Below are 144,179 nucleotides of genomic sequence, written 5' to 3'. Positions count from 1 at the left end.
TTTTTCTATTTCTCAACACCCCCCCTCAAATGAGGAGTCCCTACACTTGCTAGCTTTTGCCCCCCCTACATGGTGACATGGCCTAGCAGACTAGGTCATAGGTAGCCTAGTCAAGTTAAAGCTTGAAATTTTACATATTTGGCAAGGATTTTTACAAAGCAAATCCACCAATGGAAATATAGATTTACTATGGGAAAACCATATGAAAGATACCATTAAAATTCTTTGGAACAATTTGTCAAAGTTGTTGATGGTAGCCAAAGCATCATCATCTTCTTCTTCTTCTTCTTCTTCTTCTTCTTTCATGAATTGGTTTTGGTGGTGATAATTCTACATCTATTGTGCTCTTTTCTTGTGGAAACATTCACGGGCTATATGGCTAGTCTTGCCATAGTAATGACATATAATCCGATTCTTATTGTTGTTGGTGGTGTGTTCCTTTGCATCCTTGCTTTAGATTTGCTTTATCCATCAAGTAGTGAGTGCTCAATATTTTTTAATGAGAGACTTGAAACATACTCAGGGTGGACACAAGATTCTCATATGGATCCTTATTTACACTTGTAAGCAATATGTCTATTTCTTCATTTTCATCAATATTCTTCTTAAGATTTGCAAGCTAGGTTTTTAGTCACTTGAACTTGTTAATTTGTATGGTCATGGAAGCACTATCTTTTATATCTAGTTTATAAAACTACATGAGTAATTTTACTTTTGAATTATTTTCTTGGGTATCAAAGATCCTGTCAAGTTTATGCCAACCAGTTCTAGTGTCTCTAATGCCAGAGATATGACGTAGCACATCATCACTTAGTCTTGAGGCAATGATGCCTAGTGCCTTGTTATTCATCTTCTTCCATTCTTTGGTTTTTGGTGGAGCTACTGCAAGGATCCCACTTTTTGAATCTTGTTTTTTTCCATCTACATCACCTTCATCATCTTCAAAGAGATCCCAGAGGTCTTTTCTCATGAGGTAGTACATGATCTTTTCCTTCAAGGCATGGAATGTAAAAATTACATGGTGCGGCGAAAAAAATCTAAGAAAAAGATAGAGATAGAGAGTACACAATAGATAAGAGGAGAATTAGAAAATTTCTTTAGCTCCAAACAACTGATACAGAGATGGCTCTGTCCACTCATGCACTTCCACAGTGAAGCTTAGATGGCGATCTAGACAGAAGATAGGTGAAGAGCTTAAGGCTAGCTAGAACAACTCTGACTGGGTGAAAGATAGACGATGAATGGTTGTGAAGGGTCTTAGCTTTTATAGCCATGAAGGCAATTAGGTCAGCATGACCGACCTACCATATGAGCCTCCACTAGTAAACTAAGGAATATTCCCTTTACCCTCGGGCTGGGGCCGTTGCCCCTAGGCCCCTTTTAACTCCCTTACCCCGCAACTCGATGCAATGTGCCTCAGGTTGCTACCAACTTAACTACTCAGTCCCAACCCAAAGATTAGACCCACAATAGTCACATTTTTTCCATCCGGTCACATAGACCTCATCTGATATACAAGTTAGGACTCAACCAATGTTTGGGCTCACATTTGGCTTCTCCTCATAATGGGGGCCTTACAACTTTGAGCACCATGGATCATTGGTGGCACCTCATGAGGGTGGGGCATTGAGCATATCTAACATGGAAGCCTTCTCCATTGAACTTTTCTATTTGCTCGAAATTTGGCATTTTTTATTAGAAAAAAATCAACCAGAAAAAGAGTTGTACTTCAATGTGTCAAGAGACACAAGGTGATTAGTGTTTAACAACACTGCATGAGTATTAAAAGGATACTATTGCGGAGCTCAATGTTGGATGTTGATGCTTGATCTTCTTCTTGCTTGCTGATTTAGTGTGATGCTTTGCTGGAAATTACAAATCTTAGTGGTAGGAACTTGGTTCAAGTGGCAAGAGAGAAAATGTAGGAAAGATGAGCTTGAAGCTTGAGTGGCTATGGAGTTCACAGTTCTATTCCTAATTGGTTTTTCTCAAATTTCAGCTCATATAGAAGATCATTTAGGGAACCCTATGAGTTGTAGAAATCTTAGAGGTGGAGCTTCAACTGCCCTATGATGATGGCAAGTAATGCACTGCATGTAGGAGATTTAGGCCGTACGAATGTCATTAGGCACAGTTTCAGCAGCGAGCTCAAATTTTGTCAACATTGAGCTATAGCCAATGAAATTTTAGTATTTGAAGTGATAGAAAGTTACCCATGGAGTGAAGGGAGAGATATCTAGAAGAGATCTTGAAGAGATATACTTTAGTTTGAGAGATCCAGAAGCTCAAAGTCAGGTAGGTGCTATTTTGGCGATGGCTGCCACAAGGTTAAGTGGAGATGGAAGTGAGAAATGGAACCATGAATTGGATTTGAGCTGACCTAAGGTTAAGAGGTACTGAGAGAGTAGAGAAGAGAGTTATGTCATGCTTAGCTAAGATCTGATACTATATGAAAATGTTGGATCTAGAGCATGGCAAGAGCTATGGAGATTGGAAGGTGAAGAATGAATTCATGTTGACATGGACAATGAGTAGACAATTTCTACACAAGTGATTTCATAAAGACAATCTTGTGTATTAGACTGTCAATGAAAATGACACTAGTTGAAAGAGGAAAGCATCATGATATTGTATTCATCATTGTGAAAGTGATAGTCAAGTACAATGCTTTATAGAAGTTGGGTTGTTCCACTCTCCTCATTGTGCATATGGGATTCAGGACATCTCTTCTCGGAGCAAACATCATTTGTCTATTTCTCAATAGTATCATCTTCTCCTTGATACCAACTGAGGGAAACTCTTCCTAAGATAAGAATAGTTTTGATCATGCCATGTCAGCCGATTCACCCTCATGTCTTTATTGCATCTGGTTTTTCACTCTTGTGTCCACGATACACTACGAATGGGTCCTTCGTGAGATCACATTTTCATCAAGCCTCCCACTGAATTTGTAGCTCCACAATAGTGTGCAAATAGGTAATTTATGAGATCACAATTTCCTTCTCTCGCGTCATATCTGTAGCTCCACAATATGGCGCAAATAGGTCCTTTGTGAAATCATGATTCCCTCCCCTCATGCCATATCTACAACTCCATGATATTTCATGAATAAGTCCTTCACAAGATCATGCTTCCCTTCTCTCACACCATTCTACAGCTCTATGATACGCCATGAATGGGTTCTTCATGAGATCATGATTTCCTCCTCTCATGCCATATCTACAGCTTGATGATATGGCATGAATGGGTCCTTCACGAGATCACACTTCCCTCCTCTCGCATTGTATCTTACCCTATGTGGTTCGTATTTTTTCATTGGTCTTCCTATCATTTTCTAGTAGGTGATGGTAAGGACAAAGAAAATAACAAGGAAGGTCTATGTAGAGAGCAAGGATAGTGAGAAAGAGGCTATGTGTTCTCCTCCTACTTATGGCAATCTCCATATGATTAATGACCAACAACCCTATGATTTTACAAGTTTTTAGATCTAATTCAAACATAGTAATATTATTCAAAATGTTTGATTCCATCACAAACTACCATATTTTTTCCCTTACATTGAAAAGGTATGCAAATTTCCAAAAGGGTTAATGTATACTTCTTTGTTGTGTTTATTACTTACTAACATTTCACTTTGTAGAGGCATTGCAATCTCATATATATTGACATTGTCACCAGAGAAATTATCCTCATGAACTCTCTTACTAGTATCCATGGCCAAGAAAAAATGTGCATTGAATAGAATACTACTTGTTATTTTATTAAGAGTTTATTTTATTTGATTGTCTATTTTAGTTACATGTTTCCATTTGCAATGCTGGTAGGCTCATGACTACCTTCTTGGACACCACATATAAGGACATTAGTGATCCTCAAAAACCATATAACTTTCTCCAACAAGAAGTACCCTTGCAAAGTGATACAAATACTTGTGTATGGAGAGTGATTTCAAATGTCTTCAGGACAATAGATTCAAAGATACTTAAGACAAATGGGGTGAATGTAAGTATTTTTCATATTATTTGTTTTTTGAGGAGCCATTTTTTTAGTCTTCCAACTTGCTAAATTTTTTCTTAGTGCCAAGATTACCTTTATTCATGTATGTGGTGGATAAGAAAGTGATGTATTGAGTTGATTTTGGATAGGGTAATCACACTAGTCAATCCTGACTCCCTTGCATAAAAATCTTCAACTAAGAGTAAGGGAAAGGACAAGTCATCTAGAAAGACTAATAAGGTGAACTCCAAAAAGGAAAGAATGCCAATACTTTCCCCTATGGAGTCTCATCCATCTTCTCTTCAATCTAAAGACAAGAGGGCCCATTTCAAAGTCAAATTCTTCTAGCAACCAAAGAAAAAATCCACTGTAAGGAGATTAGACATCTTTGTAGAAAGCGACAAAGAAGTTATAATGCAAAAAGAAGATAAATAGGTGCAAACATAAAGTTGGAGGAATCTCCATTGTTATTTTGCATCCTTATATATATTTCACTTCAATTTTGTAACTCTTGATTCAATGGAAAGATTTTTATTCTATATAAATGTAATAAATTTTTTCATATTTAAGGGTCAAAACTTACAATTCTAGGAGCCAAACAGCTCATACAAGAGAAGTAACTCCAAGGTATCCATTATATCTTAAGACTCCAATTGGAAGTGACATTTATCTCATTTTCTTCTTTATGTGCTATAACTAGCACCTTAAGTTTGAAATGTATACAATCTATATCAGAATCCAAGGGAATCCAAATGCCTAGTTAATGTTTATATCTCCTATAATCAAAGCCTAAAGTAAGATTTTGTCATGCGATGTTTTAACACAAAGACAAGAATTCGGGCCATACAATACACCTCGTGGTATCGCCCTTATGGTCATACTCTCTAGATTTCCAAAGCCTTTCCATAATGTTGTCCAATTCCTCTTCTGCAAAATTTCTACTTAGCTAAGATACCTTTGTCATTTGTAAGTTTGGTATTTTAAAGCACACCACAAATATATGCAAGGGTATAAACCATGAGAAGTATATTCTTCTTGAGATCCTTCTAGTCGTCATGGGCTTTTGAATATATTGACATATTTTGAATTTAAACTATGCATTGTCACCTTACGACAAATCTCCTAGTTTAGAGAAGAAAGACTTGATAATGGAAAATCCTTGATCATATGTCTATATATACTTTCTCTAAAGGGAACCACATACTGTGTATAATATATAAAAACCCTTCTCTCACTAAAAGAACCCACGGTCTCATTAGCATAGACAATGTTTGCAAATACCTTATGAATCGCATTGAAGGTTCCACTTAGGCTCTCCACAGGTTGTAATTCAATACTTGTTGAAAAAAAGCTCTTGATTTTCAAAAAATCATTATTAACCTCACAACCTCTTTATCATATCCTTTGTCAAATTTTGTAAGTAAATATGGACTTTGAGACTACCAAAACATATCAAAATTTAGAGATTTTGGCTAAAAAAGAAGAGAGAATCACAAAGTGGACTCTACCATATCCAAAAATGAGAAGACAAGAATACAATATTCTTGCACACATGGCAAACTATCTTTGGCTCTTTTCTTAATCCCATAATTAAAAAATTATATTTTTTGAAGTGTTTTGACACTAATGCTAGTATATGCATAATCACAATATGGAAGATATATTCCATATGCTCATTAAGAAAAATTCAGAAGGAAGGTGATGAAGTAAAACTTATGGATGCCGTGCTGAAAGCTAACATAGAGTTGATAGTTTCTACCACCATATGGAGTCAATGATCAAGCTTCCATCCTCTAAAATCCATTCTATCTCTGCCTTAAATAATACACTACCAACATGATCACATAGTTCTTATAAAGTCTATTGAATCCCTAGGATTGAGAAGAGAACACACTTACCAAGTGAACATAGGGAGTATTTCTTCAAGCTTTGGCTAATGAATTCCTCACCATCCCTCATCACTACAGATAGTGCAGCTCATACAATTTTGTGGTCTTATAGTTCCCAATTGAGGATCATGACCTTTTCTACACCTTCTTTTCCACCTACAAGAAGAGGGAAAAAATCGGGGTGGTTTATGAGAATCCTTTTCAACAAGTTTCCCTTACCAATATCAATTATGACTTTTCCTTGGCTACTTTGCTCATCATCGAATGCTCAAATTTTTTCATCTTACATCCCACTGAGCATATGTTGGCTACATTGTAGAAGAAAACTTTACATCCATTGACATCTAATCATGTCGTTAGTAGTTCAAGGGTATTTGTCTTGTAGTTATCTCTAGTCATCTCTACTAGAAGTAGGTCTATTAGTTTTTGGATGATGACTTTATGCTTATTCGCACTCCCCTTAAGTGTTTATCCAATGAGGTATTTACTAACTCTCTTCATATCTTCGATTCCACCATGAGGAACTAGGATTTATTCCTCTTCACCATGATAGATGAACATTTTTACAAGGTCTAAAAGGGAAAGTTAGTAATGTTTCTATGGGTGTTTGTGAAATGAGTCACTACCTTTTTGCTCTCATTCACAAGTTCCTTCCCTTCCTACTCCCCATTCCTTCTCTTGGTGGACAAGTCCATCATATGTCTACGAGCTCTCTTCCCTCATTCCTCTTTTTTGTAGTAATCTTTTTTCTCCACATAGAGGGAAGTGTAGTCGGATCATTAAATACCTTCATTCTTACAAACTTTGGTAGCTAGATGCATGCTCTCACAAACAAGCTATGCTCAATATAGTAGTACTTTCTATCTCTAGCCATTATACATAGGGGTTTATGCTTCCTTATGAGACAAGGTGGACTTCTTGACCCATCAATTGAGTAAATCCTTGTAGGATTTGGATTCTAAAAAGGATACTTTAAGTGATATCCATAAATAGGTAATTGCATGTATCATTGTCGTGAATTATTAGGAAAGGCACCATTCAATTTCTTGAAGCTGACTACTTTTAAGGTGGATACTGTCACCTTTACTTAGGAGCATGATCATGTTTTGTTAGAGCTTGTTGGGCTACCCACCAAGCTTAGTGATTGTGAGTCACAAAAGATGGAAATTTAGGATTGAAAGAGTCATATTATTGTATTGCTTATTTCTTACTTATTCTTCCACTTACTCCTATGGTTTTAGTTGAGTTTCCCTCTTTAACTAATCTTGTTACTCTTCAAAAACATCCAACCTCTATAGTGATTTTTTGATAAGGTGAAGCATCTCTAGAAGCGTATGGATTTTTCATATGATGAATCTTTGAGCTATTTTTGGTGTCTTATCCTCTATCCTTTTAGGTGAATACCAGTAGCAACACTACAACTATTACATGTGATTGAGTACTATCAATATAGATCCTCCAAAGGATGGATGGGGTAGTCTATGGTCTTTTGATTTATTGAGATCTATTTTCAATTAAGTAGTCCACTTTTGATTAGTTTGAAATATCATTTTTTCTCTTTTATGTGCATTCATAGTGATTTGGATGTTTGCAATGAGAAAAATATGAAAGTGCTTATTAGGATGTGACTTATAATATGATGTGACTTGTATATTGATTCTTTGTATTTGACTATTTCATAGGCTCAATGTACTTCTTGGAGTGGGGAATTTGGTGGTATCATCTTTTGGATGATTCTCTTATGGTCTACCACCATCAACGTGCAACATTTGGCTGTTTTGATATCGAGTCTTTATGCCCATACTTGTTTCAATGATGAATTGTACCCTCTTGAAACCCATGTTACTATCTATCGATAGATGGTCCATTCTCTTTCTCATTATGTTTCCCTTCTTACCTCCCATCCTGATATCATTCTTGTCTTATCATTTACCCCTTTTTTGTTTTGTAGATTCCAAATTTTACAACCTATCCATGTATTGCTAATATAACATTTCCCTACTCCTACATGTCCACCTCAACCAAAACCTTCTCTTCCATCTACTTTTTCTATACATTCCATTCATCTATTTTTATCTTCTTTTCCTTCTTTTCTATCATCCCTTTTTCTCAATTTGTCTAGCTTTTATGATTCATCTTTCTCGCCTCTCCGCTATTCTTTTCTTATTCCGCTCCCACAACCAAATGCATATATGAGCCATGAAACTTCCTTCATACTAGAGACATCTAGCTTCGATGGTGATATTCTCTATCAATGGCTCTAGACTTTTTAGAACTCATCAATAGGACCAATTTTCAATTGGCATCTTATTCTAGGGTCCTAGGATAACCTTGCAACTTGCTCAAATTTTATTTGTAGTTTTTTGGATCACAATCATAGGCAATAGATGTTTCAATGCAATTAGAAACTCTGTTCCATTGGTACCTTACTTTCATACACCAAAAATCACACAAAAATAATCAAAAGCTCATTCCTTTTCTCACTATTGATTCTAATGCAGATCTATTGAAAAAGCACATCGATATATTGTATTATTTTTCCCAAACATTTCCCACCAAGTTTGTGGTTCTCTTGGAGAGACTCTATTATAGTGTCCTTCCTCTTATTTTACTGATAATAATCAAGCTATGAAGAGAATAAAGCTGAGTATGAAAATTCAAAAGAAAGTACTTGCATTCTAGTAGTCTAATGTTTTTATATTGATCTCTCAATGGAATATGATTCAAATTCCCTTTCTTGACTCTTAGCATTCATATTGTAATATTCTTATGCATATGTGTGTTTATATTATGTGTTGGTGTGATGTTGTGAATGCATTGTTTGGGTGACTTTAACCTTGTCAAACTATGGCTATTATGGAGGATCATTAGTTGAAGCTAGTTTAGTTGAAAATTTTACTATTTTGGTAATGCTTAAATTCGAAGACCTTTTTGTAGTTTTTAAGCTAGAAAAGATGGAAATAGCTCTCATATCCTTTTTTCCAATGTTTTAATCATTTGGATTTATGGTTAAAGGCTCATCCTTATTTTCCTTCCATTGATGTGTTAGACCCAAGTTTTTCTAAAATGATCAAATTTTGGTCATATATTGGATGGTTTTTCTAGTTTGTGTTGATCAAGATCAATAGATGCCTAGTTAATAGGATGATTTTTTTATTCTATCTTTTTCCAAGGTTGTGAGGACATTCCCAAGCTAAGTATGGGATATGTTGCATGCTTGAGATGATTGATTTTTAAGGTTTTTAAAAAAGCTAAATTGTCCTTTTTAGCTATGATTTATGAGGTATTGGACTCTTGATCATTTTCTAGAGTTTTCTATGAGTGTAGATGTATTGAATATATTTTTATAAATCATTGTGGTTTTTGTTTGGTTCTAATGTGTTCTATTGACAATTTTTTGGTCTTGCTTGCTTTGTTTGCCTTTAGAGAGCACAGCTTCCCTTCTATTTGAGTTTTTGTGGCTATGGATGAATGCAATTGGACATTATTTGAGATTCTTTTGATGTTTTTTATGTTCACTATGTGATTTTATTACCTTCTATTTAGGTTTTGTGAACTTCTATATGCCAAAATTTAGCCTAATGTATGCTTCTGTTGGATGGGTTTAGTAGCTTGGAAATACTTAACTTCCTTGGAAAGAGGAGAATAGAAACTCTTCTTAGCTAGTTTGAGCAAAGATAGTCGTAGTTGCTAGCGACTTAAGTTGAATATTGGAAGTGACCATGATAGTAGTATAATATAGACATTATAGTGGTTTTGGTGACTTCATATTGGACGCACTCTTCGGAGGGTGGCTCTTTGACCAAGAGATGATTTTTTATCATTATTATATTGTTTCAAGTGGGAGAGCATTTGAGATAGAGATTGTGAGAGAGAAACATACATTTTCTATTAATACATTGTATATATCTCATGGGGTATTAGTCATAAATATGTAAACGCATCACATGGGTTCAAAAGAAGGGTTTTCTAAATACCATTTTTACACATTTTTTACTTACAAAATGGTGCAATGTAAAAGGTAATTTACATATTGAATGGAAAAGGGGTGGCTTTTATTTTAAAAAAAATCACAAATAAAGTTATTTTTAAATAGGCCTCAAAAGCATGTGATATAGAGGGTTTAGATATATTGAACCCCACAAGGCATAGATGTGGGAGATTGTGAGAGAGAAGTGTCAAGATTGTGGGAGAGAAGGAAGGAGTCTCGCTTGAAGCTTTCTTGCTTGCACAATGGGGGAAGACACACAAGGGTGGAGGCTGAAAACAATTTTCCTCTTCTTAGTTGTGTAAGCCAAAAGAACTCTAGTACAAAGAAATAGAAGAACCCTATGTATGGGTCTCAAACCAAACTCAACTAACTAAGGTGGCATACTAACTGAGCCACGAACTAGAGTAGATAAGGATAGCTATCATGTAGCTATTATTCATGGGCGGTGTACCAACCGCGTCTGCAACTGACAAGTCGGTGACATAAATATACAACGGTCACCCTGGCGTATCACGAGTGGAGCTCGATATCTCAACACTCCCCCTCGAGCTCAATCCCAATTCCTGCACACCAAGCAGGTCTCTGAACTTGCGCAGCTTCTCTGCACCCAATGCCTTCGTGAATATGTCAGCTACCTGATCCTCTGTGCTGACATAAACTAGATCAATAAGACCTAGTAAAACCCTCTCTCGCACATAGTGATAATGCACCTCAATGTGCTTTGTTCTAGCATGATAGACTGGGTTATTTGCCAAGTGTATACTACTCATGTTGTCACAATAAATGACAATTGGTCCATCTGTAGACTGATGCATATCATAAAGTAGCTTATGCAACCAAGCTACTTCACATGCAGCCATTGCTACACCCCTGTACTCAGCCTCTGTGCTCGACAAGGCAACTGTAGGCTGTTTCTTACTGCTCCAAGTGACTGCAGCACTCCCAAAAGAGAACACATATCCACTGGTAGATTATCTATCAGAAATACTACCAGCCCAATCAGCATCAGTGTATCCATGCAACTGTATCTGAACCCCAGTCTCATAAAACAGTCCATACTGCAATGTGGACTTCACATACATGAGTATGCGTCTAGCCGCATCCAAATGTGGTTTCCTTGGAGCCTGCATAAACTGACTTACCAATCCAACAGCATAGCTCAAATCTGGCCTGGTAATAGTCATATAAATCAAACTTCCTACTATGCGTCTGTACATAGTAGGGTCTTCTAGAAGCTCACCTGCATCTGTGCTCAGCTTCACATTCTGCTCCAAAGAAACTGAAATAGGCTTACAGCCTGTCATCCCATATTTGGACAGCATGTCCAATCCATACTGCCTCTGCAAGAGCTGTATCCCACTTGGTGATCTAATCACCTCAATGCCCAAGAAATAACGCGGCTTTCCCAAATCCTTCATCTCAAACTTCTGCTTCAATAGCATTTTCACATGAAGGATATCTTCATCACTGTCACCTGTCATAATCAAATCATCAACATAAATGACAAGTAGCATAATACCTTTCTCTGTTTTTCTCACATAAAGTGAGAAATTTGCCTTGGAAATCTGAAAGCCAATAGTGACAAGATACTGTCCTATCTTGTCAGACCATGCTCTAGGTGCTTGCTTCAAGCCATACAAGGCTTTCTTCAACCTGCAAACAAACTCAGGATGAACAGCATACACATAACCTGGTGGCTACTCCATATAGACCTCTTCTTGCAAATCACCATGCAAGAAGGCATTCTTTACATCCATCTGATGTAAAGGCCATCCTTTTGATGCAGCCATAGCAATGACTGCTCTTACGGTTGCCATCCTTGCAACCGGACTGAATGTTTCTTCATAGTCAATGCCATATGTTTGTGCATACCCCTTGACTACTAATCTTGCCTTGTATCTATTCACAGAACCATCTTCATTGTGCTTCACCTTATAAACCCACTTACAGCCAATTGCATTTTTACCTTTAGGCAAAGGTACCAATTCCCATGTAGCATTTGCTTCCAAGGCATCCATTTCTTCATCCATGGATTTCTCCCATTTTTCTTTTCCCATGGCTTCCTCAAAAGAAGTGGGTTCTCGTTCCTGTATCACTTTAACCATATATGCATAGTGAATGGCTATAAATCCATCATATTTCGGCCTATCCACAGGATACCTAGCTCTCGTAGACCTGCGCATAGTAGGTTCACTCCCAGGTGCTCTCAAAACATCCCTGGTCTTCCTTACTCCAGGTGTAACAATAGAAGGAATACCCAACTCATCATCAATGCTCTGTTCTGAGCCACTGGATTCACCATCCACATAAGAGTGACCTGCATTCACATCAAACATGGGCTGATCAACCTTCTCTTTTCCTTTTCGTGATACATGCATACCACTATCTGCATTGCTTTGAGAAGATTCTCCTGATCTCAATCTGCCTGTCCATGGCGAAGAATGTGAACCACTGCTAGAGGACGCTCCAGGTCCACTAATATTTTGTGACTGCTGCTGTGAATTCTGTGCAGCATTACCACTTTGTGCATCTACATCATCAATCACATTTACTGGTTTATACCAGCTACTCATCTCATAAAAACAACATCTCTGCTCACTGTAAACTTACGAGTAGAAGGGTTATAGCATCTATACCCTTTTTGCTGCAGAGAGTAACCAATAAAGATGGACTTCTCAGCTTTTGGATCCAACTTGGATCTCAACTCATCTGGCACATGTACATAGGCAATGCAACCAAAAAGTTTCAAATGAGAAATATCTGGTTTCCTACCAGTATACCTCTCCTCTGGAGTCATTCCATGTATTGCTGCAGTGGGAGTCCTGTTCATTATGTAGACTGCTGTAGCAACTGCTTCAGCCCAATAAAAATCTGGCAAGTCTTTTTCATTGAGCATGGCACGAGATACCTCTCCAATATGCCTGTTTCTCCTTTCTACAATTCCATTTTGTTGTGGGGTATGACTGCATGAATATTGCTACTTTATGCCATGCTCCTGCAAGAACCTTGCAAACTAATTTGAGAGGTACTCTCCCCCTCCATTTGACCTTAGGCATTTTATCTGCAGGCCTGTTTCTTTTTCAACCATAGCTTTAAGAGTTTTGAAATGCCCAAAAACTTCACTTTTCTTTTTCATAAAATACACCCAAACTTTTCTGCTATAATCATCAATAAAAGTGACAAAATAATGACAACCTCCAAGAGATGTAGCTTTAGTAGTCGACACATCAGAGTGGATTAATTCCAATGGCTTCTCACTCTCTTGAACATGTCTAGGAAATGGTTTCCTTGCCCGTTTTCCAAACTGACAGGCTTCACATACCTTATGAATTTCTGCAACCTTGAATTTGGGCAATCCTGCAACAATATTTTGGGCCTGCATTGATTTAAGTCGCTGTACATTAACATGACCAATGTGTTTATGCCAGATATCAATATCTGCAACTACACCGGTCCCATGTGCAAACATTGCTGCACTCAATTCAGACATGTCTGCATCCAATGTAAACATTCTGCCCTTCTTCTTTCCTTTTGCTATCAAGCGACCTTTATTTTTCATATCCTCAACAAAGCATCCATGAGGATTAAATCTGACCTGCAAGCCCTGTTCAACCATTTGACCAACTGAAACTAGATTCTTGGTGATATTCGGGACATGAAATACATTGGACAGGTATTTCTTTTTCCCATCCTGCATAGACAAGGGAATTTTTCCAATCTGCACAATAGGATGTGCAGTATCATCACCAGTCTCCACAAATCCTAGTTTTTCCATTTTCCCTGCATCCTCCATCCATTCTGCATGACCTGTCATGTGGTTTGATGCACCTGAGTCAACATACCATACATCGTTGCTTTCTTCTGCACTTGTCACAGAATTGTTCATGTGCTGCACCATAAACAGATGCTCATTTCTGTCATCACCTTGTCTACTAGAAGATGCATAATTCCCTTGTTGCAGTTTTCCATTCATGATGTCATTCTGCTTTTTATAGCAGTCTTTAGCCATATGACCCATTTTACCACAATAGTAGCATTCAACATTACTGTTTGCATTTTGGCCTCTTTGCCATCCACCACGACCTCTTTGGCTCCCCCTGCCTCTAGAGTTAGCACGTCCTCCTCCATAGGACTGGTTTTCTTGAGTTTGCTGCATATTCTGATTTCTACCACAGCCTCCAAATCGGCCTCCTCTACCTCTGCCTCTACCTCTTCCAGCATTTGAGTAGAAGACAGCTTCTTTTGAAGTTCCTCCTGAAGAAGATGCACCACCATTTCTCTGCTCCTCAGAAATTAGAAGAGCAATCACCTCCTCAAAATCAAGAAATCTTTCACGGACAGAAATGGATATTTGACTGTGCATAATCCTTTCCTAGACCATTCAAGGTCACAGAAACTAAATCATCATCTTCCACTGGTGACCCAATGCAAGCAAGTGCATCTGCAATCTTCTTCACCTTCATGTGGTAGTCATTGATGCTCATACTTTCTCTTTGCACATTGTGCAACTCTTGCTTGAGCTGCATTTTCCTGGCTTGCATATTTGTGCTATACATTTTTGACAAAGTATCCCATGCCTCCTTTGGCGTACTTGCATCCTAAATATGCACAATCATAGAGTCTGAAATACTGATAGACAGCCAATACATAACTTTTCTGGCTCTCTCATGCCATCCTTTAAATGCCTGCATTTGCTGTTGATTGTGGGAACATCTGGAAGAACTGGTTCTTCTTCATTTCCTGCAACGAATTCCCAATATCCTTTTCCCATAAGGAAATTCGTCATTCTAAACTTCCATGCTTGGAAGTTGTTCTTGTCAAGCTTTTCAGTGACAATCTATGAAAGGGAATCACACGCCATTACAGAACACTGCAAAAAACTTCTGTCACTGCAAAAAACATAGCTTCAGCCTCACAAGGGCAAATCTGCAAAACTAACGAAAGTGGTATTTGACCACACAGTCACTTCCTAGTGATGATTTTCCATCAACAGGTAACAAGGATGATTCTGTAACTCCCAATGTCTCTATGCACAGGCATACGATGCAATTTCTACAGTAACTTTTCACCGACCTGTAGAACAGTGGTCCCACAGCAAAAAACAGGGTCTTTTCCTGAGTGCGTGCGGAAAACTTCCGCCTCCAAAACAGGCCCCAAAATGGCCTTGAATCAAAAAAACAGGGCAACCAAGGGCTAAAGCCCTTCCCCCGCAGCATATACTACCATCTTGCTACACCGCGAAGGGTCTCTCAATCTGAGACAATGCACTTTTGCACTTCCCGGTTGTGCTACCTGCAGAGACTTGCTCACAAAACAGAAAAATGAAAGCAACACTGGTCCTCTTACTAGAACACCGCGAACTTGGTTTGCTTTCTTGAGCTCCTTACCACGAACAAGGCTCTGATACCATGTCAAGATTGTGGGAGAGAAGGAAGGAGTCTCACTTGTAGCTTTCTTGCTTGCACAATGGGGGAATACACACACAGGTGGAGGCTGAAAACAGTTTTCCTCTTCTTAGTTGTGTAAGCCAAAAGAACTCTAGTACAAAGAAAAAGAAGAACCCTATATATGGGTCTCAAACCAAACTCAACTAACTAAGGTGGCATACTAACTGAGCCTCGAACTAGAGTAGATAAGGATAGCTTTCATCTAGCTATTATTCATGGGTGGTGTACCAACCGCATCTGCAGCTAACAAGTCGGTGACATAAATGCACAACGGTCACCCTGGCATATTACAAGTGGAGCTCGATATCTCAACAAGAAGAAGATTATGAGAACTCTACTGAAGATATGATTTGAAATCCTATGAGATGTATTGCATTCAAATTTTGTCTTATTTATGTTTTTCTTCTCTTTATTGTTCATGATAATGAATAATATCATGTATTTTGTTAAAGATAAATATGTGGGAGAACTATTCTATGATGTCATGAAAAGTTATTTTCTTTGGTTGTATTTTTATTGTGTGGTGAAATAAAGAGAACAATAAGATCTTTGTTGGTGTTACAATATAGATTTTATTCTTTGTTGGTGTTAGAAGATACATTTTATTGCTTTTTTTTTCCCATCTCCTTGGTGTTATCTTTAGAGCTCTAGTCATGACCACATGTCAAGTGGTAGGAGGAAGAGTAGGAGTAGGGTGGAGGATATAGGTTGCATGCAAAGAGCTACTAGAGTAGCTAATGGAGATAGAGGTAAGGTGGCTAGTTTGTGTGGATTGGTGGGTGACTAGTAGAAGAAGTGACAAGGGAGGGAAATAATTATGGGGGGTTTTGAAGGTGGGCAAGTGGAGTGAGGAAGAGGATGACGGGTGGGGGAGTTTGCTGCATATTTTGATTTCTGCCACAGCCTCCAAATCGGCCTCCTCTACCTCTGCCTCTACCTCTTCCAGCATTTGAGTAGAAGACAGCTTCTTTTGAAGTTCCTCCTGAAGACGATGCACCACCATTTCTCTGTTCCTCAGAAATTAGAAGAGCAATCAACTCCTCAAAATCAGAAAATCTTTCACGAACTGAAATGGATGTCCGAAACTGTGCATAATCCTTTCCTAGACCATTCAAGGTCACAGAAACGAAATCATCATCTTCCACTGGCGACCCAATGGAAGCAAGTGCATCTGCAATCTTCTTCACCTTCATGTGGTAGTCATTGATGCTCATATTTTCTCTTTGCACATTGTGCAACTCTTGCTTGAGCTGCATTTTCCTGGCTTGCGTATTTGTGCTATACATTTTTGACAAAGTATCCCATGCCTCCTTTGGCGTACTTGCATCCTGAATATGCACAATTATAGAGTCTGAAATACTGATAGACAGCCAATACATAACTTTCCTGGCTCTCTCATGCCATGTTTTGAATGCCTGCATTTGCTGTTGATTGGGAACATCAGGAAGAACTGGTTCTTCTTCATTTCCTGCAACAAATTCCCAATATCCTTTTCCCATAAGGAAATTCGTCATTCTAAACTTCCATGCCTGGAAGTTGTTCTTGTCAAGCTTTTCAGTTACAATCTGTGAAAGAGAATCAGACGCCATTACAGAACACTGCGAAAAATTCTGTCACTGCAAAAACTCAGCTTCACCCTCACAAGGGCAAATCTGCAAAACTGGCGAAAGTGGTATTTGACCACACAATCACTTCCTAGTGACGATTTTGCATAAACACAAACCAAGGATGATTCTGAAACTCCCAATGTCTCTGCGCACAAGCATACGATGCAATTTCTACAATAACTTTTCACCGACCTGTAGAACAGTGGTCGCACAGCATAAAACAGGGCCTTTTCCTGAGTGCGTGTAGAAAACTTCCGCCTCCAAAACAGGCCCCGAAATGGCCTCAAATAAAAAAAACAAGGTCGCCCTGGGCTAAAGCCCTCTCCCGCAGCATATACTGCCCTCTTGCTTCACCGCGAAGGGCGTCTCAACCTGAGACAATGCACTCCTGCAATTTCCGGCTGTGCTACCTGCAGAGATCTGCCCCCAAAACAGAAAATGAAAGCAACACTGCTCCTCTTACCAGAACACCGCAAGCTTGGCTTGCTTTCTTGAGCTCCTTACCACGAACAAGGCTCTGATACCAAGTCAAGATTGTGGGAGAGAAGGAAGGAGTCTCACTTGAAGCTTTCTTGCTTGCACAATGGGGGAAGACACACAAGGGTGGAGGCTGAAAATAGTTTTTCTCTTCTTAGTTGTGTAAGCCAAAAGAACTCTAGTACAAAGAAATAGAAGAACCCTATGTATGGGTCTCAAACCAAACTCAACTAACTAAGGTGGCATACTAACTGAGCCACGAACTAGAGTAGATAAGGATAGCTATCATGTAGCTATTATTCATGGGCGGTGTACCAACCGCGTCTGCAACTGACAAGTCGGTGACATAAATACACAACGGTCACCCTGGCGTATCACGAGTGGAGCTCGATATCTCAACAAGAAGAAGATTATGAAAACTCTACTGAAGATATGATTTGAAATCCTATGAGATGTATTGCCTTCAATATTGTCTTATTTATGTTTTTCTTCTCTTTATTGTTCATGATAATGAATAATATCATGTATTTTGTTAAAGATAAATATGTGGGAGAACTATTCTATGATGTCATGAAAAGTTATTTTCTTTGGTTGTATTTTTATTGTGTGGTGAAATAAAGAGAACAATAAGATCTTTGTTGGTGTTACAATATAGATTTTATTCTTTGTTGGTGTTAGAAGATACATTTTATTGCTTTTTTTTTCCCATCTCCTTGGTGTTATCTTTAGAGCTCTAGTCATGACCACATGTCAAGTGGTAGGAGGAAGAGTAGGAGTAGGGTGGAGGATATAGGTTGCATGCAAAGAGCTACTAGAGTAGCTAATGGAGATAGAGGTAAGGTGGCTAGTTTGTGTGGATTGGTGGGTGACTAGTAGAAGAAGTGACAAGGGAGGGAGATAATTATGGGGGGTTTTGAAGGTGGGCAAGTGGAGTGAGGAAGAGGATGACGGGTGGGGGAGGAAGGGTTCATTCGTTGGCAACCATTACTGGCCACCAAATCCTTATTATTAACTCCCCTTTGCCCACATTTTAATATTAATATTAACAAAATGTAAATGAACTTATATAATTAACTTGTTAGCTAATTCACAAGCTAATCTTACCACTAACTAGATAACTAACTGTAACCTTGTTAACAACACTAATTGAATTAATAATTTTTCTTCTCACATATAGTTTAGGCATTCCTTTGAAGTAATTTGAGGGTTTTACATGACCTAGATGGGTTCTACGATATAGAAATGCTTGTGTATGAAGTGAGTGTCTTAAGATAGATTCTCCTAATAAATAGATGTTAGTGCACTCATATATCACAAAAGTACTTGTAAAGAGGTTAGGTGCAATAAAAGGGATTTTTTCTTAGTACAAGAATCAATAGGTGTACAAAGCTGTAGAAAGGCTAGATTTTATTGATAAATAATTTGAAAAAGCTAGAGAATGTTGGTATCAAGTCCTATGGGTGGAATATCAAGTATGTGCAAGAATCAAGGTCATTGGCATTAAAAATTTGAGATCCTTAAGAATTTAAACCTCTTTTGTGCCTATTAGGAACAAATTAGGCTCCTTTCCACCTTGGGTAAGGGTATCATGTTAGATCAACTCTTTCTTTTGTAATTATCTTGGAAAAGCAAGCCATGCATCATTATTAGTATCCAATGTGCTACACCTCCATGCTAGTTGGAGTTCATAAGCTTCCTTTGGTCTTAAGTGAATATTTCTTGCTCCAAACTTTGTTATCCTTGCTTATCTTGACAAATGCCTCTTTTTGTATTTTGATTAAAGCATCTTGTAGGTGTGTGAAAATCCATTTATTGATGATATTGTTGGTGGATATGGGAATCAGTCTTCCAAGATTATGTGGAACCACAATGTCAAAGTAAATGGGAACATCAGTCTTGACTTGTGCAAAATTGGACTTCTCAGGAGAGGGGCACTTCAAATGGTTTCAGCTTATGTATCTCTAGTATATCCAATGGGTCTTCACATGTTTAGTGTCAAAAGACATTGGAATCATATATGTGATGATCTAGAGGGTTCCTTTTAGGTCCTTGTATGACTGTGTAAACATATTTGAATGTTCCCTTTAGAGATCTAATAGTTTCATTTTCTCTCCCTTGAGGAGGCCCTTGGAAATAAATATTGTTTATATTTTTCATGTTCCTATGCTAAATTCACCTCTTTCACATTGGTAGGGCCCTTGATTGTATTCCCTTTTTGTTTAGCTCTTGGCATCTTCACAATATCCTTTCTTAAACTTAGTGAAATGTTTATGGAGATCATGCAATTTCTTATATAGTTCCTTCTTGGAGTCTTTTTTATCCTTTGTCTATCTTTTATTTTGCATCCTTGAGTGATCTCTTTTGGTCCACTTAGCTTTGGTTGACTAAGGGATATTTGAATCTGTAATATATCAAATATTGAAAATTCATGGGAAATTTTTTAATTATTCTTCTTCCGACGGCGATGGTTCGTGCTGGAGGGGGGAGAGGGATTTAGAAAGGCCAGCAAGCTCCTCGCTGGAGCTTGCTTAGCCTCAATGGCCATGCCTCGTGACATGAAGGAGAGGGAGGATCCCCTCCCTCCCCTATTTAACAGGGGGGATGTTGCAGTGGGAAGGAGGAACAGAGGACGCCATCGTGTTGTTGAAGGAGGGACGAAGGACTGAAGATGAAGGGAGTGCTGTCCCTAAGCTGATGCAGTTGATGGGAGAGAAAGAAGACATGTGGGAGCACTCCGCCGCTGCCGCCTGACTCTGCCGTCCGCTACCTGTCCTCCCAGCACGCCACCTGCAGTCGCAGGCCCCGCCACCTATCCATCACGCCGCCAGTCGCCGTTAATCTTTCCCCCCCATGTGGGGAAGCTTTAGAAGCTTCCTGGGGGGGAAGCTTCCAAAGGGCTTAATAAGCCCCCCTTCACCCCCCTTCTTGTGCCTTCCTATACCTTATTATCCCCCTCCCGGTTTTAGTCCCCTTAAGCCCCTTCTTTTGGGCTTATTAACCCGCCGGTTTTAAACCTTTATAAGCCCCCTTTTTTCCTCTGGAAGAACTAAGGCCTCAAAGGTCTTATCACCCTCCGTGTTCTATAAACCCTTAGGCCCCCTTTTTGCATGGATATTGGAATCACCCCCTTTTTATCCCCCCCTCCCCCCCCCCGCCCCCCCCCCCCCCCCCCCCCCCGTGTTTAAACCTTCTCTAACCCTCCCCTTGTGGTGTATTGAAACCCCATTCCTCCAAGTTTGACCTAAGGGTCCTTCGACCTTACTTATAACCTTTACGGTTACTATATTCCCTTAGAGTTCTCTCCCGCACTTTGAGTCTTTTCCACACCTTTCTATTCCTCGTTTGAACAAGTCATTAAAAGGCCATCAAGCCTTCCCCATAGCGTCAATGGTTCTTAGTCGTAAAAGATTCTGAAACACCCTTTCGAATTCCCGACTTCAAGGAGGGAGCCTTCCAAAAACTACTTTCAATGGACGGTGCAAGGGAGCGACAGTGGAATTCCAAGGAGGAGTTGTAAAGCTGCTTCCATGTTCAAAAAACTACAATTGCGATGCCTCCTGAGAAAGTCCAAGGCACAACCACGGGAGGGTCATCTCCCGGTATCCATGTGGATATCTCACCCCAAACCCAAGTTTTCCTTCCTAAATTTTATTTGATATTGTTGTAATTCAATCATGTAAGGTTCATTGTTAGAAATAGAATATATTCTCATCCTAGTTGCTCATGACGAAGGAACTTAATCATCAATACGTTGAAATGAAACATGCGAATTAAGAAAAACATAAAGGCATTTCTAGCAAATAGCTTATGCATTGAAATGAATTATAAGATTAGATTATTATCCATTGAAATAATATACTTCAATTAAGCCTAGAATTATAAATTGCATCTCATACTATTAATCCATATCCTCTTTGCAATGAATCATCATGGAAAGTGCAAGCATAAAATGATTCTTATGATGCATAAACTCTAGGAAAATATCGTTTGTCAATAGCATAAATTATTAAGTAAAAGGTTGCTTGTTTAGCATGAATTTTGTTAGCAAAGTGTAGCAAGATTATTTGGAATTAACTTAACCTCAAATCGATAAAGTTTAGGATTGAAAAATCAATTTACGCATAGACAACGAATCATGTGGAAGTAATCTCGAAATTATCTTCTAGAGTTAATCAAATTGACGTAAACTTAAAAAACCTATGCCGTGAAATACTCGTTGGGAATGAGTTAAATTCCAAGAAACGCCTATACCTTAAATACTTGCCCACATTCCCTAAATGTAGGGACAGTGAATTGTAATCGTAAAAGGAACTAGGGTTTGTCCCTGAGAATCTTACAAAGATGAAGCTTGGAAACCCTAGGTCTAACGACGTCAGCTTAAAGAACCTGAAACAGATTGTTTCATGACTCCATAGTCTCATAGTTTGATGCAGCACTTGCACAACAAGTGCCAAGTCATATGATCTTATGATTGGATCACAAGGGGATGGCCAAGTTCTCACAATGAAGTTGGCATGTCCTTACGCAAGTTATCTTGCAAGAGGATGAATAATCATCCTAATTTAGTATCCTTTTTGAGTAAGGAAGATAGTTTGGAAACTAAAGACCAACCGATAAACTTAAGGTTTGACCAAGTTGGGTTAATAGGGTACGCCCTAACCCAGGATATAGGGGATTTTTGCCAAGTAGCAAGTCATCCCGAATCGAGTGCTGGACGCATTCGAAAGGAAGGATTCATTCCTTAGCAGTTTGCCAATAACAAAAACGATCAATGGAAATGTTTGTGCTTGCTATAGATTTTAGAGCACTGTTTGGCTTTGTTTGATCAATAAATTAAAAGATAAATGGATATCTATACTTCAGGTTGAAGTCCTAAAGGGAGAGGAAGCTTCAGTTACCCCGGACTGCCTGCTTGACCCTAACCAAGGGGGTTGTTGACCGCACTAGGAAAGTGGACTGAACCCGCCACGGGAGGTCTCTCCATTGAGCGCTACTTGTAGCAGGAGGATGCTTGGGTGCCAAGGGGGGCTCTGGCCATAAATCCCTCGCCTTCCAGGTCCTACCCAAGAGGCTAACATGACTCGGGATTGGATCTTGAGGCCCGCATACTAGTCTACGGGCAGAAACTTGGATTAGTGATCCCTGTGGATCGCTGGATAGCCTTCGGGCGGATTGTGGATAAGCCTACGGGATGGTCTCTTTGTATTTCGAAGATAAATATGATAACCTGTTAATAAGGAACTTGTTTGATATTATTCTTTTCTATGTCAAGTGAGAAAATTACGTGAAGGAACGAGTGCCTAATGGGTTAATTAAAGAAGCTGGTTGTTACATGTCCAACTAATGTGTTAGGTAATTAAACAACTAAAAAAATCCAAGGAAAGTGTGGAGAATGGGCCATAGGTCCATGCTACGGTTGGGTGGTCCCGGTTGGCTGGGAACTTTTCTCAAATCGCGATGGACAGCAGGAGGATTGTCAAAGAACACGAACAACAAAAGCGTTGACCTAGAATTATGATTAAACCTGATTTATGCTATTTTAGGGGAACGGAATGGGACTATGCCTTATGGTAGAGAGGTTGAGATTTGCCTCCCTCTCATTTCCCATTCTCCTTGAACCATGTGCAGCGTGAATCCGCTTTAGACCTGGAGTTTCTGCTTAAAGTAGTTCTCTTGGGTCCAACTCTAGCGGCTGTTAGAAAATGACCAATTAGGAAAACCCTAATTCAGGTCGATCCTAAGTGGGAACGACCGGAATACTTCCGCTACGTGGTAGACACGGAAAGCCCTAGATCGCAAACCCCGTAACATTCCATGGGAGTGCCAAGCGGAGCTTTCTAGACATCCTTTCCGATGGACTGCTAAGACATGTCTTGGATGACACTAGTGGACACGTTACAGTTGGCATCAGTGCCGACCATCAACGGAATTATTTTTATAAAATCTTAATAAGATGAGATGAAGCAAATGTTGCTGTCTAAACATTTCCTTACCTTCAATGCTGTCTTGCAAAATTACAAAGCGTGGAACAAGTTCTTAGTATTTCGAATCATGTTTATGACTGCAATGCATTCTTCGCATTATCAACAAAGGGTTGAGATGATGATCATCCTAGAGCAGATCTATAATCCATCACCCTTGTACATGGAACGAAGATGGACAGGTGCCTCATGAATCTACTATATAGCCGCCCACTGGTTTGCTTATCTACAAACCAACCTAAAGAGGATCAAGTGGTTGGAAGACTTGAAAGTCGTGAAGCTGTTCTTTTTTGTGGAAGCTCACGTAAACTCAACTCTACATATTCGAGATCGAAGGGTTGAGATGAACTCATATGTATATGAGGAAGTAACCGGTGTAATCCCCACCGACAGGATTAAAGTGTTGGGCCACCATATTACTATACAGTTCCTATAGATAAATGTAATACAACCTTGTTCTCCCCAAAGTAAATGTAATAGTTGGCTTATCATCGCAAGAAATGTTGTATTCCGAAAGGGCTATGCCCATATAAATACAAATAAGACTTCGTTTTATCAATGCCTGATTGTGCAAGTAGCTACATTGCTTACGTAATAGCAGAATTGAAGATGTAATATAAATCAATAACGATTATTGTATAATAACGTTAGAAACCTTTATTGAGGCACAACCCCGGGTACAAGTTCCTAATTCACCTCCTACATCAAGTACTACTGTAATCTAGGAGAAGAAGTTCCTTCTCAAGCAGATTAAGCCACCTGAGTTTGACGGGAGAGGCAGGTCCGTCCAAGCGAATGCTGAAATCTGGATTGAATCCATGGAGGATTACTTCAAAGAAGTCGGTACTGCACCCACCAATCAGGCTATGCTCGCCAAGCTAAAGCTCACCGGCGAAGCCAGACTTTGGTGGAAGCAATGGTGCAGGGATCAAGGGATCGCAGAGGGATCCGTTACCTGGGAGAAGCTGAAGAAAGCCGTGTAGGGAAGATACTTGCCACCTGCTTATCGCACGTAGAAAATGAATGAGTTCTACGAGCTAAAACACCTGGGGCTCACGCTTGATGCATACTATTCTAAATTTGTCTCACTTCTTAAGTATGAACCGCAGATGGACATGACACAGCAGGTGTCCAAATTTTGTGCACGTTTAAAACCACCAGTCAATACCCGTCTCGAATCTGTGCGCCCATCAGATCTTCAGGATGCACTCATTCGAGCGGCACCTATAATTTAGGAGGTGCAATCTAGACCAAGGGATAACAAATCTTGGTCTTATAATGACCCGAATAGAGGAGCATTCAGACCTCAGATAAAGAGAGTTCAACGTCATAATCAGGGACAAAGAAAGAAAGCAAGGATGAATAATGTCAACAACTTTGTTCCTACTCAAAGTAATGACCGAAACCTCCGTTGTTTCCACTGCAATGAACCCGGTCACTTCAAGCGGCAATGTCCCAAGCTCGGTGGAGGACATCGCCAAGCACCTTTCCAAGGAACACGCCATGGTCAAGAAGCCGCTACCCGAGGAAGAGGAAGAACCGCCTACATTTCCAATAGGCAAATGTAAGAAGAAGAAGAAGAGGAAGATCCGACCATGGAAGCAGAATTTGAAAGGGCGACAGTTCATGCCGCTCTATAAAAGAAAGGACCGAATCGCCAGTTCTCGGTGATTTAGATACCGTCGGACTATCAAGGTAAAAGTTTCAAAACCTTGATTGATTGTGGCAGTACACATTCCTTTATCTCACCAGCATGTGCAAAAGTATTAGGAGTAGCCACAGTAGAAGCACCTACCCTGCTTGTGGAATTGGCGAATGGTCATGAGGTTACTTGTACAAGGCAAACTGCTAAGGTGGAATTCTTTCTGAGAGGAAAAAATACTTCGGTTACATTCAGAGTCATGAATCTAGGTATCCATGAGTGTCTACTCGGAATGGATTGGCTTAATCCTAATGAAACCCACATTCATTGTGGAAAGGGTCAAGTTTCCTTTTGAAACTCTGAAAGGGAATTAGTCACAACTCAAGGTGAGGCCGGAGTGTCGAGAATCCAATTGGCCAAAGTATCTCGGATCATAAAAGGAGACAGAAAAGGATTACCTGTCTACTTGATCAAACTCAACAAGTTAGATCAGAAACAAGAGTCTAATGAAGGACCTTATTGGCTAAAGGAATATGCGGACGTATTCCTTGAAGAATTGACAGAGCTCCCGCCTCAAAGAGAAGTGGATCATGAAATTAGGTTAGTACTAGGAGCTGCGCCAATTGCAAAGAGACCTTATAGAATGTCCATACTAGAAGCAATTGAGCTGAAGGAATAACTCAAGAAACTACTAGATCAGGGCTACATCTGGCCTAGCAGTTCACCGTGGGGAGCTCCAGTACTATTCCAGAAAAAGAAAGATGGGACACTTCGACTATGTATTGATTATCGAGGATTGAATCAATCAACGGTCAAGAACAAGTACCCTATCCCAAGAATAGATGAGCTTCTTGATCGTCTTCAGGGAGCAAAGATCTTTTCCAAGATTGATCTCAGGTTAGGTTACTATCAGATAAGGATCAAGGAAGAAGATATTCCCAAGACGGCCTTCAATACAAGATATGGGCACTTTGAGTTCCTAGTTATGTCATTCGGGCTTACGAATGCACCTGCCACCTTCAACAGGTTAATGCAGGATATCTTTAGGCCATATCTTGATGATTTCGTACTTGTCTTCTTCGATGACACTTTAGTCTATTCTAAACATGAAGAAGATCATGAACCCCAACTTTGGATTGTCCTTGAGACAATGAGGTCGCATAAGTTGTATGCTATGATAAAGAAGTGTGCATTCTTCAAACGCCAGATTGAATATCTGGGATTCATAGTATCAACGGAAGGAATCTCAGTGGACCTAGCCAAGGTCAGAGATGTGCTTGAATGGCCAATACCAACATCTGTCAAAGAGATACGCAGCTTTCTTGGATTGACAGGATGGTATAGGGTCTTCATAAAAAACTATGCTTTGATTGCAGCACCTTTGACAAGACTTACTAAAAAAGCAAACAGCCATTATATGGTCAACTCCCGAACAAAATAGCTTTGACATATTGAAGCAAAGTTTGGTATCAGCACCTATTTTAAAACTTCCAGACCTCAATAAAGAGTTTGAGGTAGTAATTGATGCTAGCATACTTGCCTTGGGATGTGTGCTCATGTAGGAAGATCATCTAGTAGCATACTCTTCAAGGAAATTGAAGAGTCATGAAAAGAATTATGCTACGCATGATCCGGAATTGTTAGCTATCATCCATGCTCTAAAGCTTTGGAGACACTACCTGTTGGGTAACAAGTTTACTCTAGTAACTGACCATAAGAGTCTCAAATGAATCTTTACCCAGAAGGAGCTCAACATGAGGCAACGTTGGTGGATTGAAGTGTTAGAGGAATATGAATTTGAAATTAAGTACCAACCAGAAAAAGAGAATGTAGTTGCCGATGCACTCAATCGTCGCAAGACATTCCTTAATTCTCTAATCCTGCAAAATCCATCAACAGCTAGATCTCTAGCTATAAAAGTATCTATGCCAAACAATCCAATACTTGAGTTAGCTAGAGAGGATGCATGCCATGATCTGGCCTACCAAACAATGCTAAGGGAGATGTCTATCAAGGCTTAGAACCAAAAGTTATAGGCTAAGTATCATGAATTTTCTATCAATAATGGACTTGTCTACTACAGAACGAGGCTGTGTACCAGCAAGCCAGCCACTTTAACAGAAGATATTATGGGAAGCTCATGATTCCCCTTTTTCAAGACATCCTATCTATGCCAAAACTCTCAATACAGTTAGGAAGAGCTACGATTGGGAGAGGCTTAAAGGTGACGTTCTCAAATATGTCACCGAGTGTTTGTCTTGTCAACGTATCAAAGTCAAACATGTCAAGATGCCAGGGAAACTACAACCGCTTGACATCCCCCAAATGAAATGGGAATTCATCAGTATGGATTTTATTATAGGCCTACCCCAAGTTTAGGGAGGATACAACTCCATCATGGTTGTGGTTGACATGCTTACTAAGGTTGCACACCTTATTCCAGTAAAGACAAACTATAAGGCCTCAAACATTGCAATATTGTTTATCAAAGAGATATTCAAGCTACATGGGTTACCCAGAAGGATCATTAGTGATTGTGATTCTCTCTTCACATCACACTTCTGGAGAGCTATCCTTGAAGCTATTGGGACTCAACTCTGCTTTAGCACCACTTATCATTCCGAAATGGACGGCCAAACAGGGCGAGTAAATGAAGTCATGGAGGATATGCTAAGGGCATACTACTGTCATGAGCCGAAGAGGTGGATTCAATACTTACCTTTGGTTGAATTTGCATACAATGCTTCTTACTAGCAAAGCATTCAGTTGACCCCTTTCCAAGCATTGTATGGTCATGACTATCGAAGTCCCCTAAACTTTTCAGATCCAACCTTAAGGGTTGAAGCTTCAAGGCAGATATTGGAAGAGATGGATGACCAAATAAAGTCAATAAGACAGGACATCCAAGCGGCCAAGGATAGACACAAGGCCTACGTGGATTTGAAGCGTCAAGATAGAGTCTTCGAAGAAGGAGACATGTTCTTCCTTCGCATACGCCCTAAAAGGAGTTCCCTATCCTTAGGAGATTACAAGAAGCTAAGTCCAAGGTATTGCGGACCATACAAGATCCTCAAATGCCTAGGACCTAATGCTTACAGATTGCAACTCCCTGAGAACCTAAAGGTTTACAATGTATTCCATATCAGCCTATTGAAGAAATATGTACCTAATCCTAACCATGTACTTGACAATCAAAAAGTTCTAATGCCTAGTCAAGGAGTCCTTGAACTAAGGCCTGATAGGATCTTAGATGTTAGGGAGAGACAATTAAGATCCAGAACCTTGAGAGAATGCCTCGTCCAGTGAAAAGATTATCCCAAAGAGGATGCCACTTGGATAGATGAAAGCACACTCAACTATCAATATCCTCAGTTTATCTCGAGATGAGGACATCTCGATTCCTCTAAGGGGGAGAGAATGTAATATATCAAATATTGAAAATTCATCGATTTTTTTTTTAAATTCTTCTTCCGACGGCGATGGTTCATGCTGGAGGGGGGAGAGGAATTTAGAAAGGACAGCAAGCTCCTCGTTGGAGCTTGCTTAGCCTCAATGGCCATGCCTCATGACACGAAGGAGAGGGAGGATCCCCTCCCTCCCCTATTTAACAGGGGGTTGTTGCCATGGGAAGGAGGAACAGAGGACTCCGTCGTGTTGCTGAAGGGCGGACGAAGGACTGAAGATGAAGGGAGTGCTGCCCCTAAGTTGATGCACTCGACAGGAGAGAAAGAAGACGTGTGGGAGCACTACGCCACTGCAGCCTGATTCTATCGTCCGCTGCCTATTCTCCCAGCACACCACCTGCAGTCGCAAGCTCCGCCACATCTCCATCACGCCACTAATCATTGTTAAGCTTTCCCCCCCACGTGGGGAAGCTTTAGAAGCTTCCTGGGGGGGAAGCTTGCAAAGGGCTTCATAAGCTCTCCTTCTTGTGCCTTCCTATACCTTATTATCCACCTCCCGGTTTTAATCCCCTTAAGCCCCTTCTTTTGGGCTTATTAACTTGCCGATTTTTAACCTTTATAAGCCCCCTTTTTTCCTCTGGAAGAACTAAGGCCTCAAAGGTCTTATCACCCTCCATGTTCTATAAACCCTTAGGCCCCCTTTTTACGTGGATATTGGAATCACCCCTTCCCCCCCCCCCCCCCCTCGTGTTTAAACCTTCTCTAATCCTCCCCTTGTGGCGTATTGAAACCCATTTCCTCCAAGTTTGACGTAAGGGTCCTTTGACCTTACTTATAACCCTTATGGTTACTATATTCCCTTAGAGTTCTCTCCCGCACCTTGTGTCTTTTCCATACCTTTCTATTCCTCGTTTGAATGAGTCATTAAAAGGACATTAAGCCTTCCCCATGGCTTCAATGGGTCTTAGTCGTAAAAGATTCTGAAACACCCTTTCAAATTCCCAACTTCAAGGAGGGAGCCTTCCAAAAACTACTTTCGATGGACGGTGCAAGGGAGCGACATTGGAATTCCAAGGAGGAGTTGTAAAGCTGCTTCCATGTTTGAAAAACTACAATTGCGATGCCTCCTAAGAAAGTCCAAGGCGCAACCGCGGGAGGGTCATCTCCCGGTATCCATGTGGATATTTCACCCCAAACCCAGGTTTTCCTTCCTAAATTTTATTTGATATTGTTGTAATTCAATCATGCAAGGTTAATTGTTAGAAATAGAATATATTCTCATCCTAGTTTTTCACGACAAAGGAACTTAGTCATGAATATGTTTAAATGAAACATGCGAATTAAGAAAAGCATAAAAGCATTTCTAGCAAATAGCTTATGCATTGAAATGAATTATAAGATTAGATTATTATCCATTGAAATAATATACTTTGATTAAGCCTAGAATTATAAACTACATCTCGTACTATTAATCCATATCCTCTTTGCAATGAATCATCATGGAAAGTGCAAGCATAAAATGATTCTTACGATGCATAAACTCTAGGAAAATATCGTTTGTCAACAGCATAAATTATTAAGTAAAAGGTTGCTTGTTTAGCATGAATTTTGTTCGCAAAGTGTAGCAAGATTATTTGGAATTAACTTAACCTCAAATCGATAAAGTTTAGGATTGAAAAATCAATTTACACATAGACAACGAATCATGTGGAAGTAATCTCGAAATTATCTTCTAGATTTAATCAAATTGACATAAACTTGAAACACCTATGCCGTGAAATACTCGTTGGGAATGAGTTAAATTCCAAGAAACACCTATACCTTAAATACTTGCCCACATTCCCTGAATGTAGGGATAGTGAATTGTAATCGTAAAAGGAACTAGGGTTTGTCCCTGAGAATCTTACAAAGATGAAGCTTGGAAACCCTAGGTCTAACGACGTCAGCTTAAAGAACCTGAAACAAATTGTTTCGTGACTCCATAGTCTCATAGTTCGATGCAGCACTTGCGCAACAAGTGTGGAGTCATATGATCTTGTGATTGGATTACAAGGGGATGGCCAAGTTCTCACAATGAAGTTGGCATGTCCTTACGCAGGTTATCTTGCAAGAGGATGAATAATCATCCTAATTTAGTATCCTTCTTGAGTAAGGAAGATTGTTTGGAAACTAAAGACCAACTGATAAACTTAAGGTTTGACCAAGTTGGGTTAACAGGGTACGCCCTAACCCAGGATATAGGGGATTTTTGCCAAATACCAAGTCATCCTGGATCGAGTGTTGGACGCATTCGAAAGGAAGGATTCATTCCTTAGTAGTTTGCCAACAACAAAAACGATCAATGGAAATGTTTGTGCTTACTATAGATTTTAGAGCACTGTTTGGCTTTGTTTGATCAATAAATTAAAAGATAAATGGATATCTATACTTCAGGTTGAAGTCCTAAAGGGAGAGGCAGCTTCAGTTACCCCCGACTGCCTGCCTGACCCTAACCAAGGGGGTTGTTGACTGCGCCGGGAAAGTGGACCGAACCCACCATGAGAGGTCTCTCCATTGAGCGCTACTTGGAGCAGGAGGATGCTTGGGTCCAGGGGGGCTCTGGCCATAAATCCCTCACCTTCTAGGTCTTGCACAAGAGGCTAACGTGACTCGGGATTGGATCTCGAGGCCCGCATACTAGTCTACGGGCAGAAATTTGGATTAGTGATCCCTGTGGATCACTGGATAGCCTTTGGGCGGATTGTGGATAAGCCTACGGGCTGGTCTTTTTGTATTTCGAAGATAAATATGATAACCTGTTAATAAGGAACTTGTCTATTATTGTTTTTTTCTATGTCAAGTGAGAAAATTACATGAAGAAACGAGTGCCTAATGGGTTAATTAAAGAAGTTGGTTGTTACATGTCCAACTAATGTGTTAGGTAATTAAACAACTAAAACAACCCGAGGAAAGTGTGGAGGATGGCCATAGGTCCTACGGTTGGGTGGTCCCGGTTGGCTGGGAACTTTTCTCAAATCGCGATGGACAATAGGAGGATTGTCAAAGAACAGAACAACAAAAGTGTTGACCTAGAGTTATGATTAAACCCAATTTACGTTGTTTTAGGGGAACGGAATGGGACTATGCCTTATGGTAGAGAGGTTGAGCTTTGCCTCCCTCTCGTTTCCCATTCTCCTTGAACCAAGTGCAGCGTGAATTCACTTCAGACCTGGCGTTTCTGCGTAAAGTAGTTCGCTTGGGTCCGACGCTAGCGGCTGTTAGGAAATGACCAATCAGGAAAACCCTAATTCAGGTTGATCCTAAGTGGGAACGGCTAGAATACTTCCGCTACGTGGCAGACGTGGAAAGACCTAGATCGCAAACCCCGTAACATTCCATGGGAATGCCGGGCGGAGCTTTCTAGACATCCTTTTCGATGGACTGCTAAGACGTGTCCTGGATGACACGAGTGGACACGTTACAGAATCCTATTTTTGCTTATTCTTTACTTTACTTCTGAAGAGTCACTTACGGCATCATTTTGAATAAGAAGATCTTGTTCTCCTATTTGATACAAAGTGATCAATTTTAGGAGCTCTAGTCCCTCTTTTTCATAATTCGAGACCTCAAGAAATGCCATCTGCTATTATGTGTTCATTTCAATCAATACACATTGGACTAGTAATCTTGTTGCACTCGTTAGACTTGGATTTACTAATATGTACTCTATGATATATCTATTCATGTCACAATATGTTCTCTTTTATTATTTCTCCAAGGCTTCATCCTCTCTAGATAATTGGATGATGCTAGATTTCATGTTTCTTTTGGCAATTCTGCACAAAAAATCACTCATGGGAACCTTATTTTTTGTAGAGGTGTTAAAGTTGATAATCTTTATCATTTGCTTGTTTTTGGATCCACTAATCATGTATAGGCCATTACTAATCTCCCTCATGTATCTTTGTAGCATCACTACCTTAGCCACATGTCGCTCAAAGAAATGTTTTTGACTCAGTTGTAGTATCTCTTCCCCTAGACTATTTATGTTTTGATTCTTGTGATCATTGTTTACATGGTAGAGACGTAGGTATAACACTCATAAGAAAGTCTAGTTCTATATGCATAGGTGAGCCCTTGGACCTAGTTCACTCAGATATTTGTGGTCCCTAATTTTTCATCAAACTTCTATTCTTGTGATGTGTCTTTTGAGGATTTTTTGTCATCTACTAGTCCTTCTAGTTTCTCAAGGTCTTGGGTGGCTGACAGTGTGCAAGTATATATGATGTTCAAATCAAACACCTTAGTCCACCTCCAATATTGTGTTTTTGAGAGCTCTTTAATGGCATAAGATTTGCTAGGGTTTTGTGCTTAATCCTTCCCCATAGGCATTCTAGTGCTCTTATAAGCTATAACAAGTGGGATACACACTGACTAGGGTTTAGACACCCAGTCAAACTGACTGGGGTATATAAGTTGTAAGAGTCCCAGATTAGGGCAACCATTTATTATCAAGAGCATACTCTTCACCTTCATCTCCAGCTTCCATGGCTTCCTCCTTCCTTCTCTCCTCTTTTCTATCTTTCTCTCTCCTCTTTTAGTATTCTTTTCTCTTCTTGCTCTCTTTCTCTCTCTTTAGCTCTTCTCCTCTCCTCTCAGCTTCATTCATTACAAGTGGTATCAGAGCTTCAAGCTTTGGTCCTTTTCTTCTTTCCCCTTTCTTCCTTTTCAAATCCCAAAACCCTAGTTACTTAGCTTACAGGTACACGTATAGCAAGAAGGACTGCAGTTAACCTCAACTTTTTGGAGCAAGTAGGAGTGATGGCTAGAGACTCAGACATATTTGGAGGTAAAATGGTTAAAATAGCATGTCATCACTTCTTTTTATGCAAATTTTAAGGGTTTCAAGCCAAGTTTGGAGTCTTAAGGGTTAGAGAAGGACAAAAACTCAGCCCCTTTCTGTCTCCTCCTAGGCAAACTACAATAGCGACACAACAAAGAAGAACCCTTCCTTTTCTCCAGAGCATCAATGGAAGTGCCCTGCTCAAGCCCCAAGAGTCTTTCCCTCTTGCCCCTAACCAAGGGAAATACCCTTGTGAAGGGTCATAGCCCAAGAGAGAGCCCAGGGAACAGCCTTCAATTTGCGGCACATTTTGCACTGTTATTCCATGCTCTACCTACCCCCCTAATCTCCAACATTTACCCCCTACTATCCTCTGCCACTCCAAGCACTTTCTTAGCGTTCTTACCTCCTTCTTCTTGACACTCTTAGCTCCCTAGAATCAACCTCAAAGATGGACATCAGCTAGAAAGTTTGGGCAACCATGGATTCTTCAACTGAAGCTACCTCTAATCGTGAGAGCTCAACCCCCACAAGCCCTTCAACCTATAAATGACTTCTCTTACCTGGATTGAATACATGGAGCTCAACACACAGAGAGTTCTTGTGGACAGCCATGAAAGCTTCACTTGAAGCTTTCCTTCTTTGAAGCTCAAGCTAAAAAACAAGCAAGGGAGCCATCATCATCATTGGGAGCATTTGAATGCTGAAGTCTTCTTCCATGGGGATGCCCCAACCAACCAAGCTTAATTGATGGAGAAAACAGGCATCATGATGAGCTATGTTTCAGTGGTCTCCCCAAGCATTGAAGAGGTTTGTCAATCTGATCTTAATCTCTCAAATTTATCCACTTGCTGAGCTTAATCCCTTGTTGGAGAGATTAAAGATTTCATAGGCTTAGTAGCTCAATCCCCTTTCCATGCATGCATCATGTCTAGTCCTGAAATTCATTGTATTGCATGACATTAACCCCCATTTTTTCTTGTGACTTTAGATAAGCCTCAAAGTGAATAATAGCCATTGTAAATTGGGTAGGTAGCAGCCAACGAGTCACTGGACTACCAACGTAACCCCTACCCCAACCCTTGTTCATTCCTTGCATCTCATGAAAAGACCAAATGTCTCCTTTCCAATGTATCTCATAATTATTGCTTAATAAAAATCTATGCCATGTATACACCAGCTAAGGAAAAAGGCTGATGCCAGGTGAGGTGGTAAGACAAAAGAGAGGTGACCCTCCCTTATTACCACTTAAGACCCTGAAGGGGTGCACAATCCAGCCCCGAGGGGAACTTTGCCCACCTTTGGGTGATCCTGAGCCTAAAACTTGTATGCAAGTGTAGGGGAACTTTGCCCACCTCCTCAATGCTAATGGCACCCACATGTGATGCTTGATGTGCATGTAGTTAGAAGAGATGTATGGCAATGAATTCACTTATGCATTGATGGCATAGAAAATGGGTATGAAATGATTCTTGGGATAGTGATAACTATGCTCAAGATGCTATTCATGTTATTGACCAGGCCTCTCAAACTATGCTCCATCTGTATAAAGTTTTTGCAATAAGAGATATGTAGTGTTTTTTGTCACAGTCCTGCTAGATAGTTATGAAGATCCCATTAAAAAATTTCTATTTTGAATTTGGGAGTGAACCCTATAGCTCATCTTGAAGAGAACTTTGTCACCTCCGGTTTGAATAAAAAACTCCCCAATTGTAGCTACTGTTTGGAAGTTACACCCATTTTTGTGCACTAGGGTCATTGTGGACAAGGTGTAGACTGCTATAGGACAAGTGCAGAAATTCCATTGTAGAAAATTATGATCATTTTTTGTCACAAAGTTTAATAGCTCATCTCAAAGAGGACTTTTTCCCCTCCATCTTGAACCAAAAATCTCATCAATTAGATTTTCCTACAAAATGTTATGTCCCATTTACTGACAACAGGTCATGTGGATTGCATCCAAATGGCTGGCTAGAAAGGCAATAGCAAAGCCCATGAGGAGCTCCATAGGAAAGATTAGAGGCTCCCAGAACTCCATGAATGAGGAACAAAGCTTGGCACAAGATTACCATGGTGATGTACAAGAGGAAATTCCCAAAATGGACCCATACACCCTGCTCAATCACACCCCCTATGTCAGCATGAGCTTCGTCACATGAAACAACATAATGGCATAGTCACCAACCACCTCCAAATGATTTCCAAGTTTAATGAAGCCATCGAGCACATGTCCCTCTCAAACTGGAGGACTCAATAGACCTTGGAGCAGCTCACTAATCTTGTTGCTCAATTAGTTGCCGCTTCATCCCAAGAGAAGGTCAATGACTCTAGGTATGAATCTAGCATCCTCCACATCAGGAGCCATTGCATGGTCCAGAGGGTATACTTGGTGCTAAGGGGATCCCGCCTTCTACCTATGAGATTGGTGAACCCTCTCATGTGCAAGATGAGCCCCTATTAATTCCTCTGTCAACCATGTAGCCAACATTCCACTGAGGCCCTCTCCCACCCTTGGTCAAAATTCCCATGCTCTCCCTATAGGAGCCCCCATCCACCCTATATAAATTAGCCCCATCATGGAAAATATGGTACCAATGGCCAGCATGGCAATCATGGACAGCCTGGCTATAATGGACAGCATGGGATAAATGCACCACATTGGATGTATGAAAAGCAAGGTATGTATGGCCACCACGGGATGCCACCATGGGATGTATGGGCACATCAAGGGTTTCATGGAAAGCATGGCTCTAATGATCTACGTGACAATATCATCCTTACAAAGTACAATGGGCAATCCCCCTCACCATCTGACTTTACATACAAAAGTGATACAAAACAACCATTTACACCTATGCACGGCAGCTACCCTAAACGGTGAGGGGAGGATGAAGGTTGTGTGACGATCTAATTACTGAAACGATACGAATTCTGATTTCCCTCATTCTACATAGCATTTAGGGATCACTCCATAATTAAATATAGGCGACTAGTAGCACGGAAGTTCCGGTGCTAGTCCCTAAAGCAGGGCAGCACGTAATGCTTAATTAAAATTCATGAAAGGGTTGTTTTTCACACCTCACATGGATGGTCTTTTAATCATAAAATGGTTGTGTACAATCGTCATAGACCTTGCATCAAGCATGCCACATGGTATCTCCTGGAATGCATTGATGCATTGCAATTGATTGATAAACTTTGACCAAGGTTGAGAGGACATGAAACCTAAGCTGTAGGATTAGACGGGTGTTTCCGTTGGGAAAAGTTTTGTGAGGAAAATCAAAATATCATGGAACGCTGAATTATGAAAGAGGGGAGTTTGTGTGAATGTTATATGTGTTAGCGACGCATCTTGGGGCCAATCCCCAAGGTGTAGGAGAGTCGCAGTGGAGCTGCATAAATCAGTCGAGAGGTGCTTCCCTATGTGTGTATTACGAGGCATTATGCCTATATGTTATGGGATCTCCCTTTGAGGAGAAGGGAAGGTGAACGTTGGACTACATATTGGATACAAACGCAAAATTGTCATAAGCATTTAGTGCAAAGTGAGTTTTAGACGCTCCTAGTCCGCGAGGCTATGTGGTGGGGTTGTTTGTCGTATGCATGAGGTCGGCTAGTGCCATGGCTAGTGCCGGCCCATTTTAGGTCCCATCATATGGAACTATGGGACCACATGGGGGTCTAGATGTGTTAACAATAATCCCATTCTTGCCTAAGATGAGAGAAGAAATCCTCAGTTGACACTATGTATAGTCACCAAAGAGACCCCAACTTTAAAGGGGTCAAAATATCCAATGAGAAAATATTAGTCTCAAATTGAGCTGGCTAAATCTAATCTAATAAAATTTACTTATTTTTAAATAATTTCTTTTATAATTTTTGTGTTGTTCTTGAAGGACATTAAATAAATGTCATGTAATATGATTAATTTTTTATATGTCATCAGAGGATGGTAGGATCCTTTATTACAAAACTAAAATGTCAAGTGTGTCAAGTGAAAAGTAAATGGATAGCTATCATGATGTTGCTACCAATAGACAATGGACTTGATTACTTACACAATTTATAGGAATAGGGCCAAACACTGTGACTATCTAGGCATGTCATAGAACTTGGTTAGAATTGTTTTACAAGACTCAAGTGATATTATGTTGAGACAAAGGGTTTGATGCTCTGTTTCTCCTCGTCTCTCACTCTCTTTGAAATATCAAGCTCATTTTTTGAAGACTAAGATCAAAGAATATCAAAGAAAATTGAAAGTTGAAGTGTCATTTATTTAATGTTCGATTATTCTCTTTTGAAGCTTTATTATATTGGAAACTTATTTACTATTGGAAATTACCTACCCTTGACCCTAATTTGTGCTTATATAAGGATGGGAGGTCTCAATTATATTTACCCTTTGGTACATCCATGTTGTATAAGCTATATCAGTGCAACTATTGGAGCTTTCTATTCTCTTCTTCTATTCTGTTATCTTGCCTCTATTGTTGAGAGTGAATGAGAGAGTGTGAGTGAGGTGTGTTGAGCAAGGGACTAAGAGAAGGTGAAGCTCTATGTCATCCTCTTTCTTTTCTTCTTCTTGTCTACTAGCTTTTTGACATGTTGGTATGCTTAGTGGTAGATGTGAAGGAGCAACAACATTGGATTGTATTGTTTGGTTCATGGAACTATCTTCAAGCCTTCAAGCTTTACAACATGAGAACGTTAGATAGGTGATTTCAATACATCTTGAAGATGGTCTTGCATTTTTTATTTCTTGGGATAGAGAGGATAATGTAGGGTTAATTAGAGTGGAGTATTGAAAGACAAGGTGAGAGATTGTCACCAAAGGGAGTTGTAGCTTCTAAAACATTAGAAGTCTCTCCAATGTCATGATTTTTGTGTGTTTAGCCCAACATTTTGGTTCCATTGTTGGGACCAAGAATGGGGCAACCACTGAGGCTCTCACACTCCTACCATGTAGTAGAATAGAAGGCTTGTCTACTTAATGGATGGGATTGATGGAGTATCAATCATCCACACTTGTGACTTGCATACACTAAAACACATGTGGCTAGTTTAGGAAGGAAAAATCTAGAGGAATCTACTTGTTGAATTGAAATCGAAAAGGTTGGATTTTTTAGAATAGATGAAAATTTAAAACTTGAACTCAAAAACACAAAAAAAGTGAAGAAAACAATACAAAACCTCAAAAATGCAAAACACAAAACTTAAAACTCAAACTTTTCTTACTTAAACGAACCTTGTGACATTATTGTGAATTGAAGGTATATCATGATTGTCATGCTTGTTAGGTTATGTGTTCATTGAACCAAAAACAACACAAAAATGCATAACCTAGAAAACAAAACTCAAAACTCAAAACTCAACTCTTCTTACTCGAACAATCTATATATAAATATTATAGATATAACCTTGTTATTATGGAGGATTGATAGTATGAGCATTGAAAGAAGAAGAGTAAGTAAAACTCAAAACTCAAACTTGTCTTACTTGAACAATTTCTATGACACTATTGTGGATTGAAGATGCATCATGATTATCATGCTCATTTGGTTGTACATAGATTGAAGTGAAAACAATGCAAAAGTACAAAATACAAAACACTAAATGCGAAACTCAAAACTTCTTGCTTAAACAATTCATGTCTCAATATTGTAGATGTATCTTGCTTGTTATAGGTGATTTATTATGGATGCATTGAAGGAAGGAGGCTAAGAAAAACTCAAAAAATTACAAAACTTACAAGGAAATAATAAAATAAATGGCCATTATTTTCATTTTTTTGTTGGTTATTACTTGTTGTCATATGTGGAGTTGGTCGATTGATTTTGGCCATCGTAATTTGATTTGATTGTAATTGAGATCCCGTTTGTCACACACTATACCCTTACTTTCACCATGCAGTTCAATTTGGTCACTTCCATAAAAAAATTCACATCAACTCAATCTAATTCCATTACTAGATTCACTTCTACCATGATCACTTACACCAAGGAATTCACTTCCACTACTAGATTCACTTCCATCACAAGTTTACTTCCATCAAGAAATTCACTTCCACCACGTTTACTTCTATTGAGGAATTCACTTCCACCACCAGCTCTGTAATATCCCGAAGGCGTAGGATCGTGTGAACTGCCCAATAGAAGATAATGGAATTATCCTTTAGATAAAAGCAAATTTTTTTATTTTCCCTCTCCTCCAGCCGACTGTCGAGCTGGAGGAAGAGGGGATTGGTATGGTGGGCAAGCTCCTTGCTGGAGCTTGCCAAAGCTGGTGCGCATACCCGCTGACATGCAGGGGGGGGAGGATCCCCCTCCCCTCCCCTATTTAAACAATGGTGGTCGCCAGGGACTAGGAGGAGGCCGTCGTACTATAGAGTAAAGGAGAGGAGGCGCTGCCTTTTATGCCATAAGTGGTGGCCTTGGAGGAATCATGAGGGAGGGAGAAGCTAAGGAGGTCGCCGCCTGTGGCGCTTGAGAGAGGGGGGGACTGCCGTGGAGCTGCTCGAGAAAGAGACGCCGCCACTAACAGCTGCCGCTGCCACCTGAGCTTCGCCACTCTCAGTCATTGAAGGCCGCCGACTACGCCAGTCCTTCCGCCTCCTGGTCCGCCGTGATGCCACCTGGGAATTATTTCCCCTCCCCCCCCCCCTGCGCAGAAGCTCTAGAGAGCTTCTAGAAGCTTCTAAGGGGGCTTCATAAGGCCCCTTTCCCCCCCAAAAGAAGTTTGACCCTAAAGGTTCTATTCTCCCCCCCCCCCCCCCCCCCCCCCCCCGTGTTTTAAATCCCCCTTAGGCCCCCTTTCCCATAGCCTTTAAGGATACCCCTTTTCTCCCCTAGAATTTCCCCCCTAAGGGCACCCCCCTTAGCCCTTTTTCCTTCCCCTTCTCAAATTTCCCCTTGAAGCTCTATAAGCCCTTTTTCCACCAAAATATGTTACCTTAAAGTCTCTTACTTCCCGGATCTTAAATCCCTTTAAGGGCCCCCTTAGGCCATGCAAAAATAACCCATCTAGCTCTCCCATACCTTGTTTTTTTCCCCCACACGTAAAAGAAAAGAGAATGTTGAGGGTCTTTCGACACCTTCCTTTCCCACTCAAAAGCCCTTGTAAGGGATTCTACACCTTTTATTCCCCGTTCGTGCGAGTCTTTATAAGGCCATTAAGCCTTTCCCATGGCTTTAATGGGTCTTATTCGCGAAAGATTTTGAAACACCCCCTTTTGAAATCCCTAATTCAAGGAGGAAGCCTTCTAAAACTGCTTTCGACGGACGGTGCAAGTTATTGCAAAAGGGAGCTGCATCCACGACGGAAGGACTGCATTTACGATGCCTCCTAAGAAAGCCCAAGGCGCAGTCGTAGGATGGTCGTCTCCTAGCATCCACGTGAACATCTCACCCCAAGTCCAGGTTTTCCTTCATCATTTTTATTTGGTATCGTTATAACTCAATCGTGTAAATGATAATTGTTGGAAATAGGATGCATTTTTTTGTCTTAAATGCTTTAGAAAAATTAGCTCATGACGGAGAAATTTAGTCATTAATCTTTTCAATAGAATAAGCAAAATAAAGGGAGCATAAATGAATTTCTAGTAAATAGCTTTATGCAGTGCAATGAATTAAAATTAGATTAATGTCCATTGTTATAGAACGGAAATAAAATAGTATACCTCGTTTAAACATGGAAGTATAAACTGCATATTGCATTATTAACCCATATTCTCTTCGCAATGAATCATCATGGAAAGTGCTAGGAATCCTTAGGAAAGTGCAAGGCATGAAATGATTCTTACAATGCATAACTCTACGCAATTACTGTTTGTCAACCACATAAATTATCAAGTAAAACATTGCTTGTTTAGCATGAATTTTGTTCGCAAGTTATAGGACGATTAGTTGGAATTAACCTAACCTATGCCTAACCTTATCGGATAAGTTAGGGTTGAAAAATCAATTTACGCGTAGACAACAAGTCATGTGTTTATGAAATATTAACGTAACTATCTTCAAGAGTTAAACAAATTGGCACAAACCTAAGCACCTAAACCCCAGAGTACTCATTTAGAATGAGTTAAATTCCAAGAAATTCACTAAGAATTAATACGCGACCCAATCGTACGTATAGCTAAAAGTGAAACTCCTATACCCTAAATACTTGCCCACATTCACCAAATGTAGCAACAGTGAAACATAATTGGGAAGTGATCTATGGTTTGTCCCTAAGAATCTTACGAGATGGAACTTGGAACCCTAGGACTGACGACGTCAGCCCAATATAATTCGGAATAGATTGTTTCGTAACTCCACTCGATGAGTAGAATAATCTCATAGTTTGATGTGACACTTGCGCCACAAGTGTGGAGTCGTATGATCTTGTGATTGGATCACAAGGGAACCGCCAATTCTCGCAATGAGGTTGGCAGGTCCTTACGCAAGTTATCTTGTAAGAGGATGAATAATCATCCTAATATAGTATCTTTCTTGAGTAAAGATAATTTTTTGGAAGCAAAAAACTAGTCGATAAAGTGAAATAATCTAGGAACTTAAGGTTTGACCAAGTCAGGTTAGTAGGGTATAGCCTAACCCAGGATATAGGGATCTTGCCAAGTAGCAAGTCATCCCAGATCGGGTGCTGGATGCATTCGAAAGAAAGGATTCATTACTTAGCAGTTTGCCAACAAAAACGACCAATGGAAATGTTTGTGCTTGTTACAAATTTAAGAGCACTATTTGGCTTTGTTTGATCAATGAATTAAAAGATAAATGGATATCTAATACTTCAGGTTGAAGGCCTGAAAGGAGAGGCAGCTTCAATTACCCCTGATTTCCTGCCTGACCCTAATCAAGGAGGTTGTTAACCGCGCCGGGAAAGTGGACCGAACCCACCGCGAGAGGTCTCTTCGTTGAGCGCTACTTGGAGTAGGAGGACGCTTGGGTGCCGGGGGGGCTCTTATCGTAAATCCCTCGCCTTACGGGCCCTCACGAGAGGCTAACGTGACTCAGGATTGGATCTCGAGACCCGCATACTAGTCTACGAGCGGAAACTTGGATTAGTGATCCCTGTGGATTGCTGGATGGCCTTTGGGCGGATTGTGGATAGGCCTATAGGTTGGAATTTCTGTATTTCAAAGATAATTATGATAACCTTTTAATAAGGAACTTGTTTGACATTGTTTTTGTATGTCAAGTGATATGATTACGTGAAAGAACCAGTGCCTAATGGGCTAATTAAAGAAGCTGATTGTTACATGTCCAACTAAATGTGCTTGGTAATTAAATAACTAAAACAACCCGAGGAAAGTACGGAGGATGGGCTATAGGCCCGTCCTATAGATGGGTGGACCCGGTTGGCCGAGAACTTTTCTCAAATCACGATGGGCAACCAGAAGATCGTCAACGAACACAAACAACAAGAGCGTTGACCTAGAATTATGATCGATTGCAATTTATGCTATTTTAGGGGAACGGAATGGGACTATGCCTTATGGCAGAGAGGTTGAGCTTTGTATCCCTGTTATTTTCAATTCTCCTTGAACCAAGTGCATCGTGAATCCGTTTCAGACCTGGCGTTTCTGCGTAAAGTAGTTCGCTTGGATCCGACGCTAGTTGCCGTTACGAAATGACCAATAAGGAAAACCCTAATTCAGGTCGATCCTAAGTGGGAACGGCCGGAATACTTCCGCTACGTGGCAGATGCGGAAAGCCCTAGATCCTAAACCCCGTAACATTCCATGGGAGTGTCGGGAGGAGCTTTCTAGACATCCTTTCCGATGGACTGCTAAGATGTGTCCTGAAGACACAAGTGGACATGTTATAGTTGGTATCAGAGCGAACCCACAACGAAATTGTTTTTATGAAATCTTAATAAGATAAAGTAAAGCAAATGTTGATATCCAAACATTTCCTTACTTCGAATGCTGTCTTGTAGAATTACAAAGCGTGGAACAAGTTCTTAGTAATTCGAGTCATGTTTATGACCGCGATGCATTCCTCGCATTACCGACAAAGGGTTGAGATGATGAACATCCTAGAGCGAATCTACAATCCATCGCCTTTGTACATGGAATGAAGATGGACGAGTGCATCAGGAATCTACTATATAGCTACCCACCGGTTTTCTTACCTACAGACCAACCTAAAGAGGATCAAGTGGTTGGAAGACCTGAAAGTCGTGAAGCTATTCATTTTTGTGGAAGCTCACGTAAACTCAACTTTACATATTCAATGTCGAAAGGTTGAGATGAACTCATATGTGTATGAGGAAGTAACCCTTGTGATCCCCATCAATAGGATTAAAGTGTTGGGGTGCCATGAGAAGAATGGGTTCCAAAGGAAAGGATACCCTGAACTTCCAATGAGTTACCGATTCCTGAAGATCCATGACCAGAAACCATTCTATTATACAGTTCCTGTAGATAAATGTAATACAACGTTGTTCTCCCCAAACTAAATATAACAATTGGCTTATCATCGCAAGAAATGTTGTATTCCGAAAGGGCTATGCCCATATAAATACAAGTAAGACTTCTTTTTATCAATGTCTCATTGTGCATTAGAATTGATAAAAAGTTAAGTGGTTAGATTGCTTGGTTGATAGCAGAATTGGAGATGTAATATAAATCAATAACGATTATCGTGTAATAACGTCAAGAAACCTTTATCCAAGCACAACCCCAGGTACAGGTTCCTAGTTCGCCTCCTACATCAAGTACTGCTATAATCCAGGAGAAGAAGTTTCTTCTCAAGCAGATTAAGTCGCTCGAGTTTGATGAGAGAGGCAGGTCCGTCCAAGTAGATGCTGAAATTTGAATTGAATGCATGGAAGATTACTTCGAAGCAGCCGGTACTGCGTCTGCCAATCAGGCTATGCTCGGCAAGCTGAAACTCACCGGTGAAGAAGGCTTTGGTGGAAGCAATGGTGCAGGGATCAAGGGACCGCGGAAGGATTAGTTACCTAGGAGAAGTTGAAGAAAGCCATGCAGGGAAGATACTTACCACCTGCATATCGCACACAGAAAATGAATGAGTTCTGCGAGCTAAAACAATTGGGACTCACTCTTGATGGATACTATTTCAAATTTGTCTCACTTCTTAAGTATGTGCCACAGATGGACATGACACAGCAGGTGTCCAAATTTTGTGCTGATTTAAATACCCTAGTAAATACCCATCTCGAATCTATGCGTCCATCAGATCCTCAGGACACACTCATTCGAGCTACACCTATAATTCACTAGGTGCAAGCTAGACCAAAGGGTAACAAAACTTGGTCTTATAATGACCCAAACAGAGGAGCATTTAGACCTCAAATGAAGAGATTTCAAGGTCATAATCAGGGACAAAGAAAGAAAGCAAGGACTAATAATGTCAACAACTTTGTTCCTACTCAAAGCAATGGCCGAAACCTCTATTGTTTCCATTGCAACGAGCCCAGTCATTTCAAGAGGCAATGTCCCAAACTTGGAGAAAGACATTGCCAAGCACCTTTCTAAGGAACGACCCGTGGTCAAGGAGCCCCTACCCAAGACAAAGGAAGAACCACCTACGTTGCCAATAGGCAAATGTTCGAAGAAGAAGATCCGACGATGGAAGCATAATTTGAAAGGGCGACAGTCCATGCCACCCTACACAAGAAAGGCCCGAATCGCCAATTCTCAATGATTCAAACACCGTCAGACTATCAAGGTAAAAGCTTCAAGACCTTGATTGATTATGGCAGTACACATTTCTTTTGTCTCACCAGCATGTGTAAAAAGATTAGGAATAGCCATAGTAGAAGCACCTATCTTGCTTGTGGAATTGGCAAATGGTACCAGGCAAACTGCTAAGGTGGAATTCTTTCTGGGAGGAAAGATGACTTCGGTCAAATTCAGAGTCATGAATTTAGGTATCCATGAGTGTCTACTCGGAATGGATTGGCTTAAGCCTAATGACGCCCACATTCATTGTGGGAAGGGCCAAGTTTCCTTTCGAAACTCTGAAAGGGAATTAGTAACAACTCAAGGTGAGGCTGGAGTGCCGAAAATTCAATTGGCCAAAGCATCTCGGATCATAAAAGGAGTCAAAAAAGGATTACCTGTCTACTTGATTAAGCTAAACAAGTTAGATCAGAAGCAAGAGTCTAGTGAAGGACCTTCTTGGCTAAAGGAATACACGGATGTACTCCCTGAAGAGTTGACAGAACTCCCATCTCAAAGAGAAGTGGATCATGAGATTAAGCTAGTACTAGGAGCTGCGCCAATTGCAAAGAGACCTTATAGAATGTCCATACCAGAAGCAATTGAGCTAAAGGAACAACTCAAGCAACTGCTAGATCAGGGCCACATGCGGCTAGCAGTTCACCATGGGGAGCTCCAGTATTATTCCAGAAAAAGAAAGATGGAACACTTCGACTATGTATTCATTACCAAGGATTGAATCAATCAATGGTAAAGAACAAGTACCCTATTCCCAGAATAGATGAGCTTCTTGATCATCTTCAGGGTGCAAAGATCTTCTCCAAGATTGACCTCAGGTCAAGTTATTATCAAATAAGGATCAAGGAAGAAGATATCCCAAAGACAGCCTTCAACACAAGATATGGGCACTTTGAATTCCTAGTTATGTCATTTGGGCTTACGAATGCGCCTGCTACCTTCAAGAGGTTAATGCCGGATATCTTTAGGCCATATCTTGATGACTTTGTGCTCATCTTCTTCGATGACACTTTAGTCTATTCTAAACAGGAAGAAGATCATGAACCCCAACTTTGGATTGTCCTTGAGACAATGAGGTCACATAAGTTGTATGCTAAGATGAAGAAGTGTGCATTCTTCAAATGTCAGATTGAATATCTGGGATTCATAGTATCAGTAGAAGGAATCTCAGTGGACCCAGCAAAGGTCAGAGATGTGCTAGAATGGCCAAGGTCAGAGATGTGCTAGAATGGCCAATACCAACATCTCTCAAAGAAATACGCATCTTTCTTGGATTGACAGGATGGTATAGGGTATTCATAAAAAACTATGTTTTGATTGCAGCACCTCTGACGGACTTACTGAAGAAGCAATCTTCCATTGCATGGTTAACTCCCGAACAAAATAGCTTCGACAGATTGAAGCAAAGTTTGGTATCAAAACCTATTTTAAAACTTCTAGACCTCAATAAGGAGTTCGAAGTAGTAATTGATGCTAGCACAGTTGCCTTGGGATGTGTACTCATGCAGGAAGGTCATCCTGTAGCATACTCTTCAAGGAAATTGAAGAGTCATGAGAAGAATTATGCTACGCATGATCTAGAATTGCTAGCTGTCATCCATGCTCTAAAGCCTTGGAGACACTACCTATTGGGTAACAAGTTTACACTAGTAATTGACCATAAGAGTCTCAAGTGGATCTTTACCTAGAACGAGCTCAATATGAGGCAACGTCGGTGGATTGAAGTGCTCGAGGAATATGACTTTGAAATCAAGTACCGACTAGGAAAAGAAAATGTAGTTGCCGATGCACTTAGTCGCAAGGCATTTCTTAATTCCCTAATCTTGCAAAATCCATCAACAGCTAGATTCCTAGCTACAACAATATCTATGCCAAACAATTCAATACTTGAGTTAGCTAGAGAGGATGCATGGCATGATCAAGCCTATCAAATGATGCTAAGGGAAATTTCTTTCAAGGTCAGAACCAAAAACTACGTGCTAAGTATCATGAATTCTCTATCAATAGTGGACTTGTCTATTATAGAACGAGGCTGTGTATACCGGCAAGTCAGTCACTTAAGCAGAAGATATTGTGGGAAGCTCATGATTCCCCTTTCTCAGGACATCCTAGCTATGCCAAGACTCTCAATGCAGTTAGGAAGAGCTACCATTAGAAGAGGCTCAAAGGTGACGTTCTCAAGTATGTCACCAAGTGTTTATCTTGTCAGCGTATCAAAGCCGAACATGTCAAGATGCCAGGGAAGCTACAACCACTTGACATTCCCAAATGAAATGGGAATTCATCAATATGGATTTTGTTGTAGGCCTACCCCAAGTCCAGGGAGAATACAACTCCATCATGGTTGTGGTTGACATGCTTACTAAGGTTGCACACCTTATTCCAGTAAAGACAAACTATAAAGCCTTAGACATTGCAAGATTGTTTATGAAGGAGATATTCAAGCTACATGGGTTACCCGAAATCATTAGTGATCGTGATTCTCTCTTCACATCACACTTATGGAGAGCTATCTTTGAAGCCATTGGGACTCAACTCTACTTTAGCACCGCTTATCATCCCCAAACGGATGGCCAAACAGAGCGAGTAAATCAAGTCATCAAGGATATGCTTAGGGCATACTGCTGTTGTGAGCCGAAGAGGTGGATTCAATACTTGCCTTTGGTGGAATTTTCCTACAATGATTCTTACCAACAAAGCATTCAGATGACCCCTTTCCAAGCATTGTATGGTCATGACTGTCGAAGTCCCCTAAACTTCTTAGATCCAATTTTAAGGGTTGAAGCTTCAAGGCAGATGTTGGAAGAGACGGATGACCAAATAAAGTGAATAAGACAGGACATCCAAGCTGCCAAGGATAGAAAAAGGGCAACATGGATTTGAAGCATCAAGATAGAGACTTCGAAGAGGGAGACATGGTCTTCATTCCCGTACGCCCAAAGAAGAGTTCCCTACCCTTAGGAGATTGCAAGAAGCTAAGTCCAAGTTATTGTGGACCGTACAAGATCCTCAAGTGTCTAGGACCTAGTGCTTATAGATTGCAACTCCCTAAGAACCTAAAGGTTCATAATGTATTCCATATCAGCCTATTAAATAAGTATGTACCTAATCCTAACCATATACTTGATGACCAACAAGTTGTAATGCCTAGTCAAGGAGTCCTTGGAGTCTGGATAGGATCTTAGATGTTAGGGAGAGACAATTGAAATCCAAAACCTTGAGAGAATGCCTCGTCCAGTGGAAATATTATCCCAAAGAGGATGCCACTTGGATAGATGAAGGCACTCTCAACCATCAATATCCCTAGTGTATCTCGAGATGAGGACATCTCAATTCCTCCAAGGGGGAGAGAATGTAATATCCTGAAGGCGTAGGCTTGCATGAAGTACGCAATAGAAGATAATGGAATTATCCTTTAGATAAAAGATTTTTTTTTATTTTCCCTCTCCTCCAGTCAATTGTCAAGCTGGAGGAAGAGGGGATTAGTATGGTGGGCAAGCTTCTTGCTGGAGCTTGCCAAAGCTGGTGCGCATGCCCGCTGACACGCAGCGGGGGAGGATCCCCCTCCCCTATTTAAACCATGGTGGCCGCCAGGGATCAGGAGGAGGCCGTCATACTGCATAGTAAGATAGAGGAGGCACTGCCTTACTGCCATTAGAGGAGATGCTGCCTTTTATGCCATAAGTGGTGGCCCTGGAGGAATCGTGAGAGAGGGAGAAGCTAAGGAGATCGCTGCCTGTGCCACTTGAGAGAGGGGGGACTGTCGTGGAGCCGTTGGAGGAAGAGATGCCGCTACTAATAGCCACCACTGCTGCCTGAGCTTCGCCGCCCTCAGTCATTGGAGGCCGCTGACTGGGCCAGTCCTTCTGCCTCCTGGTCCGCCGTAATGCCACCTAGGAATTATTCCCCCCCACGTGCAGAAGCTCCAGAGAGCTTCTAGAAGCTTCTAAGGGGGCTTCATAAGCCCCCCTTTCCACCCAAAAGAAGCTTGACTCTAAAGGTCCTATTCTCCCCCTCCCCCCCTCCCCCCCCCCCCCCTCCCCCCCTATTTTAAATCCCCCTTAGGCCCCCTTTCCCATAGCCTTTAAGGCTACCCCTTTTCCCCCTTGGAAATTTCCCCCCAAAGCCCCCCCCCCCCCCCCCCCCCCCTAGCCCTTTTTCCTTTCCCCCCCCCCCCCAAATTTCCCCTTGAAGCTCTATAGGCCCTTTTTCCGCCAAAAGATATTACCTTAAAGTCTCTTACTTCCCAGATCTTAAATCCCTTTAAGAGCCCCCTTAGGCCATGCAAAAATAACCCATCTAGCTCTCCCATACCTTGTTTTTTTCCCCCACATGTAAAAGAAAAGAGAATGTTGAGGGTCTTTTGACACCTTCCTTTCCCACTCAAAAGCCCTCGTAAGGGATTCTACACCTTTTATTCCCCGTTCATGCGAGTCTTTATAAGGCCATTAAGCCTTTCCCATGGCTTTAATGGGTCTTATTCGTGAAAGATTTTGAAACACCCCCTTTCAAAATCCCACTTCAAGGAGGAAGCCTTCTAAAACTGCTTTTGACGGACAGTGCAAGTTATTACAAAAGGGAGCCATGGTGGAATTTCAAAAAGGAGTTGTAAAGCTGCATCCACAATGGAAGGACTGCATTCGCAATGCCTCCTAAGAAAGCCCAAGGCGCAGCCGCAGGAGGGTTGTCTCCTAGCATCCACGTGGACATCTCACCCCAAGTCCAGGTTTTCCTTCATCATTTTTATTTGGTATCGTTATAACTCAATCGTGCAAATGATAATTGTTGGAAATATGATGCATTTTTTTGTCTTAAATGCTTTAGAAAAATTAGCTCATGACATAGAAATTTAGTCATTAATCTTTTCAATAGAACAAGCAAAATAAAGTTTCTAGTAAATAGCTTTATGCAGTGCAATGAATTAAAATTATATTAAATATATCCATTGTTATAGAACGGAATTAAAATAGTATACCTTGTTTAAACATGGAAGTATAAACCGCATATTGCATTATTAACCCATATCCTCTTCGCAATGAATCATCATGGAAAGTTCTAGGAATCCTTAGGAAAGTGCAAGGCATGAAATGATTCTTACAATGCATAACTCTAGGCAATTACCGTTTGTCAACTACATAAATTATCAAGTAAAAGGTTGCTTGTTTAGCATGAATTTTGTTCGCAAGTTATAGGAAGATTAGTTGGAATTAACCTAACCTATGCCTAACCTTAACCGATAAGTTAGGGTGGAAAAATCAATTTATGCGTAGACAACGAGTCAGGTGTTTATGAAATATTAACGTAACTATCTTCAAGAGTTAAAAAACTTGGCACAAACCTAAGCACCTAAACCCCAGAGTACTCGTTTAGAATGAGTTAAATTCCAAGAAATTCACTAAGAATTAATACGCGGCCTAATCGTACGTATTGCTAAAACTGAAACTCCTATACCCACTAAATGTAGCAACAGTGAAACATAATTGGGAAGTGATCTATGGTTTGTCCCTAAGAATCTTACGAGATGGAACTTGGAACCCTAGGACTGACGACGTCAGCCCAATATAATTCGGAATAGATTGTTTCGTAACTCCACTCGATGAGTAGAATAATCTCATAGTTTGATGCGACACTTGCGCCACAAGTGCGGAGTCGTATGATATTGTGATTGGATCACAAGGGAACCGCCAATTCTCGCAATGAGGTTGGCAGGTCCTTACGCAAGTTATCTTGTAAGAGGATGAATAATCATCCTAATATAGTATCTTTCTTGAGTAAAGATAATTTTTTGGAAGCAAAAAACTAGTCGATAAAGTGAAATAATCTAGGAACTTAAGGTTTGACCAAGTCGGGTTAGTAGGGTACGCCCTAACCTAGGATATAGGGATCTTCCCAAGTCACAAGTCATCCCAGATCAAGTGCTGGACTCATTTCAAAGGAAGGATTCATTCCTTAGCAGTTTGCCAACAAAAACGACCAATGGAAATGTTTGTGCTTGTTACATATCTAAGTGCACTGTTTGGCTTTGTTTGATCAATGAATTAAAAGATAAATGGATATCTAATACTTCTGGTTAAAGGCCTGAAGGGAGAGGCAGCTACAATTACCTCGGACTTCTTGCCTGACCCTAACCAAGGGGGTTGTTAACCGCGCCGAGAAAGTGGACCAAACCTGCGCGAGAGGTCTCTTCGTTGAGCGCTACTTGGAGCAAGAGGACGCTTGGGTGCCAGGGGGCTCTGGCCGCAAATCCCTCGCCTTCCCGACCTTGAACGAGAGGCTAATGTGACTCGGATTGGATCTTGAGGCCCGCATACTAGTCTACCGACGGAAACTTAGATTAGTGATCCCTGTGGATTGCTGGATGGCCTTCCGGCGGATTGTGGATAGGCCTATCGGCTAGACTTTTTGTATTTCAAAGATAAATATGATAACCTCTTAATCAAGAACTTGTTTGACATTGTTTTTCTATGTCAAGTGATATGATTACGTGAAAGAACCAGTGCCTAACACGCTAATTAAAGAAGCTGATTGTTACATATCGAACTAAATGTGCCAGGTAATTAAATAACTAAAACAACCTGAGGAAAGTGCAGAGAATGGGTCATAGGTCTATCCTACGTATGGGTGGTCTCGGTTAGCTGGGAACTTTTCTCAAATCACGATGGGCAGCGAGAAGATCGTCAACGAACATAAACAACAAGAGCGTTGACCTAGAATTATGATTGATCCCGATTTACGCGGTTTTAGGGGAATGGAATGGGACTATGCCTTATGGCAGAGAGGTTGAGCTTTGCATCCCTCTCGTTTCCCATTCTCCTTGAACCAAGTGCAGCATGAATCCGCTTCAGACCTTGCATTTCTGCATAAAGTAGTTTGCTTGGGTCCGACGCTAGTTGCTGTTACGAAATGACCAATAAGGAAAACCCTAATTTAGGTCGATCCTAAGTGGGAACGGCTGGAGTACTTCCGCTACGTGGCAGACGCAGAAAGCCCTAGATCGCAAACCCCATAACATTCCATGGGAGTTCCGGGCGGAGCTTTCTAGACATCCTTTCCGATGGACTGCTAAGGCATGTCTTGAAGATACAAGTGGACATGTTACAAGATCCCTTTCACTCAAATCACTTCCACCACATAGTTTGCTTCCACCAAGAATTCCCATCTCAAGATTATTTACATTAAGATCACTTCTATACTACCACAAGTTCACTTCCATCAAGTTCACTTCCACCAAGGAATTCACTTTCACCACCAAACCACTTCCAGTAACTTCACTTCCACCACAAATTCACTTCTATTAAGTTAACTTCGACTAAGTAATTTACTTCCACTACAATCACTTCCACCACATGTTTACTTCCACCAAGGCACCCTTCCACACTTCCACCGCAAATTCAGTTCCATCAATTTCACTTTTGCCAAGGAATTCACTTCCATAAGGCACCTAAACATTCACTTCCACCCTAAATTTCACGTCTGCTAGGTCACTTTTGCCACACCTTGTTCACTACCACTCACATATTCACTTCTACGCACTCACTCACTTCTACCCATCCACTTCTACTCACCTACTACTCACGTATTTCTACATACTTCACTTCTATCACTTACTTCTAACCTCTTACTTCTACTCACTCACTTGTACCCACTTAGTTCTACACCCTATTCACTTCTACACTACCCTTAGATTTCTACCTTAGCCTAGCCCTTCTATGCTCACCTTGGACTTATACATTAGCATTGCACTTTTACCCAAATCCTTTGGACTCACTTTTACACTACACACACACACACACATTACCCCCACACACACCCAATTCCATCCATGCACTTGTCCATCCTGGCACAACATCAATCACATCTCATTGCATCTAGACATCTTGTCCTTGCATTGTATATGACTAGTCTTGACACATTGCTGTCTTGTTGACTATGATACATGTGGTATTTCTTGCACTAGTGCACCTTTCTTTTTTTTTTTTAAAGTCTAATTTTTCAAAACTCACTCTTGTGAATTTTGGAATCAAAGTGTTGCAAAGTGTATTCAGAACTTATATGTTTTGATCAACTAGTGTGTTTGCATATTATTATAAATATTAAGAAGGATGTTAAGCCAATTATTCAAAAGAGATATAGAATGAATCCTAATAATGCTAGGCAGGTCAAGGAAGAAATTGAAAAGTTGTTGAGGTTTTACTTTATCAAGCTTGTTAATGAAGTAACCTGGTTTATTGCCCATTGTAGTGATACCTAAGAAGAAAGGAAAGATTAGGCTGTGTGTGGATTACAGGAAATTGAATATAGCTACTATTATTGATCCTTTCCCAATACCTTTTACAAATTCCTTGTTTGATGATATAGTAGGGCATGAAATGTACTACTTTCTAGATTGTTTTTTAGGCTATAATTAGATTGGGATGCATCCACATGATATGGATAAAATTGCTTTCATTGCAAAGCAACGAGCCTATGTTAGTACGGTCATGAAATTTTTCTTGAAGAATGGGCCTCCTGAGTTTCAAGGAGTTTCCCACATTAATTTTGAGCCATATTTGACAACCTTTAGATGATTTTTGTGTTTTTGACAGCAATAGTAGGAGGGAGAACTTGAGGCACCTCATAGTATGTTTTGAAAGATGTAGGAGACCAGTCAATTCTATTTTTGCAAAAAAGCGGGGAGTACTTTTGGGCCATATTTTATCTAAAGAAGGAATGGGTATAGATCCATGAAAAATAGCAATGGTTCAGAAGGCTAAAGCTCATACTAATGTGTAGGAATTCATGAGATCTATGGGTCAAGTGAAATGACATAACACGAACTTAAGGTACTTGTCACATATTTGTTTTCCCTTTACCACTTTAACCAAGAAGTGCATGAAATGAATAGCTTTGAAATCAAAATCTTACAATAACAACATCCATCTGGCCAATCGACCCGTTAGCTGAGGCTTATTGATAAAAAACAAAAGATCTTGGTGGCACACATGAAAGATCACTTGGTTACCTAGCAAGTAATGTCCAAATTTCTATAGTGAGAAAACCATACCAAGTGCTTCTCTCTCTGTGACTAAATGATTATTTTCAATAGCACTTAATCTTCTACTTGTGTAATAAATTAGTCTAAAATTTTTAGGTACCTTATGGTGCATAAGATCTTCTCCCAACCACAACAAGATTAGAGGGATCCACAAATACATGGAGGCTCATTATCTTAGTATACTAGCAAATGATGATGTAGAAGTAGGAGTTCGTTATCAGCTTTCTGACACTAAACTCTTTAAAGTCTATGTGGTAGAACATGATTCATACTATGAAGAATCGTTACATTTCTTGTAAGAAGGGCTTATGTTGGTACACCTTACAACAAATCAAACAAGGAAGTTGGCATTGAAGAACATATCATTTTGATGAATATTTTATACAAGAGAGGAGTCAATAATGTCATGATAAGGTGTATTCTTGAATATGAATAGCTGGCAGTTCTTTATGAAGCTCATTTTGGAGTGTTAAGTGGTCACTTTTTTGGAGAAATTAAAGTCAATAAAATATTGTAGGAAGGATTGTTGTCGCCTACTATCTTGAGGGATGACCATCAATATGCCAAATAACGTCTGCAATGTTTGAAGAAGGGTTAGCCTCTTGATAGGGAGGGATAGGATGTAGGATCATCCTGTACTACCACTTGAGTCATATCCAAAATGGGGGATTGATTTTGTTAGACCTATTAAGCCACCTGCCAAAAGGAAAGGTAATTAGTATATCTTAGTTTGCATTGACTACTATACAAAGTGAGTGGAGGCTCATGCCTTGAAGGATAATGAGGCAACTAGTGTGGCCAAATTTTTATATTCTAACATCATGACCAATTTTGGATGCCCTATAGAGTTCTTTAGTGATAGGTGTAAACATTTTTTGAATCAAGTTTTCCAAGAATTGACAGTTAGGCACATGATATTGCATAAAACGTCTGATCCTTATCACCCACAGGCTAATGGGAAGGCAAAGAGCTCCAACAAGATTTTTCTCTATATTCTCAAGAAAATAGTTGAGGACAATAGGAAATATTGGGATGAAATTTGGATTCTACACTATGGGCTTTCAAGACTACATATAAAGTAAACTTACACCTTTCAAGCTACCATATGGTTGGTGGCTATGGTACCTATGGAGTATGTGGTTCCAAGTTTGAGAGTTGTTTTAGAATAAAAGTTGGATCCTAAAAAGTCCCTACAACACAGGTTGGAATAGCTCTTGAAGTTATAGTAGGATAGCATGTTAACTGCCTATGCTTCAAGAGTTACCTCTAGCAGTGGAGACAAGCTTGGGTGAACAAACACATTAAAATTTTTTGAAGAACATGACTAGCCTGTGGTTTATAATTTTAGACTTGGGAAATTTTAGGTAAGACAAGATTCGCATATGTGGGGCCATTAATAATATGTAAAGATCTTGGACACGGCACATTTCAATTAAAGGACTTGCAGTGTAATGTCTTGAAATGTGTAGTCAATGGATTTAGACTTAAAAGGTGTGTTCAACATTATTATTCTATTATTAGTCTAATTAATCTATTAGGGACAAAATAATGAATTAATGATAGTTATGTGTTGAAAGGTCACAAGTTCATCATCATGATGTGACAATTGGCACAAAAGGGATTGAACTCAATGAGGACTTGGACTTTTACATTCAAATGGAGCATGAGACTATGTCTTTTATTTTCTCATATTTCTCCCCATCATCTTCCACAACTCAACCTATTTCACTTGCCATGACTCATACCCGGAGGCACACTTCAACATGTAAGCTATCTCTATCAAAACATGCTTGGTTGAATGAGGATGAAAAAGACGACTTTAATGTAATCAATGATGAAAAGTCTATCGAGTTTCAAGGGAAAATGATACAACACCAAAGCATGCGGTTCATCTTTCCAGCCTTGACTATTGTAGTTACTCATTTTGTTGATTCAACTTTGGTTCTTCAGGTTGAAGAGGATGTCCATCACATATGGGCGAAAAAAATAGGCTATATGCATATGCGTGCTTGCCCTGGGATAGATGGGATGCAAATGTACATGCATCAATAGAGTTGGATATATTAAGGTGGTTGAATGGAAAAATTGCAGGACATATTGAATTGACTACATTAGTATACTCAGAAGTGATTTTTCTCTTCCTATGAATGTCAATTTGACATCATGGCAGTGTTCAAAAGAACAAATGCAGTGGGACTTCGGTGACCCCTGCAAGTCCCAAGAATGTAAATGTTTTAAAGTGGATATTTTTTATAAATCCAAGAAGCTCTTTGATAAATCTAGGACATGATTTTTTTGGGAGGATTGTGTGAATATGCCAGGTCTCAATATCCTGAATTCATTGAAGACTATTTGTTCCATCTTCTTTCTCACATGATAAAGTTGAGATAGATGTTAAAACTAATGGTTCGGATCATTTTAAAAATATTGATGATCTCTTTGATGGTGATAAAGATAAGTAAGTAATATATAAGGATTTGCTTTAGGTGGGTTATGATGAGGCCTATGCAAGGAAAATTGCTTCGGAATTTGTGAAAGAGGATAACAAAGATGTGTGTCTTGATGATGTACTTAATGCATGAAAATATGGTAATGTTGATACCTCTAAAACTAAAGGTCACATACATTCTCAAAAAAAAAAGGGAGAATATGGATTCAGAGTATGCATACATTGGATGATAAATATAAATATATTTTTGATGATGCTCAAGTTCATGCAAAGGATGAGCATGTGGCTGCTCATGTATCAAATGCTCCATCTACTTCTGTGCCTTCTCGAATGGATGATTTGACTATTGCTAGTATCTTTGATGCAATGGATGTAATGAAAAAAGTGATGACTTATTTTTAGTAGTATGATCAAGATAATATTCAGACTACAACTATGATAAAACAACTCCACGATCACTTACATGTTCGATGAAAGAAATCAGAGGATTTGTCTAAATAGTTGTAGGTAAAACAAGTTGAGTATGACTCATCGAAGTTACAACATGTTTGAGAAATTGCAAAAATGCAACACTTGATAGATAAGAATAAAGTTTCTATTGCCTTGTTTGAAAGATGGAAAAATGAGCTTCAGATTAAATGCTTGGTAGAGATGGAAACTTTCATGGAAATGTATGAAAAGTTGCAAGTGGAACATAGACTGCTATTAGAGAGATTCCAGCATCTTCACAAGGTGTAGTGGATCTTGCAAAATGTGGAGGTTGATATAGATGCCTCTGTGTTCTTGAAGTCTAAAATTAAAGATATTAGAAATGCTTTGTTGAGTGATGTTAAAAAATCATGGTAGTTGGTTGTTGAGAAATTTGATGGTGTGATATCTAGACCCTATAACTTTCTTAAAGATATCTTTTTTCTTAGCACAACATTGCATTGGTGCATGTAATATTTCCACTCGAAATATTAATCGACCTTTAAAAAAAAAACCCCGCACATCTTGCGCAAAAGCAATGCAAAATAATCTCCCATGTCGATTAATGTCGGTGGCTAAGTGTTCCCTCCGCGCACAATGTCAAATTCCGGCTTCGTGTCGTGCAAAAGAGGCCAGGGCTTGAAGACTGCAAGCCGCACACGGGAACACCTCTCCAAAAGGGAAAAATAGGATAATTGTAAAAATTTAGGCAACTTTTTTTATTAATATCCCCTCCCCCCCAGCCGATGTATGGCGGGGGAGAGGAGTGTGAGAGGGAGAGTGAGTAGTCCATGAGAGGTAGAGTGCATGGGGGAGGGAGAAGTCAGGCAAGAATGCCACGGGGGTGGCTATCTCCCCCCCTCAAAGGCTATATAACCTCCCCCTTAAGTTTGGGGGGAGGCACAAAGGGAGAGAAGGAGGAATTAGATGACGTGCTGCAGCCCGCCATCACCGCCCTGGTGCGCCATGAAGACCGCCAGACTACCACCTTCAACGCCATGATTACTATCATCATCTTCATCTCCTTCAATCGTCGCCTTCACTCCTCCTTTCCAATCATTTCCCTCCATGTCACATTCTGACAAAGAAGCTTTTGGAAGCTTCTTTAGAAGCTTCTTAAGATAAGGCTTCCATAAACCTTGTGCACACGGGCTTTTCCCCGGTTTCTTAAAACCCACACCCTGTAAAGGGAATTCCTACATGAGGGAGAAGTAGGCAGGTTTTTGAGGCTAAGTTGCCAAAGCTTGGAGGGAGTTCCGAGATCGCATAAAGGCGAGGAAAAATCGCAGAGTCCAAGTCCACTACATCAACGATGGCTCCAAAGCCAAAGACACAAGGTGCACACGCAGGAGCCTCGAACCCAAGTTTACACGTGGACATCGTTGCGAGTCCTCATACCCAAGTTCTTAGAAGTTTAATTCTGCATAAACGGAATGCATTGGGCATGTGTAAATTTCACAAGGAAGTTATAAATACAAATTACTCATTTGTCTTACGAGTTTTAGTTGTATGTTGCTCTTTGCTCACAAGAATAATTGTACTCGAAAGGGCTACGCCCACATGAATGAAATAAGACTTCTTTTTATCAATGCTTGTCTTGACTATGAGTATTGATGAAGAAGTTAAGTCATTAGGTAACTTGGCAAAAGATGAACTGGACATGTTAATGTGATGTGAGAAATGCTTAGCAAGTTTTTAACGTTAAGAAATCCCATACCCAGGCACAACCTCAAGTGCAGATTCCTAGTCCGACCCCTACATCAAGTACGGCCGTGACTCAGGAGAATAAGTTTCTTCTCAAGCAAATCAAGCCGCCAGAATTTGATGGCAAGGGAAGGACCATCCAAACTGATGCCGAGATCTGGATCGAATCAATATAGGATTACTTCAAAGCAGCACGGACTACACCCACTAACCAAGTGATGCTTGCCAAGCTGAAGCTTACCGGCAAAGCAAGGATTTGGTGGAAGCAATGGTACAGAGACCAAGGGATCTCGGAAGGGTCAGTTACTTGGGAAAAGCTTAAAAGAGTTGTGCGAGGAAGATATCTACCACTTGCCTCTATTGCATGCAGAAGATGAACGAGTTCTATGAGCTGAAACAGCTTGATTTATCTCTTGACGCATACTACTCAAAGTTCATCTCTCTTTTGAAGTATGTGCCATAAATGGATATGACACAGCAGGTGTCAAAGTTTTGTGCCATATTAAACCCACCTATAAACACCCGCCTCGAGTCAATGTGCCCAATAGACCTTCAGGACGCGCTCATTCGAGCTACACCCATATACAAGAAGTGTAGAATAGGCCAAGAAGTAACAAGAATTGGTTTTACAAGGATCAAAACAAAGGAGTGTATAGGTCCCAAGCGAAGAGAGCTCAAGGTCAAAACTAGGGACAAAGGAAGAAGGCTAGAACCAACAATGTCAATAATTTTTTTCTTACCCAAGGTAATGGGTGTAACCTCCGTTGCTTCCATTGCAAGGAGCCCGGTCATTTCAAAAGGCAATGTCCCAAGCTTAACAGAGGACAACGTCAAGGACCATTCCAAGGAACTGCCCATGGCCAAGGAGCTGCCACCCAGGGCACAGGAAGAACCATCTGTGTTGCCAATAGGGAGATGTGCAAAGAAGAAGACCCGACCATGGAAGCAGACTTTGAGAGAGCAACAGTCCATGCCGCCCTTCACAAGAAAGGCCTGAATTGTGAGTTTTTGCTGATTTAGACACCATCGGATTATCAAGGTAAAGGCTTCAGAATCTTGATTGATTCTGGCAGTACACATTCCTTTATTTCACCAGTTTGTGCAAGAAGATTAGGAATAGCTACAAAAGATGCACGTACCTTGCTTGTGGAATTAGCAAATGGTCATGAGGTCACCTGTACCAGGAAAACTGCTAGGGTGGAAGTCCTACTGGGAGGAAAGTTGACTTCGGCTAGATTTAGGGTTGTGAACCTAGGTATCCATGAGTGCTTGCTCTGAATGGATTGGCTTAAACCTAATGATGCCCACATTCACTGTGGAAAGGTCCAAGTTTTCTTTTGAAATTCTAAAGGGGAATTGGTCACAACTGAAGGAGAGGTTGATAGGCCGAAAATTTAACTGGACAAAGCATATCCAATAGTAAAAGGAGTTAGGAAGGGGCTACGTGTCTACTTGATCAAGTTGAATAAGCTAGATCAGAATCAGGAGTCTAAGGAAGAACTGTCATGGCTAAAGGAGTACACATACGTATTTCCTGAAGAGCTGACAGAACTTCCGCCTCAAAGGAAGTTGATCATGAAATCAAGCTAGTGCCAGGAGCTGTGCCAATCTCAAAGAGACCTTATAGAATGTCCATTCAGGAAGCAATTAAGCTAAAGGAGCAGCTCAAGAAAGTGTTAGATCAAGGCTACATTTGCCCTAGCAGTTAGCCATGGGGAGCTCCAGTGTTGTTCTAGAAGAAGAAAGATGGAATGCTTCGGCTATGTATTGATTACAGAGGGTTGAATTAATCGACCATTAAGAACAAATATCCTATTCCAAGAATAGATGAACTTCTTGACCGACTTCAAGGTGCAAAGATCTTCTCCAAGATTGATCTTAGGTTTGGATGTTATCAGATAAGGATCAAGGAAGAAGATATCCCAAAGACGGCCTTCAGCACAAGATATGGGCATTTTGAGTTCATGATCATGTCATTCGGGCTAACAAATACACCTGCCACCTTCAATAGGTTAATGCAGGATATCTTTAGGCCATATCTTGATGACTTCATACTCGTCTTCTTTGACAATACCTTAGTCTACTCCAAACAAGAAGAAGATCATGAACCCCAGCTCCTCATTGTCCTTGAGACAATGAGGGCACACAAGCTTTATGCCGAAAAGAAGAAGTGTGCATTCTTCAAGCGACAGATTGAATATCTCAGATTCATTGTATTAGCAAAAGGAATCTCATTGGATCTGGATATGTTCTGGAGTGGCCAACACCAACAACTATCAAAGAAATACATAGCTTTCTTGGATTGACAGGATGGTATAGGATCTTTATTAAAAAATATGCTTTGATTGCAGCACCTCTAACCGATCTACTGAAGAAGCAAACATCAATTGTATAGTCACCTGCTAAACAATCTACCTTTGATAAACTAAAGCAAAGTTTGGTATCAGCATCTATCGTGAAAATGTTGGACCTTAATAAGGGGTTCGAAGTAGTAACTGATGCTAGCGTACTTGCCTTAGGATGTGTGCTTATGCAAGAAGGTCATCCTATAGCATACTCTTCGGGGAAAATGAAGAGCCATGAGAGGAACTATGCTACCCACGATCTGGAGCTATTACCTGTCATCCATGCTCTCAAGCTTTGGAGACACTACCTGTTGGGTAATAAGTTTACCCTAGTGACGGATCATAAAAGTCTTAAGTGGATCATTACCCAGAATGAGCTCAACATGAGGCAACGTCGATGGATTGAAGTGGTGGAGGAATATGACTTTGAAATCAAATACTGGCCTGGAAAGGAGAATGTAGTTGCCGATGCACTTAGTCGCAAGGCATTTCTAGATTCTCTAATCTTGCAAGATCCATCAACAGCTAGATCTCTAGCCACAAAGGTATCCATGCCAAACAACCCAATACTTGAGCTAGCTAGAGAAGAGGCATGCCATGATCTAACCTATCAGAAGATGCTAAGGGAGATCCCTATCAAAGATCAAGACCCGAAGCTATAGGCAAAGTATCAAGAATTCTCTATCAATAGTGGAATTGTCTACTATAGAACAAGATTATGTATACCGGCAAGCTAGTCACTCAAGCAAAAAATACTTTGGGAAGCTCATGACTCCCTTTTTTTAGGACATCTTGGCTATGCCAAGACCCTCAATGTAGTTAGAAAGAGCTATTATTGGGAGAGGCTTAAAGGTGACGTTCTCAAATATTTCACAGAGTGTTTGTCTCGTCAACGCATTAAGGCCGAACATGTCAAACTGCCAGGGAAGTTGCAACCACTTGACATTCCCCAAATGAAATGGGAATTCATTAGTATGGACTTTGTTTTTGGCCTGCCCCAAGTTCAGGGAGGATACAGCTCCATTATGGTTTTGGTTGATATGCTTACCAAAGTTGCACATCTTATCCCTGTTTAGAAAAACTATAAAGCCTTGGACATCGCAAGATCATTTATCAAGGAGATATTCAAATTACATGGGTTACCCAGAAGAATCATTAGTGATCGTGACTCACTCTTCACATCACACTTCTGGAGAACTATCTTTGAGGCCATTGGGACTCAACTCTGTTTTAGTACAGCTTACCATCCCCAAACCGATGGTCAAACGGAGTGAGTCAACCAAGTCATTGAGGATATGGTACGGGCACACTACTATCGCGAACCCAAAAAGTGGATTCAATACTTGCCACTGGTTGAGTTTTCCTACAATGCTTCTTATCAACAAAGCATTCAGATGACCCCTTTTGAAGCATTGTATGGGCACGACTGTCAAAGTCCTTTAAGCTTCTCGGATCCAACCTTGAGGGTTGAAGCTGCAAAGCAAATGCTGAAAGATATGGATGACCAAATGAAATCAATAAGATAGGATATCCAAGCCACCAAGGATAGACAGAAGGCATACACGGATTTGAAACGTCAAGATAAATCCTTTGCTGAAGGAGATATTGTCTTCATTCGCATAAGCCCAAAGAAGAGTTCTCTATCCTTCAGTGAATGCAAAAAGCTAGGTCTAGGGTATTGTGGACCTTACAAGATCCTCAAGTGCCAAGGACCTAATGCTTACAGACTTCAAGTCCCCAAGAACCTAAAAGTTCATATTGTGTTCCATATTTGTCTACTGAAGAAGTATGTACCTAACCCTAGCTACGTACTTGATGATCAACAAGTTGTAATGCCTAGCCAAGGAGTCCTTGAGCTACGTCCTGACAGGATCTTAGATGTTAGGGAGAGGCATTTGAGATCCAGAACCTTGAAAGAATATCTCATCCAGTGGGGAAAGATTGTCCCGAAGAGGATGCCACTTGGATGGATGACAGTACTCTCAACCAACAATACCCCCAGCTCTTCTCGAGATGAGGACATCTCGATTCCTCTAAGGGGGAGAGAATGTAATATTTTCACTCAAAATATTAATCGAACTTTAAAAAAAACCCCGCACATCGTGCGTAAAAGCAATGCAAAATACTCTCATGTGTCAATTAATGTCAGTGGCTAAGTGTTCCCTCCGCACACAATGTTAAATTTCGGCTCCCTGTCGTGCAAAAGAGGCCAGGGCTTGAAGACCACAAGCCGCACGGGAACACCTCTCAAAAAGGGAAAATGAGGATAATGGTAAAAATTTAGGGAAATTTTTTTTATCAATATCCCCTCAGCCGATGCATGGTGGGGGAGAGAAGTGTGAGAGGGAGAGTCAGTAGTCAATGAGAGGTGGAGTGCATGGGGGCGGGAGAAGTCATGGAAGTATGCCACAGTGGTGGCTATCTTCCCCCCCAAAGGCTATATAACCTCCCCCTTAAGCATTGGGGGAGGTACAAAGGGAGAAAAGGAGGAATCAGACGTCGTGCTGCAGCCCGCCATCGCCACCTTGTTGCACCATGTAGGCCCCGAGGCTGCCGCCTTCAACGCCATGATTACCATCATCATCTTTATCTCCTTCAATCGTTGCCTTCACTCCTCCTTTCCAATTATTTCCCTCCCCGTCACGTTATGACACAAAAGCTTTTGGAAGCTTCTTAAGATAAGGCTTCCATAAGCCTTGTGCACATGGGCTTTTCCTCGATTTCTTAAAACCCACACCTTGTAAAGGGAATTCTTGCACGAGGGAGAAGTAGGTAGGTTTTTGAGGCTGAGTTTCCAAAGCTTGGAGGGAGTTCGGAGATCACATAAAGGCGAGGACAAATCGTGGAGTCCAAGTCCACTACATCAACGATGGCTCCAAAGCCAAAGATGCAAGGCACACACGTAGGAGCCTTGAACCCAAGTTTACATGTGGACATCGCTGCGAGTCCTCATACCGAGGTTCTTAGAAGTTTAGTCTTGCATAAACGGAATGCATTGGGCACGTTTAAGTTTCATAAGGAAGTTATGAATACAAATTACTCAATCATCTTACGAGTTTTAGTTGCATGTTGCTCTTCGCTTGCATTTCCAAAGTGACAATCCCAATTGCATATTGCATAGGTTAAAATGATGAAAATTTGTTTAAATGCATCCTTGTCTTCCTCCCATGAAAGAACAAGCGTATAATTCATCTAGGAAAGGATTTCCTAGATATGATTCGTAAGAAATAATCATTAACATCCGTTAGAATATTGTCCAAAGAGTCGCATTGCATGAAAAGGAAACCATGGACTTGCCTGTTGCATGCAAAGATGCTTGCAATTTAAGAGGGACTAAGTGCCATAGAAGGGATTAAGTCAACATTGGTCTTATGACATTCGGCATGCAAGAACTTCATTTATCGAAGTTGTATTTAGAAAAGATTGCATGTCATATATTCGTCATGCATGAACTTCATTCATCGAAGTTGTATCTAGAAAAGATTGCAAGTCATATTTTTGTCATGCATGAACTTCATTTATTGAAGTTGTATCTAGAAAAGATTACATGTCATATATTCGTCATGCATGAACTTCATTTATCGAAGTTGTATCTAGAAAAGATTGCATGTCATATATTCGTCATGCATGAACTTCATTTATCGAAGTTGTATCTAAAAAAGGTTGCATGTCATATTAAAGCCTGAAATTCAACTGCATTAAACGAAAGGTTGTAGGAAAAGTTCTTGATGTAAATCTATGTAGTTTTATGCAAGTTCTCTCGCAATTTGTCAATCATTCTGATCTTAGAAAGGAAAAGAAATGGTCAATTGCAAACCTTATAGTTGCATAGAAGTAAAAGTCTATGATTCGCATACTTGCATGGAATGTTGCATCTTGAATTTATTTATTTGCATTTCTCAGGAAAAGTATTTTCATCTCTTTTAAGCAAAGATCACTCTTGTCGCAAGAAAATTAGATCATTCTAGGTAGATAACTTGTAGTGGTTTTTCCCAAAGGGATTCGTAAAAGTGTAACTAGTTGGTACGATAAATACCTCAAAGTGTTAGGTAGGGTTTAGCACGTAAAAAATTCTGCCTAGTATCGCACTTGGGACTCCAAGTCAAGACTTTTGATCCCAAAGAACCCTACCCATATTCACAGAATGTTGGGTTAGTTAGACACCCATACAATAACGATCTAGGGTTTTACCCTAAGGATCGAATGACCTAATACTAGACTTCCAATTGAGATTGGAAACCCTGAGGCCAAGTGGTGTGACCTAGTAAGGTTAGGGATTGGGTTGGGTCAAGAGGACTCCCAAACCCTACATCTTGACCAAACATATTTCCTAACCAAGAAACGTCGTTTGATGGGAAAAATGATCCCGTAAGTTAGATGCGACTCCTATGCAACAAGTTGCAATGTCGCATGGTTTTGTGTTAAATCACAAAGTAGAGTTGCCACTCCTTAGAACAAGGTTGGTAGGTTCTGCGCAAGTCTAACTTCCAAGAGGATGAGTAGTCATCCTGCTACATCACCCTTCTTGGGCTGATTTTCCAAGTTAGGGGAAGTTATGGATTGCCTAGTAAGAGATTGACAAATCAAGTTAGAGCGACAAAGTCACCAGGATTTACTATCTTAATTTGAGGAACCTAAAGTGTTGGTTAATTTGGATTAACAGGGTATGGTGGGCAGATCGGTCGCTGTATGCTCACGTAGTGAATCCCGGAAGGTCCCCAAGAACAATGAACTCTACCTTTTTGCACAAAAAACAATGTAAAAAGCATGAACGACAAGAGCAAGAGACCAATTGGGTTCAATCTCCCCCCATGCCTTGTGTGAGTGCTTCACAAAGCATGTATTTTATGTATATTTCCATCTTCATGCTCAATAATAACCCAATTTACAAAAATATGATAAGCTTTTAGCTTTTGAGTTTGCCTTTTACAAAAATAGGAAATAAAGCTAATGGACGGTGCCCATAGAGTCTGGCACTCCCAACACAATGTCCAAATAGAAATAACATATCCGTGCGCATAGGCGCATAAAAAATAATAATAAATACTCGATGCCTCAATAGACATAACAAAATATAGGTGTGGCGCCTATCAAAATATAATCCATAGGTCGAATTACTCGCTAGACTCCAATGCTTTCCTCTGCCACTGCTGCTATCTCTACACATCAACTGAAGCATTCACAATCGTTAGTAAAATAATACAATTAAACCGACAAAAGTGAATACCTAGCAGTCTTCAACTACATAAATAAATCAACTGGTTAGAAATAAATCCTAACCTTAATTTATTATAAGTGCGCACTCTAAACTCATAAACGTTTATTAATTTAATATGCATTTTGTGGAATCACCCGCTATGGAATCACCCATGTACACACTAAATTAATAAAACGCCCGAAAAGGACAGGCATCCCCATCAACTTCTCGCACAAAGAATCCACTTTGTGTATGAGCCCCGGTCATCTAAGTTTATGGAATCCACCGTAAAACCTCACGGAATCCACCGTGGAATATGCCTCCTGGCATCATACCCGCGGGGTGGGATAGCAATTGACCTCAATTGCTATTAGCTCAATGTGGAGCTAACAAAGTGGGGAAAGCATTTAAGTCTCTAGCGTGCATCCATTGTGCTTCCTCTACAGGATGGTTCTTAAATTTTACTAGATATCTAGAATACCTTCGGCCAGTTCTAATGGTCATAAATTCAGTGTCTATGATAGCTTCTGGTTCAAGTATTTCAGTCTCTTCCTCTAATAAAGGTGGGTTTTCATAAACAAGGTGGATAGGTAATTGGCCTCTAAATGGTCTCAATAAGCTAATGTGAAATGTATTGTGAATTTTCCAATGAGATGGTAATTCTAACTTGAATGCATTATCATTAATTTTATGAATGATTCTAAATGGCCCATAAAATCTGGGAGCTAGTTTGACAACTGGATATCTATCTACACTTTGGAGTCTACATTTTTCTATTCTGAGCCAAACATAATCATCAACTTTGAAATTCATAGCTTGTCTTTTCTTGTTGGCTTGTTTGGTATATGATTGCTAGGCTTTAGCAATCATATCTTTAACCTCATCAAAAATACTGTTATGCATACTAGCAATATCATCAGCACTCTGAATTCTATTAGACAAATATGCAACAGGTGTAGATAATCTATATCCATAAATGACTTCAAACGGTGCTTTCTTTGTAGATATGTGCGGTGTATTGTTATATGCAAACTGTAATAAATGCAAATGAGTGTCCCATGTCTGAGGTTTAGAGATAGTATATGCACGTAAAAGATCTAGAATGGTGCTGTTTGTGGCTTCTGTTTGTCCATTAGTTTCTGGATGAAATGCAGATGAGAAATCAATCTTTGTGCCTAGATTAGCAAACAGGGTAATCCAAAAATTGTTACAAAATCTAGAGTCACGATCTGAAATAATTACTTTTGGCAATCCATAGTTAGTAAAAATAGTTTTCAAAAACAAATGTGCTGCTTGTGATGCTGTTAAAGTTTTCTTATATGGAATGAAATATGCTTGCTTACTAAATCTATCTACAACTGTCCAAATCATGTCATGGTTAGATTTAGTATTTGGAAAACCAGTAATGAAATCCATAGAAATATGTTCCCAAGGTTTAGATGGAATAGACAAAGGCATTAGTAATCCATACTGTTTACCATGATGTCTCTTAATTCTTTGACAAATCAAACATTCAGAAACGAAATTAGATACATCTCCATCCATATGCAGCCAATAAAAATCTTCAGTTAACATACGTAATGTAGATATGATACCTCTATGACCTTGATATGGGGGACAATGAATTTCATTCAAAATAAAAGATCGGAATGGAATAGTAACACACAGTCTCTTTTCATAAAACATAAATCCATCATTGTATGACAATGAATCAACAGGAATGAAATTATTTTGTACTAATTTATTCCAATCAGAATGAAAAGTAATATCCTGGTGATATGTATCTTTCATAGCAATCAAAGAATCAAAAGATATGACAGAAATATTATGAATTGCAGGTCTTCTACTCAATGCATCAGCAACTACATTTTCTTTTCCAGGTTGGTATTGAATGATAGGATGAAAACTTTGAATAAAGGAAGCCCATTTGATATGACGGTCAGAGATTTGAGGTTGGCTAAGTAAATGTCTAATGCTTTGCTGGTCGGTCTTTATCATAAATTCTGAACCCATTAAGTAGTGTTTCCACTGTCTTAATGCTTGTACTACTGCTAATAGTTCTTTGTCATATGTGGAATATTTCAGCTCAAAGGGTTCCAGCTTACAACTAGAATATGCTATTGGATGATTGTCTTGCATTAGTACAACTCCTATTGCTGATCCGCTAGCATCAGTCACAACTAGAAAGAATGGTCTATTAAAATCAGGCAACTGTAAAACAGGGGCATTGGTTAATGCATGTTTCAGTAAGTCAAAGGATTTCTGTTGATTTTCGGTCCATTGATAAACAATTCCTTTCTTGAGAAGTTTGGTTAATGGTAAAGCAAGTAATGAGAAATTACGTACAAACTTCCTATAGAAACTAGCAAGACCAAGGAATGAGCGTAACTCATGCACGTTTTTAGGAACAGGCCAATTCAATAGTGCATCAATTTTCTCAAGATCAACTTTAATTCCTTCAGATGATACAATATGACCTAAATACTCAATTTTTGTCTTAAAGAATTCACTCTTTTCAGGGTTTGCAAACAATTGATTTTCTTTCAATAATTGAAAAACTAATGACAAATGCTCATAATGCTCTTTCTTGTTTTGACTAAAGACTAAAATATCATCAAAGAAAACAATCACACAGTACTGATATTTCAGAAAGATACGGTTCATCATTCTACTAAAAGTGGCAGGTGCATTAGTCAATCCGAATGGCATGACTAAGAATTCGTAATGGCCAAACTGTGTTCTGAATGCAGTCTTAAATATGTCAAATTTATCTAGCCTCACTTGATGATATCCAGACTTAAGGTCAATTTTACTAAATATAGAAGATCCTTGCAGTTTGTCCATAAGGTCATCAACTCTAGGTATAGGAAACCTATTCTTTACAGTGATCTTATTTAAAGCTCGGTAGTCAATACACATATGATAGGTATTATTCTTTTTCTTGACTAAAAGTACAGGTGCACCGAATGGAGAACTGCTAGTTCGAATTAAACCTCTATTTAGTAATTCTTCAACTTGACTCTGGATTTCTTTTAGCTCTATCTGGTTGTGCCTATATGGTGCTTTGCAAGGTGGTTGTGTGCCAGCGATCAAATCAATCTTATGGTCTTCTGGACGTGAAGGAGGTAAACCTGGTGGTAGGTCTTCTGCAAAACAGTCCTTAAAATATGCAAGAAATTCCTTATGCCTAGGGTGCATATGATTTTCCTTTGCTTGCAATTCATTCACCCAAATGAGATATGATTTAGTACTCTTGCGTAATGCACATTTTGCTTGAGTATGCGAAAGCAGTGGAAAAACATAGATGCATGCATACCATATAATGCAATAGATTTTCCTTGAAAATTAATATTCATTGTGTGTGTGGAATAATCTATATTTGGATTATGCTGGTGTCGCCAAGGCATTCCTAAAATAATGTCACTCGGCTGTAATGGAACAACTAAGAAATTTCTTCTTTTAGTGTATGAACCAATTTGAATCTCTAAATCTTGGACTTCTTGTGTACCATTATACCTAGTGCCTAAAAATGCAGCTTTTATGCGATAATGCGTAGGTACAGTCTGTAATTTCAATTCCTTTACCAATTTTGTTGAAATAAAGTCATGAGTACTACCGTCATCATGCAAGATAGTCTTTTCCTTTCCATGCACCAAACATTTCATAGTCAATAATGAATGTGGAGTAGGCATACCTAGTAAAGTGTCGGAAATAGTAGTAGTGTCGTCCTCATCTTCAGTGAAATCAGGCATATCCTCAGGTTCATCTTCGTCCATGGCTCCAAGATAGTTAATATGTGCTGGTGGCTTCTTTGAATGACAATTTGCTGCGAGATGTCCAGGCTGGTGACATTTATAGCATACTATTGGCTTGGCTTTGGTTACATTATTTGCAATGGCTGGAAGTTTGGGTACGTTTGGATTTGCTTGTGGAATAGGCTTAAGATTTGGATTGACATTGGATGGTAATGTAGGTGATTTAGCCCAATTATTGCGGAAAGATGGTGAAGAGAAACGACCTGGATTAAACATTCTAAAATTGGAATTGAATTGTTTAGATCCATAATTACCATTGGGTTGGAATTGCTGTGGTCGTCTGTCTCTACCGCGTAACTTATCTTCAGTGTCATGAGCTAGTGAGATGGCGTCTTCAAGGGTAGCAGGCTTGAACATGTTCACTTCAGCCTAGTAATGTCTAAGAAGTCCAGACATATACTTCTGCTTATGTGTCGTCTCTAGTACGTCTTCAAGCATGCGTAGCTGTAGGAGTACATTCCAAAAACACTCTCTATACTATGGAATAGGCTCAGGATCCCGTTGTTGAAGTAAATCCCATTGCTTGATAGCCTTCTCATGAAATTGCGGTGGTAGGAAATTCTGCATAAACTTCTTCTTGAAATCTTCCCAAGTAGCAAGACATTCTATGCTCTTGCGTACTACAATCCACCAAAGTGATGCTCTGTCTACCAAATGATTAGTAACACACTTGATTTTATCTTTTTCTCGATAGGTTTCCTCATGGAAATAGTCATCAAACTGGCTAATGAATGATAAAATAGTCTTTCCTTCTCGTATGCCATTGAAAGTGCGAAATTTGAAACTTCGTTTACTTATCTTTGATTCCTTGCGAATGGTTTGAGCTTCAAGAGTGGCGTCGATGGTACGGCGAATCAAATCTTCAGCTTGAGGTTCTTCTTTGTCGGTAGATGCTCTTTGTAATTTTGCCAATTGCGCTTGCAATGCTTGCCTAGCCCTTCATTCTTCTTCCAATTGCATCATGATTAGATCCAGCTTTTGTTCCATGGTAGGCTCAGGTAGGTCGTCTTCAGCCATAGGATCATCCATATGTGGTGTTGTCATCCTGTAAAACTCAAAAGACCTTTCTCACTCAAAATCAGGTTAGCGGGATGAGCGTAGCTCAAATTTGGAGTTACAAGGCTATGTGTTTTTGGGTATTTCTTTCTCAATTTTCAGAAAATCTGCGATATTTCCTTCTTCGTATGAATACTTCAGCGGACCTGCGTATAGGTAGAATACTTTGCCACGAACAACTTTGCAATTCAGAGTTTTTGCGCAGGAACAACCCTTCTAGGAGTTTTGAGCACTAGTCAGTTCTGACTCCAATTGACTAGTCTGACTTGCAGAGTTGCAGACTTAGCCGACTTGCAGAGTTGCAGACTTGCAGAACTTAGGCCGACTTAGTGAACTTGCAGAACTTGATCACAGTCGACTTGCAGGACTTGATTTCTGGTGCGTAGGACCTGAAGTTTGTTGACTTGCTAGAGTTAAGAGCTTTGAAGGACTTAGCTTAGTTATGGGACTTATGGCTTACTAAGCCAAATGTGATTTTCTGGTATCGCGGCATGTTGACGATGTGATTGAACTCGGCGAGATTATACTGATGCCGCCCGAGATGAATTTTCAAGATTAAGCTTATTAAAGCTTAACTAAGCTTTAATGCTTTTGATTTTTTTAAGCTTTTAAGCTTGTAATGATGAAACTTAGCTCTGGTTTTTGACGACTTAATGAAGGAGATGAATGCGTGGTCCTCCGCATGTACAGCCTGGTCCTTCGCGATCTGAGAGTAGAATCAGAGGTTCTTGATCGCCAGAAGTCTGCGTATCTTCGAACTAATTTAAAGAGAATTAAGTGGTTGGAGGACCTGAAGAAGTTGTTCATCTTTGTTGAAGCTCACACAAACACAACCCTACATGTCGACAGTCGAAAGGTCAAGCAAAACACGTATATGTACGAGGAAGTGACTTGGATAATCCCTACCAACAGAATCAAGGTGTTGGGACGTTATGAGAAGAATGGGTACCAAAGGAAAGGATACCCTAATCTTCCAATGACCTATCGATTCCTGAAAAGCCACGATCCCAATCCATACTATTACTCAATTCTCGTAGCTAAATGTAACACAATATTATTCTCCCCGAATTAATGTATCAGTTTGCTCTACCATCACAAGAATAATTGTACTCGAAAGGGCTACGCCCATATGAATGAAATAAGACTTCTTTTTATCAATGATTATCTTGACTGTGAGTATTGATGAATAAGTTAAGCGATTTGGTCACTTAGCAAAAGCTGAACTGGACATGTTAATGTGATGTGAGAAATGCTTAGAAAGTTTTTAACGTTAAGAAATCCCATACCCAGGCACAACCTCAAGTGTAGATTCCTAGTACCACCCCTACACCAAGTATGACCGTGACTCAAGAGAAGAGGTTTCTTCTCAAGCAAATCAAGCCACCAGAATTTGATGGCAAGGGAAGGACCATCCAAACTAATACTGAGATATAGATCAAATCAATGGAGGATTACTTCAAAGCAGTAGGGACTGCACCCACTAACCAAGCGATGCTTGCCAAGCTGAAGCTTACAGGCAAAGCAAGGCTTTGGTGGAAGCAATGGTGTAGAGACCAAGGGATCTCGGAAGGGTCAGTTACTTGGGAAAATCTTAAAAGAGCTATGCGAGGAAGATATCTACCACCTGCCTACCGCACACAGAAGATGAACGAGTTCTATGAGCTGAAATAGCTTAGTTTATCTCTTGATACATACTACTCAAAGTTTGTCTCTCTTTTGAAGTATGCGCCACAAATGGATATGACACAGCAGGTGTCGAGGTTTTGTGCCAAATTAAACCCACTTATAAACACTCGCCTCAAGTCAATCCGCCCAACAAACCTTCAGGATGCACTCATTCAAGCTGCATCGATAATACAGGAAGTACAGAACAGGCCAAGAACTAACAAGACTTGGTCTTTCAAGGATCAAAACAAAGGAGTGTATAGGTCCCAGGCGAAGAGAGCTCAAGGTCAAAACCAGGGACAAAGGAAGAAGGCTAGAACCAACAATGTCAATAAATTTTTCCTACCTAAGGTAATGGCCCCAACCTCTAATGCTTCCATTGCAACAAGCCTGGTCATTTCAAAAGGCAATGTCCCAAGCTTAATAGAGGACAACGTCAAGGACCATTCCAAGAAACCACCCATGGTCAAGGAGCTGCCACCCGGGACAGAGGAAGAATTGCTTGGATTGTCAATAGGGAGATATATGAGGAAGAAGACCCGACCATGGAAGCAGACTTTGAGAGGGCAACAATCCATGCCGCCCTTCACAAGAAAGGCCCGAATTGCGAGTTTTTGCTGATTCACACACCATCGAATTATCAAGGTAAAGGCTTCAGAACCTTGATTGATTATGGTAGTACACATTCCTTTATTTCACCAATTTGTGCAAGAAGATTAGGAATAGCCACAGAAGATGCACCTACCTTGCTTGTGGAATTAGCAAATGGTCATGAGGTCACCTGTACCAAGCAAACTGCTAAGGTGGAATTCCTACCGGGAGGAAAGTCGACTTGGGTCAAATTTAGGGTTATCAACCTAGGTATCCATGAGTGCTTGCTCGGAATGGATTGGCTTAAATCAAATGATGCCCACATTCACTGTGGAAAGGGACAAGTTTCCTTTCGAAATTCTAAAGGGGAATTGCTCACAACTCAAGGAGATGTTGGTAGGCCAAAAATTCAACTAGCCAAAGCATCTCCGATAGTAAAAGGAGTTAGGAAGGGGCTACATGTCTACTTGATTAAGTTTAATAAGCTAGATTAGAATCATGAGTCTAAGGAAGAACCCTCATGGGTAAAGCAATACACACACATATTTCCTGAAGAGCTAACAAAACTTTTGCCTTGAAGGAAGTTGATCATGAAATCAAGCTAGTGCCAGGAGCTATGCCAATCGCAAAGACACCTTATAGAATGTCCATTACGAAATCAATTAAGCTAAAGGAGAAAATCAAGCAACTGTTAGATCAAGGCTACATTCACCCTAGCAGTTCACCATGGGCGAGCTCCAGTGTTGTTCTAGAAGAAGAAAGATAGAACACTTTGGCTATGTATTGATTATAGAGGGTTGAATCAATCGACCATTAAGAACGAATATCCTATTCCAAGAATAGATGAACTTATTGACTGTCTTCAAGGTGCAAAGATCTTATCCAAGATTGATCTCAGGTCTGGATATTATCAGATAAGGATCAAGGAAGAAGATATCCCAAAGACGGCATTCAACACAAGATATGGGCATTTTGAGTTCCTAGTCTTGTCATTCGGGCTGACGAATGCACCTGCCACATTCAATAGGTTAATGTAGGATATCTTTAGGCCATATCTTTTTGACTTTTTACGTGTATTCTTTGACGATACCTTAGTCTACTCCAAACAGGAAGAAGATCATGAACCCCAGCTCCGCATTGTCCTGAGACAATGAGGGCACACAAGCTTTATGCCAAAAAGAAGAAGTGTGCATTCTTCAAGCAACAGATTGAATATCTCGGATTCATTGTATCAATGCAAGTAATCTCTGTGGATTTGGCTAAGGTCAAAGATGTTCTGGAGTGGCCAACACCAAAAATTGTCAAAGAAATACGTAGCTTTCTTGGATTGACAGGATGGTACAAGGTCTTTATTAAAAACCATGCTTTGATTGCAGCACCTCTGACCAATCTACTGAAGGAGCAAACATTAATTGTATGGTCACCTACTGAACAATCTACCTTTGATAAACTAAAGCAAAGTTTGGTATTAGCACCTATCCTGAAACTTCCAGACCTTAGTAAGGATTTCAAAGTAATAATTGATGCTAGCGCACTTGCCTTAGGATGTGTGCTTATGCAAGAAGGTCATCTAGTAGCATACTCTTTGTGGAAACTGAAGAGCCATGAGAGGAACTATACTACCCACGATCTAGAGCTGTTAGCTCTCATCCATGCTCTCAAGCTTTGGAGACATTACCTGATCATAAAATTCTTAAGTGGATCATTACCTAGAATGAGCTCAACATGAGGCAACGTTGATGGATTGAAGTGGTGGAGGAATATGTCTTTGAAATCAAATACCGGCTTGGAAAGGAGAATGTAGTTGCCGATGCACTTAGTCGCAAGGCATTTCTAAATTCTCTAATCTTGCAAGATCCATGAACAGCTAGATCTCTAGTCACAAAGGTATCCATGCCAAACAACCCAATACTTGAGCTAGCTAGAGAAGAGGCATACCATGATCCCAACCTATCAGAAGATGATAAGGGAGATTCCTATCAAGGATCAAGACCTAAAGCTACATGCAAAGTATCAAGAATTCTCTATCAATAGTGGACTATAGAACGAGATTATGTAGACCGACAAGCCATCATCACTGAAGAAGAAAATACTTTGGGAAGCTCATGACTCCCCTTTTTTAGGACATCCTAGCTATGCCAAGACCCTCAATGTAGTCAAAAAGAGCTATTATTGGTAGAGGCTTCAAGGTGACGTTCTCAAATATATCACAGAGTGTTTGTCTTGTCAACGCATTAAGGCCGAATATGTCAAACTGCCAGGGAAGTTGCAACCACTTGATATTCCCTAAATGAAATGGGAATTCATTAGTATGGACTTGTTGTTGGCCTGCCCCAAGTTCAGGGAGGATACAACTCCATTATGATTTTGGTTGATATTCTTACCAAAGTTGCACATCTTATCCCTGTTAAGACAAACTATAAAGCCTCACACATCGCAAGATTATTTATCAAGGGGATATTCAAACTGCATGGGTTACCTAGAAGAATCATTAGTGATCGTGACTCACACTTCACATCACACTTCTAGAGAGCTATCTTCGAAGCCATTGGGACTCAACTCTATTTAAGTACAGCTTACCATCCCCAAACTGATGGTCAAACGGAGCAAGTCAACCAAGTCATTGAGGATATGCTAAGGGCACACTACTGTAGCAAACCCAAAAAGTGGATTCAATACTTGCCACTGGTTCAGTTTGCCTACAATGCTTCTTATTAACAAAGCATTCAGATGATCCCTTTTCAAGCATTGTATGGGCACGACTGTCAAAATCCATTAAACTTCTCGGATCCAACCTTAAGGGTTGAAGCTTCAAAGCAAATGCTGGAAGATATGGATGACCAAATGAAGTCAATAAGACAGGACATCTAAGCCGCCAAGGATAGACAAAAGGCATACACGGATTTGAAACGTCAAGATAAATCCTTCACTGAAGGAGATATGGTCTTCATTCGTGTATGCCCAAAGAAGAGTTCCCTATCCTTGGGTGAATGCAAAAAGCTAAGTCTAGGGGATTGTGGACCTTACAAGATCCTCAAGTGCCTAGGACCTAATTCTTACAGACTTCAACTCCCTGAGAACCTAAAAGTTCATAATGTGTTCCATATCAGTCTACTGAAGAAGTATGTACCTAACCCTAGCCACATACTTGATGATCAACAAGTTGTAATGCCTAGCCAAGGAGTCCTTGAGCTACGACCTAACAGGATCTTAGATGTTAGGGAGAGGCATTGTAGATCCAGAACCTTGAAAGAATATCTCGTCTAGTGGAAATATTATCCCAAAGAGGATGCCACTTAGTTGGATGACACTACTCTCAACCAACAATACGCATAGCTCTTCTCGAGATGAGGACATCTTGATTCCTCTAAGGGGGAGAGAATGTAATATTTCCACTCGAAATATTAATCGACCTTAAGAAAAAACAACACACATCTTGTGCAAAAGAAATGCAAAATAATCTCCATGTCGATTAATGTCGGTGGCTAAGTGTTCCCTCCACACACAATGTTAAAATTCGGCTCCGTGTCATGCAAAAGAGGCCACGGCTTGAAGACCGCAAGCCGCATGGGAACACCTATCCAAAAGGGAGAAAGAGGATAATGGTAAAAATTTAGGCAAATTTTTTTATTAATATCCCCTCCCCCTTAGCCGATGCATGGCGGGGGAGAGGAGTGTGAGAGGGAGAGTGAGTAGTCCATGAGAGGTGGAGTGCATGGGGGAGGGGGAAGTCATGCAAGTATGCCAGGAGGTGGCTATCTCCCCTCCCCCCCCCAAAGGCTATATAACCTCCCCCTTAAGCTTGGGGGAATTGGATGCCATGTTGCAGCCCGCCATCGCCGCCCTACTGCGCCACGTAGGCCACCAAGGTGCCGTCTTCAATGCCATGATTACCATCATCATCTTTATCTCCTTCAATCGTTGCCTTCACCCCTCCTTTCCAATCATTTCCCTCCCCGTCACGTTCTAACACAGAAGATTTTGGAAGCTTCTTTAGAAGCTTCTTAAGATAAGGCTTCCATAATTCTTGTGCACACGGGCTTTTCCTCGGTTTATTAAAACCCACACCCTGTAAAGGGAATTCTTGCACAAGGGAGAAGTAGGCAAGTTTTTGAGGCTGAGTTGCCAAAGTTTGAGGGAGTTCGGAGATCGCATAAAGGTGAGGACAAATCGGGGAGTCCAAGTCCACTACATCAACGATGGCTCCAAAGCCAAAGATGCAAGGCGCACACGCGGGAGCCTTGAACCCAAGTTTACACATGGACATCGCTGTGAGTCCTCATATCGAGGTTCTTAGAAGTTTAATTCTGCATAAACGGAATGCATTGGGCACGTTTAAGTTTCATAAGGAAGTTATGAATACAAATTACTCAATCATCTTACGAGTTTTAGTTGCATGTTGCTCTTTGCTTGCATTTCCAAAGTGTTAATCCCAATTGCATATTGCATAGGTTAAAAGGATGAAAATTTGTTTAAATGCATCCTTGTCTTCCTCCCATGAAAGAACAAGCGCATAATGCATCTAGGCAATGATTTCGTAGATGTGATTCCTAAGAAATAATCGTTAACATCTGTAAGAATATTGTCCAAAGAATCGCATTGCATGAAAAGAAAACCATGGACTTGCCTGTTGCATGCGAAGATGCTTGCAATTTAAGAGGGACTACGTGCCGTAGAATGGATTAAGTCAACATTCGTCTTATGACATTCGTCATGCAAGAACTTTATTTATCAAAGTTGTATCTAGAAAAGATTGCATGTCATATATTCGTCATGCATGAACTTCATTTATCGAAGTTGTATCTAGAAAAGATTGCATGTCATATATTCGTCATGCATGAACTTCATTTATCGAAGTTGTATCTAGAAAAGATTGCATGTCATATATTCGTCATGCATGAACTTCATTTATCGAAGTTGTATCTAGAAAAGGTTGCATGTCATATTAAAGCCTGAAATTCAATTGCATTAAACGAAAGGTGGTAGGCAAAGTTCTTGATGTAAATCTATGTAGTTTTATTCAAGTTATCTCCCAAATTGTCAATCATTCTGATCTTAGCAAGGAAAAGAAATGGTCAATTGCAAACCTTATAGTTGCATAGAAGTAAAAGTCCATGATTCGCATACTTGCATGGAATGTTGTATCTTGAATTTATTTATTTGCATCTCTTAGGAAAAGTATTTTCATCTCTTTTAGGCAAAGATCACTCTTGTCGCAAGACAATTAGATCGTTTTAGGTAGATCACTTGTAGTGGTTTGTAAAAGCATAACTAGTTGGTATGATAAACACCTCAAAGTGCTAGGTAGGGTTTAGCACGTTAAAAATTCTGCCTAGTATCACACTTGGGACGCCAACTCAAGACTTTTGATCCCAAAGGATCCTACCCATATTCACAGAATGCTGGGTTAGTAAGATGCCCATACAATAACGATCTAGGGTTTTACCCTAAGGATCGAATGACCTAATACTAGACTTCCGATTGAGATTGGAAACCGTAAGGCCAAGCGTTGTGACCTAGTAAGGTTAGGGATTGGGTTGGGTCAAGAGGACTCCCAAACCCTACATCTTGACCAAACATATTTCTTAACCAAGAAACGTTGTTTGATGGGAAAAATGATCCCGTAAGTCAGATGCGACTCCTATGCAACAAGTTGCAATGTCGCATGGTTTTGTGTTAAATCACAAACTAGAGTTGCCACTCCTTAGAACAAGGTTAGTAGGTTCTCGACGCAAGTCTAACTTGCAAGAGGATGAGTAGTCATCATGCTACATCACCCTTCTTGGGCTGATTTTCCAAGTTAGGGAAAGTTATGTATTGCCTAGTAAGAGATTGACAAATCAAGTTAGAGCGACAAGGTCGCCAGGATTTACTGTCTTAATTTGAGGAACCTAAGGTGTTGGTTAATTTGGGTTAACAGGGTATGACCCTAACCCAAGGATAAAAGGGTAAACAAGCAATGAAACCCTTTGGGATCTTGCCAAGTCGCAATTGATCCCAAATCAAATGCTGGATGCATTCGGAGAGAAGGATTTGCACCTTAGAAATTGGCCAAATAAACGACCACTGGATTGATTGTGTTTGTATAGTTAGGAGCACTCTTTGTACTTCTTTGCTCAAGGAATCTAAGGCTAGAAAATAATTAATTGATTCATGTTGAACGCTTGGAGGGAGAGGCAGCATCAATTACCCCCGATTGTTTGCCTGACCCTAACCAAGAGGGTTGTGAGCCACGTCGGGAACATGGACCGAACCCACCGTGAGAGGTCTCTCTGTTAGGCGCTACTTGGAGCAGGAGGACCCTTGGGTGCCAGGGGGCTCTGGCCGTAAATCCCTTGCTTTCTGGGTTCTACACAAGAGGCCGATGTGACTCCGGATTGGATCTCAAGGCCCACATACTAGTCTATGGGTAGAAACTTGGATTAGTAATCCCTAAGGATTGCTGGATTGCCTTTGGGTGGATTATGGATTGCCTTTGGGAGGATTATGGAATAGCCTACAGGATGGATTTTATGATGTATTCCAAAGATAAATAAGATCAATTGTTGAAAATGAAATTGACAGTAAGGAACGTTGACCTAGAATCTAGGATACTAGACTCCCGATTTATGATGTTTTAGGGGAACAAAATGGGACTATGCCTTATGGGCAGAGAGGTCGAGCTTTGCATCCCTCTCGTTTCCCATTCTCCTTGAACCAAGTGCAGCATGAATCCGCTTTGATTTTGACGTTTCTTCATAAAGTAGTTCACCTCGAGTTCGACGCTAGCTACCGTTCTAGGAATTTGACCACTAGAAAAACCCTAATTCAGGTCGGTCCTAAGTGGGAACGGCTGGAATGCTTCTGATTCGTGGCAAAATCGGGAAGACCTAGATTGCAAACCTCGTGACATTCCATGGGAGTGTGGGGCGGAGCTTTCTGGACTCTTTTTTTGATGGGTTGCTAAGACGTGTCCTACGAGAGAATAGGTGGACACGTTACAGTTGGTATCAGAGCGAACCAACGAAGGATCTGTCTTTTACAAGCAAAATTAATGAGGAGAAGTAGAGCAAATGTTGCTGTTAAGAACATTTCCTTACTTATTGATGATGTCTTGCAGAGTCGTGAAGCATGGAACAGATTCTTGGTGTTTGAGGTTATGTTTATGACTGCGATGCGTGCCTCGGATTGTCGACGGAGGATTGATATGATGAATATCCGAGACCGCATCTACAATCCTTCACCCCTGTACGTGGAACAGAGATGGACGAGTGATTCATGAATCTATTACATAGCTGCCCACCGATTTGCATACCTTTGAACCAACTTAAAGAGAATCAAGTCATTGGAGGACCTAAAGATCGTGAATCTGTTCATCTTTGTTGAAGCTCACACAAATGCAACCCTACATGTTGGCGGTCGAAAGGTCAAGCAGAACACGTATGTGTATGAGGAAGTGACTCGGATAATCCTTGCCAACAAAATCAAGGTGTTGGGACGTTATGAGAATAATGGGTACCAAAGGAAAGGATTTCCTAATCTTCGAATGACCTATTAATTCTTGAAAATCCATGACCCCAATCCATACTATTACTCAATTCCCATAGCTAGATGTAACACAATATTATTCTCCCCGAATTAATGTATCAGCTTGCTCTACCATCCCAAGAATAATTGTACTCGAAAGGGCTACACCCATATGAATGAAATAGGAATTCTTTTTATCAATGATTGTCTTGACTATGAGTATTGATGAAGAAGTTAAGCAATTAGATCACTTGGCAAAAGCTAAATTGGACATGTTAATGTGATGTGAGAAATGCTTAGCAAGTTTTTAACATTAAGAAATCCCACACCCAGGCAGAATTCCTAGTCTGACCCTTACACCAAGTACAGCCATGACTCAGGAGAAGAAGTTTCTTCTCGAGCAAATCAAGGCACCAGAATTCGATGGCAAGGGAAGGACTGTCCAAACTGATGCCAAGATCTGGATCGAATCAATGGAGGATTACTTCGAAGCAGTAGGGACTGCACCCGCTAACCAAGCGATGCTTGCCAAGCTGAAGCTTATCAGCAAAGCAAGGCTTTGGTGGAAGCAATGGTGTAGAGACCAAGGGATCTCGGAAGGGTCAGCTACTTGGGAAAAGCTTAAAAGAGTTGTGCGAGGAAGATATCTACCACCTGCCTCTACCGCATGCAGAAGATGAACGAGTTCTATGAGCTGAAACACCTTGGTTTATCTCTTGACGCATACTACTCAAAGTTTGTCTCTCTTTTGAAGTATGCACCATAAATGGATATGACACAGCAGGTGTCGAAGTTTTGTGCCAGATTAAACCTACCTATAAACACCTGCCTCGAGTCAATGTGCCCAACAGACCTTCAGGACACGCTCATTCGAGCTGTACCCATAATACAGGAAGTGCAGAACAGGTCAAGAAGTAACAAGATTTGGTCTTAGAAGGATCAGAATAAAGGAGTGTATAGGTCCCAGGTGAAGAGAGCTCAAGGTCAAAACCAGGGACAAAGGAAAAAGGCTAGAACCAACAATGTCAATAATTTTGTTCCTACCCAAGGTAATGGCTGCAACCTTTGTTGCTTCCATTGCAATGAGTCTGGTCATTTCAAAAGGCAATGTCCCAAGCTTAACGGAGGACAACGTCAAGGACCATTCCAAGAAACCGCCCGTGGTCAAGGAGCTGCCACCCGGGGCAGAGGAAGAACTGCGTGTATTGTCAATAGGGAGATGTGTGAAGAAGAAGACCCGACCATGGAAGCAGACTTTGAGAGGGCAACAGTCCATCCTGCCCTTTATAAGAAAGGCCCATATCGCCAGTTTTTGGTGATTCAGACACCATGGATTATCAAGGTAAAGGCTTCAGAACCTTGATTGATTCTGGTAGTACACATTCCTTTATTTCACTAGTTTGTGCAAGAAGATTAGGAATAGCCACAAAAGATGCACCTACCTTGCTTGTGGAATTAGCAAATGGTCATGAGATCACATGTACCAGGCTGACTGCTAAGGTGGAATTCCTAATGGGAGAAAAGTCGACTTTGGTTAGATTTAGGGTTATGAACCTAGGTATCCATGAGTGCTTGCTCGGAATGGATTGGCTTAAACCTAATGACGCCCACATTCACTATGGAAAGAGCCAAGTTTTTCTTTCAAAATTCTAAAGGGGAATTGGTCACAACTCAAGGAGAGGCTGGTAGGCCAAAAATTCAACTCGCCAAGGCATCTCGGATAGTAAAAGGAGTTAGGAAGGGACTACATGTCTACTTGATTAAGCTGAATAAGCTAGATCAGAATCAGGAGTCTAAGGAAGAACCCTCATGGCTAAAGGAGTACACAAACGTATTTCCTGAAGAGCTGACAGAACTTCTGCCTCGAAGGAAGTTGATCATGAAATCAAGCTAGTTCCAGGAGCTGCACCGATCACAAAGAGACCTTATAGAATGTCCATTCCAGAAGCAATCAAGCTAAAGGAGCAACTCAAGCAACTATTAGATCAAGGCTACATTCGCCCTAGCAGTTCTCTATGGGGAGCTCCAGTGCTATTTCAGAAGAAGAAAGATGGAACGCTTCGGCTATGTATTGATTATAGAGGGTTGACTCAATCGACCATTAAGAAAAAATATCCTAATCCAAGAGTAGATGAACCTCTCGACCGTCTTCAAGGTGCAAAGATCTTCTCCAAGATTGATCTCAGGTCTCGATGTTATCAGATAAGGATCAAGGAAGAGGATATCCCAAAGAGGGCATTCAGCACAAGATATGGGCATTTTGAGTTCCTAGTCATGTCATTCGGGCTGACGAATGCACCTGCCACCTTCAATAGGTTAATGTAGGATATCTTTAGGCCATATCTTGATGACTTCGTACCCGTCTTCTTTGACAATACCTTAGTCTACTCGAAACAGGAAGAAGATCATGAACCCCAGCTCCGCATTGTCCTTGAGACAATGAGGGCACATAAGCTTTATACCAAAAAGAAGAAGTGTGCATTCTTCAAGTGACAGATTGAATATCTGGGATTCATTGTATCAGCGGAAGCAATCTCTGTGGATCCGACTAAGGTCAAAGATGTTCTGGAGTGGCCAACACCAATAACTGTGAAAGAAATACGTAGCTTTCTTGGATTGACAGGATGGTATAGGGTCTTTATTAACAACAATTTTTTTATTGTAGCACCTCTGACCGATCTATTGAAGAAGCAAACATCAATTGTATGGTCACCTGCTGAACAATCTAGCTATGATAAACTAAAGCAAAGTTTGGTATCAGTACCTATCCTGAAACTTTCGGACCTTAGTAAGGAGTTCAAAGTAATAACTGATGCTAGTGCACTTGCCTTAGGATGTGTGCTTATGTAAGAAGGTCATCCTATAGCATACTCTTTGAGGAAACTGAAGAGCCATTTGAGGAACCTAAGGTGTTGGTTAATTTGGGTTAACAGGGTATGACCCTAGCCCAAGGATAAAAGGGTAAACAAGAAATGAGACCCTTGGGGATCTTGCCAAGTCTCAATTGATCCCAGATTGAATGCTGGATGCATTCGAAGAGAAGGATCTACACCTTAGCAGTGGGCCAAATAAACAACCACTGGATTGATTGTTTTTGTATAGTTAGGAGCACTGTTTGTACTTCTTTGCTCAAGGAATCTAAGGTTGGAAAATAATTAATTGCTTCAGATTGAAGGCCTAGAGGGAATGGCAGCATTGGTTACCCCTGACTGTCTGCCTAACCCTAACCAAGGGGATTGTTAGCCGCGCCGAGAACGTGGACCAAACCTACCGCGAGAGGTCTCTCTGTTGGGCGCTACTTGGAGCAGGAGGACGCTTGGGTACTAGGGGGGCTCTGGTCATAAATCCCTTTCCTTCTGGGTCCTACACAAGAGGCCGACATGACTCGGGATTGGATCTCGAGGCCCGCATACTCTTCTACGGATGGAAACTTGGATTAGTAATCCCTGAGGATTGCTGGATTGCCTTTGGGTGGATTATGGATTGCCTTCGGGCGGATTATGGAATAGCCTACGGGCTGGATTATATGATGTATTCCAAAGATAAATAAGATCAATTATTGAAAAGGAAATTGACAGCAAGGAACGCTGACCTAGAATCTAGGATACTAGAGTCTCGATTTATGTTGTTTTAGGGGAACGGAATGGGACTATGCCTTATGGGTAGAGAGGTCGAGCTTTTCATCCCTCTCATTTCCCATTCTCCTTTAACCAAGTGCAGCATGAATCTGCTTTGACCCTGATGTTTCTGCGTAATGTAGTTCGCCTGGGGCTCGATGCTAGCTACCATTCTAGGAATTTGACCACTAGGAAAACACTGATTCAGGTCGGTCCTAAGTGGGAACGGCCGGAATGCTTCCACTTCGTGGTGGCAAACTCAGGAAGACCTAGATCGCAAACCTCGTGACATTCCATGGGAGTGCCGGGTAGAGCTTTCTAGACTCTCTTTCCAATGGGCCGCTAAGACGTGTCCTACGAGAGAACAGGTGGACATGTTATAGTGCAAAAGAAATATGAATTGGCTTAGAGGATGACTAAGTTAGAGAGTAGGTGTATGGACTTCAATGCTAGGTTGGAAACCGTTTTGGAAGTAAAGAGACAAAGTGAGGATTATGTGGCATCATTATTGCAACAAAAGGAAAATTTTAAGTTTGTTAACAAAGAATATGTATTTGTAGACGGGATTCATGAATTTAATATGGAGTTTAGTGCTAGGAATCATGATGCTGCTATAGTGCATAGTGTTGATGATTTAGTTGTGCATATGTCCTCATGCATAGATATTATTATTTATGTCCCCCCAACTCTTTAGCTCTTATCTCTATTGTACTTTTTTGTTTTTACTCATGATAATTTTTAGTTCTTTTCATTGACTTTTAGGACCATTTATGCAACCACACCAAAAGGCCTTGAGTATCCTAGAGGGGCTCTACTCACACTGTTGCTTAGCGTGTCTTGTCAAGGGGTGCAAGGCCTTTGGCAAGGTATAATTGTGTTCTCTGAGTTAATTTTCATGATAGCCAATTTTCATACTTTTTGATAGCTAATTGCATGCTTAAGTCTTGGCTATCCTAGTGGTCTATGCTAGGTATTAGAGCTCAGATTCCATAATCTATTTAGTACTTTTATACCTTAGTACTTATACACATGTAGGCTTTTAAGATCAACATGTATAAAGAAACTTTATATTTCATATGATGTTCACCGGAAGTTCAGGTGCTTATCTTGAGATTAAGAAAGTTTTTGCATGATCAAGAATAGAAAATCTTTGAGAATTCAGAATATGGTCATTCGTGTTTTTTTCTATCCATTTGTGTTGGTCTTTTGAATATTAATGATGTCTACTTCAAGTTATTTAATCAGGAATGGTCATGATGATAGTAAATTGTGTGATATTTTTCAGAATAACATTTTTGTATTAATGAATATAATATATACTTCATGTATGCATATTGTTCTTGAATATTAAATTCCTAAAATGGTCATGAATTGATTCAGGAAGTTATCTACAGCAACATGATAATTTCAGGAAGTTTAGTGTTTTCTGTGTTTCTATTGTGGTCTTGACAAGCCATAACATAGGTTATGGTGCAAATATTATGTGATGTGTATGTGCATATATAGTCTAATACTTAGTTAGAAGATAGCTCCAAGGATTCTTTTGTTGAAAATAGTTGACGAAGAAAGGGAGCTTGAACTTGATGAAGATAGGAAGAATTATCATTGTTGAGGGAAGAGATAGTTGTTAAAGAAGATGAGAGAAATACCAATATGGAATGGATAGGAGATGAAGTCCAATCCAATAATCTCTTGAAGAACATATGGCTTTGTTGAATCAACCACACATGGTAGCTAATACAATTGTGAGCTAGTTGACTAAAACATTGTTTCTAGTTAGCTTTGGAGTTTATTTTCTTGCATTAAGATAAATAAAGTGGAAGGGAAAAATGTGCAAGTGACTCAAGAAGATACATCTAACCAAGGAGAGCCAAGGCTTCCTAGGTATGTCTTAACTTTGATGTGCCCTGAATAAATGTGAGGGAATATGGAAAAAGAGCTAGGGGATTAGAGACACAGCTAGTCAACCAAAGTCACTGTACACATCCAACTTGAGGACCCCTATGTGCGGTATACTGCATCTGTGTGTATATTTTTGTTCCTTTTCTTTTCTTTGTTTCCTTTGTCTTTGTGTTTCCTCTTGTTTCTTTCTTTTTTTCTTTCTTTTTCTACATCCTTTTTTTTTCATTTCTTTTTTTTTCCCCTTTTCTTTGCAATGCTCTTTTTCTTGTTGTGAATAGTGACATGCCATACAACTAAATATACATCCTTATAAAGATAAGTGGAAGTAGGAAAGATCTAAAAGAAAATTGCGTGTAATAAAACTAGCTTTAAAAAATGGAGTTGTGCACTAGAGTATACACATGGAAATGGAAGACTAAGTCTTGAACCTTGAAAGCACTTGGCCTTGTTTGTTGATGAAGCTATTACTGAAGAAGAGCCATTCTTGTTGATGAAGACTTGTGTGCTCATTTATGAAACAAGTTGCAACTTCTCCTCAAGAAATAGATTACCATTAGATGTTGTAGAGTCAAGGTATGCTATTGATGAAGAAATTGGATGTCATAGTTGATGTCACTTCAATGTCATTGTCTTTAATCAGATTCACTCAAAGGAGGTTGTTGGTGTGGGGTTATAGGAGGTTTGAATTTTCAAATAACTTTTATTGCTGATGATGTTGTCTTCATGTGTCGTAGCTTGAATTTCCAGAGCCCTTCGGTTTTCCATGATATTGTTATCAAGTTTTTAATGTGCAATGCTTTGCTTTGTCACCTATCATTTGCCTACATTCACTTGGTGAAGGTTTGAGAATACCATACAATAGATTCAAAGTCAAAAGATAGAAAGAATCCCAAACACATTTTCTACATTTCACCATCATAGCTTAAGCAAAAGTTGTGATCTCATACATTTGATCTTGCCCTCGCATAAGATGTAGCATTATTCCAAATTTTCAAGAAATTTGGATCTTGTGAGTGTAACAAAAGAAATAATGATGTACATGGAAACTAAGGTTGGTTATATATAAGGGTTAGTATTTTGTAGTTTTTGGAATCCACCAATCATAGAAAGTTGGATTGTACTTCAACTTTGCAAAATCATCCAGATCAGTTGGTTTCATAGGTAGTCCAAAAATGTAAGTAATTAGATCACTAAGAAAGGATGGTCTTACAAAGAGATTGGCTATGTGTAACTCCTATGCAATTAGAATTCTATTAGACAGCAGGTAATATTTCAACATTTGTGGCAACATAGATTTTGAGAGAGGATGATAGAGCACAAGAAATGATCTCATAGTAAGTTGGATCAAATCAAAGTGTATTGAATGTATGACACAACTCATGTATTTTCATAAGACGATTGCCATTGCAAGCAATCTCAAGTAGATGAGAATACCACTTTTGAAAGAATAGAATCAAGAAATTGAAATTTTGTTGAAGCTCGTCAAGTGTTGATTAGTCATTGGTTTTGGTCATAAAAGCATAAGAGGGAATAAGTCGGAAGGACTACAATTGCTTCTGAGATAGGGATTTAGCATATTCTTCTCGAACCAAGAGGCTTTTGTGGTAGAGGTGTTTATCCTCTTCCTAAATGGGATATCATCTGAAAGTAACTTGAATCATGTCATTATCAATAAGGCCTAAATCAATCATTATGAATAGCTTGGCATAAATGGTGAATATGACATCAAATTGAAGTAGGCATTTGGTCTCAAAGGAATTGAATTTCTTTGCCAAATGAGTAGCCATGGTACTTAGATGTTGACATTGAGAAAAGGCTAGATGCCATTTCCTTTGATGTTTTCTTGGCTATCCCTTGTGGATCCATTTTTTGGGATTGAGCAATTGCACTAGGTTATTGCTGCTGGATTTTCAAATCGAGCTTAGATGACAAAGGTTCTTTGCAAAGGACTAACAACTAATAAGGATTGTTTCTTGTCAACACTTAATATCTCTATCTTCTCCTTCTTTGGACTGGTTGTTTAAGCATGATCACTATCACTAGGAAGTGTTTATTTTGTTTATTGTGCGTGACTTGATGAATTATTAGACACTAATAGTTTCTCATGTGAATTAGCAACTACTTCAAGTGGTTTCGATTCTAGATTTATGGAAACTAGTATCACAAGACCCAGCTTTTTGGTCATCACTAACTTATTTGTTTTTGGCTCCTTAAGCATCTTCGTCCTTCACCTAGATCTACATTTGCATCTCCTTCTCTTAGTTTGGATAGGATTTGGGCTATAGTTGGTGGAGGTGGCTTTGCAGGTGGTTTCAACAACCAAATCTAATAATTTTCCACATAAACCTTGATCATGTAGCAACACTTTGGGAACGCATTGCATCATTATGCTAGCTCTCCATCTATGCTTTCAAGTACATATCTTGGGTCTTGTCTTCCTTTTGGATCTAATTCTATTTCAAATAGCTTGAGAAGCTATTGTTATTCCTAGCAACTTGGGCCTTCTCTTTGATTCTAGGAGGATTCCCATTTAGTCGTTGTCTCTTGTCTACTTGCGCCTTGAAGAGTTTATTTACAGAAATTTGGTCATCCTCACTAGGGTCCTAATGGGACCTAAAATGGGCTCGTACTAGCTATAGCACTAGCTGGACCTCTGGCATGCATAAGACAACCCCACGGCCTCACGGTCAGGAGCATCTACAGGACACATTTCCCTGCCATTGTACGTACATTTTGCATTTGCATCATGTTTATAGTCCAACCCTTAACTTTCTCAGACTTCTCAGAGGAAGACCCTATACATTTTGGTGTAATTCACCACATAGAACAACATAGGAGGCTCCCTCAGCTGACTGCCACAGCCCCACTGCGACCCTCCTACACCTTAGGGATTGGCCCCTAGATGCGTCGCTAACATATATAACACATACAAAATAGACTCCGCTCTTGGTACCAATATTATATCATTCTAGGAATGTACCAATCCCCACTTACTTTTCCCCTTGGACCCACCATCTAGACCTACAACTTGGGTGCCTTACTCTCTCCAGCGTGGGTCATTTATCATTCAACCAAGTGCTATTCAGGCCAAGAATAGATACCATGTGTATATGATTCATGCAATGGTATATGATTTTTGTGCACAAACAATTATGGTTTAAAATTATCCTATGTATCATGCAAAAACAACCCTTTTAATAAATTTTTGCTAATACACAATGCTTCCTTGTAGGAACCTAGCACCAAGGCAAACCTCGTACTGCTAGATCCATTATTTCTAAATAAACTGCATCCTAAATGTTATGCATAAAGAGAATAATTAAACTTTTTATTATTTCAGTAATTAAACTAATGTATAACATCATCCTCCCCCTCATCGTTTAAATTTTGTTGCGGTGCGTGGGTATAAAGGGTTTTTAATGTCATTTTTTGTATGTAAAAGCAATAAATATGCAATTTAACACAAAGGACAATGACCAAACTGAGGCTTAACTCATGCTTCAGCCCCGTCAGACATTCACATACATATTTCTTATTTTTCCATTTTTTTCGAACGCAAAAAACCCATTTTTTTCTAATTTTCTCTATTTTTCTATTTATTTTAAATAGAAAAAATGTAGTTTCTGGTTTTTTCCTGATCATTTGAATTGAAACTCAGCATTTTCCCTTATTTTATCCCATGTCCACTCATTTTGCCCCACTCAAAATAAAAAAACCTATCAATTTCCATCAAAATTAGTGGTTTTTTCAGGTTTTGAAAACTCATAATTGTTGTAATTCAATACCGGTTCTACATAACAATGATTTCAGCCCTCAAACATAATGCAAGGAACATTCAAATAAAATTTCAGCCCATGCGCACACCATTTAGACCATGAACGATAAAAAACAAGCAAAATTCTTTCATAAAATAGAGCATATCGCCTTTTTGTGTGTTTCGGGTTTCTTGAATATTTAATTGAGATTGTGCATTGACCAACCAGCCATGGATCTTAGCATAGATATTCAATCTTCAGCCTTCTCAGCCCCTTGGAACAATTTGCTGCATCCTGGACAAGCATCCATCACTCGACTCTCTTCTTGATTCTTGCCACATGAAGTGCCTCTTAAGGGAAGAGAGAGGGAGGAGAGAAAAAGATTGAATTTTGATCTGCACAACCAGGAAACTAATGGAGGAGCAAGGACCAGCAATTGGAAGCTCAGATTGAATGTAGATAAGGCCTAAGATCATTGGGGGAGTTGCTTTGAGTCCCCATAGTCCCCTCTTCAATCATGGATGATGGCACCTTCATCTGCACGGTCGAAAAAAATAGTGCCCCCCCCTCCAAATTCGTTTTTTTTTTGGGGCTCCCAAAGGGGCTTTGGGAGCCCCCAAAGGTCATGTCTTTTGGGCCTTGAATCCTATTCATACTTGCCATTTTGGGCTTGGGCTCCCGGGCACTCCCATTCCCGCGTCAGGTGTCTGTTTTGTAGTCTGAAAAATCCTGGGTGTCCGTCTTGAAGTCCCACATTTCCGGGCATCTCCTAGGGTCTTGTTTGACATGCCAAAAATTTATGAAAATTCACCAACTATCGTCTAGTGGGTCTTTTAAGCCTTTTCGGGCATTGCTGCTTAGAATCGTATTGATTGCAACCGCCGCCTTTGACAAAGTCTATTTTTCCCTTGAAATTTGGAAATTTTGGCTATTTTTAAGCACTTGTTGGCATAAAAAATCATCTGTCATTGGCAACCACGGGAGAGGGCGACTCAGCCTGTCGAATCCTATGAACAGATCTGCACAAAAACACGACCACAAAGAGCATCAAGCTGATACAAAATAGATACACAACAAAACACATCACAGCTCTTACCCTATCCCCTGTCAAAACCAAGGCATGAAATCCACGAGGAGTAGGCCTAGCATAATCTAACAAAAAGTCTAAACTAGTCACTAACCAATTTCTCCAACACAGCCAAGCTAAAAAGAACTATCAAAGAGGTCATCCTAAGTGGTGGCCTGAACTACCTACCTAAATAAGGACACGCTTTATGGGCAGGACTCCATACATTTGAATGTATCAACTGCAAAGGCTGAAAACTGTTTGTGACATGTCTCATGAACAGGAATCTCGCTTGTTTTCCAAACTGATAAGTAGAGCATACATGTCCAAGATCAATGTAATTGAACTTTGGCAAGCCAAGTACAACCTCTTTCTACTGCATATTTTTTAGCTTTCTTACATTAACATGACTGATGCATTTGTGCCAGACTTCTACATCCCAAACTGCTCCATTATCATGAGCAAACATGGCTGCCTTCAATTGTGGGACAGATGCATCCAAGGTAAACATTCTACCATCTCTCTTGCCGTTGGCAATCAATTTATGGCCATTGCTATATTCTTCCATAAAACAACCATCCCTGTTGAATCTAACTTGCAGATTCTATTCTACCATCTATCCAATGGATAGTAAATTCTTGGTAATAGAAGGTACATGTAGTATAGTATGTAGATTCATTCTTTTTTCCATCATGCATGAGCAACGAAACCACACCTCTATGCTGAATATCATGTTGTATATCATCACCAGTACATATAAATACATGAAACCTTGCTACTAACTCATCAAACCATTGACCATGAGGAGTCATATGATTGAATGCTTCTGAGTCTATGTACCATTTCTCATATTTTCTTCTTTAGGCATACTCTTTGATACATGTTGCATAGCAAATAATCTATCTCCTTGGTCATCCTAAGTACCACTAGAAGATGCACAATGTCCATGCTGCCTGCCTTTTGCCTTCATTTCAACTTACTTTTTATGGAAATCCTTCGTGATATGCCATATCTTCTGCAATAATGACAATCTTTATCCTTGTTAGATTGCTCATGCCACTATCATGAGCCACCTCTACCTCTAGGTGATCTCCCCTTGCCTCTAAAGGCTCCAAATCCTCGTAATCCTTGAATATTTGAGTTGTGCCAAGCATTTTACTTTTGTTGTCCATGTGTGTTTCAAGTGTCTCCTTGACCTTGAAAACCTCCATGAGCTTTACCACCTCTAGCTCATTGACTAGAGTAAAAGACAATATCTTTGCCCTAAGATGTTCTTGAGCTTGTATTCAAGCCAAGCTTTACTTCTTCATGTAGGAACAGTGCAAGTAACTCATCGCAATCAAGGGGTTTTGCTCTCACAAAAATAGACCTATAAAATACCTTAAACTCCTTGCCTAACCCATTCAATATCACTATAGTCATATCATCCTCTAAAATAGATCCAATAATAGCCAGCGGGTCAGCTATGGTCTTTATTTCTGTCGTGTATGCTTGAATGCTCTGGCCATTCCTAGACATGTTATTGAGCTATTACTTTAGCTATATCTTCCTTGCATGCATGATATTATCATAATTTCTCATGAATACATTCCAAGCATCCTTCGAGGAATGGCAATTGGTAATCTCCATAGCTATTGCATCAGAAATGCACAAAGAAAACCAATGCACTACTTTACTAACTCTTTTTGACCACTGTCCGTGAGCTCTCCAATGTTCCTATGTTGGATTTTGTTCAAGTAATTTGAGTTCACCTTCAGCCCCAATACACAAATCCCAATAATCTCTGTCAATCAAAAAGTTTCTACATCGTGAACTTCCATAGAGTGAATTTTTTGTTGTCGACAATTCGAGTGATGTTATCAATGCCTTGAGCATTTTCCATAGCTGCAAATTTAGGCTCATTGAATGTCGAACTCCCTGTATACCCCTCACGTGTTTATGACAATTTCAATTCAATAATATGTCACAGAGAAACCAGTAGTAAATAAAGTGTTTCACCTTAAATATATGTCAAATACATCCCCAGTCATGTGGAAAAACATCTACATGCAGTGGCATTCTAAATAGACAACATTTGTCTGCATAGTAGACATGTAGGTATTCATGACAATCAATGACAAAAAGCAGTCTATAACACTAGTTTTTGTATAACCAATAGTGTTTTCTATGCTAAAACAAGAGTATTCAGACCTCAAAACAGCCCCAGAACATCTCATACAGTTTTGGATGTATCCAAGGGTTGATACATGTCCAACCTATCAGAATAGATTGCATGTATATCAAGTGAAGATGATAGGTATCCTTCCTTTAGATAATAACTAGCCAATACCTTGGTACAATGAGCAAAAAATTAGTCCAAAACTTGGGCTTTCAACACTCATAGTATCTCGGAAAGCATCTACCACTCAGATAGTATGATCTAAGCATTTCAATAGCAAATTAGCATCACAGATACTTCAACCTTGAAGGTATCTTGTTTCCAAATTCACGACAACAATCAATTCACTATTCCCAACCTACAAATAAGCTTCAAAACTGAGCATTTAACATTCCAATATCATGCCCATGTATAAATAAGTGTTGCTAGAACACTTGCCAAGCATCCAAGATGATTGTATACATCATTCTCAAGCATTTATTTATCAAACAATGCCATGTCTTAATGCTGGAAATTCCATGAGAGATTTCAACCTATCAAAAATTTCCAAATTTGAGTAATTGACATTACAAACCAATGCTTAAATGCATGAGGGATAGCCCATATACTTCTCCAAGCATATTTGAAGATCAAGTGTGACATTCATGAAGCATTCATTGTAGTAGTAAACTGATCTAAGAGTGTAGGTCCCATGCACATTTCTCCTTCCACAAACATGTCAAATCACTACTGAATATACTAATCTAGATGGAGGCTCAAATTCTCATGTCCAATTTCTTTAGCATGTAGCTATTGCTCAAGTAAATTAGTGATTAATCATGGGCGGATCTACTAAATTATGTGCTTCAAGAAAGTAGGTGCAAATGGACAAATCACATCTTTATATCGATTGCTTATGCAAGACATGAGAGCTTGCTAATGCAAGTTCTAATGCTTGATAATATTCCCCAATACTTCAAGCATCCCATCAAGCATCACATATATGATGGTATTCAAGCATACTTGGTGCTCAAGCCTCCATAAAACAGGTGCACTTTAACAGTTCATGTTTTTGCATCCAGACCACTTTTTTTTCCAGATTTGCTACTATTTTGATCAACAATGAGCTTATCAATAAGATCGCACACCTACCATCAATCCCTTATGCATGCTTCACATGGTCTTGGCATTCCATTCATCATCACTATTCATTGACAGTCCACCCTTCCAGATGAGAGTTATGGTTACCAACACTGTGCAGGCTTACTTTAAACTTTGAGCTCCAGCTTCTCCCGCAACTTCACTACAAGCTCTCACACTCCAAGGATCCACAATTCCATGGCTTTGATACCATGTCAATAGATAGGGAGAGAGAGATGAGGCAATAGGGAGTAGTAAACTCCCATATTCTTCATTATTCCATGTACTTCACACACATATTGAATGACTAGAAAGAACTAGGTGTAAGTTACTTAATGACTACTCATAGTGACTAACTCTACTAGAGTTAATTGTACCCGACTTATTGACTACAACTCACATGCTAGAGATAGCTAGATACTAGTTTTCATGTTTGTGTACATGAGTTGAACTTGAAGTCTCAACATGAAGGTACCATGGAAGGGCTATGAAGAAACTATAACTTACAAGACAAGCCCTAAGATATTGCCTTAAAAAAAGAGTACTAAAAGAGAGCACTAGCTTAAGTACGGTGTCGCAACGCGTAGGGTTGAAGGTCACCATAGGGGTTTGTCAAGAGAAGAACGTATGGGGGTTTAAGAGATTAGAATTTGGAGATGGTAGAGATAAGAGAAGGGTTGAAGGTTTCAAGCCAAGTTCTTGAAGATAAGAGATAGTAGCAGGGTGTAGGTAGATTCAAGGAGAGGAGTAGATGGAAGAGAAGGGGTTTGAAGAGATTGAAGATGTAGAAAAATACTCCCAAAAAGAATTAGAAAATATAGAAGAATACTAACTGAGATGAAGCCTGTCACTTTATTTTAGCATTATGAGAAAATACAACTCTAATAAACAAAAACGTGTACAAAATAATACCTTCATCTATGCTGCTCAGATCGCCAATCTGATGCTTCTAATGGCTCCAAAAGGGGGGTTAAATACTAGGACACCTGATGCGAATCCTACAAGATCACTCCTTCATCTCCCACTTTTGGAGTGTTGTTCACTGCCTGAAAACAACGATCGTGCATCACGCGATTTTGTTAATCTCTTTTTTTACATAAAATCCTCTCAAATTGACTAAAAGCTACATGTTTTCTTTTACATGTCCTCCTAATCTAGAAGCTATCTATAGTTTTATGGATTTTTACAAGAGATGATATCTAGAATATCAAAAATTAACTAAAAACTTGTCCAAAAAAATCTAATATATTTGAACCATGGACACTAATACCAATGCCTAAAGTGGCATTCGCTCTCTAAATCTAAAAGGAAGCCACACTCTAGATTTTTTTAACACGATGTGTGCGCATAGCGGCACGACATCCACGCCCTTCTAACCTGCACATCCTCTCGCATGTGCCAAAGTTACGGATTTGTAGTGTCAGAAGAAGTATCTTCTGCCATGTCAATGTCTTCATCTTCTGCCTCTTCTTCTTCCTCTATGTCTTCATGCTCTTGAATTATATTCAAGTCTTCTACCTCATATGTTGAACTTTCTCTTCATTTGAAGAGCTTGATTCTTTTTCCAGCTATGGGTATCTTCATGCTTGTTCCATCCAATTCAGCTAATGAATATGTGGCATTGTCATGAACGACCTTTACCACATATGGGCCAAACCAATGCTTTACCATCTTCCTAGAAGCATTGTATTGATTGTCTAGGCTGCTGTCATAGACAAACACCCATTCATTTTCTTGAATTGCTCTTGACTGATGTCAATGTCACTTATCAAATCTTCTTTTGTTCTTTAGTCTTGTTGTCTTTAGATTCTCAATAGCTGCTTGAACATCTTCAAGCCTTCTTTCTAGCTGCCATATGTGCAAAGTCAGCAACTCTTCTCTACTGATGCCTTCCTCCCAAGGTAGAAGAATCCACGTGAGAATAGATTCTTTGATTGGCATAATTGGTTGTTTTCCATGCATAAGTTCAGCTAGCATATAGCCAGTCACACTAAATTGTGAGTAGTCCGGTTAGCCCATAATGCAAAAGGTAGCATTTTAGGCCATTCTTTGATCTTTCCTCTACAAGACTTTGCTAGAGCTTTGAGAATAGGTTGATGACCTCTCTCATTCTTTCCGTTGCCTTCAGGGTTGTAAGATTATGTTAAAGCCAACTTAATACCCAATTGAGCAAAGAAGTTGTGTGCCTCATCATCATCCAACTCTCCTCTATCTGCAATTACTTTACCCACACAACCATATCTACAAAATACTTCTTCAAGCAAAAAACGACAAATAGCTTGAGTGGATTTGGTTGTTAAGGCTTTGCCTTTAACTTGATTGGTTAGATCCTCTCTTGCAAGTACTAAATACGCATATTTCATATTCCTGTAGGCATGGTTACAAGATCAATCATCCATCTATAATGTATAGACAAAGGATAAGTTGGTTGTAACCCATCTCGATGCTTGACCATAGAATACATTTGACACACATAACAGGTTTCAAAAAAATGTGCTATGTCCAGATACATGTTTTTCCACAAATATTTTTCTTTGACTTTACTAAAGGTTCCCTATATGCCTCTATGGCCAGCCCACAAGCTTTCATGAAATTCTTTCATTACCTATTGTTGCAATCTTTTGTTACCTAAAACTCTGACAGGCGCTCCTTTCTTTTTCTTTACGTGCTTCCATAGATGTCATTCTTTAAGAAAAAAGACATAAGCTTTCCTCTTGATATGCTTGAACTCCTCATTAGTCCAAGTCTCCTTCTTCTTCATTGTGCTCAAATATTGGTCGTTAGCCAATCTCCTTCATAATCTTCTTCAAGGAAATGAACTAGAACTTAATTAATGCAATGAGAATGCTGGCTTCTAGTTGAACATCTTGTTGTTTTCATATTTGGACTAGTATATACGCAGTAACTGAAAAGGTGTTTTCAGCAGCCATGGAATGAAATTCAGCAAGTAAAGATTCTTTAGCTTCATCTTCTTCCATAAGCTCTTCTTCATTGTCATATCTTGCACATGATAGCATGTTAGCAACTTGATTTGCCTTTCATGCAATATGCTTTAATTCGGGGTTAAGAGGCTTAATATATACAATCCATCTTAGCATACGAATGTCAGGTGTAGAGCAGTTGGCAATCATGCCCAAGAGTGGAAGACAATTAGTTTCTACCACTACAAAAGCACCTATAAAGTATTCACGATCACACTTTAATGCTGTTACAACTCCCCACAATTTCCTTTTTACTTGTGCATACCTTCTTTGACATTCATTGAGAACTTTTGCTCCAAAACGAATTGCATACCTGTTACCTTCAAGATCCTCTTGGCCAACAGACCATCCTATCCGAATGGGACTTGTATCCATAGTAAGGATGATGGGTTGACCATTTTAATAGTTAGCCCTTTTGAGAGTGGGGGCTGAAATTAATAGCTTCTTTAATTTACACATAGTGAGAGTATGCTCTTTATTCCAAGAGAAAATTTGGCATTTTCTTAATAATTGATAAATATTTTCGGCTACATGAGCAAAATGTGGTATCCATATGAGATAGAATACACATGCACCAAGAAATCTTCTCATCTCTGAAACATTTGTGCATTTTTCTTGCATTCTGCTAATGGCATCTATCTTGATTGGAGAAGGTTTGCATCCATAGGGGCCACATAGATGACTAACCACCACTAGGACTTCTTCTACTCCAAAAATCGACTTAGCTCTAGAAAGGGTAAGATGTACCTCTTCTAGCCTTGTCAAAATCATATCACAATCATGAATATGGTTAACTACAAATGTCCTGCAACTATCTTCATCAAGCTCATCATTATTTTCACATTGACTTCACATCCCTTGATAGGTACATCATCAAGAAATGTAAGAGTAAGTTTTGGAATAAAGTCCCTTAAGACTTTATGTATGGCATTCATCATATGGGCTATGGAGTTTATTGCACCTTGTGGTAGAGTGCACATGGGGACCAATTCAAGAGGTGTCTTCATTGTGGTAATGTCTCGGCTTTCTAATGAAAGCTGAAATTGGTCATATCCTGAATATAGGTCGCCCATAGAATAAATTTCTCTACCTGCAAAAGCTTCAGCAAACTCATCAACAATTGGACCCGAACCAACATTTCGGATTGTGACACGATTAATAAGTTATAGATCTTGAATGAATCATAAAGATCCATCTTTCTTGGGTATAGTAAACCATCGGTTTGAGTAGAGCACTGAAAAGGTTCTAAAATCTTCATTCTGATCTTTTCATTTAGAAGTTTCAATAATTTGGGCAGTTGTACCCTTGGAATAGGAATGGGCTTGAGGTTCCAAGGCACATGTGGGACCATAAAAATGACCATAGAAGCCACAACATTTGGATCCACACAGCCTATTTCACTTGGTTGAAATGCAAAATATTTTCCATGTTTCATTAGCATTTGCATAAAAGAGTGTTTTTTAGCCGACAAAAGGAAATAATTTTCACCTATTTTGAGCTCTTTTATACTTTCAAATGTGAACTTGTGACCAATTTTGGAAGCATCACGAAGATTTGGCTGATTTGCTACCCTATCAGCAAGCCCTTCACTTTCAAGAGGGAATGGGACTGCCACATGTTTGACTTTCTTATCCATTGTCTTGTATTTTGTCTCCACTTGTGCTTCAACCTTATTGAGTAAACCATTGTCTTCGTGCTCAACAAATTCTTGAATTGTTTGATAAAAATCCAATGTACATACTTCTATGTACATCAATCCAAAAAAATGCCCGAAATATCTTCATTTTCAGCCATCATGTCATAAGTTTTCAGCTCCCTTTTTACATGACATAAATATTTTCTTTCAGCCTTAGTTATGGCCGGAAGAGACTTATAACAGCCCATACTATTGGCTGTACAAACATACAAATTTGCTAGAGACATAGTTTATGTAGCATAAGGAGGTTCATTCTTTTTACATGACACACTACCATAGCCTCCCTTTATAGTAGTGCAGCCCGAAAACCCTTGAATTCTCAAGCATTAGGAGACACAGGATAATCATGAAGTCGATCTCTGTTTTGATTATGGTTAACGCACACAGTAATAAATTGGACAGCTCATTCATTATCCTTGCTTTGGATTCGAGCATAGGAAGAACCATCATTAAGAGATTTTGTTTCCAAGCGGGCTTCAGAAATGTAAGGTTGCCCAAGAATGATAGGGTAACTACAAGAGTCTTGAAAAAAAAGTGAAAATTGTCTTTTATGTCTCCAATAGTTACCTACACATTAGGACATGCAGCATATAACTCTCTAGAAGAGTTGTTTGTAGCTCTCATTCGCCAACCTGGATCAACATCTATGGGCCATCCACCCCTTTCATAGAGACTACTTGCCATGACATTTATCGTCGAGCATGGTCTAAGAGTGCAATACATGGTGTTTCTTTTTCTCCAATTTTGACGACTGTCTCCGTTGTTGCTCTTGCCCAATGCATATGGGAGTAGGGATTGCTTGGAATGAATCGAGCCTCTTCTTCTTTATGCATGTGCTATAGATGTCCATCTTTTTGAGAGGTGGGCTGCCAAACTGGTTTGGACCACCCAACCACTACATTTTTAGCTTTCACTTCTTTACTTTTTGCATTCATGTTTACTTTATCTTCAGCTTCAATTGATGCAAACTGCTTCAAGTTGAATTCCTTATGAAGTCATCTTCTCTTCATCCTACACAAAAACTTGAAGAACTTGCAAAAAAGCATGCAATGTTTCTTCAACTTCATCACCAACATATTGTCCTTTCCTTTTGATTACATTAATAAATACATCATGGAGTTCACTTTTCACAATTCCAAGAATCTCGCCTAAGGTGAATTCAATTTTTCTTCCTAGAATTCGTTCTTCTAGGACTCGTTTGAGATTGGTGGCAGATTCTATGTCAGACTATAATTTGTAGCCTGGGTGCTTGCCTTTCTTCTTTCCTTTGGTCTTCTTTGTTTGTGGCACATCTGTCATCTCTTGATTTGGGGTTATATTTTCAATAAGATTTGGTTGTTCAGGTGTTCTTCTAGTTACCCATTTCGGAGGGCCAGAAGAGGAAGGCCCTGGTTCATCTTCTCTTCTTCTCTATTCTTCAATTAAAAATTCTTTATGATTGACTTCAGCCAAATGTACAAAGGCAGAAAAAGAAACTACCAGTTCTTTCCAACTAGTTATTCCTTGAATATACTCACTAGCGTTAGCCAAATATTCTTTGGTTGCTTTACCACATTCCATTTGATCTAGTGCTTGCATCCATACTTTAGATTGCACATTAGCTTTACATGCTTTTAAACTTGATTTAATTGGCTCAATTTGCAACCCATAGGTAGTTGCATGAATTGCTGCATAGGCATTCTTTACAACTAAGTCTTCTAATATTTTCTTCATTCCACCATTGCCAAAATTTGGCTCTAGTGGAAGACCAGTTTTAGCCGCATGAATTTTTCGGTCTTTCCAAAAGACGAGCTTTTGTGCTTCAGCCTCACGGAAGGCAGAACACTCCCTCTTGTCATGTTGTTGGCTGTCACACCAAATACAATGCCTCTTAAAGCCTTCTCTCATGGGTCTTTGAGTTGATGCTCATCCTCGCTCTTCGACTTTGATATCCAGCTTCTCTACTTTTGAACTAATTTTTGTAAGATTCAGATGAAGGTCACGCATGCTTTTAATGTGTTCATCCATTACATCCTTTTTAGAAGGAATAGAAGAAGAAAGAGTTGTTTGATTAGTCAAAGGAATAGGGGATTTTGAAGATGGAACAAGCTCCATCAATGGAGTTGTTGAAGTTGAAGTAGAGCCCAATCTTAGTCGCATCTGCTCTCTTCGAGCAATCATGTTAACTACATTAGTGACATCTGTCCATGCAGTCTTGACTCTTGATTCGGAGGTAGCATCTTCTACGCAATCAACAAGCTTCTCTTGCAGAATGGGATATGCAGCCTTAAGGAATAATTCAATCTTCTAACCTTCCATACTTTGTTGGTCTTCAGCATCAAGTTGTCTAAATTTACTTTCAAACTCATGGTATAGAGGTGTTGCAACTAAACCTTTGTTGGGTTTTTCAACCCATTCAGTGAAACTTTTCTTCATCATTAGGCTTGAGTCTTCTAAGAAGAATTCTTTGCGTAGGGCTTTTTTGAATGCATCCCAATCCACATCTTGTTGAAAAAGACCATGGATTCTTTCTTGAAAACCACGCTTGGCTAGTCTGGAAAAATAACAGCTCCATGCATATTGTGGTACACCAAAGAAGAGCATTTTTTTCAACATATAAGCGTATCAAAAGAGAGACATTTTGACCATTAAATTGTTTTAATTCATGCCCAACTTCCTCTAGGGCCTTGATAGCAATGGAATCAATCTTCTCTTCATCTTGCCTTTGTTGTTGTTATTGTAACATTTGGATTTGTTGTTGCTGAGTTTGGGACTTGCTCTTGCCGCTTTAGGGGTCATCACTTCCTTAGTGGCACAACATATGTATTCCTTACCCGCTTATGCTTTTATAGCATAGGATTTTACCATGCAGTATGCACACCAATATCTCCTGAAGAATCCCCCATCTTGGAGTTCTCTTACACCGACCTTCACGTCAGGTTCACCAATGTCACAGCACATAAGGTTGAAGGTCACCATAGGGGTTTGTCAAGAGAAGAATGTATGGGGGTTCAAGAGCTTAGACATCGGAGATGGTAGAGATAAGAGAAGGGTTCAAGGTTTCAAGGCAAGTTCTTGAAGATAAGAGATAGTAGCAAGGTGTAGGTAGATTCAAGGAGAGGAGTAGATGGAAGAGAAGGGGTTCGAAGAGATTGAAGATGTAGAAGAATAATCCCAAAAAGAATTAGAATATATAGAAGAATATTAAGTGAGATGAAGCCTATCAGTTTCTTTCAGCATTATGAGAAAATACAACTCTAATAAATAAAAAGATATACAAAATAATACCTTCCTCTATGCTGCTCAAATCGCCAATCTCATGCTTCCAATGGCTCTAAAAGGGGGGTTAAATACCAGGACATCTGGCGAGAATCCAGCCAGATCACTCCTTCTTCATCTCCCACTTTCAGAGTGTTGTTCACTGCTTGAAAACAACGATCCTACATCGCATGATTTCGTTAATCTCTTTTCTTACATAAAATCCTTTCAAATTGGTTGAAAGCTACATGCTTTCTTTTACATGTCCTCCTAATCTAGAAGTTATCTATAGTTTTATTGATTTTTACAAGAGATAATATCTAGAATATCAAAAATTGACTAAAAACTTGTCCAAAAAATCTAATATTTTAAACCATGGACACTAATACCAATGCCTAAAGTGGCATTGGCTCTCTAAATCTAAAAGGAAGCCACACTCGATGTTTTTTACACGATGTGCGCGTAGCGGCACGACAATGGAGCAATGACAACAATAATTGAGGTAGACTAGGCTTTTGACAAAAGGAACTGGAGGAGTTAGGGTTTAGAGAGCTAGAACAACTAGCTCAACCACCTAGTGCAGCTCCAATGGAGCCACCAAGAGAAGAAGGACCAGACTTCAAACAAGACCAAGACAAAGAAGAACAACTGCGAGTGCCAAGCCCAGCACAGCAAGTACAAGCACACACAAAAGAGTATGGTGAGGAAGCCACCCCTAAAAGGGTTGTGGAAAGAAAGTGCAGGTAGAGTGAGCAAGTAGAGCTCACACAAAGGAGACTCTAAGCAAGGCTAAGCAAGTTCTTGAGGTCCAATTCCACAAAGAGAGGAATGCCACCCTGTAAATTGGGCCCAGGAACTAGCTGTTTGGGAGTAATGGGAAAATCAATGCCGATCCTTTGAGTTTTCTTTCCACTATCCTCATTCTTTAAATAGAGTTCTATCTCTAAGGGTGGTGGAGCAAGTGATCTGGCTCGTGCAATGGATGGGAAGTCGGTGGACAGAGGAGAGAAGAAGACATCCCACAAGGTGGCAAAAGAGAGATTGCAGATTATTGGCAAGATGAGGTATGGGTTATTCCAAAGACCGTTAGTGAAGCCCAACCACAATGGAGGTGATGTGGCTGGGACACCAACCTTGATGCTTGGATGACCTTCTACAGCACCATACTAGATAAGCACAATGACCCTACCTACATGCCATATCCATGGAGAATAGGAGTAGATTACAACTCAAAAAAGCATGGCAAGTACGACTTCCCAAGGATCTACAATGTGAATGGAAAAAGCCCAAAGGAGTGCCTAATCTTCAATGAGTGGGACTGCCCAACTTTGCCTTTATTACCACATTCAATTATCTTAGGGTTCTTAGGATTTTTCTCAAACAAAAGCCCATGGAAGAGGCTCAACTCCCACCACTTTTTTTAATCTAAATGCAAGTATTGATAGCTACTGGCCTATCTAATTATGAGGGCTATGCTTTTTCCTTCTTTTTACATAGCCATCTTGGAAGATATGGATGATAGGCACTTTACCAAGTGCAACTACCCCTTCCTATCAACAACACCTCTAAATATACACATTTACATAAAAGGCTACTTGCAGAGTAGATTCTTCCTTACCAAGTCCCTTAGCCCCCCTCAAAATATAACTATTGAAGAGCATCAAGATGATGTCTAGTGTGCTCCCTCCCAACGTATCTCCAAAAAAAGGGAGGAAAACAAAGAAAAAGAAAAGAAAAGAGAAAACAAATAAAGAACCCACACAAAGCAAAAGAAAAGGAACAATGAGCTTTCCCATGTATATCAGAATGCCACAAACATTGCACCTAGGGATTCTTAAGTTAGATGTGTCCGATAACCTTGGTAGGCTAGCTTAGTGCCTAATCCCCTAGCCCTTTCTTTCCTCCCACTTCATACTTAGGGCACATCAAGGGCAGGAAACACCTAAGGAGTTTATGCTTGCCTAGACCTGTCTCCCCAAATCACGCCCACACACCTAAGGAGTTTATGATTGCCTAGACTTGTCTCCCCAAGTCACGCCCACAACACCTCCCCTATATCCAAACTAGGTCCTCAAGTGTGGAACAACACCACATGCTTCCCTAAGGTTTTGACCAAATCCAATTTCACTGGCATAGACACCATGCACTACATAGTGAGGTAGACACACCCTAGTAGTGCACTTCCTTTTTCTTTTTCCACTATACTCAAAAATTGTGATCAACCACCAACATCAGAGGTTCCTGCTACCATATCAAATCTATTCTCACCATCCACAATCTCTCATCCAACTTTGTGATGCTTCTTTTTCCTATCTGAGCCCTCGTAAATAAGTGCAACAAGTGCCATGGTACTAGCTCTTGGCTAAGAGGGGGATAAGGTTAACCCCAATGCAAAGAAAAAAAGGGAAGGTTTAAAAGACATAGGGAAAAGCACAAAAAGGTGACCCATAGTTGAAGAAATAGGAGAAAAAAAGGTCAAAAGTGGAAGGACAACATTAAAAGTTCCATGCAAGTGCAAAAGAGAAAAGTCACACTTTAAATATAAAAGCACACTCTTAATCCTTGTAAAAGAGTGCCAAGTCCCCCTCCTATGCAGCTTGTAATTGTAAACGGGCATGGATGAAAGCACAATGCAAAAAGGAAGGAAATAAGAAAAGAAAACCTAGGCTAAAATGGTCTTGTATGTAAAAAAGGGATGGGTGTCCAAAGGGGATTAGGGTTAGGGTTTTGTATAAAAGGCAAAAACCAAATGAAGAAGCTCATTCTTGTGTGTGGCCAAAACTAGCTCTCGTATTCTCTTCTTCTTCTTATTCTTGTTTTCTTGAGCATGTGCTTGAGAGAGGGAGTGTGAGGGAGTGAGTGTGTGAGGGTGAGAGACTGTGGTGGAGAAGCTCTCCATCTTCTCCTCTCTTCTTCTTCTTGTATTCTTTTCTCTTGTCTTGCACATTGTAATGGAGCATGTAGCTTGGAGCTTGAGGACCAAGCTTGCACCTTGGATCATGGAGCTATTGGAATGCTTGAGGGAGCATGCAACTCAATCGAGCATGGAAGTAAGCTCACTACACTCATAGGTGTGAGAGCACATACAACTTTGTGAGAGGTAGCTATTGCACTTGGCTTGAAATGCTAGAAACAATAAGCAATCCGTGGGTCTTGGTGGTTGAGCGAGAAACTCTCACATCTTCCATTATTGTGGGACCTTGCTCTATTGGCATACCTCTCTCAGTTATATACCTTGTCCAAAGTTTACTATTTGGTCCAATAAAATGTCCATGACCTCCACAATAGTGGTGTAATATTTCCACACGAAATATTAAACGACCCTAGTCCCCGCACACCCCATGCAAAAAGCAATTCAAAATAATCTCTTGCATCGATAAATGTTGGTGGTTAAGTGCTCCCTCCGAGTGCATTAATAAACTCCAGCTCCATGTGTGTATGGAAGACCGTGGCTAAAAACCCATAAGCCTACGCGAGAACACCCCTTCAAGGGGGGGAAAAGGGATAATGGGTAAATTTTTGACAATTTTTTTTATAATAACCCCCTCCCCTTCAGCCGATGTATGGCAGGCAGAGGGAGTGTGAGAGGGAGTATAAGCTAAGTGGAGTAGAGAAGAGCATGGGGGAGGGGATCATGCCACCCTCCACATGTGTGGCTACCCTCCCCCCCCTTCAAAGCCTATAAGAATCCCCCCCAAGCTAGAGGGAGGGGAGAGGAGATCGTGGAGTTGCTGCCCTACCTGTCTGCCACGCTACCACGCCGCCAGGAGCTGCTGTGCTGAGGCCACGCTGCTGCTGCCATCGCCCTCTCCATCACCATCATCATCATAATCATCATTACTGTCATCCTCACTTCCACCCTCATCATCATCCTTTTTCTCTCTCCACGTCGGTCAGACTGTCACAGAAGCTTAGAAGCTTCTTTGGAAGCTTCCACTAAAGACTTCCATAAGCCTTGGTTACATTACACGTGCCTTCCCTGGTTTCTAAAACCGGTTTTGTAAGCCTTAGTTTCTGCGCGAGGAAAGAAATATCAACCTAACAGGCAATTTCGGAGATCGAGAAAAAAGGCAAGGAGAACTCGCGGAGTCCAAGTCCACTACGTCATCGATGGATCCTAAGCTAAAGTTGTGAGGCACACACGCGGGAGCTTCCATCCCGAGCACGCAAGTGGACAACACTCCGAATCTTAATGGCCAAGTTTCGATAAATTTCATGCATAAAAAGGATGAATTTAAGCATGTTTTTAATTCACGTAGGCAAGTTCAAACACATTGGGAAATTTATTTGCCCATTCAATCTGCAAAAATTAGTTGCATGTCGAGAAAATGAATTTGCTTGCATTTCCATGGTCATGGGTAACTTCAAATTCTAAACGCATGATGCATAAATTAAAGACGGAGTTGTGCAAAGGCATCTTGTTGCATCGCGAAAAAGGATAGGTCATAAACACATAATGCACTTACATGGTTATTTCCTAGCCGTGATTCGTGTATAAGACAAGACGGCCATTGAATAATGTCCAATTAGTTGCAATACATGGAAAGGAATTATGAACTTTCAAATTGCATGAGAAGATGGTTACATTTTAGATTGGGTTAACTGCAAAAAGAAAGGATTAAGTCAATTATGGACTCATAGCATTCACTCATGCATTAATTCTTTTATCAAAGTTTGAATGCTTCTTCATTAAAAATATTAAAACTTTGATTTCGTTGCACCATTATAGTTTAGGCAAGGAAAAGTAACGACCATTGTAGATCTTATAGATGCATAGAAGGAAAAAGTCTATGGTCTTGAAATCACATATTGCATGGAATGTTATATCTTGCAGTTCTTTGCATCTTCTATGGAAATGTACTTGCTAATTTAGAAGGAAGCAATTGCATCTTTAAAAAAAGATGTTCGTCTCTAATCGTGGATTAGTTAAATCAACTAAGAAATTTGTGTATAGTTGAGTTGCTCACATGAAAATCATAAAGGTGCGATTAGATTGCATATAACGATCACCTCAAGTGCTAGGTAGGGTTAAATTACGTTAAAATTCAGCCTAGTATCGCACTTGGGATGCCAGTTTGAGACTTTCGATCCTAAAGGTCCTACCCACATTCACGCGATGTTAGGGTTAGCTAAACGCCTATGCAAGAATGATCTAGGGTCCTCACCCTAAGGATCAATTGGTCAAATACTAGACTTCTGTATGAATTTAGGAACCCTACGGCCAAAAGTGTTATCGACCTAGTAGGGTTAGGGTTGGGTTAGGTCAAGAAGGTTCCCAAACCCTGCATCTTTACCAAAGGTATTCTTGACCAAGGAATTCCGTGTGACAAGAAAAGTAATCCCACAAGCTAGATGCGACACTCATCTTGTGCAACAAGTTGCAACGTCGCATGGTTTTGTGCCTAAATCAAAATAGTATTGCCACTCCTTAGAACAAGGTTGGCGAGTTCGAATTACAAGTCTAATTTTCTAGAGGATGAGTAGTCATTCTACTACATCACCCTTCCTCGGGGCTGATTTGCCAAGCTAGGGTAATTATGAATTGCCTAGCAAGCAATTGACCAATCAAGTGAGGACAACGGAATTGTCCATGATTTATTGACCATAATATATGGAAGCCTAAAGTATTGACAATTTGGGTTAACAGGGTATAAACCCTAACCCAAGGATAATGGGTAAACAAACAAATTAGTTTACAAAACCCTTGGGATCTTGCCAAGTCAGAATTGATCCCGGATCGAATGTTGGATGCATTCCGAGAGAAGGATTCACACCTTAGCAGTTGGCCATACAAACGACCACTGGAATGCTTGTGATTGTATACTTAGGAGCACTGTTTGTACTTCTTTGCTCAAGGAAATAAAGCTGGAAAATAACTAATGCTTCAGGTTGAAAGCCTGGAGGGAGAGGCAGTATTAGTTACCCCTGACTATCTACCTGACCCTATCCAGGGGGTTGTAAGCCGCGCCGGGTACGTGGAACAAACCCGCCGTGAGAGGTCTCTCGGTGGGTGCTACTTGGGTGCCAGGGGGGGCTCTAGCCGCATAAACCCCTTGCCTCTCCGGACCCTGCACAAGAGGCCGACATGACTCGAGATGGGATCTCGAGGCCCGTATACTAGTCAATGAGTGAAAACTTGGAATAGCAATCCTTGAGGATTGCTGGAAATTACCTTTGGGCGGATTATGGATTAGCCTTCGGGCTGGTTTATATGATGTACTCCAAAGACTGATAAATAAAGATCAAATGTTGAAAAGGAACTTGTTTGACATTGTTTTTTTATGTCAGTGCCTAAGTTACGTGAAGGAACTGGTGATTAATTGGCTAATTAAGGAAGCTATTTTTGCTTGTCAAACTAAATGTGGTAGGTAATTAGATAACTAAAGCAAACTGAGGAAAGTGCGGTGGATGTGACCCTAGGTTCGTCCTACGGAAGGGTGGTCCCGGTTGGCCAGGAACTTTTCTAAAAGGAATGGACAGCGAGGTAACGATGACCTAGAATCTAGAAAGCTAGAGCCCCGATTTATATTGTTTTAGGGGAATGAAATGGGACTATGCCTTACGGAAAGAGAGGTCGAGCTTTGCATCCCTCTCGTTTTCCATTCTCCTTGAACCAAGTGCAATATAAATCCGCTTCGACCTTGATGTTTCTAGGAACGCTAGCTACCTTCTAGGAACTTGACCATTAGGGAAACCCTACTTCAGGTTGGTCCTAAGTGGGAACGGCCAGAATGCTTCCGCTTCGTGGCAGACTCGGAAGGACCTAGATTGAAAACCCTATGACATTACTTGGGAGTGCTGGGAGGTGCTTTCTAGACTCTCTTTCCAATGGGCTACTAAGACATGTCCTACAAGTGGACAAGGGAACACATTATAAGTGGCATGCTCCCATTTGAGTAGTTTGCTATTGTGCTTAAAATTTTCCTCAAGGGTATCTTGCATGCATTCTTCTAGGTACCCTGAGGGGCCTCTCAGGCATTGTTTCAATAATAACCTAATTTACTACAATTTGTTGCATAGGTCTTGGCCTAGGCTACATCATTGGCATCTATTGTGCCATCTTGACATTAGGATTCTACCAACAAGTCATGGTTTCATGGCCATTCCTTTGGCATATCTCACAGTGTTTTTCCTCTTCTTGGTATAAAAAAGGCCTAAATATTTCAACATTTATTGGATCTTCTTATCCAGTTTACTCTCCTCTACCTTTTTCTTAGTCTTATCCTTTGATTTCTTCTTCTTACTCTTAACTAAACCTGATTTATTCTTTTTCCTTCTATGTTTCTTCATGCCAGACTCTTCATCATCAGGGTTCCTAAAGTCATCATCTCATTCTAAACAAAACTCATTGTCCTCATCCTCACTATCAATCCCTGATTGTGAATTTGAATCTACATCAGAATCCAAATCCGAGGAATCGTCATCCTTACAAGTCTTTGATCATGAGGCACCAAGCCTTCTCTCCACCCTCATAGCAACTCTCATCATGGTATTTAGTGTGTCATTATGACAAAGATCCACATTAGCAATGGGATTTCTAATTTGACCCCCAAAAGCCTTAATGAAATAAGTAATTTGCATCTCTAGTAATTGATCTCCAACATCCGACCTATTAAGCATATTTTTAAACTTCTGAGCATAATCTTCAACCCACATATTCTTTTGCTTGATCTTCTTGATCTTTCTTAAGATGTCTTTCAAAGTTTTATCCTTTTAGAACCTACCTAAAAATGATATCCTTAATGCATCACATGTATTAAATGCTCCCATACCATAACTAGCAAACCAATCCACTTACAAATCTCCATATATCTGGTTGAATCCACTTACAATCCACCTTGTCTTAAATTGAACCACATGGCTATCATGGTCTTCCTTCTTTTTCCTTGAAAATTTAGATGTTCTCACATTTGGATTAACAACCTAATTAGGATTCATTATTCTTTGCTTTTGAGACTTCCTCAATAGTGGTAAGGGATTAAACTTAAGAGACTTCCTTGATTGAACTCTTGTTTTCTACAACAATGGCTACCTCCCAAGCACCATATGTTGCAATCTCTTTAATGATTTTTTAGGAGGAGTATCTTGATATTTAGCTAACAATATTGAATCATCATCATATCTAATACACTTGGTGGCCTTGAAGGAGTTGGAGGGTTGGAGGAGACTCTGTAGAAGTAATAGGGGAATGGTATACTATTGTGGTACCTACAAAGGTACCAACATCCTTATAGTCCTATCTATCATATGTAAATTGTTTTCCATTCATCCTACCTAATCATCCTACTTCTCCTCTATTATTCAATAATGCCTCCTACTCCTATTTCCTTGCCAAGGCTTCCTTTAATTCTTGGGATTTTCTCCTTGTTAAATGGGTTTTGAAAAAAATGGATAATTGTCTGACATATTGCTACCCATAAAAGGCACCCTACATAATATTCAATGCCATCAACATCATGCACTCCTAAGCTTGATCTTGTGAAAATTGATTCCATGCTTGATGCCTAAATCATGATAATTTTTCCCTTGAAACTAGTAGGATGGCCAAAGTGTTATGTCATCTAAAGACCACAACAAAAATACATAATACACAAGACTAACTGAAATTACAATGTTGCTAGAGATAACTTCTTGAATCAATTCACAACCAATTTAGGCATTTAATATTCAAGAGTGATATGCAAAAATGAAGTAAATATTTTATTCATTAATGCAAAATTTATATTCTAAAAAATATCACACAATGTACTGTCATCACGACCATTCCTAACTAAATAACTTGAAGTAGACATCATTAATATTTAGGAAACCAACACATATAGATAGAACAAAACATTACAATCATATTTTGGCAATGTCCTAAAAGATTTCACATTCTTGATCATGCACAATTTGAAAAGATACAACCTTCTACATCTTAGGACATGTGCATGAACTTCAAGTCAACATCATATGAAATATAAAGTCACTTTAAAAGCCTACATGTATATAAGTACTAAGGTATAAAAGTACTAAATAGACGATGGAATCAAAGCCCTTACAACCTATTCACAGTTTTGGATCCTCAAATGTTGGACAACATTCCAAGATTACCTAGAGTTTTGACCCATCTCCCCAACCAATAATATTCTACGTCATATGCACAAACGGAAGATTAGCACTTTCTCCTAGGAAGCACATGCACAAGAGGTTTTACTTTGTAGGTAAAAATATTTGTGGAGACTCATATACACTCCCTTTTTCATCTATATTATATCTCTCATCTTCTGCAACCTCCTCCTCTTTTTTGGTGCCCTTCAAATTATTTTCCCCATAAGGACCATCAATTAAGTTTCTCTTCACCAACATCAACTTCTAAAGCTGTGTTCCCAACCATATTATTCTCATTACTATCTACCGTAGTACCATAAACATTATTTATACCATTTTCATTAAGAATATTATCATCATCATCCCAAATTCTTCATCAGATGTATTTATTACTCCTCCATCAAGACCATTCCTTTCTTAGGACTACTACTTCATCAACTATTCTCAACATTCTATGTCTACCTTTGACATGAGTGCCATGGGATTGGCAATCGTCTTGGAGGGGAATAATGTTAACAACATTTTGTGAAGGCTAAGGTCAAACAAGGCCAAATAAAAATGAAAGCTAAAGTATCAAATTTATTTGATGGTTAATTTATTTTGCAAAGCTTCATTATATTGGTCACTTTTGTATTATTTTTTACTTCATAGACATCAAATTATCATATTTGTATTATTTTTAAGGAGCTGAGTTCACTCTCATGCATATTGTATTATTCTCCACGGTTATATTTGTTGTATCTATGACTCTTTTGAGGGTTGCACATATGGATTTGTGTCTAAAATGGTATTGGATAGGAGCATACAATGAGGATTGTCCAGCCTAGAGCCCACAATGTGAGTAGGACATCCAAGACAAGATGCAAACCCTCATTCACAATTATGGAAACCCTAAAATGCAAACGGAATGCAAACCCTAAAACACAAAAGGGACACAAATCCTAACTGCCACCCTAGAGAAATGACCTAACCCTAATCCTAATTTGTGTCTATATAAGGGTGGGAGATCTCAGTTGTATTTACCCATGTGGTGTATCCATGATGTAGAAGGTCTCTTAATGCAACTATTGAAGCTTTCTATTGTCTTCTTGTATTCTATCATCTTGCCTCCATTGTTGAGAGTGAATGAGAAAGAGAGAGAGTGAGAGGTGTGATGTAATGAGTAAGGGACTTAGTAAAGATGAAGCTCTATGTTTTATTTTTTCTCTTCTTCTTCGATTATCTTCTTGTATTCTATCATCTTGCCTCCATTGTTGAGAGTGAATGAGAAAGAGAGTGAGTGAGAGGTTTGATGAGCAAGGGACTTAGTAAATATGAATCTCTATGTTTTCTTTTTTCTCTTCTTCTTCTCCTTTACTAGTTTCTCAACTTGCTGGTGTGCTCAATGGCGGGTGTAAAGGAGGCATGGCATCAGATTGTATTGTCTAGGTCCTGGAACCATCTTTGAGTCTTCAAGCTTTCAGAATATAATGCAAGAAGGTAAGATAGGTGAGTTTAATACACCTCAAAGCTAGTCATATGTCCTTTCTTTCTTATAATAGAGAGGAGAATGCATGGTTACTTAGAGTGGAGTGTTAAGAGACAAGGGGAGAGATTGTCACTAAAGCAAGTTTTAGGTTTTGAAACAATAGAAGTCCATTGAATGTCTCAATTATTGTGCACTTAGCCCAACATGAACCAAGTGGGATGCTAATCTAATCTTTCTTTTAATTAATTGGTTGGAAAGTGACCTTTCCTCACTGAGCAATAGATTATTGATAGAGACCAAGAAGACATAGGTCCCTTAGGTCAATCCTAGGGGATCAAGGCTAAGATGTTCTAGTGCAAGGTAGAGTTGGAAGTCATATGATTAGCTAAGTCCTTGAATTCTAAGGGGTCTAGGCAATGCTAGTCAAAAGGCATTTGAGGAACTACCAAATGTAACCTCCCCTAGCTGTTGAGTGTGGAAATGATTGGTTTTTTGGTTGATTTTTTGTTGTTTTTGTTGCTAAATGGTTGTTTTTGGTGGTTGATTGTTTGAGTTTGAAGATGTTTTGAAGTGTTTGGAAGTGTTTTGAGTATGTTTGAAAGGGTTTATGTTGGTTTTTGATGAAATATATAGTTCTAAAGAGTTCTGTAATTTTCTCTATATGGTTCTGTAAGGCCTGATTTTCTTCTGTTTTGTTCTGTTTTGGTTCTGTTTTAGTAGTTGAGATGGTTGAATGGATGTTTTGAGAGATGATTGAGAATTTATGAAGAGGTTTATGAGAGATTGAATTGGTTTTTTTTTTGTTTTTATGATTTTTATGGGTTCTATTGATCTTCTGTAAAGTTCTGTAGCTTCTGTGCTTCTGTACCTCTGTAGTCCTGTTGCTCTGTTGTTCTGTGGTTTGTTCTGTTTGTTTTTGTTGAGTGTTATGATGGATGTATGGATGTTTTGGGAAGTGTTATTATCTTAGGAAAAGGATGAATGGAAGCTCTATTCAAGCTAATTGAAGCGAAGAAGTAACTGCTAAAGATTTACAGAAGATTTACAGAAGGTTACAGAAGACAGTGACAGAAGACAGATCTCACAGGACACTATGAAGTCTCTGGTGACCTTTCATATCTGACATACCTTTTGGGAGGTATATCCACGACCTAATGAGGGTTATTGTGAGTGATTATTGAGTGATTGTAGTGAAGATATGATGTAGTATTGAGAGCATACTAATGTGAGAGAGATCATATGCAAGAGATAGTTGATTCTATGTGAAACATTGTATCTTTCTATGAGGGAGAAGACTATGAAGACAATGAAGATGAATACTATGTGATTTCTTTCCATCAAAAGTTGTGTTCTCTTTGTCTATTAATGAAGAATATGAAGAATATGAAGAACATGATCAAGTTTGTTAAAGATAAAACCGTGGGAGATATCTACTATGATGCTGCATGAAAAATTGTTGTTTCCTTTGTTTTCATGATCAAAAGAATGAAATAAAAGCTTGTTGCTGTTACAAGATAGATTTTCTTGCAAGAGAATTCCCTTTTCCTTGGTGTTCCTCTTGGGGCTCCATGCTTTTGGTGCACAGTCGGGGAACTTGCCATCAGAGGCTGAAAATGAAGTAAATGGCATTGCCAAGAAGGGGAGAATTCAATGGATGTTTATAAAGTTCCTTCTTCCGCTAAAAGAGTTAGAATTTCTCATAATCAAAGCCACTTTCCACAAGAATTTCATCCCACAATGGCAGAAACACATCACCATCATGATGCATGCTCTATGTGGTGGATTGTTTCCTCTTCCTGTTGAAGCAGCAAAAACTTGCATCTTGGTGGCAAACTATTTGGGAACAAACTAAAGAGCAGAAACAGAGAGAATGACCATCCATGGAAGATTTGGCATTCATTGAGAAGTTTCCAAACATCATCAAGTGGGAGATTGTGAAGAAGCTTCAGCAGTCTTGGTCTGTGGAGGTTCACAAAAATAAGAAGGAACAGAGTTGGAATTTGTTCGTGGATGCTCAACAGCAAGATACATGGGATGCTTGGTGTTGTGACAATCTTCTGTTTGTTCAATTGGAAACCCACTGGAAGTTGGTAGATAGAGTGTTTTTCACAACATACACTGTTGAAACCCTCAGAAGTTGGCATTATTATAATGACACAACAACTATCCTAAGAAGAATGAGTTTTGATACTTTTAGAACCGAATACCTTCCTCTGTGCAGTGGCATGAAAGCAGAATTCAGAGATGTTGAAAAGGAGGAAGTAGAAGAAATGTTGGCAAGAGAGTCCTCCAGAGACTGAAGCCTTTTTTTATCCCTCTGTGGAGCCTAACAACATAGTGGAGCCAACCCCCTGATGAATGACACAATAAAGAGGCAAGTGTTAGAATGAGTCCAGAGGTACGTGAGAAGAGAGAAGGCAAGAATCAAAGCCGAGAACAAGCTCCCAACAAAAGCCGCCTTTGATGCCCTTGCAGAACTCTTTACAGAAGTCCCAATGGCGCATCAAGCCCTTCCTCCTGTTGGAGGTCCACTTCCAAGCCAGATCCGTCCTGGAAATATTGATGACATGCCAGCGAATGTAGTCCCATTGCCAATTTTTAAGGGAGAGTACAATGAAGACCCTGATCTTCATGTAGCAGAGTTTATGGTAGCATGTGTGGCTAACAATGCCAGAACCCCTGAGCATTGGTTAGTAATATTCCCCGCCACTTTCAAGGGCGTGGCGTTTCAGTGGTATGAGAGACAAGCAGCAGGCACTTTTGGCACATGGGACGACCTGAAGTTTGCCTTCCTCACTAAATTCAAGCGTGAAGGTTTTGAAGAGCGGATGAGAGATGAATTTATGAACCTAAGTCAGTTCTCTAGAGACAGAGTAAAAGCTTATGTCTCACGAATAGAATCCATCCTAAAGAGATGGACCAACCATAATCTAGATGATCGCATTCAAAAGGGAGTGTTTCTCAGAGGATTACAACTAGAAGTCTGTAAGTTTGTGGAGCTGCAAAGACCAGCCACACTGCAAGCTGCAACAGAAGGTGCAAGACTGTACGATGAAGTGGAAGCTAGATTGGTGATGAATCTAGGAAGAGGAGTCCTACCTCCTCTAATGTCAAGAATGATGTACCCACCAAATGCAATCCCAGGGACTGTCCCCTACCCCTACCAACAAATGCCCCCAGTATCACAGTACAGTGCACCAAATCCACAGTGGCCACAATCAATGCCTCAAATGATGGTTCAACCACAACAGCAATGGTCCCAACCAATTTTCCCAATGCCAAATCAGCAGCAACAGTGGAACCCTACCAACTGGAGCCAACAACCAACAGTTCAAACAGGAGCTTTGAATCAGAATTAGAACAGAGACCCCTCTGCATCAGCCCAACCTGTTTATGCAGTGATTACAGAGACTCCTCAAAACGCTACTACTAGTGCCTCATGAGGAGAAAGCTTGAAGGATTATTTATCCAGCTCAGTTTGCAAATATCAAAAAGCAGTTGATGGATGTGATTACAGAGCAGCTACAGATGTTGAAAGTGAATACCGCTAGCATATCCAACATTGCAGGAGCAGAAAGAGATGTGATGCAGTCAAATACTTGGTATGGTAAGTGTCATCAAGCAGGCCATTTAGCCATTGAATGTACACGAAAACCAACCATTCCTGGATCCCTCTGTTCCTACTGTCTTAGGAAGAACCATACAGAGGATATTTGCTCGCTGAAGGAGATGCATGATAAGAGAAGGAAGGAAGAAGATGCAAGATTCAACTTGCTGGAATCCAAAATGAAAACACAGGATATTGGACCAAAGCCTAGGGAGTTTGGTCCTAATTTTGGACCCAGAAGATTTCCATCCCAAAGTTACAGAGGAAGAAAGTCTGGCGGTGGTCAGAGATCAGAAGTGGAGTGTTACAGATGTGGAGAAAAGGGACACATTTCACCAAATTGTCCAAATTCCAGAAGGTCAGTGGATTATAAGCCCTTATGCAGTCGATGCAAAGGAGAAGCCCACACTGCAAAAGACGTCCAAGCCCAGTCCCAGTGAAAAACAATGCTACTGATAATCTGTCCAAGGTCCAAGAGCCTACCTCTAATTTAGTGGAATTGGAAGTTGTTGCCATCACGCATGCAAAGAAGAAGGAACCACCTGTCCAGAAAGAAAATAATCCTCCTGCCAAAACAGTGAAGTTCAATCTTCCAATAGAAGAACATAATAGAACAGAGCCTTACAGTGCCGTACAGAGCACTACAGTGCCACACAGAGTCACAGAGACAATTCCAGAGACAGGACCAGAGGTCCAGGAGATAGAAGAGGAGGAAGTGCCACAAGTGGCAAAAGAAGTCCCCATGATGCCCCTGTTGGAAGAAAAAAGGAAAATGAAAATGGGCGTCGCCCCATTCCCTAACCGATTAGAGAAGCCAGTGGATTCTATTAAGGAATACGATCTGGTCAGAGATCTAGATACCCTTAAACCAAACCTCACATTCCGACAATTATTGATGTTGTCTCCCAATTGTCGAAAAAGGTTCAAAAGTATACTAACAAGAAGACGTGGCTTAAGGATTGCTTCCTCAACAGCAACAAAGTCCAACAAAGCTCCAGAGCCTGTAAAAGAAGTGGATGTGGCTAACGCCTTCCTAGATCCGAATACCCTAGAGACTGGTGTGTGGATAGAAGGCTGCTTTATCGCAAATGCACTAATTGATGGTGGTTCATCAGTGAACATTATGAGGGATATGACAATGAAGGATCTAGGCCTACAAGGTGTGCAACCAACCCAATGGCTCATCAGACTGGCGGATCAGAGCAGAATTAAGCCTTTGGGCATTCTCCCATATGTGAAGACTACAGTGGCTGGAAAAGATTATTGGCTAACCTATCTGGTGGTGAAGGCAAACTCTTATGGTAAATCCTACCCCCTGTTACTGGGCAGACCATGGCTTTTTGAAGCCAGAGCAAGGATGGATTGGTTCAAAGAGGACCCAATAAAGTGGTGCTGAAGTTATATGGTGCTCAAAAAGGACATGGATCCACCTCCTTAGAATTATCTTCTGACTCCCCTAATGAGACTACAGACGGAACATCAGTAGACGAAGATGTTGTCAAACAGATCCTTCCCAAGAAAACAGAGGCACGTTTCTTAATAGTGGATACTGTAAGCCAACTCCCAAAAGATGCAAAGCCATTATCAATGGGTGAATACTTCCTGTCTGAACCAGGAATGATTTTCGAAATCACTTCTGACAGTGAGATAGAAGCATGGATGTACTACTCTCCCTGTTATATGGCCATAGCAGAGCCAGAGACAGAGGCGGAAGATGAAACAGAGAACCTGTTCTTCTCTTACAAAGCTCCTACAGAGACAGAGATAGAGACAAATACCGAGACAGAGTCTAAAGAGGATGGAGATTTTACGAAAGAAGAAGATTATGAAAACGAGATGGAAGAGTCTATCCCACCCGAAGAGGATATATATGAAGAAGAAGTTCCAAAAGCATCAGAATCAGACGAGCTCATGCTGTGGGACAGAATGGCGATGGTACCATTTGGTCTGGTAAATGGATCTCCTCATATGCAAAATCTTTATAAGAAATGGTTTAAGAAGAACAAGCCGTCTTTCAGCAATGGCTCTTGCCGCCCTCACCCACCTTTGCCAAGAAAAGATGATGATGATACACTGTGCCAACAAGCACTAGTCTCACAATTCCAACAGGCATCAGAGGGTCCCTGTTATGTGATGTTCTTGGATGCATCCTCTGAAGAGAAGTCCTCAAGCTCGAAGGTAATTAACATTCAAACCAAAACCAAGACAGCACTGATCCCATTTCACCATTTCAAGGGGCAACCTAAGCCCTTACTGAAAGAAGACATTGGGTCTAGTGGGACATCAGAAGAGGACACCACCCCCTTGAAGGAGTCGGATTTGTACCTAGAAGAAGTCCGGTGGACCTTCATCTGTGAAGTAGAAGGTGAAGGGCAGTTAACCTTTGTGGATGCAGATGGCACTGAATACCATTTGAAGGTGGGTAGCAGCCTACCAGAGGAGGAGTTGTCAACCTTGTACAACTTGTTGAAAGAGAATTTGGACGTGTTTTCTTGGTCCTACAAAGACCTAAAGGGGATTGATCCCACAATATGTCAGCATCATATTGATTTGGAGCTTGATGCCAAGCCAGTACGGCAATGATAGAGGTGAATGAACCTGAATTATTCCACATTGGTGAAAGCAGAGCTGCTGAAGCTTCTGGAAGCCAAATTCATCTATCCAGTGGTGAATAGTGAATGGGTCTCGCCCATCATGGTTGTACCCAAGAAGAATGGCAAGCTTCGGATATGTGTGGATTTCCGTAAGTTGAATTCCAAGACCAAGAAGGATCACTTTTCTATCCCTTTCACAGACCAACTGTTGGACACAGTGGCAGGACATGAGCTTTATTCCCTTTTGGATGGATTCAGTGGATACAACCAAGTGTAGATAGCAGAAGAAGATCAGTCCAAAACAACCTTCACCACAGAATGGGGGACCTATGCTTACCGAGTGATGCCGTTTGGACTCTGCAATGCCCCTGCTACTTTCCAGCAAGTCATGATGGTCACATTCCAAAATCATCTGCACGACTTTATTGAGGTATATTTGGATGACTTCTGTGTCTATAGTTTGATCCGTGAACACTGGGGACATTTGGAACAATGCTTTGATGGGAGTATGGGATTTCCCTAAACCCCGATAAATGCATCTTTGGGGTCTCTTTTGGAGTTCTGTTGGGCCACATTGTCTCTACACAAGGGATATCAACAGACCCTGCAAAGATCGAAAAGATTGCAGCTCTAATAGCACCCACCAACCTCAAACAGTTGAGGGGATTCCTAGGCCATGTTGGTTACTACAAAAGGTTCATAGCCCATTTTGCAACAAAGGCAACCTCCTTGCATAAGCTTCTGAGGAAAGATGCAGAGTTTATTGGGACGGAAGAATGTGACAAAGCCTTCAACACTCTGAAGCAGTTTCTGATTGAGGCACCCATTCTGCAACCTCCTGATTGGACGAAGGAGGTTCATTTACGCATTGATGCATCAGTTGAAGGGCTAGGTGCTGTCCTATGTCAAAAGAGCCCCTCCAAATTAGATCAACCGATATATTATGCAAGTCGAAAAGTCACTGATAGGGAATGGAACTATACAGTGACAGAGCTGGAGTGCTTGGCAATGGTGTTTGCCCTATAGAAGTTTTGCCACTACTCACTGTCTACCCACTTTAAATTTGATGTGGATCATGAGGCCCTTCTTGATGAACAAAGCAGACGTTAAAGGACGAATGATGAGATGGCTTCTTCTATTCCAGGAGTTCGACTTTGAGGTAATTACCAAACCTGGTCGTTCCCATGTTATGGCTGATCATCTGTCGCGTATCCCACAAACTGCAGACGAGGAGCAAGATGATCCAGACCTCCCTCATGCTTCCCTATTCTTGGTAGAAACTGTAACCCCCTGGTATGCAGACATTGCCAATCTGCTGGCAACCCAACAGTACCCTCCTGGCATTTCTAATCGGGACAGGAAGAAGCTTATGTTAGAATCAGCCTCCTACACCCTATTAGGTGGTGCATTGTACAAGAAAGGCAAAGATGAAGTGCTCATAAGATGTGTCGCAGGAGATGAGATTGGGATTGTTTTGAAGGCTTGCCATGACGAGCCGTATGGATGCAACTTTGTAGGAGAAGCTACAGCCAGGAAAGCTCTATTAGCAGGTTACTGGTGGCTGACCCTCCACAAGGATGCATATGATTACTGTAAGCGTGATGCCTATCAGAGGATGGGAAAACCCCCCAAGACCATTGCTATGCCACTGCAACCTATTCTTCCTTTGAAGCCGTTCAAGAAGTGGGGCATTGACTTCTCGGCCCAATCGATCCTCCCACCAGAAGAAAACTGAACAGATACATCCTGGTATGTACGGATTATGTCACAAAGTGGTGTGAAGCTAAAGCCCTAAAGCGGGACGATGGTAACAGTGTGGCCCTGTTCATGTACGAGAATATCATCACCCATTTTGGCAGTCCCCTAGAGCTAGTAAGTGACAGAGGCACTCATTTCATTAATAAAGTCATGGAAGAGTTGACATAGCTGTATAAGATCCGCCATCACAAGTCCACTCCTTACTACCCCAGAGCCAACAACCAAGTCGAAGTCACCAATCGCATCCATTGCTCGATTTTGACAAGAACAATTGCCGCACATCGTCGTGATTGGGATGATCGACTTACAGAGGCCCTCTAGGCATACAAAACCTCCCATAAAGCAACAACAGGACAGACACCCTTCTAGCTAGTGTATGGTACAAAAGTTGTTTTCCCTATTGAACTGGAATTGCTTTCTTTGCGAGTGGCTATCAAAGAGCGTTTGGGGGATGATGATTCACTGCAATGCTTTCTCCTGCACTTGGAATGTTTGAACGAAACTCGCAGGATGGCTCTACAGTGCATGGAAGCCATGCAAGCTTGACGTAAGGCTTACCATGACAACTTCATCAAGCACAAGGAGTTCAAAGATGGTGATTTGGTCCTAGCCTATGATTCACAATTCGGCAAGTTTCCTGGCAAGCTCCAATAGTGGTGGATGGGCCCATATAAGGTACTTGGCTGTCAATCCTAATGGCTCTGTCCAAGTGCAGACCATTGATGCCTCTGATGATCCCTTCTTGATCAATAGATATCGCTTGAAGAAGTACTTCCCTCCTTGGGGATCTTGACAATTACGGTCACCTGATCCTTTCCCCCATTGGCGTGACACTCTCACTCTTATGATGCTATTTCTGATAGCCATTCTTCAGCCACTCCTGATGAGGTGGATGCAACCCTCTGTCTCCTCAGCCTCGCCTTCCAGCCTTGCTCTCTTATCCTCTATTTTCCACCAGCGGCAGTGGTGAGGTTGGTTCTAACAAATGGTATTTCTACCATTCCCTTGCTTAATTCAAAAAAGAACAAAAAATATACATATCGGTCATGGGAGAAAAGGACTTCGGTCCCTGTCATGCCGACCTGTTCTTCGAGAAAAGGTGGAGACACCCTCGGGAATAGAAAAAGAAAAAAAACAAAAACAACAACAAAACAAGAAAAAAAAAACAAACAAACAAAGAAAAAAAAACTGTTATGGGAGAAAAGGAAGAAATTCCCTGTCATAGCAGGCCTTGTTCCAAGAAAAGGTGGTTAACATCCTTGGGCAAGAAGCTGGATGTGGAAAAGGTGGCAACACCCAGCAGTCCAGAAGGTGGATTCATCATTTGACATTCCCAGGATCCAGTTCCGAAGCTGCCTCCCTTGGTACGCTATGTCCTGTGCCTTTCTGCAGAGCGTTTGACAGTCCTCTAATAGCAGACCCCATGTCCTATGTAACACAACGTTCGATCTGATGGCTACCTCCCTGGGTATGCCTCTTCAACAACTGACGACGCGAGCTTTCATCCTAACCGGATGGGTAAGTGAGTATGGTTGCCCTCTGTAACTATCAACAGAGAGTGAGACATAGGGTGGGGCGAGTGACCAGTCTTTTCCCTTCAAATCAAATGAGAGGTGAGAAGTGTGAATGAAGTGTTGCATACAGGGGATGGGCCTCTCAATGCACAAAGCATGATTTGTTTCTGTGCACTGCACCATAAGGCTCCCTGGCCTTCCTTCTCGCATCGTATGCTGGCACAGAGCGGGATGCACAATTGCACCATCAAATGTGCACAAGGCATACAACCTTTGCACAAGTGACCGTGAGGATTACATCAATGGGTTTCAGGCAAGAGCTGCCCTTCTGTAACTATCAATAGAGCGTGAGACAGAGGATAGGCTGAGTGTGCCTGGAGTTTCGTCAATCAATTACCGAGAGGTGAGGATTGAGGGACGTTACGAACTTTGGAGTCAGGTATGTTCTCTTTTCCCTATGCACCCACGAGGCGGGTTTCTGCCATCAACACAGGACACGTCACCCTGTTCTGTGCACTGCACTGTAAGGCTCCCTTGCCTTCCTCCTTGCACCTATGCCAAACGAGTTGGACGCACTGATGCACCATCAATTGTGCACCCTGGCGTACTCCCTCTGTATCATTTGCCTTGTCAATTCTTAAACCGGGTGTGCGATATGGGTTTTAATCATTATTCATCGAGTGATATAAGTAATGGGGCGAGTGACTATTCTCTCATCCCATCTGAGTGCTGTAAGCTGAGTGACTCTCCTTCGTCAGCGACACCGACTCGACATGATTCATCCACCAGCCACCTCCCTGGGTGTTGTTGCGTGGTCTCTGCCACGAAGGACGTGTGTTGTGAAGATACCTTGGCACCTCCTGTAGCCGACAACGACAATGGATGTGCCATCGATAGTCAACCTTGATTCTCGACAACGTGGGCTAAGTTTTCTATCCCTATACCTTGTGTTGTCAGTGATGTTCATGTTCTAAGTGTGGGGACGTTAGTGGATGGTCTATTGTGTAGTACTAGGTCCCTGTTGCTCGGTCCACCCTATCCGTTAAGGTTTTAAGTGTGGGGATGCGTCCCTGCGCGTCTACATTGCATAGTGCCTTGCCTATGCCTCACTTTGATCATGCATGTAAGCCATGAATTTCTTTTACCCTTCTGGGGTCCCTTCCTCACCCACCCGTCCACTGTCACCCCTCCCTTGGGGATGTTCCTCCTCCATTTCTCTTTTTCCATTATTTTGTTGTGTTTCCATGTGAACGCACCCTATGTTCCCCCAAATTCCAATCTAAACTTATAGCCTTGTTCATCCCTTTGAATAGTCCAATTTTCATTTTTACCTACCCCTGTTCCGATGCACGGTTTTTGAGTTATTAATTTTTAACGGGTTTTGCGTACATTCGACGGTTTTCCATGTGACCGTGCTTTTCTTGCTTCGGAACCGTGATCTAACATCATAACCCTCACCATCACTTTCTCCCTGACATTTTTCCTTTTTACTCCATGTCCTTCCGATGTACGGTTTGTCCAATATTCATTTTGTGGTTTTTCGGGACCTTTTCGGGCGTCTTTTTGACATTTTTCCATGTGAACCTGCCTTGTTTGCATCGGAATTCCAGCTTGACTTGACACCGTGCCCAGCGCGACTTTCCCTACATTTTTTCTTTTTCCTCCATCCTATTTCGACTTCCGACTTTTTAATTATTAATTTTAAAACGTATTTTTGAGTGTCTTTTTGGTGTTTTTTGCCTGTGCATGCCTCCTAACCCTATTGGAACTGCATTTTAATGTGACACACCGGTGACACTCTGTTCCCCGCACATTTTGCATTTTTCTTGCACTTCGTTCCGGTGCACGGATAGTTCCGTATTAATTTTCGAATCCCTTTTCGGGTCCGTTTTTCAATTTTTTGCATGTGAACACGTCTTATATAAGTCGAAACTGTGTTTTGACATGCTAAAGTTGTCCGGCACGTGTTTCTGCACATTTTTCCTTTTTCTCACACTGCGTTCCGATGCACATTTTTCCTTTTTCCTTGTCTTCCCTCTGCCGTCCTGCACACTTTTTGTTTTTACATCATTTCGTTTCAATGCCCAGATTGTGAGATATTAATTTTTCCTTGTTTTTACGTGTTCCGCACCACTCGTCTCGCACATGAACGCGCCCGTTTTCGATTTTACGCGTCTCAACATGCCCTGGTTGCGTACGTGTACCCTGTGCCGACGTCCTGGCGCCATTCCGATCCCGCCACGGCAAATTTTTTTACCCCGCCCCACGCACGTGCGCGGGACAGGGGCACGCCTTTCATTTTTTTTTCTCTTTTTTAATTAATTTATTAATTAATTTCAAAAATCTTATTTCCCCCCTCCCGCGGCCGTTATCTCTTCTCTCTCCTTCCCTCTCCTCTCTCCTCTTCTTTTCTTTCTTCTCTTTCTTTCTTTTCTCTCTCCCCGTAACCCCCTCTCTCTCTCTCCCCTCCTTCTGCTTCCCTCCATCTTCTTCCCCCACCTCCTTCCTCCTCCCCTCCTACTCCCTCCCCTCTTCCCTTCACCCTACTCCTCCTGCTTCCTCCCCATCCGCCCGCCCCCAGGCCTCTTCTTCCACCTCCTACCCCTCCCTTCCTCCGCCTGCCCGCCAGCCCCTCCGTGGGCTCTGCCTATGGCCGCCAGCTGCCCGTCCCCTCGCCACCTGGAGTTCTACGCCTCCCCGCTCGCCTGGTTGCTGACTCTCCTCGCCCACCTGGCGGCCGGCGCCCGGCCCCGCCACTCCTCTGACGCCCTCCGCCTGCCTGGATTTGCCACGCCCGCCGCCATTGGCATTCCCTCTCCTCCCACACCCCCATACACAAACCTCCACCCCCCATAAGCCCCATTCCCCCTACCAATCCCAAAACCCCCCCCCCCCCCCCCCCCACCCAGTCACACAACTCTCTCCCATAAGCCCCATTCCCCCCCACCAATCCCAACCCCCCCTCCCCCCCCAGTCACACAACTCCCTCCCATAAGCCCCATTCCCCCCCCAATTACCCAAACTCGCCCAATTACACAAACCCCCCCATAAGCCCCCCTTCACACCCACATACACCCCTCCCCTTCCTAAGCCCCTTTCCCACCCACCCCACCCGCAGCGCAGACCACCCAAATGTACTTTCACCAACAACAGAAACCCCCGTACCCCCTTCTCGTCCCCCTGTCACACGCAGGGTGTGCGTGCGCGGCTGTGCATGTGCGTGTTCGTGATCATGAGTTCGTGCGCGCTTAGCGGTCGTTCACGTGCGGGGACGCGCTTCCGCCTTGTTCGTGTGGTGGTGTGTTGACGCCAGCCATTCACACACAGTCCTTATCAGTTGTTCACACGTAGCCGCGTACTGCCCTTTTAATTTAAAATCCCGGAAAAACGTAAAAATACATTTAAAAATTCAAAAATTCATTAAAAATCAATTAAAAATAAAAAATTACACAAAATTCCAAAACAAATCCCAATATTTTTGCAAACCATTGACATATTTTTCCAAACTAAAATATTGAAAAAAATTACCAAAAAAATCAAAAATTGAAATTCTTTTTCAAAACCATGAAAAAAAATGAAAAAATTCCTTAAAATTTCATAAAAATGCCGAAATAATGTCAGGATTTTTTTTGAAAATTCTACAAATTCTTTGGTACATTTTGCCAATATTTTCTCATTGAAAATGCTTTTCTTAATTGGGAAAAGTATTAATTGGAGCCAAAACCCTAATTTAAAAAAAAAAATTCAATGAAAAATTTTATTTTTCATCCCATAAATGAGCTGAAAAAAAAGAATTAAATCAGATCACCTTCTTTACACTTGATGCTCATGATTGGTTGTTGCTGAAATTTCATGACCACATCACTTTTTTAAAAAAAAAAACAATACAACCAAACCAAACTAAAAAATAAAAAATAAAAACCAACCCACAAAACCTAACAATCATAATCTTAAATCCCAATCAATCCATACCCCCAACATCTCCATTTTTTTTCTTTGGTCACACGTCGCATCTGTTTTATTATTTCTTTTTGGTCAATGTGTTAGTTGTTTTTCTGTTTTCCTGTACGATAGGATGACTAGTCTTAGTCGGCCTTTTGTCACTTTTGTCAATTTTGTGGATTATCGGTGGATTGCCTCTCTCCCTTTTCGAGGCCGTCATCTCAGACTTTGCAGACAGACCCACACATTGCCAGGTTTTTTTTATTTTTCCCTCTCTCACGTTGCACCATAACACACATTTAAATTGTAATTAAAATCAATTGACCATTGCACATACACAAAATTAATAGACTGCACTTCATGAAATTGTAATAAAACAAACCCGAACGTTAATTGTAAAAGGAACACCACCGTTGCACGAGCACCTTTGCACCAGAACCCACTTAATTTTTGTAAATTAAAACCCATTCACCAATGCACACGCACACGCGTTACAGACACCTTTAACTTGTACTAAAATGAACCCCCCGAATTCACGCATGCATGCACGCAAGTGCCACAGATAATGTAATTATAACAATGAACTGCATTAGTAGAGACCTAGTCAAGTAAAGTTGTGTCAAGTCTGAGAGGGGCTGGGCTACGTTTCCGACTCACCATGCATTAACGGATTAAACATTAATAATGAACTATGCTTAATTGATTATTTAAACAAACTGAGTCGTTAGTTTCACCCATCCACTTCCACCGCACTGTAGGACCCTAAACGTTTACGGGGATTGGGTTTTCTTGGTCAAAGATGTCGGTCATATTTGTTCATGCTTATTTTACTAGTCCGAGTCTATGATTCTGTTTGGAGTCTGGGTCTGGGTTATGGTATGTGTGACACTTTTGTTTTATTTGGTATGCTTGATTATGGGGATTTGGGTGCTTGCATGTTGCATCACATGAAGCTTTCAGGCGCATATGTGCGTAGGTCATGTCGAATTTTTGGTAGGATGTGGTTTGCTTGGGGTGGTTTAGTCTTGTCCTAAATCTTTCTCCTGTCGATGGTCTCAGTGGTGGTTTTGTTTGTGGGTTTTGCAGGTTTTCTCTTTTATTCCTGGTTTTGTGTGTGTGGTTTTTGCTATAGTCTGAATGGCATCATCTTCTTCTTATTCCCCTCAGATTGTGGTATAGCATGTTCCCCTCGCAGTCCATGATTATTCTCTCCTTCTAGAGGCAGATTGCATCCGATGTGCAGGCCTCAGACCATTTGTTGCCCTTACATTGCCGTCGGTAGATGAGAAGCTTTGTTACTCCTTCTTGGCTTCTTATAAAAACCAGTCTGGCTTGGTTTATAACCATACCTTCTGCTTATCTACAACTAATATGCATGAAGCGCTGTGCTTGTCCCTTTCTGCTTCCTTTGTGCCCAACAGTAACCAGTTACTTACTGGTGAAGAGATAGTTACGCTCTTGAAGAAGGAAAATTCTACCCCCTTGCTTCTCAATCAACTTATTAACAGTTCAGGGGTCTCTATTGCTCCTATCTCTTCTCCAGTATGGAAGCAGTTATGTCAGTTCCTCCAAGGCCGATTTATGACGAGTAAGTCAGCTTCTAAGTATCTTTCCAAGGAACTGTTCACAGCTTCTGTGAAGATCCTAGAGGGTGCTAGGTTCAACTAGGCAAGCTTCTTACTCTCCAAGATGGATCAACATTTCTAGCATGTACGAAAGGGTCAGATCATTAATGTTTCCTATGTTGCTTTCTTACATCACATTATCACTTTTGCACGTCCTCTTGGTGGTGTGCCAGTGCTTGATTCTGTTCCTTTACCGCCACAGCCTCCACCATCAGTTCCTTCCCCTCCACCTATGTAACCAAATTCAGAAGATGAGGAGTCCCCTGTTATATTTTCTCGCAAGAAACGCCTTCGTACAAAGCCTCCTTCCAGCCCTCTTGTACTTGCTTCCCCTGTACCCACACCTGTTCCTACTGTGTCTGGTAGTGCCCTTCCTTCTTTCCTCTCCTGTCCTAATTTATTTTCAGCCCAAAAGGAAGGACAAATTGATCAATAGATGCCTTTATCCTTACATACTATATTATCTAGACCTATGCTTTCACATCTAGTTTCAAATGTCTAGTCCACTCTGGAAACCTCCCTTACCTCTTTTCTTCAGACAATGTATACCAATGTTTATACTTCCTTGCAAGACAAGGTGGATTCCTTGACTAGTCAGCTGACTAAGGCACTGGAGGATTTGTCTGCAGCAGAAAGGGCTACACTCGGTGATATTAATACTCAAATGACTGCTGCCACATCCTTAATGGATTCCCAGAAGGCAACTATCCAAGAGTTAGAATCTAAGGTTGCTAAGTTGGAAGAGGAGAATGCATCCTTGCAACTTCAGAAAAATTCTGCCCTTGAGGAAATGGTCACTTTGGCTAGTAAACTTGGTACTAGTGAAGGTGAGTTGCAGCACTTTCAGGCAACTGTAGAGTCCCAACAGAAAGTTATTGAACAACTTAACCAAAAAGTGGCTGTTTTTTCTGTTCCTCCTCCAACTCCTATTGTCTCTTCAGTCATATCTTCCAAAGGAGAGCTTGATCAGCTGCACCATAGAGCTAAATTATGTGATGGGTTCTCTGCTAAAGTGGAATGCCTTCAGTAGAGGATGAACTGTGTGCAGGAAGATTTTATCCGCTATACTGAATTGGTGTCACCTCCTCTATCCTTTTGGATCAAATATAATCAGCAGAGGTTTGCCCTGTATATCTCCTTAAGCAATGTGGATTTAGAACCTCCAGAGGATGGGTGGTCAAATCTTTGGTCTGCAAGTCTCTTGAGAGCAGTTTTTGATAGATTTGTGGATGAGTTGGTTTCCCATGAGGTTCAGTTATTATCTTTCAAGTATCTTGTCGGACATCTGCAAATTCCTGATGAAGAGGAATTGAATGTTTATGTGGGGGATGTGATCTTATAGGCAGTCATGTATGTGCACTCAGTTGAGCTCCTGTTAGCAGAAATTTTGAATTATTATCATGAGCAAACATCTTGGTGTAAGGGACATGCTTGGCATCCACCTTTGGAGGCTAACGCTTTGGAACCTCATCGTCTTTGGAGTGTTTTCCATAAATTTGATATCCAGCCATTACAATCTCAGTTGTTAAGCTTTATTGCTGATCATCCGTTATTTACAGATTCCTTTTTCCAGGACCTTAATTTCCGTTGTTCTATCTATCCTTTGGATCCTCGTGATCTCCTTTCTTATTCTCTTATGCCGTATTGTTTCCCTTTTTATATTTCCCTTCTTTCCTCAAGTCCTGATAACATTCCGCTTTTATCTTTTACCCCTTCTAGATTTCCTCATATCCATGTTTTTACTACATGTCCTTTTATCCCTGATCCTACATCATCACCTACCCCTTCTGAACCTCCACCTTCTGTTCCTCCTATTCCTTCTGTTTTCTCAGTGGATTCCCTTCGTACCTTTTTGTTGAATTCTCCATCTTTGCCATCTTCCTTATCCATTCATTTGCCTTCCTTTTATGATTTATCTTATCCTCCTTTACAATGTTCTCCTCTTATTCCATTGCCCCCTTCATCTGATTATATCAATCTTCCTCTCCAGTCAGTGCTAGATACTCCAGGATATGATAGTGACATACTCTGTCGAAGGCAATGGACGTTACATGATTGTGTGACAGGACCCTGGCCTCTCATTCCAGGGTCTTGGGATACATTTTCAGCATGTTCGAACTCTTACCTTCATTTTTCCAAAGTGCATGCTACTTCTAAGGATACCACTATTCGCCTTGCAGCTCATTTTTGTTGGTATCTTGCTTTCATACATCAGCAGTCAAAGCTAAATACTCGAAAGAGTATCCCTCAGTTGCTTATCAATCCAAATGTAGATGTGACTGTTGCTCAGATGGATGTTCTGTACTACTTTGCACAGGCCTTCCCTACCAGGTTCCTCATCTTGCTGGAGAGGATGTGTTGCTTACAGTTCCTCCAGAATGTGCCTCAGCATTTTGTTGATGAGAGTAAAGCTTTGGAGCGTTTAAAGCTTAGTATGCAGTTTAAGAAGAAATACCTTCATCCTACTTAGCAATGGAGATTTTTCCTCATTGTATCATTCCTCCTTTATTAATGGAAATTTTCTTTTTGCTCTCCAATTTTTGGGGATCCATGCCGTTCAAACTATATTTGTATATGGGTATTTTTTGTATTGGGTGATGTTTTTTTTTCAATTGTGTGGAGCTGATGAAGATGAAGCTGTGAAGATTGATGCAGTTGGTTATCACATGGTTGGAGTTGCAGATGTGGATATAGAACTCTTATATCCTTTAATAGTTTGAGTTATTTTGGTTTATAATATTGGAATGGTTTTTTTTTGTGTTATTGGTTTTCCTTTCATATGTGTTTCAGATCCAGGTTATGAAGTTGATATGATGGGGTTGTGATCAAAGTGGGTGATTTATGCTGAATTGAAGATTCTTTTTAGCAGATCATAGAGCTTTTATTCTTCCATTTTCTTAGGTCGCGAGGACGCTTCCTTATTAAGTGTGGGGATATGTTGAGTGTGGAAATGATTGGTTTCTTGGGCTGATTTTTTGTTGTTTTTGTTGTTGCTGAATGGATGTTTTTGGTGGTTGATTGTTTGAGTTTGAAGATGTTTTGAAGTATTTGGAAGTGGTTTGAGTATGTTTGAAAGGGTTTATGTTGGTTTTTTATGAAATATGTAGTTCTGAAGAGTTCTGTAATTTTCTCTGTATGGTTCTGTAAGGCCTGATTTTCTTCTGTTTTGTTCTGTTTTGGTTCTGTTTTGGTAGTTGAGATGGTTGAATGGATGTTTTAAGAGATGATTGAGAATGTGTGAAGAGGTTTATGAGAGATTGAATTGGTTTTGTTTTGGTTTTTATGATTTTTATGGGTTCTGTTGATCTTTTGTAAATTTCTGTAGCTTCTGTGCTTCTGTACCTTTGTAGTCCTGTTGCTCTGTTGTTCTGTGGTCTGTTCTGTTTGTTTCTGTTGAGTATTATGATGGATGTATGGATGTTTTGGGAAGTGTTATTGTCTTAGGAAAAGGATAAATGGAAGCTCTATTCTAGCTAATTGAAGTGAAGAAGTAACTGTTGAAGATTTACAGAAGATTTACAGAAGGTTACAGAAGACAGTGATAGAAGACAGATCTCACAGGACACTATGAAGTCTCTGGTGACCTCTCATATTTGACATACCTTTTGGGAGATGTATCCACGACCTAATGAGGGTTATTGTGAGTGATTATTGAGTGACTGTAGTGAAGATATGATGTAGTATTGAGAGCATACTATTGTGAGAGAGATCATATGCAAGAGATAGTTGATTCTATGTGAAACATTGTATCTTTCTATGAGGGAGAAGACTATGAAGACAATGAAGATGAATACTATGTGATTTATTTCCATCAAAAATTGTGTTCTCTTTGTCTATTAATGAACAATATGAAGAATATGAAGAACATGATCAAGTTTGTTAAAGATAAAACCGTGGGAGATATCTACTATGATGCTGCGTGAAAATTTGCTATTTTCTTTGTTTTGATGATCAAAAGAATGAAATAAAAGCTTGTTGATGTTACAAGATAGATTTTCTTGCAAGAGAATTCCCTTTTCCTTGGTGTTCCTCTTGGGGCTCCACTAGCTTTGCTAGGGGTGGGTACATCACGTTAGCATAACATGCCAATGTGCATCATGGAAGGTAGAATAAAGAACCATTCAAAAATTCACATTATGCTAATGTTATAACATAATAATCAAGTGGAATTTTTATTACTTTGGATTTCTTACAAGCCAAGTCTTCTTTCCATATTGATTGTTCATGATTCATTGAGTAAAATAAAAAAATGCTCTCAAGGATCCAAGCCAATGTTAAAGGTGTTACAACTATATATATCATCTCTCACTTGACTTAGGTCTCACCCATATATACTAACTCTACATCAATATGAATCATTCTTTGGGAGCATATCTTGTGTATCTCTCTCCTACTCTCTCTCTCTCTCTCAACATGGTATTAGAGCTATGGATGCATAGCAGCAACAAGGAAGATAAGTTGTTTCATTGTTTATACTTGATTGAATTCTTTGCACAAGTGATGATTTGATACATGAAATTGTTCAAATTTTAAGTATTAGTTAATTTTGTATTTTTTTTAAAAACCAGGTCTAAATGCGTAGCTCTCGTCGTGCTCTCGAATCCTGTCAAAATAGCTTGTCAATCGGAGTTATGGATCAAAAGTTATGACAGTTCAGAATTCAAGACAACAATTCTGCTCAAATCTGTGATTCTTTAATTTAAAGCTGTAATTCTAATTACAGTTTGTTAATCCCCAATTGCAGTTTGTTAATCGCTCGTCTTCATTAATGATGTTGATTATGAGAAGCAAACATCTTGCTATTTTTAGCGATGTTTTATTCTCATTCATGTTCTTTGTTCGACTGAAATAGCACTTTTCTTATACGCGTCATCTCGTCTTGCACGTTATGTCTCTCTATTTTGGGCTTTCTTTTTACTCACTCAATACTTTTTGTCGTTCTTAGGTGCATCTATTTTGATTGTCACGCGTCTCAACTATGCTCGTCTTGTTCATGGTTTGTAGATTCTAGGATCTCATCTTATTTGTTTTCTCTCGAGATACAGGCATGGCTATTTGCGTAATTGTTAACGGATATCCATCTGGCCAATGTTCGGTTTCCTTCTTCCAAAAGGACAAGGATTTCCTGGGTGGAAAGCAAAGATGATGCTAATTCTTCAAGGTGGCGAATTATTTGATATTGTTTTGGGCGACATGTCTTGCCCAGTTCAATCTATTGATGTGATGAATGACAATTCTCTGATTACTGATGGCCCGTTATTTGAATAATGGAAAATTGATCATACTGATTGGATTCGTCGTGACAAAGCGGCTCGTCGTTATATATTGTCTGGACTTCCTGACTCACTTATGTTGGATGTCTTTCATCTCGAAACCTCTCATGCTGTTTGGAAGTATCTTATCTCAACGTTTGAGAAGAAATCGGTCACCGAAATTTTATATCTCCAAACTTGTTTGAAGAATCTTCAATATAAGGTTGGTACTTCTATGCACTCTCATATCGAGGCTTTTAAAGACATTATCAATCAGCTTGGTGCTAACGGCACTCCTATTGCTAAAAATCAAATTGTTACTCAACTTCTTCATACCATCAAAGATCCTTTATATGACAATATCATCACTAGTTTTTTTAACAAGGATGATATTCACTTTGACAAAGCATGTATATCTCTTATTGAATATTCTCAATGTCATGAGAATCATTTGGAAAAATCTGATGTTGTTTTGGTCACTCGCAAACAAAGGGATTTTGATGCTGCTTTTGTTGCTCGCAAGCATCCCGCTTCATGTTTTCAGCAGGGTGGATGATCTAATCGAGGTGGTAAATCTTCTCATCTTGCTTATCCTAACAAACATTGTTCTTATTGTGATAAGAAAGGCCATGTGGCTTCTGATTGCTAGGCATGTCAATATGATGAGGAGCATGGAGTTACTACAAAGCAACCTCGCTTGTCCAAAAGTTTTCCTCCTTGTGATTATTGTGCACATACCGATCATCCATCTTGTTGTTGTTATAAACGTAGATATGATGAAGAATGTTCTCAAGCTTATATTGTTCAACAAACTACAACTGATGATGATCATACTCATCAGGAGCTCAATTTCATCCATCATGATGTCTCTCTAGAAAAGGTGCTTCATGTTCATGATGGTTCTCTATTCATCGTTGATTCAGGTGCCACTGGAAACATGACATACCAATCGCAGCGGCTTCACAATTATCATTCTCTTCCTATCAAGAAGTTTGTTTACCTTGCGGATGATACGACTTGTCAAGTCAAAGGAGTGGGTGATTTATATCTGGGGAGTGTTTCATCCACTAGAATATTAAGAGGAGCTCTTCATGTTCCAGATTTGCAAAGAAATCTTCTTTCTGTTGCTCGTCTAGTTGATCTTGGTTTGTTTGTTGGCTTTGATCATAATCAATGTTGTATGGGGAAAGACGGACATACTATAGCAGTGGCTCCTCGACATGGTAATCTATTTGAGCTATCATTGAACGATACGGTTGCAAATGTTGTTACTGCCCCTGGAGATGCAAATTGCAAATTATGGCATCAACGATCTGCACACTCTAATTTTGCCAAAATTCTTGATCTTCATCATCATGGTCTTGTGCAAGGTATGGATCTTAAATCTCATCCATGTATGGGAATATGTGAGTATTGTGCACTTGGAAAACACCATCGTTCACTTTTCCACACTTCTACTTCATCACATTCGTGTGCTCTCTTGGATTTGGTTCATACCGATATTTGCCGTCCTTTTCCTGCCTCAAAGTCTTAATATCGATATTTTATAACTTTCATTGATGATTTCTCACGGTACACATATGTCTATCTTCTTCGACATAAGTTTGAGGCTTTATCTATATTTAAAAAATACAAGATAAGTGTAGAACTTCAAACTGGATTCTCTATAAAGACTCTTTGCAGTGACAATGGCGGTGAATATCTATTGAATCTATTTGATGACTTCTATAAGGATGAAGGTATTCATCATGAGTTTACGATTCCTTATTCTCCTCAGCAAAATGGTGTTGCTAGAGCACAAAAATCGCACTATTCTTAATGCTATATGTTGCATGCTTATACACTCTGGTTTGTCTCAAAAGTTTTGGACTGAAGCACTTCTAAGAGCCGTTTTTATTCAAAATCATCTTCCAACAACTGCACCTGCTAGTAAATTCCTATAACAATCTGGACAGGGAAGACACCTTCAGTCTCTCACTTTTGCACATTTGGCTGCATTGCTTATATTCATGTGCCCAAGGACACTCGAAATAAGTTGGATCCTCCAGGTTTGAAGGTTATTTCTCTTGGTTATTCAGATCATTCCAAAGGTTACAAATTTTATGATCCTTCTACTCAAAAGGTTATCATTAGTCGTGATGCTATATTTGATGAGAAGACTATGGGTGGCACATGGTTGTTAGATGTTTCTGATGATACGCAGTCTTTTCTTAGTGCATTTCCTTACTTACTTTGTGAGTCTACTAATTCTGATGATCATAAACCTCCTTCACCTCCAAAGAAGATTGATGAAAATTTGGAGATATATGTCGATCTTCTTACTGAGATAGAGCATGGATTCTATTCTATTGAATATGATGTCTTTGATGATGCTATGTCTGTCCAATAGGATCCAATATCATATATGGAAGCTATCAATTCGTCTCAAAGGGATCAATGGAAAGAAGCTATGCAAGCTGAGTACGATCCTTTAATCTCCAAAGGTACATGGATTCTTACTGAACTCCCCCCAAATCGTATTCCTATCAAATGTAACTGGGCTTATAAAACCGAGACCAAAGCTGATGGCTCATTTGATAAGTTCAAAGCACGACTTGTTGCAAAAGGTTACTCGCAGATTGTAGGAGTAGATTATCAAGAAACATTTTCTCCCATTATGCGCTCCACAACTGTTCATATGCTTTTGGCTTTTGCAACACTATTTGATCTAGAAATTCACCAAATGGATGTTAAAACGGCTTTTCTCAATGGAGATCTTGAAGAAGAAATCTATATGGAGCAACCTAAAGGTTTTATGATTGCAGGAAAGGAGCATCTTGTATGCCAGCTTCATCGTGCATTATATGGATTGAAGCAAGCCTCTTGTGCTTGGTATATTAAGATTGATCAGTTCCTCACATCTAAAGGTTCTATTGCATGTTTTGCTGACCTAAATCTTTACATCAAAAGGGAGGACAAATGTTTTATTATTCTTGCTCTATATGTTGATGATACTATTCCTTGTGTCAAATAATATTGCTTTCTTGGATGCTATGAAGAAGCTTTTATCGACTGCATTTGAAATGGTGGATCTTGGTGAGATACATTCTTGTTTGCGTATTCAAGTTCAATGACACTGACAACAAGGCATTCTTCTTCTTCGCCAAACAAATTTTATTAATGATATTGTTGAGAAGTTTGGGTTGACAAATGCGCACTCTGGCAACACTCCCATTCTTTCAAGCTCTACCAAGGGTACATCTACAACACGCAATGAAGAATCAGCCATTCATCAACCTTTTGCTAATCTTGTTGGTTGTCTTCAATTTATTGGTTTAAACACAAGACCAGATATTTTATTTGCAGCTAACTTTTTGGGACAGTATCTTTCTTCCCCTTCCACTATTCATTGGAGTGCTACAAAACGTATTCTTAAGTACCTCAAGGGTACTAAGGAGTTTGGTCTTATTTATCATCGTCGAGAGGATTCTTCTTTATCTTCTTCAATTTCTCTTGACCTTATTGGATATACAGATGCTGATTGGGAAAGTTCACATTTATCCATGTGATCTACAAGTGGGAATTGTTTCTTTGTAAATGGATGTTTGGTTTCTTGGTCTAGCAAGAAACAACGATGTGCTGTGGTTTCTACAACTGAGGCCGAATATGTTGCTGCATCATTAGCAACTCGTGAGCTAGTTTGGCTTCGACAACTACTTGCAGATTTGGGACATCCTTCATCATCTAGTACACGTCTTCGATGCGACAAACAAAGTGCTATTAGTCTTACCAAAGACTGTATACAACATAGTAAATCAAAGCATATTGCTATTCATTATCATTATGTTTGACATGAAGTAAAAAAAGGTTCCATTATGGTGGAGCATTGTACCAGTGATCAAATGGTTGCAGACAGCTTCACAAAAGCTCTTAGTGAAGCTTGCTTTAGTTCATTAAGACATGCACTTGGTATTGTTCCAAGTTCTTGTCTCACTGATTGAGGCATGTATCATTGTATTCAAGAAAACTTTACAGTAAATCATTTTTGGTTCGTAGGTATGTGTAGGGGCTTGGGTTTTTCCCTTGTTCTCCCCAAGGGTTTTTTCACTCGCAGCCAGAGACCTTTGTTTGAGTGGGGATGTTACAACTATATATATAATCTCTCACTTGACTTGGGTCTCACCTATATATACTAACTCTACATCAATATGAATCATTCTTTGGGAGCATATCTTATGTATCTCTCTCGTACTCTCTCTCTCTCTCTCAACAAAAGGGATGCAATTACTTATTTGTTTAGGAGTTTAAGATCATCATATGCATCAATGAAGCATCGAGATACATCGTATCATCTTCTTTTCTACCAAGAACTTGTAGCTTCCGTTGATAGACTACAAATGGTGAGGGATATAAATGCTACTTTACATCTCCTAAACATTGAGTATCACAAATTAATGCCATGGATAAATGGATGAGAAAGATTAGATACTAATGAGATTTGTACATTATGTAATTCAATGGCATGCACGTAGGCCAAATGTGAAATGCACTAATAAAACTAAATCCTTAATAGAGTGCTTTGGGAGGAGCACTCTACTACCTCCTAAATTCAAGGAGACAACATGAAAGTATGTGGGATGCAAATAATACATTAAGCATAGTCCTTGTTTCCTAGAGATAACATAGAAAAATGCAATTTAACAATGCCCATCAGGATCTTTAGCTACGGTATCTTTTGAAAGTCTCAAGCCTTGGTTTATTCGATACAATGGAGATCAAGATGCATGTGATTGTAGGTACCATGTACAATTTAAGCTCATGTATGATGTATTATATAAGTTGTCTAGCCATGATTTTGTCATTCCAATTATCCTACTTAACTTTATTCACATTGTCATATACCTTTGATCTTCCAATGTCCAATACCATACACTTGTATTTTTGGGGACTTGTCCAAGTTGTGGATCATTATGTAGAACACCTTGGTCCATGGAGGACAACTTAGATGTAGACATTTTACATTGGAAAAGGTGTGAGTATTACATTGTGTATAGATGATTTGATTCATTATGAATGTTAGTTGATCATGAACTCTCCACTTTGAATGGTGACTATACCTTAGCCAGTTTGAACCCTTCTCCCCCCTTTTCTTCACAACTCACCTCACATCTATTTGTATAGCCATTTAATTATTTTTCTTCCATTCTCCCCTAAACCCTTATGACCTTGTTTTTAATCATATATGCTTTTGTGTTTCACTTGGTTAAACATATGACTAAATTCATTACACCCCTCTTTCCTTCACAACCCATGTCACAACCTTATAATAAGAATAGCATTCATATGCTAGCATATTTATTTGATTAGTATCCTTCTCTCCTAAACCCTTATGCCCTTCCTTATTTTAATATATATTTTGATAATTCACTTGGTTACATATGTCAAGGTATTCATTATATCACTTAACCCCCTTTTTTTAATGTGACAATCTCATTCCATTCAAATGAAATCCCAAACCCCTTGTCCCCTAAACCCTTACAACCTTCTTTCTTTCAATTTATGCTTTTGTATTTAGTATACCGTTAACCCCCTCTTTTTTGCAAATGTTGTAATTTGCTTAGTGGTTTCTATAATCCATATGCTTTTCACATATCATTGACACCAACAAGGTAAAACATTATATGGGTGGATAGAAACAGCAGAAGCTTGTCTTTGATCCTTGCAAATGTAGGTCACTTATATTGGTTTTTTGTAGATACTAGATCACATCTTTACCCCTATTGTGATGTTCGTTTTTGGATTTTATGCTTCACTCAAGGGATGCCTCTATAAGAAACCATCCATATCGCATGCGCAAGGTTCTTAAAAGATACTCTTTACTTCCATATTATAAGGCAATAAAACAACCCCTTTTTCTTAAGATGCGAACAATTTTCTTTCAGTATGTAATAATAAATCCCATTTCCTAAATTTAATCTTATAGATTTATTCATATTATAATTTAAAATAGCCCTTATATATTGATCGAGCATGCTACACTTACATTTTTTAAGGTGAATCCCTTGAGATATTTTGTAAACTACTATTCTCTTTGCAATGGTATACTCTCCTATTATTCTTGTGCAATTTCTCATCACACCTTGATAATGTAGCTTTGTTATTGAATTATTAATTATGGAAGTATAATTTTTAAGAGAAACCACTATGAAGTTGAATACTTGAATTAGTTTTGCACATTCTCCTTTTTTATGCAATTGTCTTTTGGTCACACACACACATGAAATAACATTTAGAGGTCACTACAAGATATAGACCTTATAGCGACGTTTAAAGCGACGAAAATACAAAAAACAAAATTTGCCCCCGTCGTTGCAAAAAACGTCTTTATTGATGACGCCATAGAATCGTCGCTATATGCATCGCTATTTGCGTCGCTATCTACGTCGCATTTGACGTAGATAGCGACGGTTACAGAGAATTTGTGACGCTCATAGCGACGCCAATAGCGACGCGAGCAGTAAATTTGCGACGCAAATAGCAATGGTAACAGAGAAAAAAAAAGTGGTAGGGCAGCAAGCTGCCCTGCCACATATAGCATTGTGTGCTGTATGAAAGCCATACAAAATAGTTTCTACACTGCTGCATACAAAGCGCTTGCAAACAAAAAGAATGTATACTGAAATCATAAAATTGATACATGAAATAAATACATGATCGCATAAAATGCGATTGGTACAATCATGAAATGATATCACTAATACATAGAAAATGTCTACATAGATCAGGCGACTAAAAACTAAAGGTGTGTGATCTCTAAGGATCCAAGGGCGAGCTACAAATCCTTGTCCCTCGAAAGCTCGTCCCACCGCAAAGGAGCATCAAACGGATTCTGTAGAAAAAGAAATAACATATCAATCCACCATACAATAATGCATTCAAATATATCATGGTAACTACGGACAAGAAAGATGAGTGACTTACAGGGCCGTCGCGTCTATATAATCGGTCGATCAATGCCCTGAGACCGTGCCTCTCTGCATATCGAGTCTCTAGGCCTTGCAGATCGCGATTTGTAATGGAGTGCTGCAAAGAAAAAAAAATGCTAACTATTAGAAACATGATTGTCAGTACAAAGAATATCTCAAAAAAACAAATAAGCAAAACAAAAGAGAAACTTACAAAGTCCTCCAAATATGTCTTGTGGCCACCACTCCTAAGATGATGCACCGATCCGGCCTCGATTCGTGCCCTCGTCGCCTCCCGCTGCTGCTGACTCCAACGTCCTGGCGAATCTGTAGCCTCCTCCCTCAGTCGACGCCAGTCGTCTGCATCTAACCACTCGGGCTTTGGAGCCCCACTCTTGATTGCCTTGCGTGCGTCGGATCGTCTATGTGACATGTATGCATGCATGCAATCCATCATTCAGCCCATAGAGAATCTATCTACTGAGGCTGGCACCGGGAACTCCTCATGCAAGGATGCTACTATGTAGTCCTTGCTCCCCTCTGGTATGTTCCTCCAATGATCCAAGACGTTGTGCCGAAAAACTTGTTGGCACAACTCCCTCATGCGAGCCATCACCCTCCTCCCCTCATCATTCATGATGATGGCTCCTGACCTACTATCCACTAGGTATCCATAACCCCTAGGAGTCTGCCTAAGATGGGCCCTCTCCCATATCCATCCACGCTCCTGGGCATATCCAGGAGACCCCTGTACTTTTGGTGTACCGACGAGGGTACCCTCTCCCAGAGTGCCACTCAAAGGGGTGCCACCAAAAGGAGTGCCACCAAAAGGCGTGCCATCTGCCGACGGCTACGCAAAAGCCGGAGTAACTAGAGTGGACATCCCCACAGGTGTGACAAATCCTGGAGGTGACGTAGCTCCAGCTGAACGACGAGATAGAGACACCACGTCCGTGTCTCCACAACAGCACCCCCCTGATCCTCCTGCAGACGCAGTCCCTCCCTCTGGCCCAAGTCGCGAGCATCGAGATCGTCTGCTCGAAGCTGAAGCATTTGATCGCGCTAAAGCAGATCTAGCAGAGCGCCCTGACGAAGAACGAGACAGCTCCTGGTTTGCCATCTCTCTGAATCTCGCGAGCTGATCTGGAGACATGCGTGCCATCATGTCCTGAAACTCCTCATCGCTCATCCCTCGACTCATCCTCAAAATGTCGATACCTGCACAGATAAAAAATGATGTTAGAATAATCAATTTAAACTATACAAAGCACATTAATATAAATCATTTTTGAAAAATCCCTCTTAAAATGCATATCTTATCTACCTTTATGGAAGATCTAAACAACGAATTGAGTAATACAATTCTCCAAGAATGAAGTATTCTATGGTCCCATGTTAATCTCTTGACACAACTCTACATACACTGGAAGGTCGATAGACATGTCACCACAAAAGAACGAGTCTGCCTCATTCTCAAAAAATTCTACGAATTCTGTATTTCCATCATTATTAGCCGATGTGGGCTCCAAGCTTGTGGTGGCCTCCACCCCTTGTAATATCCACCCCTCTATTTGCATATTTTCTTCATCTATGCCTGGAACATCACTTTGATCATATACTCTTACACCTCGAGGAGTTGAAGGTATAACATACCACCATCGAGGTTGTCGGGGGTTTGGATAGAAGATTACCTGTTCACAAACACTTACAAAGCGAGTTCAAACCATCGTGACATAAACCGTGTCATATTACAATTAGCAAGCAAATGACTATTTGCACATGTTCACAATGGGTCGGCAACACAAAGGTGTCGCGCAAATCCGTCCATTTTTTTTCGGAATCTATTTCAAGAAATCCACATGGACCTCGTCAAACTGTTGCTCCAGCTCCTCCAAGTACCACTTTGAACCATTGCACATCGAATAGTATCATGGAGAAGCTACGGTAATCCACCGTAATAATACTTTGCAAGTTCCCAAAATACTCCATCTCATCCACAACCATGTTTGGATCCGTTGCTCGTCGTCGGCTCTCTTGCTCAAACCTTGCCATGACACCACAGTCCATTGTGGAGCGCATTTTGTCAATACGCTCCATCCAAAAATGCCATCCGCGCCATGCTGCACTATATATTTTGTACTGGACATTGAAACACTCAAATTAGATGTAGCAAGCAAATTTAGATACGACACATTCTAAACCCCTCATTACCTTTGGACTACATCCCCTCAAGAACTCCCATTCCTCCATTGAGACCTCTATCCCTTCATTGGATGCTGCGGTCAAGGCTCCATGCAACCATCGTGTTGACATAAACCGCGGCATCTCCTCCATGCCTTCAGGATATTGAATTGGTTGGTGATGTGTACTGCGTCGGAATTTAGCTCGCGCTTCCTCTCGATCTTGCCTTGCAATCTGGTACTTGGCGAGCCACGTCTCCATGGAGGCATGGTGCAACATACAAAAGCGATTCACCTTCTCTTCCATTGAGGCATCCATTCTTTTTTCTACCCCATTTCCAACCACCACATCTCCAGTCAGCCTATCATTGTTCTTCACCGTCCATAGCATTTCATTGTCTGGTTCCACCATTGGTAGCCATTGTGAGATATGCACTAACACCTCTGACACCAACCAACCTTCCGCCATGCTACCTTGTGGACGAGCTCGTTGTCGCACAAAGCCTTTCAGGGTTTTCATGAAGTGCTCTAGGAAGAACATCCATCGTGTATGGATAGGTCCAGCAATCTCCACTTCGTCCACAAGATGCACAAGAAGGTAAACTTGTATGATGAGCATGCTAGTGGGCAGGTATTTCTCAAAGAGACAGACCGTCTCAACTACTCCCCGCCTTGCGGATTCAATAGAGGACGTCTTAATCTCTTTCTGTGAGATCCATTGCACCAAAGTCGACAACTTGTAAATGGCCCCGCGAATTTCTGGAGTAAGGCATCCCGCGATCGCGATCGGTAGGACAAACTGCCATAAATGATAAAGCATTATGAATAATGTCACTTTTCAAATTTCAAAATGTCCACGCTAATTAAAATCCATTCTGTTTACAAACCTGACAGATCTTATGCCAATCATGGGATTTTAGCCCAGACATTTGGTCATCTTTAGAAAATGCGGACCTGAGAGAACGTATCATACCCGTCGGAGTGCGGATAGACTTGATTACTTGCTTCACAATGCGCTCTTCTTTGGTAGACAAAACCCAGGGAGTGCGAGGAAGCTGCATTCCCCCTTCAGCACTCGACTGCGGCCAAAGTGCCTCCATCTTACCTACCTCCTTTAAATCCATTCGTGACCCTATAGTGTCTCTCTTTCCTATGATGTGGTCCCATAGCAAGCTGCCCACATTCTTGAAAATATGCATGGGATCCAACAAGTGGTTGACCTGTAAGTGGGTCCAATATGGCAACTCGTAGAAAACTGAGAATCGTCGCATTCAATTTGGATGTGATTCCGAGTTTACCATTTTTAGCTCATACTAGCTTGCAGCATTCATACGTGTTGGAGGTCGTCCAAGAAAACCTTCCCTGAGTTCATGATCCTCTGGCAAGAAAGCGGCGTGTCTTTGATATACCATCTTCTTCATGGTTCATGACCTTCGGGAGTCTAACTGTGGCCCACACAATGGACATGCATGATAACCTGAGGTAACCAGACCTGTAAGGCGAGCCACAACCTAGTGAATACTTGATTGAATGAACTAAAATATAGATATTACCAACGAGAACAAACATCTGCTCACCTGAGCACTCTCCCAATCTCGGAAAGTCATGCATCGTCCACATGAGAATGGCTCGAATGTTGGCTGACCGCCGACCATCGCGCCTGCTCATATCTTGCACCGTGACCCCCTCCTCCCACAAAATCTTAAGCTCATCGACTAATGGACGAAGATACACGTCCATATTTTTTACTTTGTAGCGGCTCGGGACGAGCAAGCTAAGGATGAGATGTCCTTTCTTCGTAGAAAGCCATGGAGGGATGTTGTAGTTGACAAGCACTATAGGCCACACACTGTAAGAAGTCGAGCGCAGACCGAATGGGTTCACACC

The sequence above is a fragment of the Lygodium microphyllum genome, chromosome 20 (assembly GCF_053477565.2).
Source record: "Lygodium microphyllum isolate KBCC chromosome 20, Lygodium_microphyllum_v1.1.10, whole genome shotgun sequence".
Lineage (NCBI taxonomy): Eukaryota > Viridiplantae > Streptophyta > Polypodiopsida > Schizaeales > Lygodiaceae > Lygodium > Lygodium microphyllum.
Note: the sequence above shows the minus strand (reverse complement) of the source record.